At 40.0% G+C, this 144,179-nt stretch overlaps 4 protein-coding genes across 7 annotated transcripts; 3 read left to right on the forward strand and 1 right to left on the reverse strand.

Annotated features, from left to right (window-relative positions):
* Positions 1-23,799: 23,799 nt before the first annotated feature.
* On the reverse strand, positions 23,800-69,903 carry NNT (nicotinamide nucleotide transhydrogenase). 3 transcript variants are annotated; one of them, XM_065739927.1, is made up of 22 exons: positions 69,879-69,903; positions 68,957-69,151; positions 62,429-62,658; positions 60,391-60,608; positions 59,927-60,014; positions 59,130-59,218; positions 56,720-56,907; positions 51,318-51,451; positions 49,739-49,930; positions 48,847-49,000; positions 47,813-47,974; positions 46,530-46,640; positions 45,613-45,758; positions 44,651-44,846; positions 42,760-42,993; positions 41,574-41,734; positions 40,925-41,104; positions 35,709-35,868; positions 34,677-34,758; positions 27,115-27,233; positions 26,802-26,917; positions 23,800-25,969 (listed from the first exon to the last, which is right to left on the reverse strand). In XM_065739927.1, exons 2-22 carry the CDS (start codon positions 69,102-69,104, stop codon positions 25,820-25,822), a joined length of 3,258 nt encoding a protein of 1,085 aa, XP_065595999.1. In that variant the 5' UTR covers positions 69,105-69,151; positions 69,879-69,903; the 3' UTR covers positions 23,800-25,819. The 3 variants fall into 3 exon arrangements, with proteins under 3 accessions (XP_065595999.1, XP_065595998.1, XP_065596000.1); XM_065739926.1 differs by lacking the exon at positions 69,879-69,903 and having other exon boundaries at positions 68,957-69,174; XM_065739928.1 differs by lacking the exons at positions 68,957-69,151; positions 69,879-69,903 and adding an exon at positions 66,499-66,544.
* Positions 69,904-72,432: 2,529 nt separating this feature from the next.
* On the forward strand, positions 72,433-91,133 carry PAIP1 (poly(A) binding protein interacting protein 1). Of its 2 annotated transcripts, XM_065739948.1 has the most exons (11): positions 72,434-72,747; positions 73,849-74,024; positions 76,990-77,178; positions 79,248-79,360; positions 81,121-81,232; positions 82,533-82,658; positions 83,973-84,079; positions 84,940-85,057; positions 85,181-85,235; positions 85,855-85,948; positions 90,628-91,133. In XM_065739948.1, exons 1-11 carry the CDS (start codon positions 72,522-72,524, stop codon positions 90,719-90,721), a joined length of 1,410 nt encoding a protein of 469 aa, XP_065596020.1. In that variant the 5' UTR covers positions 72,434-72,521; the 3' UTR covers positions 90,722-91,133. The 2 variants fall into 2 exon arrangements, with proteins under 2 accessions (XP_065596021.1, XP_065596020.1); XM_065739949.1 differs by lacking the exon at positions 85,181-85,235 and having other exon boundaries at positions 72,433-72,747.
* A 3,678-nt stretch (positions 91,134-94,811) lies between these two features.
* Positions 94,812-107,577, forward strand: CUNH5orf34 (chromosome unknown C5orf34 homolog). Its single transcript, XM_065739961.1, has 12 exons — positions 94,812-95,006; positions 95,242-95,331; positions 98,246-98,883; positions 99,490-99,591; positions 100,779-100,902; positions 102,413-102,504; positions 102,731-102,800; positions 103,468-103,638; positions 104,675-104,763; positions 105,523-105,615; positions 106,407-106,447; positions 107,207-107,577. The coding sequence occupies exons 1-12, from the start codon at positions 94,812-94,814 to the stop codon at positions 107,389-107,391; spliced, it is 1,890 nt and encodes a 629-aa protein (XP_065596033.1). The 3' UTR covers positions 107,392-107,577.
* Positions 107,578-108,210: 633 nt separating this feature from the next.
* TMEM267 (transmembrane protein 267) lies at positions 108,211-117,075 on the forward strand. Its single transcript, XM_065739957.1, has 4 exons — positions 108,211-108,286; positions 108,910-109,041; positions 110,984-111,368; positions 116,479-117,075. The coding sequence occupies exons 3-4, from the start codon at positions 111,057-111,059 to the stop codon at positions 116,812-116,814; spliced, it is 648 nt and encodes a 215-aa protein (XP_065596029.1). The 5' UTR covers positions 108,211-108,286; positions 108,910-109,041; positions 110,984-111,056; the 3' UTR covers positions 116,815-117,075.
* Positions 117,076-144,179: the final 27,104 nt, after the last annotated feature.

Genomic DNA, 144,179 nt, shown 5'->3' on the forward strand with positions numbered 1-144,179 from the left:
CATTTAAAATTTATTACAGATCATATGACCATATTAATGTAAACAACTGGTTCCTATGTCTATATATAAATTTAAGATGATACTGTCTTTTTAGCTGTAGTTCTACTAAGAAAGATAGCAAGTTTGCACAGAAATTCTGACCCCAGTTCTTGCCTCATTTAAATAAATATGTAATTTAATTTGCTATTGAGAAGTTGTCAGTGCCAGAATACTAGGAATAATAAAAAAAGTCTGAATCTTTTCAGAATCCAGAGTTTTATTATATTTTCATGTGTTGCATATATTTACATATCTACTTTTTTTCACTTTTCCATTTACCATTCCATTTACCATTCTCTTTCTCTTCTCTGTCCCATTCCTTCTCCGTTCTTCACCACTTACATAGTAAGAGATCATGCTGACTTGGAAGAGATCACAAGGATCAAGTCCATCTCCTGGCTCCACGCAGGGCAACATAAGAGTTGAGTTGTGTATTGAAAACCACTGTTTAGATGCTACCTGAATGCTGACAGGCTTTGGACTATGTCTTAAGCTCCCTGGGGAGCTTGTTCTGGTGTTTGACCACCCTTACACTGAAGAGCTTTTTCTTAATATCCAGTCTGAACTTCTCTTAGAATCATAGAATCATATAATTGCTTAGGTTGGAAAAGACCTCCAAGATCATCAAGTCCAACCACAACCAAACCATACTACCCAAACTCTAACAACCCACCACTAAATCATGTCCCTGAGCAGCATATCAAGATGTTTTTTAAGCACATTTAGGAATGGTGACTCAACCACGTCCCTGAGGAACCTATTCCAGTGCTTAACAACCATTTATGTGAAGAAGCTCTTCCTGATATCCAAACTAAACCTCCCCTGCCACAATTTGAGGCCATTTCCCCTTGTCCTGTCACCTGGCACCAGTGAGAAGAGACCAGCCCTGCTCTCACTGCAATCACCTTTCAGGTATTGGAAGAGAGCTATAAGATCTCCCCTCAGTCTCCTCTTTCCCAGACTGAACACCCCCAGTTCCTTCACAGGGCATAATCTCCAGGCCCTTCACCAGCCTTGTTGTCCTTCTTTGGACCTGCTCTGGCACCTTTCTGTGTTAGTGACCAAAACTGAACACAGTACTCAAGGTGGGACCTCACCAGTGCTGACTACAGAGGGAGGATTACTTCCCTAGTCCTGCACACCACATCATTCCTGATACAAGCCATGATGCCATTGGCCTTCTTGGCCACCTGGGCACACTGCTGGCTTATATTCCATCAGCATAGTCCATCAGTACATCAAGATCCTTTTCTGTAAGGTACCTTTCCTTCCCAATTCTGTACGGTTGACTGGGGTTGTTGTGCCGAAAATTCAGGACTTGACTATTGAAGTTTGCCCTATTGAAACTCATACAGTTGAACTTGGCCCATTGATCCAGGCTATCCAGGTCCCTCTGTAGTGCCTTTCTATCCTCAGACAGATCAATACTCCCTTCCAGCTTGGTATCATCTGCAAAATTCCTGAGCATGTACTCTATTCTCTCAGCAAGATCATTGATAAAGATGTTAAATAGAAGCGGCCCCAATAGCGAGCCCTGGGGGACACCACTCATGACTGGCCGCCAACTGGATTTACCTCAGTTGACCACAACTCTTTGGGCCTGGCCATCCAGCCAGTGTTTCACCCAGCAGAGCATATGCCCATCCAAATCTAAGCGGCCAGCTTCTCCACAAAGAAACCTTTAAGTCATTCCCTTGCCTCTTATCACTGGTCACCAGCCTCTCCTCTCATTAGGAAGTTGGAGGCAGCAATGAGACAGTGTCAGCTTTCTCTAGGCTGAACAAACTTAGGGACATCGTCCATTCCTCCTAAGTCATGCCCTCTAGAACCCTTCATCACCCCTGTTCTTTTTGACATATTGTAATGTTTTTATATCCTCCTTGTGTTGTGAAGCCTAAAGCTGCTCACAGTAGTCAAGGTAAGGTCACATTAACCCTGAATATAGTGGGGCAGTCAATTGTTTTGGCTAGATAGCTACACAGTGGTCAATGCATTCCATTGTATGGTCAGACCTGTGGCAACCATAGGAACACTGTAGACTCATACTGAGAATTCCATCAACCAAAACCCCCAGATCTCTCTCAGTGCTTCAGACACTTGTCCCCCACCCTATACCTACATATAGTATTACACCATCCCAAGTGCAGAATATGACATTTGTTCTTGTTACACTTATGTCTGGTGAGTGCCTAGTGTTCCAATCTAACAAGTTGCCTCTGTAGGGTTTCTCTAACACCAGTGCAACTGACATCTCCTCTTATTCTGGTGTCATCCACAGACGTACTTATTTGTACTCAATGCCTGTGTGCATGTCATTGATTAAAAGAAAAACTGAAAAGAATTACCCTAAAATGGAGCCCTAGGGAACACAACTAGTGACTGCCTACCAACCTGATGTTACCACATTTAATACAGTTTGAATCCAACTCTTCAGTAAGTTGTTTAGCCTTTGCTTTATATACACATCTACCTGTATCTTGGGCATTTTGTCCAGAATGATAATAAGAGAAACTATCAAAAGTTTTGCCAAAATCCAAAAAAACTCATATCCTATCCATATATCATACACTGCCTTCCCTTCTACTAGTAGACAGGTAAGTTGTATGACAAGGTTATTTACTTAGATTACTTCATTTAATAGTAAGTTATGACTTCCTTCATGAAACCATACTGGCTTTGAGCAATGACTTTGTTGTCTTTCAAGTGTTTTTCAGTTCCTTCCAGAATAATCTCCGTAATTTTAGCATGCATCAAAGTGAGACAGACAGTCCAATAATTAATAGGGTCATCTTTCTTTTCCTTCTTGAAAATTAGGCTTAACATTTGTTAGCTTATGGTCAACTGAGATACATACATATTAAAAAATAATAAAATTACTTGTTGATAAATAAGAGATATCTTGCAATAACACTGGCCAACTCTTTCAGTTCTCTGGGATGAAATCCATCAGTTTATGCACATTCAGTAGTGTATTCCACAAACCAGTGTCAACTGCCTCTTTCAATACAAACCATTCTATAATCCTTCCACAGTACTAGCCAGCTGCAAGTACTGTGCAGTCCAGCACCTTATTCACATTCAGTGCTACCCTTTCACCTCCTCTGCCCTGTCTATCTCTCCTGAAAGTCTTTTGACTATCCATTACAACACACCAGTCACAAAGCTCTTCTCACCAACTCTCAGCTGTGTCAGCGCTGTAGCTCTGAGACTGAGTCAAAGCACCTAATTCTGCTTGTTTTCTCTTCATTCTGCATCTATTAGCATCAGCAACTGGAAGGATAGAGAATACTACCTGTGTTCCTGATTCATTTACACATCCCCCAAGGACATGAAATCTCTTCTGATCACCCTTCAACTTATCATCATTATTTCCTCACTTTTCACGTGAAAAATCAAGAGCAGATGATAGTTTGAGAGCCATCCCGAGCTAGGAATTTTCCTGGTGATATCCTTAATCCAAGTACCTGGGGATCTGTAAATTTCTCTAGAATGCAACTCTGGTTAGCAGACCAGACCTTTCTCCTCTCAGAAGGAGGTAACTTACAGCAATAACCCACAGTTTTTTCTTCACTGAGGTGGTTGTGATACTGAGGCTTCTCTGACCTTACCATGGTGACTTCTTTAGCATTTATGGATCATCATCCACCTTATTGTCTGCTAAGGCTACCTGACATTTCTGTTCCAGTGCAGGCGGAGTATAGTTCCACAGTCAATCTCCTTGATGTTTATCGACCTTTCCATTTTCCCTGTGCTCAGCCTCCAAGATCAACATTTCTTTGGCTGGCCACATGTCCTTCCTCCTGTATTTCAGTCACCACCAGTGAACTGAGTGCCTGCTTCCTCCCTTGGGAGATCTGTCAGGTCCCAGCAGGTAATAATATAGCAGGGGATGCAGAGGACACAGCCTTCTGTTGAGTGGCCACAACTGCCTGAGCTCTCTGCTGGACAGCTTATGTCCAAGACCAGAGATATGAGGGTCCAGCACCCATCAGGCACCCTCCATATCTCACATACCCCATGTTCTCCTCAGATGGCCTGAGGTGCAGTTGGTGCCAGTTTCTGTCAGATGGAACCTGCATTGGCACAACTAGTGCTGCCTGATGTCCACTCATCTCTCTCACACCACAGTGGTGTTGGTGCTCAGAATCCCCCTCAGAAGTCCCCTCAGACACCTCCCAGCACCTCACCATCCCAGAGCTGCTCTCCACACACAGAGCCCCTGCAAGGGCCAAGCTGTTTTTTTGTGCTACGTTCCTGCCAGTTAGAGCATAAACAGTCTCCTGGTTGTACTTCAACTGAACGAGGTTAACTATGCTCAAAATAGACATCCAAAACATGAATGAGCTCTCTGCCAGAGATATTCATTTAGTATCTGTGAGTTGAATATTGTAGTGCCAACCTTTTCCCATTGTACTTCATCCAATCCCCATACAGGCTTAATCTTTTGCTTTAGTTGCACGATGCCGCTTGCTAACTATTGCATTCAGTACAAAATAAATCCATTATATACTTTTGAGCTGCCCTTGAAAAGAGAAATGCCATAAGGACCTGTGATGAATCCTGGTAGAGCTTTCTCTGGAGAAATCACATCCAAACCTCCTATGTCAATACTTCAGACTTCAGCAATAGTCACCATCCATGATGATAACGGAGTATACAGGGCACCTAGAAGACTGCACAATGTTCCACAAGAAAAGAAAGAGCTCCCGGCCCCCTTATCCTAGCCAGTCTGCTTTATATCTACCTGACATCCTTTATTTGCACGCACTCTCCTTTATGTGCTGTTTAAATATACAGTGAGGTTGCCGCCTTCTCAGAAATGTAAATATACAACACGAGAGTAGATAATCTCAGCCTCAGCTCTTTACTCATCTGCACACACTGAATTATCTTAGGATTTCAGATCGGCAGCTGAGGAGGCATTTTACAAAGAACATTATGATGATTCATAAATGAAAGTAGTGACTTTCTTAGGGCTTCCTTTTAAGTGGTGCCTTGAGATTTTAACTGAATACTTATACAAATCAACACATAAATGTTACTCATGGGGTGCTTTTATTCCTAATGTTCCAGCTAAGTTTTGAGGGGTTCTTGGCTTTCTTCCACTGTCAGGAAGTGCTGTTTCCAAAATCACCATTTATTAGAGCAGTAAGTCTTTAGGAGGTACAAAGACAGGCAAAGAGGCATACACTGTACCCTTGTTAAAGGTCTTCTAAGGAGTAAGTAAGTGAAAGGTAATCCAGCCTCTGTCATTGTACCTGGATCTGCAGACCTTCCTGCAAACAGCCTTATTGATCTGCATGTCTTGACTCCCCAGAGAACTGCTGGTGTGTGGGAACCCTCCTGTTATGTAACACACTATGACACCAAAATCACAGAGGGCAGAGAATTGCTGCTGCATCATTATGCAATGTACAGTACCATCCTTGAATCAGGGCTCCCTGATGATGTTCAGTGCTTCCCAGCAGTTGGTTTTAGTGCCTGCTGTAGTATCTCTCTGCTGGTAACTAAATATTTTAGAACAGTTTATACTGACTCCAGGGACAGCTGTTGAGGAGAAAATTCCATATTTCAAGCCAAATTTGGAGTTCATGGCTTAGCTCAGGCATTGGCCAGTACCCAAGAATTTGTTAGGTTTTTTTCCCCTTGCTCTGAATTGTCCAACATCCCCCCTGCCTCCTCCTCCACACAAAAAAAAAACCCTCAACAATAAAAAAAATTAAAGCATATCCAGAGCACTTACTATATGCTGACATGTTCTTAAAGGGGCAGTGTCTGGATAACTTTTGGTGTGCATTCTGGGTTTAATAAAGCTTTTTAAACAAAACATAAAGTTAATACAAATTTTAAGATGATTTTAAACTGTCTCAGTGAAAAGAGCAGTTCATATGTTAAGAGGCCCCTAATGCTGTTGCATTTCTAAGAAATGTCTCACTCCATAAAAGCTAATGAGTGAAATCAAACAGATTTTTACTAAGTCTGACACACCGGCCTGCTCATATTGCCTAACCAGAGGAAAAATACAAGAAAAAGAAACACCAAATTATTTTCCTAATTTTCACTTTTAACACTTTACATTAATCATTCAACATACAAGTATTAGTTTTTATTACAGCACATGCAGCTCAGAAATCAATAGCTCTTTAAAGCAAAATACATGCTTTGTCCTAATACTTAAGTTACAGTTGATATCAAAAACAATAGTATATCTCCCATTTCCACTAGCCAAAGGTCAATCTGCTTTTCCTATCACCACAACAAAAGCTTCAAGAGTATTTCAGAATAGGAAACTTTAACTAAATTCTTTTCATGTAAAATAAAAAAAATTGAAATATGTTCATGAAATCATGTTCCAGGAATACGTTTTGATTTGATTTTATAAACCCCACATTATACATTTAACTTCTATCAGGTTTTAGTCTGCTTCTAAAGTATAGGACAGTGTAAAAAAAACATTACAGATTCTACATGGTGTTTAGAAAACGAGTTCATCAGGATAACAATACACCCAAATCTTCTGTGAATGACATCTCACCCATCACAAATGTCACAAAAATAATATCACCGGCCTTTTGTGAATGGTATGTCGTTCCCAATAGGAGAGGAACTCCCTTGAAGGAAAAGATTTTTTTTAATAGATTTTTAAATTAAAAGGCACAGACAAGAACAAAAATCAATCTGTACCTGGTAGCCTCCAAGGCAAGGGTGATTCAAAGCAAGTGATGCTTAATCCTAGTGATATGTGAAGTATTTTGAAGATTTGCAATTGGGAGTATCTGTGCAGTTATGAATTTCAGCTATGCTGTTGTGTTTTATTGGGAATTCTTGGTGGAGGCAATGCACCTGTGTGATGTTACTCCAACAATAACAATTTGTGACCACTTGTCAGGGTCCAGGGCACATCTTTCTGAGAGGACGGGTAACAGAGGGCCTGAGGTGCTTTTGATGGTCATCTGCTGCCATCTCAGAATCCTCCTTCAGCACCTACTGCAGCCATACAAATTGACAGGAGGGGTCTGTTCCTCCAGCAGGAAATGAATGTTGGCCCTTTAGGCAATCAGCAGTGGTAAACAAACCTCCTGCCTGGAGCTCTGCACAGCAAGGAATTAAAAGGGTTGCAGTGTTATAGGGTCCTAGTGCAAGGCACCCATGAATGTTACAGCATTTGGAAGCCCTCTCCACTGCTGCACTGCACCTGAGTTACCTTGGGCAAATGGCTAAGGTTTGGATATCCAAGGATTTTCATGTCACTAGCCTAACTCTGGATGAATTTACACTTTCAGGCACCTGTGTGGCCAGAAAATACTCAAAAGGTTGGATTCCTTCTTCCAGATTGGTATTCAGGTCACTTGAGAAGCTTCACTCTTTCTCAGAGTTAGCATTATAGATGCTTTGTTGTGTTGAAGCAGTTTGGGAAAATTCCATATGCGGTCAACAGAAACAAAAAATGCCATTACAGCATCATATTTACCAAGGAGAAAATACAATTCCTTCTCAGACTCTTCCATCCCTTTTTTATAAGTCTGTGCCAGTTAATAATTGAAGAATAGTTAAAAGCTAGACAAAAATATAAGAAGCCATAGAAGCCTCTGCTTGAGGGAGCTTGCTGAAGACAGGCTTTTGCTCTTTGAGCAGACAGACACAGGTGTTTCCTGGTTACAGCCTCTACATCAGAGACTGTGCTCTGTGCATTAGGTTGTTTTATAAAGGCTATTTACTGCACCGTTGTTCTCATTCTGTTTTAAAACAAAGTATCTATGTAACTTCATTTTTGGAATAATCTAGTGCTTCCAGTGTGAGGCATCCTGGGAGAACTCCCAGTGAACTGGCATTTCCATGAAGAAGGCATCACCCAGCCCATCTTCAAAGCCCTCAGAAGAAGATAAGTGTTGATCTCCACATTAATAAAAAGAAGGCTCCGATTTTTATATCAAAAAAGTGGTTTCTTATGAGATTAGACATTTATAGTCTTTAGGAACAGTCAAGTGAGTCTACATTAAAATGTGACTTGGACTGCTTTGGAATTTGGTTCTCTTGTTACTAGTTCTACATCTCTGAGCAAGGGACTACAGAAGACTGCAGACCAGATGTTACGAGGGACTTAGCAGTGCCTTTGACCATTACAGAAGAGGATGTTCCGTAAACTTGAACAACTTCTACCTCTACATCTTTCTGGTAACCCCCGGATATGCTGCCAAGCTAAAAGAATTACAAAAAAGGTATTATAAATCCTATTCAGGAGCTGAAGGATGTGGCATTTTTGTCTGACTGATTGATTTTTTGCTCTGTTTTGGTTTTTCCATTGCAGAGGGTTTAAAGAAGATTACATTTAATGAATCCAGTGGTGGGTAGTAAGAGAATTCTTGGCACAAGTGAGACTTGCTTTTAGTGCAGTATGCCTCTAAACACTGTTATATGGGTACCCAAAAGATGTTAAGACTGGATGCATTTCACAGACCACATGGTCCTATGTTCACATCAGGCCTGAACTTATAATTCCTTTTCTTGTCAGCCCTTCTAATACCAGTGCAGTAGAACTTTTTCTCTGACAAGACTTGTGCCGCTCCTGTTTAGCCAAGTACTTTTCATAATGTCTATGGGTTATCACCTAATAGTGCTTTGGCTTGTGTAAGCATGGGGCCATGATAAAAAGGTCACAGCTTGCACATGAGGGGAAAGAAAAACATGTAAGTGTTACTGCAGTTTTTCTAAAGTGAAGTTCTGGAAAAATTCATGTAAACTGTGCAGAGCTGTAATGTGAAAGGGGACATTTGTTTCTTCAGAAGGAATTATTATGGTGCAAGAACTGTCTTGGCAGATACACAGAACATATTTGCCCAGTGTGTAAATAACTTTTTCTTCTGTAAAACTTCAAGTGAATAAGTAACTTTTTGAAAGGCAAAAAATCCATCTTTTTACCTTCTCTACAGATATGCATACCTGGTACTTTCTCTTTTTTTCAAAAAAAAAAAAAAACAAAGAGAGAGATGGAGAAAAGGGGGTAAAAAACAGCTTTTTAATTCTACCTTTTGACCTCAGTGGTTTTGTTTGGTTTACTGATCAGCACAAGTTTCAAATGTCAAACCAAAGAGTATTGCTCATGAAAAGAAATCTGTTGGCAAAGGTGACTCCCCTATTGAGGTCACATTCTAGAGTTCGAAGTGTGGGAAAATTGATAGTTTTTCCCCATTTTCCTAAGAGATTAGTCATATAAATATTTTCTAATTGCAGAAAACACTACACATGACTTTGCCCATTGAAATGTATTCATTTGAGTGTCTATTGCGCAGTTTCTCTAGATGGAATGCCTTCCTTTCCCAAATTGCGTGCAAATGGGTCCATCCTTATTGGCTGACCTAGAGAGGAATGAAACCTTTCCAAACCATTGCAGCTGACAGAAATCCCTCTTGAGCTCAATACACAGGAGTTCTGTGCTCTTGGAGATGCTGCATGCAAATCTAGCATTACGTGCTGTTCAGCCATGAACTTTTCATCTGTATGCAGTAGCATGCTGGCCATGTTAACATTGTATGTTAATGCCAGCCTTGGAGAGCTGAGCTGGAGCTGGAGTTTGCTGAGACCAGAGTCATTGTTTTCTGCTGGAAAGGGATCTTTAAGAAAAACTGCACATAGTGTCTGTGAGACTCCTTTTTACAGTAAGTTATGGCTTTGTCACCAGCCTTAATCATTTTATGACTCAGAGAGAGGTTGCTCTGACTCCAGGTACAGATTTTTTTCCAATTTAATGGTGAGTATATCAGGACACAGAACCCAGAGCTTTGCCATAAAACATAAGTATGCCCACTGTTACACCACAAGTCAGTCTGCATTTTGCCAGAACTGAGAGAAAAAGTCACAACTTCTTGCTTATTTATTTAGACTATCTACGATATTTCACCTCAATTTTTTTCTCTCTCTTTATCTTGTGAGTTTTCAGTTGCAAAACTTCATTATTTTCTGTACAAGAAAAGAAAAAAGATTTAAATCTTAAAGTATACAGGCACACGTTTTCAAAGGAATGAACAAAACAAAACTAAATTACTTTGTTCTCATTTCTCATCAAAATTCATTTTAAATGCATTTTGACATCCAGCAGGTTGGAGCTACTTAGTGTTTTCTCATGATTCCCAAGTAGGCCCATCATATACTTTAAAAGAATTAATGAATATATAGCCCTGCAGAACTCTAATGCATAGATTGTTCATTCTGCTTCAGCTTGTTTGAAATGTTTGCTTGAAGAGGAACTCTAGTAGGTACTGTTTCATTTCATCACTTACAGTGCCTGCAACCAGACTGCAGTAAAATTTACAACACTGGGCTCTTGTATGATTAATACACTACTGCCCTAAGAATCTGCTATACGTTCAGTACCATTACACACATGGGTCTCTGTTGGATACCACTCTTCATGACTTCACATATCATGAATTTGAAGCTAGTAAATGTTTCCTTAAAGCATGTTTTTAATAGCATATATCAGACATAGGAGGCCTTCTACGAGACTGTAGAAGAGCTCCTTTAGAAGAAGCTGATAAAGTTCTAGCTAAGAAAGCAGCAAAAAATTAATCTGTTGGTGTTGACTCATCTACAAGTTAGACCTAGGTAAGCCCCCGGTGCACTTCTTTTGCCTCAGTCTGTACCAGTAAAACTGGCCTTCAGGAATCCTATGCTCTAGAGGCCAGGCTGAGAGACTGGAGCAAGGAAGATGTATCAGGTCAGGGAATACCAGAGCAAACTGAACATTCTTAAGTCCATGGGCCCTGACAGGATGCACCCATGACCACTGAGGAATCTGGCAGGCATGATTGCAAAACCACTCTCTTTGCTCAATCATGACATGAGGGAGAAGTGCTCCAAGTCTGGAGGAAAGGAAATGACACACCTATTTTCAAGAAGGAGGACCCAGGGAGCTACAGGCCAGTAAGTCTCCCATCAACAGCTAATCATGTAAACTGTCTCCAGGCGCATAAAGGGAAAATATTCATCAGGAGTCACCATCATGAGTTCACTAATATGAACTTATGCCTCATCAACGTGATAGGCTCCTATAGTGAAATAATCCACCTGGTGGATGAACAGGGAACAGCGGACATTGTCTTTCTGGACTTCAGTAAGGCACTGATACTTCTTCCCATAAGATTCTCACAGAGAAGCCACTGAAGTATGGGTTAGATGAGCAGAAAGTGAGGCAGACTGAAAACTGGATGAACATCTGGGCCCAGAGAATAGTGGTCAATAAAAGAGTCTAGTTGGAAGCCAGTGTGATGGAGTACCCCAAGTACCAAGTTAGTTCAGTGCATTTTACATCTTCATTTATGATCTGGATAATGGGGCAGAGTGGTTGACACCGAAGAGCAGGGAGCGGTTGACTCAGAAGAGGGTCATACTGCCATCCAGAGGAATGTGGATGTGAACTGCTTTAGCAAGGTGCTTGGACTGGGTGACCTTCCAACATCTATTTCAACATCACTTGTTCTGTGATTCTGTCATTTTTAAACAAATGAATGGATCAAAACAGCCAGTGAGGATTCCATCACTTTGTTATTGGATGTAGCAATGGAGAAGTGGAAATTCTGCAGTATTAACACTAACACCTTCTTTTTGTTCTCACCTTCAGAAATAGAAAATGATAGCAAAGAATTTAAATAATAATAATAATAATTACAAAAATAAATAAATAAATAAATAAACAAAAAACCCTCTGCTTGGCACTTGAAATGGCTTACTTGTGGTAAAATCTACACTGCTAAGAGTAGAGAATGTAAATGGAAAACCAGGATTTGAAACCGTTATGCATGTCTTTAACTAGCTGCAGCAGACCTCTGCCCTTCTCCTCAAATATAAAATAGCACACAAACCAAATACTAATAGAGTCATAACAGAAGGAGGTGAATAGTGAATGTGACTTCCTCCGGAAACTGGGATGGTGGAGGCCTGGCGCATGCACACTTATCTCCATGAACAGCCACAGGGAAAATAGCAGTCACCTTCCTTCTCCAAATTCCATTAGAGCATTTGAAATTTCATGTTAGGTCATTTAGATGAAGTTTTGCCAAGGGGCATAACAAGTTAATCATGAATTCTTTATTCCTTCATATTTTTCCATTCATCCTGTGTGCAATTACAAAAGCTGCATTCATATTTTTAATTAAAATATTCAGTGCCAGAAAGCAGTTACACTTCACGAGACGAAATGTTTTAGTTCTTATAACCTGTAGTACAGACCTTTAGGGCATCATTTACCAAATTTGTCCAATATGTTTAATTATTAAAACAAAATTAGCAAAGGTTTGTATTATACACTGTTTGAATTGCATGTAATTAAGACTAAACAAGTTCAGTTGTCTCCTAGGTATCTTATATTGTTTTACAGTAATTAGACTGAGGCAGCCTTTCTTGAGTGAAAATTAATGCTCCAAATAGTAATTACCAACTGGGACTGAAAACTTCATTGTAGAGTTTTAAGATACAACAGAACTGAAAGATATATATATATATATATATATATATATATAAAAGATGTGATCAAAAAGCAGACGTGAAACACTTACACTTACTGAAAGAGCCTTGGAACAAGATGAGAAGAAGTCTGCTCATTTAGTAAGTCACTGAGTGAGAGCAGCTGCCTGACACCATATCATCCAATGACTTCTACCTGACTCTGAATGGAAGATGACACCAAAATATTATGGGGAAAAAAAAAACCTAGAAGGAAAAAAGTAATTTCATTTTTAAATCTACTAATGAGATACTACTGTAAAAACGAAAAAGGTTTTCTAGAGCACTAAATTAATGTTATATATGTTAATTAACCATAAATATATGAAATACATGGACTTCTCTAAGGCTTTTAACATGACCTCCTATAATATCCTTCTCTCCAAATTGGAAAGATGTGGATTTGACTGGTGGACCATTCAGTGGATGAGGAACTTGTTGCAAGACAGTACTCAGAATGTGGTGGTCAATGGATCAATATCCAGACAGAAATCAGTGATGAGTCGTGTCCTTCAGGGGTCAGTACTGGGTCTGATCCTCTTTAATATCATCGATTACTTTGACAGAGGGGTTGAGTGCACCCTCAGCAAGTTTGTGGATGACACCAAGCTGTGGAGTGAGGTTGACACACCAGAGGGATGGGTTGCCATCCAGAGGGACCTAGACAGGCTGAGCAGTGGGCCCAGGTGAGCCTCATGAGATTCAAGGCCTTGCACCTGGGTTGTGACAACCTCTACTACCAATAGGAGCTGGGGGATGAAAGGATTGAGTGCAACCCTGATGAAAAGGACTTGGGGGTGCCACTGGATGGGAAGCTGGACATGAGCCAGCAGTGTGCCCTCTCAGCCCAGAAAGACAATGATATCCTAGACGGCATCAGAAGAAGTGTGAGCAACAGGGCGAGGGAGGTAATCCTGTCACTCTGCTCTGTGCTGATGAGGTCTCACCAGGAGTACTCCATCCACATGTGAAGTCCTCCGTACAGGAGAGACATAGACCTGTTGGAGCACATCCAGAGGTCACAAAAATGATCCAAGGGATGGAACACTTCTCCTATGAGAACAGACTGAGTAGAGCTGGGGCTGTTTAGTCTGTAGAAGAGAAGGTTGCCAGGTGATCTGAGAGTGGACTCGAAGTGTCTTAAGAGGGGCTGTAAGAAATAGGGGGACAAACACTTCAGCAGGGTTTGCTGTGGCAGGACCAGGGGAAATGGTTTCAAAATAAATTATGATAAATACCATTGCAATTCACAAACATATTAAAAATATATTAACGTACTCCGCAGACTCCATGACATAAGTCATAAATCATAAGTTTCAGGGGAATGACATACAGATGAAAAGTTGTTTTCCAAAAAATTTGCAGCTTGTTATAGTGGGCCCATACAGACTTCTACTTTTCAGGATCAAATACTGAGAATGTTGTGAGATACAGCAAGGTATCTTTTTATTCTGAACAAAAACATTTGGTTGGAAATAAATTCAGGTTTCATTTTTGTAATGGATGAATTTCCAATTTTTGCCCCACATGATCAACGGAGATAATTCTGTTTGTTTATTTTGGGTTTGTAGGGTTTTTGGGTTTTGTTTTTTGTTTTTTGTTTGTTTGTTTTGTCATTGTTGTTACTTTTTGTTGGTGCATACAGAACGGGATGGGAAAAATCTACTCCAAATGAATTAATTGAAAGAGGTACACCTCATCTTACCGAGACCAAGTTGTCAGTGTGCATCCTAAGTACCAGTAACATTTTAAAAGCAGACAATTACATCTGCACAGAGAACATTTCAGTTGAACAGAACATTCTGACACTATAGGAAGTTTGTCTTATTAATACTGGAATTATAAGTTCATAAGTTCATAAGGTTGGAAAGGACCTATAAGATCATCTAGTCCAACCATCCTCCTATCACTATCTCTACCCAACTACTAAATTAAGTCCTTTAGCACCTCATCTAAACGCTTCTTGAACAGCGCTAGGGATGGTGCCTCAACCACCTCCCTAGGCAGGCCATTCCAGTGCCTGACCACTCTTTCAGAAAAGAAATGCTTCCTGAGGTCTAATCTAAATCTTCTCTGGCGCAACTTGTGGCCATTCCCTCTCGTCCTGATAATAATAATAATATTAAGATCATTAATTAGGGGATATCTGACACACATAGATTGCTTATTATGTGTTTATATATTTCACAGAATTACAGAATTGTAGGGGCTGGAAGGGACATCCAGAGATCATTGAGTCCAACCCCCTGCCAAAGCAGCTCCCTAGCCCAGGTTGCACAGGTAGGCGTCCAGGCGGGTCTGGAACGTCTCCAGAGAAGGAGACTCCACCACCTCTCTGAGCAGCTGTGCCACTGCTCCGTCACTGCACTGGGAAGGAGTTCCCATGCACATTTGTGCAGAACTTCCTATGCATTAGTTTGTGACTGTTTCCCCTTGTCCTATCACCACACACTGCTGAGAAGAGTCCAGCCTCGTCCCTTTGCCTCCCACTCCTTAGATATTTGAAGACGTGGATCAGATCCCCTCTGAGTCTTCTTTCCTCAAGACTGAACAGATCCAGGTCTCTCAGCCTCTCCTCATTAGGGAGGTGCTTCACGCCCTTTGTCATCTTTGTAGACCCTCCACTGGACTCTTTCCAGGAGATCCCTGTCTTTTTTTTACCAAGGAGCCCAGAACTGGACACAATACTCTGGACACAATATTTCTTTTACATATTTTATTATATATTATTCATAGATTTATAAAACTAATTGTATTTTATTATTTTAAATATTTATTTGAAATATTAAAATTTAGCCAGGAACAGAAAAGAAGTGATGGGACATTTCTGTTTACTCAAACATGTGGTGCAAGTCATTGCTAACACAACAGCAAAGATCAGCACAATAGAGGCAGAACTGGGACCTCCCTGTTGACTGTCTCATGGTTGTGCATTAAGGAAAAGCCAACATCTAAACCCTGCTTTAAGCATATAGGGTAACCCAGGCAATAGGCAGCCACAAGCATTTTGCACTCCGAGATAACAAGATGCTACATCAAAAGAAAACTTCTCTTAATTCGCAGATGAAAACAAAGAAGAAAAAAGGTGTGCAGATTGTGCTCACCGAGGCAGCATTTGAACAGGCACACATTATCTTCCTTGACATTGGAATAACTGCTTCCACGTGTATATGTGGAAGAAGTGACATCTAGTGGCTGCTACAGCCAACTACTATTCAGTTCTGCAGCCTGTAAATTTTCTGCCAGGTGTTCCATCATCTCTATCTTCCTCCTTCCCTTCTTCTGCACCCAGTTTACACCAAGTGCCCATAGCAAGTCAGCCAGCTTTTCTGTCTGAAGATGATTCCTTCAGGACAAAAATCAGATGGGAGAATGATACAAGGATTAGGACTGTAGATGGAAGCCCACATCTCACTTAAACGAAAAATTTGACGTTCAGCTTTGCAGTAGCATTTGGTCACAGAGCCATTTCTGACTAATTTTATCTTAATTCTCAGGAAAAGAAAAAATTAAATCTGACTTCCCAAAGTTGTTCTGATTAATTTTTTGACCTGATTGTGATATACATTAAAACTCAAAATGCTGTACAGAGTACTCTCAAAAATCACAAATTAAAATCTGTACAGAGTATTTTTTTTTTCTGAAACATCCTATCAAGACACTGCTAGGGATGAGAAAAGGAAAATGGAAATGTTGTATATCTGGTGAAAAATCCTATAAATATTCAACACCTCAAGGTATTCCTATAAGCATAAACTACTTTCAAATTCATTTTCATTAGCTCAAAAAGCAAGTATTTCTATACTAAATGGCTCTGCGTAGATAATGTTGCATAAGGACCTAGAAAATCTCCCCCTTACTCTGTCATGGAACTTTTCTCAAAATAACATCACACGATCAGAATATATACACCAGGCAAGACTGAGCTGAATAGATCTCCAACCTGGAAACTCTGGAATAATCCCAGGAAAATGGGACCCTACACCAATCTCAGGAACAAGGCCTGGTCACAGGAACAGGGTCTTACCTTATCTTGCTGCTCTTACAGCTAATACTAGAACTCGCTGGAAAAGAACACAGCACAGAAGAGAAGTGAAAGTGCCATCAGAAGGCATCTAGTCTGTGTCACATGAAAACACAAAATAGCATTTGCTTTTAAAACATAAAAATGCTTTGCCTTTTCTACCATGAAATAATCTGTTCACAGCACAGCACAGCTTCCAATATTTCCTATATTAGACAGCACTTCCACCTAGAGAAGGTCCTTTCATTGTTACTTTTATGCATTCATTTTATATGTGCTTATATGCATTTTATTTTAAATTCTAATCTTGTCATGTTCAAGATTTTAGAATTAAAAATAAAAAAGTAATACATATTGCTGGCAGATAAAAATAAGAACATGTGAAGTCATAAATGCCAGAAAAGCATACCATGAAACTCTAATGCTACATAAATATTTAATAATTTTAGAACCTGTATCACTGCGAAATGTTAGAAGTTTTGCCTGACATAGCAAAGAAAACAAGTTTTGTAAGAAGAAATAGTGTAAGGTAAAGCTAGGGTACAAGACAGCCGGGAAAAGAGCCGGACAAGCTTTCAGGCTGAAACACCATTCAAAGCTGAGAAAAAAAAAAAGCCATTTCCAACTAGGAGAAAATGAGGTCTGAAAAATGTGTTTATTCGTTTCTCAGCTACATAAGTTGCCTAATAAAAGAAGTCAAACTCTCCCTTTCATTTTCAGCCTGTTTTGACAGAAACAAACCAGCAAACAATAGCAACAACCAACTCCCCAAGAAGGAAAGATCCTTCAAGAAGACTGTCATAGCTATTCCACTGTGCAGTCTGCGTAAGGATCATTTCTTAGTGATAATGAGAACACATGCTAAGCCAGAAAGCTAACTTTGACATCTCCAGAATAACCTTTCAAAAAAATCTTTAAGCATGCAACCAAGAGGGAGTGTACGTATACATCATAATTGTTTGAGCAAAAATGTCTTTGTAGAGATAAATATTAGCTTAAGTCTGCTTTTTAGTAACTCACATTTGTATACATGTGTACATGTTCCATCAAGAAGCACAACAAGCAAGATGAGAGAAGTGCTTCTGCCCCTCTACTTGCTCTTGTGACACCCCAACTGGAGAACTGTGTCCAGTTCTGGAGCCTCAAGCGCAAGAAGGACATGGATTTGTTGGAGCAGGTCAAGAGGAGGAACACAAAGATGATCAGAGGATTGGAGCACCTCCCCTGTGAGGACAGGCTGAGAGGGCTTGGGTGCTGTCAGTCTGGAGAAGAGTAGGCTCAGAGAAGACCTTATGGTGGGCTTTCCAGTACATGAAGGGGGCATTTATAATAGCATTTACTTCTGCAAGATTCTACTAAATGATTGCAAAACATGAGCACTGAGGATGTGCATGTTTCATGGCAATTCATATTACACATCTTCAACACGTGTAGCACTTGGGGTGACAAAGATCCTAACTCCTTTCAAAGTGGAGACATTACTTCACAGGGCACTCATAAGGCAAACTAGGACTCTCCTCAAAATATGAAAGGTTCACACTATTGTTCAAAAGGCTCGCTTCAGTTTTCCCCTATTTTGAGACAAAATGAAGCTTATCTTGACAATAAACATGATTTAGTAAGGGGATCATGGCTTATCTGTCTGTGCTTCAATTAGAAAACTTGATTTTTGTGTTTTAAAAATGTGAGCTATTTACAGAAATAATAACACGTTTACATTTCTTAAATTCCTCTATCTGGCCAACTTGTGAATACTGATACAAAACACTAATAGTTCCAATCACAAACAATTGCAAATGGTGGATACAGCATCAGATTCAGGCTGTACAAAGTATTTTGTTGCATCTTTATTTTGACGGCACAGATACAGAACATAAAATTTTCAAGAAAAAAACAAGAGGAAAAAATCTTTTAGATGCTCCACTCCTATTCTCATCTGTTCCTTTCCTATTTTCCTTGTATTCTATAGAATTACCTGTGTACAAACCACGGTAAATTTTTTAATGTTTTCATTCCTGTTAATTTTGTCCACCTCCTCCACCACAAAATACAGACAATTACAAAAATAACGGTATCACACAAGTGTAAAGGTTGGAAGGGACCTCGAGACAATCAAGACCAACCTGCTGGTAAAGCAGGTTCCCTACAGAATGTTACACAGAAAAGCATCCAAGCATGGTCTGAAGTTTTGAATGTCTCCAGAGAAGACTGCACAACCTCTCTGCGCAGCCTGTGCCAGTGCTCTGTCATCCTTAAACAATATTTTCCTCACATTCTTATGGAGCTTCCTATATTCCAGATAGTGCCCATTGTCCCTTGACCTGTGGCTGGATACCACTTAAAGGAGCCTGGTCCCATCCTCTTGACTCCCATCTCTTAGATATGTATAAGCACCCATAAGATCCTCTCTCCAAAACTGAGATATAATCAGATCCCCTCACATCTTAAGCTTTACTAAGCTGGCACTCAGTGGGTACCTCTGGGGATGTTACTCTGATGACAAACAAGGATTGCTGATGTGCCTATAAATCAGACGAAAGTCAACTTCCTGTGTTGTGCACACACACTGACAAACCCACAGCTCATTGTGCCACGGCCTGTGACAACAGTAAGCTCTGAGAATGTACAATCGGAAAACCAGAAGGTTCCTACTCTCCACATCTGTAATATTTTAATAGGGAGAATGGGCAACTGCTAGTTATTACTGCATGAGACAGCTTCAACATCTGCTTGAGCTTTTTATGTTCACTAGCTGTTATTTTCCATTCTGCCCAGGATTTTTTAAATTATGGGTTAGACTGACCATGTAATAGAATAACTTAATTTCATGCTGTGCTAAAGTTCAACCACAGTCTTCCTTCAGAAGACGATTCTTACTGAGTGTGAATCCCCTCACTCCTTCTGTCCTCCAGCTCTGCTGTTGGTTTCTTCTTTAACAGGGAAAGGTTTGGAAAATGACAGGTTTTGTCTGCAATGGACCGTAAAAGAGGGTGAAGAGACATACAGGGTCTTTTTCTAGTCTGATACCTAATTGCAAAATATCAGAATGATAGTAATTGTCATAATCAGCACATTTAACAAGTGTATCACGTATAATTTTATTTACAAGGCTGCTTTCCATATATGAAGAAAAGATATGATCTTGGCAGCACAGTTACTCCTCTGACACAAAATTTATATCTGTATAAATTTATATGTATATTTTATGGGCAGCTACAAAGAAGGTGGACTATTTATGTCATTATCATTTCTTATTTAAGATTTATTTTAACAGACTTTTTTTAAAAACCACCCCACACTAGTGATATTGTTGGAAATATACTCATTGCAAGTCCCATTAAATGAGTATGTGAATTGCACTTAGGTATGGAACAGACTTCCCAGTATTCAAATTCCATTTTGTAGAATTATCCTGCAGAATCTGGAAGTTCACGTTAAAGCATGTAAGCGTCAGTGAACCTAAACACTGCAGTATTTTGGTTTAATAAATATATTACAAATAATTAAACACTAGAATAGAAGGAAGTAAATTAGCACCATATTTACTTTATTACAGAATTGTAGAGTTTGAGATGGACTCTAAAGGTCATTGAGTCCAACCCCCCGCTAAAGTAGGTTCCCTGGAGCATATTACACACACAAAAGTGTTCAGGTAGGTTGTGATATTTCCTGAGAAGTAGACTCCACAAATTCCCTGTGAGCCTGTGCCAGTGCTCTGCATCCTTCAAGGAAAAGAAATTTTCTCTCATGTTTCAGTTTGTGCCCATTTCCTCTCGTACTGTTGCTGGACACCACTGAAAAGTGCTTTGCCCCATCCACATAACTTCTGACCCTTAGATAAGCTCTGATAAGATTCCCTCTCAACCTTCTCTTCTCCAGGCTGAAGAGTCCTAGGCCTCTCAGCCTTCCCTAATATGGGAGATGCTCCAGGTGTCTCATCATCTTTGTGGTCTTCTGCTGGACTCTTTCTAGAAGTTTCCTGTCTTTCTTGAACTGGAATTGGACATAGGATTCCAGATGTAGCCTCACCAGGGCAGAGTGCAAAGGAAGGACCACCTCCCTCAACCCATTGGCCTCACTTCTTACTGCACCCCAGGAAACCATTTGTCTTCTTGACCATAAGGACATACTGTTGGCCCATGGCTATCATGTTCACCTGGACATATAGGTTCTTATCCTCAGAGCTCCCCTCCAGCAGGTTACCCCCTAACCTGTACTGATGCATATATTATTCCTCCCCAGGTGTAGGACTATGCACTTACCCTTGTTCAACTTCATAAGGTTCCTCTCTGCTCAACTCTCCAGTCTATCCAGGTCTCACTGAAAGGTAGTACAGCCCTCCAGTTTGTCACCCACACCTCCCAGCTTTGTATCGTCGACAATATTGCTGAGGGTAGACTGTATCCTTTCATCCAGGACATTAACCAAGATAATAAACAAGATAAGATCCAGTATCAGCCACTGGGGTACAACTCTAATTACAGGCCTCCAATCAGACTCCACACTGTTGGTCACAATCCTCTGAGATCTGCCACTCAGCCAATTTTCAATCCATTTCTCTGTCCTCTCGTGTATCCTACATCTCATGAGTTTACCTATAAGAATGTTAAGGGAACCACTGCCAAACCTTGCTGAAGTCAAGGTACATGACATCCACTGCTCTCCTCCCACATCCCAAGCCAGTCACAGTATCATAGAAGGCTGCCAGGCTGATCAAGCATGATTTCCCTTTGTCGAATCCATGCTGATTACTCCTGATAACCTTATTTCTTCCTCTTGCTTGGAGATGACATCCAGAATGAGCTGCTGCATCACTTTACTGGGGACAAAGGTGAGCCTGACTGGTCTGTAGTTTCCCAGATACTCCATCTTGAAAACTGGATTGATACTGGCTCTACTCTAGTCCTCAAGCCCATTCTCCATGACCTAACTAACAAAGACAACAGAGAGCAGATTGGCAATCACTTCTGCTTGCTCCCTCAGCACTTGTAGGTGCATCCCATCTGAGCCCATGGATCTGTGTGCATCAAGATTGCCTAGATGATCTCTGACCAGATCTTAACCTTGACCAAGGGAAAGTCTTCCTTTCCCCAGACTCTCTCTCTCATCGCTAGGGCCCAGGATTCCCAAAGGGCAGTCCTAGAAGACTGAAGCAGTGAAGATGTTCAGTAGCTGTCTTCTAAGTCTCCTCCGTTACCAGGGTATCCACATGCTTCAGCAGCAAATCCAAATTTTCCCTAGTCTTCGTTTTGCTACTGACATACTTAAAGAAGCCTTTGTTGTTGTCCTTGATCTCCATTTGCCATACTTTAATGTGAGCCTTAGCCTACTGCTCTTTTAGTAAATATCAAGAGTGGCTGAAGTTGCCCATGAGAACCAGTGCCTGTGATCATGAGGCTGCTGTCAGCTGTCTGAGTCACCTCATCAACTTCTTCCTCTTGACTAGGTGGTCTTTAACCCTTAAAAACCCTTTAGCACTATCTTCAAGCTCTCCACTTGCTCATAATTCATTTCAAGACAGCTCAGTATGTTCCAGTTGTTCTTTCACCTAAAGAGCAACTCCTCACCTTGTCTTTCCTAAAAAGTAGATAGACACCCATGACAGCATTCCAGTCCCACTATGTCTCCATGATCTCAGTGAGATCACAGCCCTGTGGCTGCACACAGATCTCTAATTCTTCCTGTTTATTCCCTGTTCTGCATTCATTGGTATACAGGCACTTCAGAGAAGAAAAGGGAACAGAGAGATGCAGGAGGATCCCCCATAGCTATACACACCCACAAGGTGGTTGGCGTTCTGGCTCACATCATGGGAGGCAGATAAGAATCTCTCTCAGCACCTCTAATACTATGAAGCCTTGAAACTGCTTCTTGCAGCTCAGCCACTTGTCGTGAAAGGTCATTCACCTGTGCACATCCTGAGCAGGTACTTCCTACTAGGAGAAGGTTCAAGGCACTGAAATTGTCTGAGCAAAAGTAGGCTCAGATCCCAGTTTCCCTATTTGAACAGAGCAGAATCATATGCCTTCCACAAGGCACTGACACAGAAGGATATGTATTACTCATTAGATCATGATGTGGTTTCTAAAAATTCAGACTAAAGAAAAAAGATTGATTTTAGGAAGGTCTTTGACAAGGTTTCCCACAATACCCAGGCGCATAGGTGTCATGTTGCTTGCAGAGGTGGAACATTTATCAAGTGGTAAATTGGTTGATCCCCCAGGCTTAAATGGTTGTGATTTCAGTAGAAAGCCAAGACATTGATGAGGTAGCACTTTGTGAGGAGGTCAGTGCTGAAATTACTACTCTTCAATGTGTTTATTACAGCCTGGACAAAGGAAAGGAAAGCACGCTAATCAAGTTTGGAGATTTTAGCAAACTGCAGGCACTATGATATACCAGAAGGGACTTCAGGGGACTGAAGAAACAGGCAGATAGGCATCTCATTAAGGATAAAGTCAGAAGCAAAGTGCATTATTTAGGATGGAATCACAGAACTGTAGGAGTTGGAAGAGATCTCTGGAGATCATGCAGTCCAAGCCCCCACCAAAGCAGCTCCCTAGCCCAGGTTGCACAGGTAGGCGTCCAGGCGGGTCTGGAACATCTCCAGAGAAGGAGACTCCACCACCTCTCTGTGCAGCTGTGCCACTGCTCCGTCACTGCACTGGGAAGGAGTTCCCACACACACTTGTGCTGAACTTCCTGTGCTTCAGTTTGTGTCCATTCCCCCTTGTCCTATCACCACACACTGCTGAGAAGAGTCCAGCCTCGTCCCTTTGCCTCCCACACCTCAGATATTTATAAACCTGGATCAGGTCCCCTGTCAGTCTTCTTTTCTCAAGGCTGAACAGACCCAGTTCACTCCATCTTTCTTCATAGGGGAGATCCTCCAGGCCCTTCACCATCTTTGTGGCCCTTTGCTGGACTCTTTCCAAGAGATCCCTGTGGTTTTTTTTTTATACTGGGGAGCCCAGAACTGGACATAGTACTCCAGATGAGGCCTCACCAGGGCAGAGTAGAGGGGGAGGATCATCTTCCTTGACTCCTCATTTACTAGAAGAGGTTATAGACAATTTTCTAAGGTCAAGTGATATCTTTCATACCTCAAATAAATATTCTAAGAGTCATCCAGGTGTAAAGGGAAAGAATTGTACATACTACATTTTTGATCTTCTAACTACCACGAAGAACCCCAGGCTACCTACCTTAGGAAAAACAAGACAGAGATGAGACATTGATCAATAAAGAAAAATAACTGATCTTTTTATTAGTACAACTACCTGACTTTCCATGTTAAAGAACAGTTTTAATTGTCACACTGGTACCTCTAATCCAACTGTACATTTTTGTCATCAAATACAAAGGAAAAAAGAATTCCCTCCATCTCCCCAGGTGTTTTTTGTTGTTGTTTTTAAAGAGAAGAGCTGAGTTTAAATAGCTATAAGCAAAGACATGTTGCATACTACAGTTAGGTACCTGAAATTTAGCAAGACAAAAACTAATGCTGGTTTAGGATACTGAATCCCTTCAAATCCTTTTTTTTTTTTTGCTTAATTGTGAAAGAGAGAGGATCATTTCTTAGTATTTTCCCCTTCCCTCGTTTTGCTTTTTTATTTTTTTTTTGCATACCTCAAAGAAAAGTTGAATGTAATGGAATAAAGAGGTCACACACTACATTCAAACAAAGATGCTGCAACATTTTAAGTTATCATTTCATTACAAGTACTTCCCTGCAGTGTACAACATGTTAATGCCTACATGATAATTTTTATTTTCAAATTATACAAAAAAGATTTGTAGAAGGGTAACTTTTATATACTGTTACATTTCTTCCCGCATTACCTGTTTAAAGTCTGTGTTTTAAGTGATCTTCACATAAAAACAGAGGTAGCTACGTGGAAATACTCTATTTTATATGAGGTCTCAATACATGGCATAATACAAAGAAGTTTGTTCTGTCAGTACAGATGGACTAATTTCAAGACTTACTTGATAGTAAGTTATTATCCCCAAATAATAATGCTTTCTACAGAAGTAAACTATTTCTATTTAGCCTTTGTCACCATGGACAGTTGCTACATCATTATGAAAACATGACAAATGCATTTTATTAGGCAAATATTTGAGTTCCACTCAAGTACACTTAGCATAATAAAAATAAAACAGCAATCTATGTCATAATTTAATTCATTGCAGAATTTATTGTGGGAGTTCAAACAGTGCTCTAAATTGGATTAAGGAGAATTCAAATAATCAAAACACTGGATTTTAAGTTTGGTACATTTCTGTGCTGTCCAAACAATAGCTTATTAAAAAAAAAATCTAATAAACTCCAGCATCTTAAATATGTTCAAAAGTGCCTTTTTCAGCATCACAAGAATGTTGATTAAGAAAGCATTATTAAATTTTAAAATAGTAAATATATTTAAATATTTAAGTGAACAGCAACTGAAACACTGCAGTCCGGATTCCACAGCCTGTTTTGCCTGTGCAGAACTGGACCATGCATCTCCATAAAATTTTAAAAGGCAACAACTGGAAAAGATGGAGAAGCTAGCAGCTGCTGCAAACAGTTAAGCAGTGCAGGTGTACGCTTCCTTGTCAGCTTTGAAGATCAATTAGTAGGTCCCTGAAATCCCCAGTTTTATTCTATATAATCTAAGTAGACGCTACAAAAAAAGCTGAACTGTATTTTAAAGAAATACACAGCATCCATATGATCCACAAAGGAACAGTTCAATTCCTTATAGAGATTTAACATAATATGATTGGAATCTCAAATCACGGAAGCATTTATTTGCATCTGTTCACATCTGGTTGTGATTTTACTTTATATTCTGATGAAATAAATAGCTATCTTTGTTCACCCTGGCCGAAGGACAGCTTTAATGATAAGACAGAATACAATCTTGGCACAGTAATTTTTAGCCAATTTCCATGACAGAAGTATAGATAGAAGAAAGAAACCAATAACCACTTAAAGATAAAGAATAATTACCTCCTGCTTCCACCAACTCAACACTAACCTTAGAAAGCATGTTTTCATTCTAATGCATTGTCTCATGGGAAATTTAGTTTGATGGGCTGATGTGTCCATCCTTTCATAAAAACCTGCATCTCTCACTCAACTATATCTCCTAGGAGTCAATGCTGTCTTCTGCAAATGTCGGATGCATTGTGGCAGTAAGAGATACTTCCAAAACTTGTTTTCTGTGACAAAACTGTAGTCACTATTGTGAGTTGAATACAAATCAGTATTTAGCTTTGATATGATTCCCTGGCTTTGGCCTGCAGGGCATCACAAGTCTTCTTAGCATCTCCCAGCAACATGGCAGTATTGGGTTTGTAGAAGATTGGATTGTCCACAGCTGCATATCCGACTCCCAAAGATCTCTTCATTACAATGACCTGCATATAAGGAGTTTGTGATTGACATAGCAAAAAACAACCAGCACCCTCCCTTCAAATGCAGGAAACACAAAGCCACTTCACTTGATACAATGACCTCTGCTTCTTATCCAGAGCATTACTCTGGATTAATTCATACATAGTTTTCAAATAAATAAATAAGTAAATAAAAAGTTTTATCCATGACATGTCAAATCAGTAATTCACTGCACCTCCAGGAAAGAAAATGAAGCTGTATCAACTTAACGTATACAAGTTTATGTCTCACACTGCAACACATAGCTGTGGGTAAAACACAGACTAATGAATGCCTCTGACAATGAGTACTTGACTCTGAAGAATATGTGAGGTCAGATGACACAGCGTGAAACTGCTGAAATAACTGTCAGATAAATCTAAACAGACTAAGCTTTATAATGAACCCAGGCACTCATATTTATGTATTTGTAGCTCAATATTAAAGTTGCCTATAAAATTCCCTGCAAATTTAACAGAAATGCTTCAAGGCTGCAGATGTGAGCAGAAGTTCATTTGTCCCAATCTCATCAGTGGGCAGAAGTACACTCATCAGTCTTTCTGACTGAAGTCACAAAGAATCTCACTAAATCTACTCAATGATCACCACAGTCATGAACAACGCATTGCCACTGCAGAGTACTGACTGCTTTGTTGGACAAAACCAACAACAAAGATTGCAGAAAAAAAATTAGTATGGAAATCAGAACAGTCTCATTAGCTTCTCCTATAAACTTTTTGTTTTGTTTTGTATTTTTAAATCTATAGGTACTACTGTTATGTAGGAAGGTACTGACAAAACAAGGCTAAATCTCACCTGTTTAGACTTCCAGACCTCAAGAACTGGCATCCCAGCTATGATGGAGTTTGGATCCTCCTGCGCTGCTGAATTAACTGTATCATTTGCACCAATTACCAGAACCAAGTCAGTGTCTGCAGCCAGGAAGAAAACAAAAGTCAACAAAATTATCTGAAACGTGAATACTGAGGCAGATGTACAGCCTGAGAAATTGTATGATTTCACTGAGACTTCCTCGTTTTAAAATGCTTGTACAATGGCAAAACAAAATCAAATCAAAATTTGCAAGAACTAATGCAATCTACTAGAAACTTATAGCTTGCATACTGACCTGGGAAGTCTTCATTGATCTCATCCATTTCCAAAACAATATCATAGGGAACACCAGCTTCTGCTAGGAGGACATTCAACTGGCCAGGCATACGGCCAGCCACAGGGTGAATACCAAATCTAAAAGGAAAGTAAGCCCAGACCCATTAATAAGATTTGGCCACTCAGTTTTATACAGTGAAATTATCACTTGCGACTTCAAAGGCCAACAAGTCCTTAAAGTGTAAGCATATGTGAATCAATAGAAGGAAATGGTCGAACTTTAAAAACATTAACATCTCCCAGTGAAGCAGGGAACTGAGTGGATGGGAAAAGGAACAAAGCCAATTGATTTTACTCTTCTCCTAGACAGCAGTTGCTCCTTTTCAGGAAACTCAGAAATATGATTGACACAATAGCTAGACAAGAAAATAATCACACCGAATTTTTAATAAAACTGAAGAGACTAAGAGAACGTTTTTAACCTTTCCACCATAAGACTCTCTTACAACTCCACTGCAGCTGCAAGAACAGTGGTTTTGGAGAACATGCCACAATAACAATGGCATTCACATTTCTAGAGACAACACAGAAGGAATCAGTGGCCACAAGCATCAGGAAACATTACTGCAGGATGGAACAACAGTTTTCCGCCCAGCAGTAGCTTATAAAAATAAACTTGGTGGGTTTTCTTCAATTACTTTTAGAATAACAGGTCTACTTTACAGTTCTTTGCTGGCTACAGCCACCAGACTGAGCCACAACTTGCACAGCAAGCACTTGCATTCACCTTTCAAGTGGTAACATGTTTAAAACCTCACAACTGATATCTTTCGTTCTTTATGAACAAGCTCGTTCCGGGCAAAACCAACTCTCACATTAATGTGCTTCACAGGTCCCTTAAGTCACTGAAAAGTGAATGTACTGAAAAGTGAACAGGCCACAGTACAAACAATCTTAATGAAAAGGCCAAAAGACTGCAAAGCCTTTCTGAAATAAAAGCATTGGAAACAGTAAGCCCTTGGATTTCTGAAGAAAAATTGCTGAGCAAAAATCTAAGAGAGTCAGGAATGTAATAATGCGAACAGAACTCTTCAGAGAGAAATGAGAGACCGATAAGTGAGCTTGCCATGTCTGAGGGACTGACATTCACTTCTGTTTTCAGCTTCCCTGTGACTGAAGTGGATAACACGTGACTGAGGGTCTGCAAGTCACAGTACAAATATATCCTTAAAAGGACAACCAGTGCTCCATCAGCAACACAGCATTAACACAATGCTAAGACGAGACAACTAGAAATTCAGAAACAAAATTAAGGGCGTATGATTAATCCACATAATGCTAAATATACTGCAGTTTTCAGCAAAAAGAAGGGTAACAGCTAGCCTTATCAGGAACACTTTCTTTAAAGGAAGAGAATAGACTGTATTCAGCTGGTAAACATTTTGGATCCTGATGAAAAGGATACCTAGAATCAGAAAAAGGAGAGCAAACACACTGGATAAAACATTCACAATTAAAGTTTCACGCCAATCACTCAGTAATATAAGCCACATGTAGTACTGCAGCAAGTTGTACACTAAAACAAATTCAATCACTTTCAGTACAGCAGAACTCTTATTCTGAAGTACACTCAAAAAAAAAAAAAAAACTATCATTTCTTTGGCAGTGAAAATAGATTTTCCAACAAAATTCTCTTTTGTTTCTAATAAAATGATTTGAGCTTCTTTGTGAAGAAAACTGCTTTGGCAATACACTAAACAAAATACTCGTGAGGTTTCTATTAAGTACTATATACATATACAATCTTATTTCAGGGGCTGGAAAGCCAAAATTTGAGCTGCCAAGAGAATGAATTTCACCTTTGACTTCACCATTCCTGGCAAGAGGCAGAAAAGAAAAGGGACAAATAATCTTTGCTCAGAAAAAAATGGCATGAACGATCAGCAGTTAAAGACTTCTGACAGACTCTGCTTAAAACCACACACTGTGTATTCATAAAGTTTGAGAAAGCCACTCATACAAATGCTTTTTGGACAAATATTGAAATGACTCCCAGAAGTCTGTTCTGAAGGCCTGCTAACCAAAAATGACAGTAGTCTGCCAGTACCTCTTGAAACTGGACATGCAAATGTGTCAGAAAGATTCATTAGAAATATATCCTTTATCTTAGGATTTTATAGCTTTGTAAGGTAACATATATGCACGCAGGAATAAAACTAGCCAGGCCAATTGGAAATAGAGTTTAAGGAAGGATGGAAAGGGAGAGCTAAAACCCCTAATGTGTTGCAGAACGGCTAACAAAAGCTGCATATCTTGCTTCTGACTCACAGGAGCAGCAGTTCTTCAAAGCTACATCCTTTATGGCAGAAACATTTTGTCACATATGCTCTTTTGGATGTTGAAAATATGAACCTTCTTGTATTTAAAAATTCAAAACATGAATGACTTTATAAAAGAGATACACAGCATGGGAAAACAATGCTTTAAAGTGAAAAAACATTAAGTTTTTTCAGTATGTTTTTATTATCAGTGACGCAATAAATCTCTTAGAGATTTTTTCTTTTTCATCAAGTAGAAATCTTATATTCTTAACTTTCTGTTTACCTGATATTAAGTTTTCAGTCTAGATTTACTTTACCCAAAGATACAAAATCCTGCTGTCTGACCTTAAACGCTACGGTGGTAGATCTCTGAAGCACAGATTCACCATGAATTTTCAGTCTCAGCCCTGACTTGGGGATTTACTTACCACTCCTGCTGCTAGATACACTGAAGTTAGCACACATCTGTATGCCTCTAAATGACTTCACACCTAGCAGTATGGGTACACCAAAGGATACACAGCCTTTTTTCAGTTTCTTTCAGAGTCTTTAGCTTCATAAAAACAATACATCACATTAAATACAAAATACTTTGAACATTTTCTTATAACATTTTCTTTTACTTTAAAGATCTAGAACTTCTCAAAAGCATAGCATATCTAGAACATCCCTTCCTGGCAGATAAAGAATTTAAAATCAAAACTACTGCATTAAAATTACTGAAAAACCTCAAGATGAAAATGCTATTTTCTACAGTGAAAGTGACCAGATAATATTCTTGTAATCAATACTGCAAGGGCTAACATGTACCTAAACCAATGCAGAAGTGTTTCAAGGTCACTTTAGCTACGTGAACTCAGGATTCCTGTCATTACCATTCAGATAGTCCACAGTCTGAATCTTGACATTCGTTATCGTCTTCAGTGCAGCATGGTTTTTAAGTATCACAGTATGATTCTCTCATCACATATCATAGATGACTATGCAGATTGCTAGCATCAAAGAACACTGCTAGTTCAGGTAAGGCTTACATGCCTCAGCAACAGGATGTCCCCAAAAACAGTACTTGAGAATGGACAAAGCTCAGAGGCTCTGCTGGAGTCAGGTTTGCTGAACAGAAGTTGTATATAGCATCAGCCACTATGGTAATAAAGTTTATCACAGCAAAGACAAGATTAAAATACATGGCGTGCACCTTACTGAGTGAAACAGACCTGCTGAGATCCCAACAGTAGGAAATAACGAACCAGTCTCCAAAGAACATCACAGACTGACATTGTGAAGTGACTTCAATCTGAGTGCTTCCATTGGGAGCCAACAGCATACCTACAGTATACCTACAGAAGTATGCAGCTACCCTTGCAGAAGCAAATCATACAGCAAGGTTTGATGGTTCTCTCTAGCTACACAGATATATTGTGCTAACAGATGTACTGGACAGACTTTGTTTGTCCCCCCATCAGCAGTATTAATAATTCAGAACCTGCCTGGTTAGTATGTCTCAGAAGAGATGAGCACTGACATATAACCTACCCAGTGTCTCCATCATCAGTCTACTTCTGCTTTGAAGAAACTTGAGTCAAGACACAGTTAGTAAATTGCCATTCAGTGCAGTGGCAGCAGTTTCTATTTCATGTACACCTGAGTCATGCAGTATGTGAAGGCTGATTAAGACAGCATCTTTACTGCTCAGTCTTTACAATTCCACCTGTTTTCCTTGCATAGGAACAAAAGAATGGTAACTTGAAATTGAAATTAAATAATTTTAGTTTATCAGTTGAATGTTATAAATAGAAATGTACAAGAGGAACTCATCCACATTTTGTTACTCAGAAACATACAGCACCATTGAGGAAAAATAAAACCAAATACATCTCTCTAGAGCTCAGCCATAGAGGTAACAATAAATATTCAAAAATGCAGATTCAACACTAAATCCATCCTGACACTTTTTTAAATAAGTAAGAAACCTGTTAGTGCTTCCATGTGTTAAAAAAATAAAAATTAAGATTCTCCAGCATCACAACACAGAAACTGAAGTCCTGCAAAACATCTAACTATATAAAGTAGGTTAAAAAAAAAGAAAGAAAAAAACAGCACTTTAACAGCTAATCTGAAAGGTTAAAGAAGTCACCTGTATTCCCCCACAAAACTATTAAAGTTTAAAAAAACATCATGCCTTGATTATGAATTAGTCTTACAAAGACCACAAAAAACATAATTTTATGAATTCTTTTACCCTGAAATCAATTTTCTTTCCAGAAGTACTATATTCGGGAAATTAAAATACATTAAAATACATGTGGAAATTATAATTTATAGACTAATTTATGCAATAATGAATTATTAAAAATATTATATTTAAAAAAAACGGAATTTCACAACTAGGAAGCTATACAGATAGCATGTAGTCACAGAAATATGTTAAGATAGGAATTTTCCACAATTTACTCAGTTGCAACTTTGTAGAAACACAGACCTAGTTACAGAACAAGCATTTTCTCCCTAAGTCCAACAAATACAGCCTATGAAATGTTTTGTTGTTTTGCCCATCCATAACAAGGAAAATTATACTGAAGGCTCAGCTATACACAATTTTCAATGTGATCCTATCTATTACTGCATAAAAGATGCAATCTACTGTAAAATCATCTCAAGTAAATGATATTAGCTATGCAATGTAATGACTGCAACAATCTGAAGTTTCCAATCTCTACTGTATTGCTAAATTTAAACCCCAGTCGTAAGTTTTTGCATCGCATTATATAAAATCTGTACTCTTCATTGAGTATGTTTTAGCCATATGCAAAGTAAATGAAAACAACAGTGTGTCTGGACCAATTGTGAGCCATGGTGCAAAAAAAAAAAAAAAAAAAGACCATATGACAGATGCAGTTTTTCTTGGCACAGTATGGGCACTGCAAATTGATGACAATCGTATGTCCATGCTGGCACCTTTCCACAGCGGATATGTGAGAGTGTCACTACATCTGGATGGTGAGTGTACTAGGGTCCCGAGGCACTTCAACCCTATTGCAACCAGAGGGACAGCAGCTGCACTCAATGAACACCGTGGGAGCTCCGCAAAGTGATGAAAGGCCTAAACTACCACAAACTGTAAATACAGATTTATTTCATTAAAATACTAGGTAACCAGTGATCCCTTCCTGAAACTGACTCATTTCAAGTGTAAGCTGGATATTTCAAGAATTCATTCATGCTTCTCAAGCCAACATAAGAAGGCAAAAACTGACAATCTCCTATATTAACAAGATTCATTTAAAAAAAAAAAAGAATGAAAAAAAGCTTGCCCACACAGAAGCTTAGAAAGGAAAGCCAAAAGCACGTGACACCACCTTTTTGGCTAGCACAATGATTTTTCTAGGTTTCATTTGTGCACAGTTAACAGGTCTTTAAAAAAAATTAATGCAATTTGGACACATAGTCTTTGCTAAACCTAGAAACATAAGGAGTTAAAACAACTCTTATAAGAAACAGACATAACAGCACACACCCTCACTTTTCATCAACGCTTCTGCAAGTAAGTCTTTAAAGCCATGTTACATACCAAATTGCAACACTGGATAAACACCTACAAAGAGTTGTTGCTAAACTCTACAACAACCTTGCTCTTTTTCACCACAATACATGCTATAAAATACTGTGATAATCTATATACATCTTTTCATTGAGTCTGGAAAAACAGTGAAAGTAAAGAAAAAAAAACAAAAAACACTGATTGTTGAAGTACTGATTCCAAAGGAGTCACCAGTTAACTGAAATTCACCCATGCAATTCAGATCATGATATTTCCTAGCCAGCATGCATCCAAATATATTGTTTCAAATGAAAGCTGAGCTTTAACTAATTTAAAAATACTAAATTACTATAATTAGAAAATATTGTCTCAAACACTTAGCAAGGGAGGCATGACACTACCTTTCCGGCTTTTCAGTATCTCTAAGATGTACGAGAATTTGAAGAAGGAAAGAGCCTGGGGTCAGTACCAGCACCTAATGCTTTTTGGAGCTGCACACCAGCAGAATAAACCCATGGCAATGGTCACAGCCACTCCAAAAATCCTTCCATGCAATAATCAAAGAAAACTAATTATAGTCATGTTTCAGTATCAAAAACTTATGGGAACCCAGTAAAAGTAAGTCTGAGATGCTTATGGATTTGGGATATCTGTTATGGCAGGAAGGTTGAACAAGCTGGTACTCCTCAGCCTGGAGAAGAGAATGCTCAGGGGGGCATCACTTTAACTCAAATACAGTGACTCTGTGAAGAATCATGTTACATTAAAGTATTGATAGATGTTTACAGACCTTTCTGCCTTCTAAATAAATTAGACTGTAAAAATCTCAGAAGTATGTAAGGGAAGACACCACAGCCCTAAGGCTTGGAAAAAGTAAAGGGAAAATCAAACAGAATATCCCTCAGAAGTTTTGCTGCAAAAGCAAGATCACATGAACTGATCCTTGAGGATTGTGAAAGAATGCAAGAGGCTAGGTATCTGCTTCTAGCAGGGGGACTGTTTGCAGCACATCTTAGTCCAAACACAGGTGCAACTCTTGAGCACCTGCAAGACATTTCTCATCAGTAATCACTGAACATCATTAGCTATTCCAGAACACAGAAAACTTCCAGAAGAAGACAAGAGAACAGAGGCAAGACTGGATTTTTTTAAATTTATTTTTAACCTAAGAGGATCTACCTAAATATTTAAATCGGCATTATATTTTTTATATCCATGTTATTTACTACTTCTGCTCTGTAGTAGTAAGCACTGCTACCATTAATGCAAATAAGTTATCCTAGGAAAGAAAAAAAATCCTATGTTCTTGGTGCAAAGGCTGCTCGCTACCTCTTCCACTTTACATGAAACTGACAGAAGCAAACATTTTCTCCATGTTGCAAAAGGTCTATATTTCCTGCCAAGGATCCTTTACCATCCCCACTACAGCCCTTCAGCTATTCCCCTACAGCATAACAATCAGAGGAGGTAATTTCCTAAGGGAATTCACTCAGAGACTAGCTTAAGAATGACTGAAGAAAGTAAAAATAAACTAAATTATACACTTGCAGATTATCTTAAAGGAAGGAAAAATAAAATAAAAAAATAAAATAAAATAAAATAAAATAATAAAATAAAATAAAATAAAATAAAATAAAATAAAATAAAATAAAATAAAATAAAATAAAATAAAATAAAATAAAATAAAAATCTGTAACAGTTTTCATCAGAAAAAGTACTTACCTAACATTTTTCCCTTGTTCTCTCAACATCTTCACAAGATCAGCTATAGGGTACTGAGCTTTTGCTGCACACAAACCATAGCCTGAAAGAAATCAAAAGTTTTAAGCTTATTTGCTATTTCAGCAGAGACAGAAAATTACAGTAAGCATACTTTTTGCACAAACAGCTATCAATTAAAATTTTACATATAATGTATATGTCTGTGTGAGTATATATATCTCAAATACTTCTACATCCCCAAGGAGTTTTTCAATCTGACCAGTATAACTCACCTCTACTTTCTGGGGTACTAAATTAACAGTACAGCAGTTAGGGCAGCCAAATTCTTTACATAATTTGTTTCAGCTTCACAGAAACATGTTCCTTGCTCAAACAGAGAAGAAAGCATTTATTTCTATCATTCTTCTCATTCCAGTTCTTAAATATAATTTAACATCATAGTAGTGGCCATTCAGCTGAAGAAAGCATGTTGTGATCTGCTCCTCACCTGACATCTCTTAACAGGAAAAGTATCACTGAATCATATGATCCTATGGCCAACATAGGAGTTATGTGGAACTCAGGGATTTTTCTATTTTAATTCCAGTATTTATTGGATATTAACTTAGATTTAGATGTTTGTTTTCAGGCTTTTCAACAATTGCAATATAGAACTGAGCAAGTAAATCATAAAAAAATATTTAAGTGATAGATACGTATTTTCTTCTTGGTAGCAGTGGTACTGTGTTAGTGCTTTGGAATTCACGCCACAAACAGCTGTACACGAAAATTAACAGTAAACATCATTTATAGAAGATAGACTTTGTCCTGAACATTTCTGAGCTAAATAAATAGAACAAAATTTGAAGAGACACACACAGTAAAATAAAGTAATAAACACTTGTCTGCACAAAGGAATGATTACTAATCTGGGAATAAAATCTCCAGTCAACACTTAACATGCTGTTGGCATGTAAGACAGCAGTTTATTGTTCTGTTTTGAGGTATCTGTTTTAACAATACACCTTCTGGTATGAACCAAGAATGTCCTACCTGGAGTAATAATAATGCTATTTGCTTCTTTTATCATTTCAATTGCATTGTCCACATTAATTTCTGTGTGGGTTCCAGTGATTTCCATAGGCTTTCCACCAGCTGTCGATGTGGTGCCATAGCCCCCTAGTATCACGTTTGCAAGGGAACGATTCATAGCCTGAAAGAGAAGAGATTTTTGATCAGCTAAAGATGGAACCCAAAAACAAAGCAAAGACAATATACACGAAGGAAATGTTTGGAAATATAAAGACCACTTCCTTGACAGTGGTCCTTATGTGCTGGTTTTACCTGCTGAAAACTCAAAACTTCTCAGAATAGGCTCCTTAAAAGAAACACCCATTTCTAACATGTAATACTACACAGATAAATCACCATTTCACCAAGGCAAAAAACACAACAGCACACAAAAAAAAAAATGTGTAAGCAAATATTGGTCTCTTTCTGTTCTTATATAAAAGATATATATTTATGACAGAAATGTTACGCATATATATATATATATATATAGGTTCCTCCAAAAGAGTAATGCCTCCTGTGTATTTCCATGGAAAATACAACAGATACAAAAAGCACAATAGCACTATTTCATAGAGAAAAATCTCAGCTACAAAATACTATTTTTCAAAGTAGTCACCAGCATTAGCTACACATTTTCACCAGGGATGAATAGGAGCCTGCAGGCCATGCTCATAAAAATCTGTACCAGGGGAGGTGACCCACTGTTTCACAGCTGCATCGTTGCTAGGAAAATGTTGTCCACAGTCACTCCATCTTTCACCAACCCAAACAGATGGAAGTCAGAAGGCACCAAATCTGGACTATACAGTGCATGTAGTATGCTCTACAATCTTCAAAGCATGTTGAGCCTGGCATTATCATAATGCAAGACAAAGGCTGTCTTCTTGTCTGGCCTGACTCTAGAAGAGTAAGCCTTCAGGCAGTGGTTCATCCAAGATTCAGAAAACCCACTACTACCTCTTCCCTATCCCTAAAGACAGAACACATCACTTTATCTGATGAAGGCTGTATCTTGAACTTTTTCTTCTATGAAGAAAATACTGTTTTGATTCTGGCTTACAGCAGTAACACCACGTCATATCACCAGTAACAACAGGAGCCAGGAAACTCTCACCTTTACATATTGATTCAATAGGTCCCGCCAAACTTGCATATTTCTATCTCCGCCTGAGTGAGCATTCATGGTACACTTTATGTGATTTCCAGTATTGCCACTGTTACTTCCAGTGCATTGAAGCTGATACCCAGCACCATACACAGCTCCCTGGTCATAATCCACTGATTTATGAGGAGGAATAGATCAGGTTGTGACGGCTGTACAGAGCCACCTGGAACACGAGCTGTCTTTCACATCACTGTTGCCACCACTGAAATGCACCACCCTCTACCTCCGTGTGTTCTATCAGCATTCAGCGGGCATCAATGAATGTAAGTGGGTGCCATTTTTTCCATACAGAGGAAGATACCATTTTGTTAGACTCCCTCTGCTGCCATCTGTTGCACAGCAAAAAATGTTAATAGAACAATGGTGGGAAGGTTTAGCCATACCACCAACATCTGCCTTTCTGATGTTCAGAGCCAACATAACCAAATAGGAGGCATTACTTTCAGAGCAGCCCTCATATGCACACACACTTTTTCTTTTCTTTTCTTTTTTTTTTTTTTTTGAGATATTTTTCTAAACGCTTAAGCAATTCAAGATGTAAGCACAGAATTCCATGTAAACCACATGACTCTTACAGGCAGTACAGAAGCAAAGCTCCTACACGAACACAACAGAAAAGAACAGAACAAAGCTAAGTAGCCACACAAAACTAACCAAATGTTCATTCAAAACAAATTTTAATGAACTGAAGGGGCCCATTAACTTACTCACAGAGCACCAAGAGGGAACAAGAGATCTTAAAACTAGGAGCTTTAAGAGGAGAACACATCCTGAAAATTCATCTCTGAAGATACATAGCCAGGAAAATACAGAGGCTAAGTGCTTTCACTGGCATACCTCCTTGTGAATGCGGTCCCAAAGAAATATCTGGAAGCAGGCAAAACTTGTAATTGCAGTTAAACAATACTTTAGAGGCACGAAACAAACAGGCATAAATTGCTCCTTTAATTAAGCATGTGTGTCATACACTTGCTGTGCTAGCTCATAAACCACAGCAAAATTTAAGAACGGATCTGGAGGGACACTCATGAGCAAGAGGAAAAACCCACACAAAAGTATGCTTCCAAGTATCCATTTTCCACTGATAGATAAAATCATGGAACTGTACAGGTTTTTGCCATAGCCTGAGAAGATGTTCCATTCTTTGAAACTGAGCAAATAGGAAAAGAAAGATATTAGAACTTCTGTTTATCCTTACACATTATCATTGTTCCAGCTGCTTTAAGGACAACAGGGCCCAAACACAGTCTTTCTGAAATCAGCATTTTGTACAGTAGGCAGCAGTTCATGTCCTTTAAGAAAACAATTGCCTTTGATGTGTATCACAACGTTAAACCTCAAAACAGGAAAACAGACTAGTATATTATAGCAGTTGTAACTGGTAAGGCAGTTTAGGCAGAAGCACATATTTTTCAGATGTTGCACACTGAGCTTACAAGAACCAGAACACATTCAATTCTTATCTAAACTGAAAGGCCACAGCAAGGCCAGGCCAATGGGAAAAAAAAAAAAAAAAAGATGTTCAAATATTATTGGAAGTCTGAGAAATCACACAAAGCATGTATGAAGTCAACACACCCTTGAATGGCTCTGAACCACAGAAGGCTTCAACGTGAGCCAAGACCTCATTAAGAAACAATTAACCAAAGCAGCTAAGACCTACTCAGCATAGGGACACCGTTTTTATGTCTTCAATAGCCTTATTCATATTCTTTACCACCACAGATCACACACATACAGGAATAAAGTGCAGGCTTCAACACTGCAATTATTCACAGATAATAGAACTACCAGTGAAAAAAGCCCTACTTTTTGTGTACAACACAGGTAACACTGCTTGGAGCTTCCAGACAAAGAAAATCCCAGCCTTCAATCTCTGAGAACTGCAAGTTCTTCCACATTCAAGTGTGCCCACATAAAGAGCACAGCTACAATACATAAGGGTGCAGCATACAGTGTGTAAAATTAACAGTTCGTCCCTTGACTGTTTCTGGTTCCTCTCCTATCTGAAGCATATTCTCCAGCCATACACATACGGATTCTAATAACTACAGCTGCAAACACCAACTATTCACTGCAATAACAGGGAGAAAGAAATGTAATAAAAACAAATGCTGTGAAAAAAGGCATGTTGCATGACTGATTTAAAAAATGGTCAAAACCCACAAAGGAATGAGGAGCAAGGGTTTTGCTTTTTTTTGTTATCTGAAAGTTAAATTATTTGTCTTTAACTCATCCTAAGTACACACTCAAAGGGCAGATGGACAGAAAAAATGGTCAGTAAGATACAAAATGCAAAGATTTTTAAAGGATTATAGGAATAGATGTTGGTGAGTTTTATCAACTCATCTTAAAAGCTTTAAGAAATTATCTGGACAGGTTTGAGATTAATCAGCTACTGTTGGCTTTTTTGTTTGTTTGTTTGTTTTTGTTTTAAATTATTCATGGACAATAGAACTACCAGTGAAAAAAGCCATATTTTCTGTAGGGCGGCAATTAGAAATGTAAGAAGAAGCTTTCAGACATTAAGATGTTTCTGAAAATAGTTTCTGAAATACAGCTTGAGGAAGGCAGTATTACTGAATCCCTTGATTGTAACAATGCTTTTAAAAGTTATGACTTCCTTTAAAGGAAGCAAACAAAAGAAAAATGCTGGGAGATAAGCTAATTATTCTATTTATTGAAGTTATACAAAGTGATTTTAATTTTTACTAGCTAATCAACTTTACTTGCCTAAGCCTACATGAAGCAGCACAAGACATCTCTAATATTCTCAAAATACCAAATTTCCCAAAGGTTGAGAAATACATAGAGAAAAACCTTCCTGTCACTGAAAAAAAAAATTAAGTTTACCTAGGGAAGTATGACAGAACTCTCTGCTAGCAATAGAAGATTAAAGTAAAAGAAAAAAAAATTAAGTTATACAATGAGCATGCCTGGGGGAAAATACATATCCAGTAGATGCTGGGCTTATAAAAATCTGATATTTACTTTAAGAAACATACTTTTCACATCTTTGTTGCTCTGTAAGCAATATCTTTCTTCTGATATGGCCTAAACTGCTGACTGAATATAGGTATATAAATGTAAACCGATATTGCATGAGCCACATAATTTTATTTCCTTTTGGTAATAGATACAAAACACTTAGGAAAGAACAGGCTTCTTTAAAATTCTTATCTGGGACTGTCTGCTGAATTCCCCTATGTGAATTTGCACAAAAATATTTTTAAGCTCTTCTGAAACTATTCCTCACACCTAATAAGATAACAATATTCTTTTACTAGAAGGGACAGAGTAAAAAGATGGCCAGAGTTGACCACAGGAAAGCTTTCAGACAGCTCACCAGCAACAATTACCATACAAGAATGAAACAGAACTGAAACAAAATCACACAAAAGAGAATCAGAATGTTGGTAGCTGCTGCAGTTTTCTTGCTCTATCTCAGAAACACAAAGGAAAGAAATACAGGCCAAGAAAAACGACCTGTGTGTATACGATCCAGAAAAAAAAAAAGTATTAATAAAAATGCATCATGATTACACCAAGAACTGGAGCTCAAGTTAGCCCTGACACACATTACTATATGCATCAAATTAGTGTAAGCTTGCTGCCACCAAGTGATAATTCGAAGTAAATGTTTTCTGAAGTGCACTGTCCCACACTCCAGGAAACAAATTTTAGGTTACTCCCTAACCAAGCACTTTTTATTTATTTTTTTTTTAATGGAAGGCACTATGAAAAATACCTTCTGCTGATAAAATTAAGTCTAAATTTAACAACACTGTAAATGACACAACTAAAAAGACTGTTGATGAAAGTAATTTTAGATTCAAATCCCAGATGCCCACAGTAATCAATGGCTTTCCTTTTTAGGATTTGAATGTAGGTCTTCCTCCACACCAAAGAGGTATTACGTCTGAATACCTAGAGCACTCTTCTATTCCAATTACTTATTTTTTTGGCAAACATTATGAATGAGGTTTTTCGTTTACTTGGAAACAAAGCACTATTTCTGCTCACTTCTTACCACACACATGATGTAAGAGAGGATGGCCCCAGAGGATCCAATGAGCGCACCAACAATGGTCAGCAAGTTGTTGTTCAGCAGGAAGCCCTCAGCACACAATGCCCATCCGGAATAACTGTTCAGGACAGTAATAACTACAGGCATGTCAGCACCTCCAATAGCTGCTGTTAAAGTTACACCCTGGAAAAGGAAAGCATAAGCTAGGACTGAAGAGAACATGCAGAAAGGAGGGTCTCCCTGACGCTTTGAAAAACATAACTATGAAGTTACTTAATAATGAATTCACGTATTTTCAATATATAAGACATCAAGCTGAGGCTGGAGGATAAGAAGGAGCTTCACTGTCCTTATCTGTTTATTTACATACCTTTATTTGAAAAATGAATCCTCCAGTTTCATGGATTTTTAAAGATGAACTTTCCAACAGTATTTTAAAATATCATATAAGTCTTATGAAGTTGAAAGTCCAGTTTTACAGCTAGATTTTGGAAAGTCAGCTATTATATACTACTGAAAGTTAACATACAGGCACTATGTAAGATGATGGAGTCTCAGGATGGTAAAATACAGTCATTAAGAGGAAACTTGCAAAGTTAGAGAACAAACTGCTTGTTTTCTCCATTCTACCTTCTATAATTCCCCAACTTACCATTATGGCTGAGAGAGCTGACACAGAACCAAGACAAGTAATCCCTGTAGTGTAGCTAGGATCGAGCATGTATGGAATCATTCCACCAAAGCTGGCAGCCAATAACCCTGCATTCAATGCATGTCGACCAGGCAAGAGCAGTGGTGCAGAATTCAGGATACCTGCAATCAAATTAATGTGCAGAGGTTGACATCCATCTGTGGGCAGTCTTGTTTCTCGTACCAGAAACAAATGAATAGCTCAACAAAAGAAGAACAGGGAAGTGGAAGGTACAGAGGGACTGGAAAAATAAAGAAGTGGAAAGATAAAAGCAGAAACTCAGACCCTGTGCTGACTCAGTACTGCAACACATTCAAGTTTATTCTAGATTTCTACTCAGTAGAATACACGCTACAGACAAATCCTTTGAAAGACAGCTTCATCCATTATATGCTTCCTTCTTCACTGGCTTGTCTTAAACACTGAAGAAAGCAAACAGATGTTTCCCAAAGGAACTACTGCAAAGTCTTAGCAGTAAGAAAAGGATTATCAATAGGAAGCTCTCGGTTGGAAATTTTTACAGACAAGTATTATCTGTCTCTCAAGAGCTGTGTCTTTAGAAAAATCAAAAATAAATGTATTAACTAAACATTCACATGCACGAGAATCAGGATTTTGTGTGTTTAACTTAGAACACTAAGAGGTATGGAGTGTGGAATTGGCATGGTAGTAAATAGTGAATGAGATAAAATGAGGCAGTCTGATACTGCAAAACTATCTACCTAAATGAAGCCTGCAATGCCAGGAACAAAATTCTATAAATATTACCATTGCTTTCTAAGTCAAGCAATATAAAATTAAACTATCAATGCAGACAGTCTAGACGAAGTCATGATCATGTAACTTCAACAGAACAGAGAAACTGTTTCAGGTTCAGTTGTTTTAACACTCTAAAGCAACACATGAACCGATGAAAGTTGATAAGATTTGACTATAATAAAGGTAATATGTTCAAGCACTGTGAAGGGAAACCATTCACAATTAAAGCTGTAGACTACCAAACATAGAATTAAAAAGAAAACAGTGTGTCCAACAGAATTAGGTAAACAAAGCTTTCTTTCCAGTTAACACACCAGTCTGTTAGAGGTAAATCCGGATGGAAAGCAAAAAAATTAATGAATACTTAGCTCTGAATAGAGGGCCTCACCTTGCAGCTTTCCATAAGCAATCAGAGAGCCACTGAAAGTCACTCCTCCAATGTACGTTCCGAGGTATGCCACAATCTTGGTAAGGTTCGCAGCTGGATCCGTAGCGAAGTGAGGATACTCAATCATGTATTCTGCTACACAGGTGAGCACAGCAGCCAAACCAACCAAACTATGAAAAGCAGCTACTAGCTGAGGCAGATCTGTAATCTGGATGCGTTTAGCAATTGTCAAACCTATTGAGAGTTGAAGACATAAGGGAATTTTTAGGAACACCATTTGTGAAGCTGTGAGTCGATGCGTCACAGTTCACTATGCAACAAATACATGGCAAATACATATCTGCTCTCAAGGAAAAAAACTTTCCTACACTAGAAATAGCTGAGTATGACAACTGAAAGCTGCACAAGTTTACTTTACACAGTAAGGAAAATGTATAAATTAGAAAGATGAATAACACACATTCTGAGATGCTTCATTAAATACTGAGAAATTCAGAATTTTCTGTGAAGAAAGCACTATTTGAAAAGGGTAGTTTGGCAGCATTCAGTCAACAACTGACTGTTTATTCACTACTGCATGCTCACATTCTCTAACATAAATGATGCTCCCCTGCTTTCCACCAGTCTCCCCATTCATTATCATATCCTGATGCATTAATAAATGTCCTGGGACTTGTTATTTTGCAAGAATGTGAATGAAAAATTACATAAGCAATTCACAGATGTATAATAGTGAATTGGACTAATGTGGCACAGGTGTGGGCTCTGTGAGCAGAGCACAACAGCAGCCTCATGTCAGATCAGAGCCACAGAACCATGAGTGTTGGAACAGACCTATGGAGATCATCTAAGATTAATCCCCTGATGGAGTAGGCTTTCCCCACCACCAGGAAGAAACAAGCCAGGAGTGACACTGGGTGTGATCTCAGAGAACAGCTATAACAAAGGGAAAAGCTAGTGTGCATCAGCAGCTGAGAGAGAGGCTGAGAGAAACACTTTGCAGGCACTAAGGTCAGTGCAGAAGGAGGGTAGGAGGTGCTCTAGGCACAGAGCAGAAATTCCCTGTAGCCCAGCAGAGGACCCCAGTGGAGCAGCCTGGCATTGCCGAGCCCACAGGGATCACACAGAACAAATCTCCACCTGCAGCTACAGTGCAGCAGCAGATGCAGCATGAAGGAGACTGCAGCCCATGAAGAGCCCTCACAGGAGTAGCCCCAGGCCAGAGCTGCAGCCTGTGAGGAGCGGCTTGTAGCAGAGCAGGTGGACTGGGGGAATTGCCACACAGGGGTAGCCATGCTGGATAAGTGCCCAATGGATGGACTCCATGAAATAGTGCCATACTGGGGCTGTATTTGGAGAGCTACAGCCTGTGGGAAGCCCATGAGGTTCTGTTCAGGATGGAGAACATCCAGTGGAAGGGAGTCAGTGTGGAGCAGGGGCAGAGAGTGACAATGGGGGAGTGGCAGAGATGAAGCATTACCGACTGAGTGCAGCCCCCACTCCCTGTGTCCCTGTGCCACTCAGGAGAAGGAGGTAGGAAAGAGTGGATGGGGGTGGACGGTGTTTTTAGTTTTAGTTCTCACTGCCCTGGTCTGCTATCAATAGGCAATAAATTACATTAATCTCTCTGTGCTGCATCTGTTGTGTCTGTGGCAATAACTGTCAAGTGATGTCTCTGACCTTATCACAGCGCTCAAGCCATTTTTTCAATTTATTTTCTCCTCCTTTTGAGGAGAAGTAAGACAGCTCTGTGGTGGAGCTCAGCTGCCCTTGTAGTTGAACCACCACAGTAGCCAATTCACCTGACCTACCCAAAATACACTATATCCGGAGCTTACACAAACACAGATACTGGACATATCTTCATTAGTTTGAAGAATAATATACATACCAATGGTACCACCAAGAGCCATTGCACCAGACATCTGAGCCAACAATTCAGGTGAGGGTTTAAGACCTCCAAGAGTTGCTGCTAAACCTCCTGCAACACCAATCATTCCCAGTGCATTTCCAAGACGAGCTGTTCCTTGGGTGGACAGACCAGCCAGAGCACCAACACAGCATAAGCCTGAGCCCAGATACATCATCTTTAAAACAAGAACATTGATATGCATATATCAAGTAGAGGTACAAAGTGTATAAAATTATCAGGAACTTCCTCATTATTACACAGCACGGCAGTTTTCTACAGAATATGTTTAAGGCATCAGGTGACTTCTGCCTAACAAACTCCTGACTGTGAAAATGTGTTGAAGAGATGTGATTTTGACCAATTCAAATGTGTTACTTATTAAAGTTTTCTCTGCATCTCATAAGCTTAGTTTATGTGCCCCTCTGCTCTCCTCATGAGGAAGCTGGAGGCTACCATTAGACCTCCACTCAGTATGCACTTCTCTGGGTTGAACAAACCAAGAGACCTCAGCCCCTCCTCTTATGTAAGAGTATACATATAGTCTTATATATAGAGAGTGCCTTATAGCCCCTCCTCTGCCCTCCAGACTCCTCATCATCTTCATATCCCTCCTTTGGATGCTGTTAGATTGTATTGTACTGCTCAAAACTGCACTAAGTGCTAGAGCACGGAGGAGGTCTCTATAGTCAATTTACAATTTAAGCTGTAATTTAAGAAGGCTGGCCAGTGAATAACATGTTACTTGCGGCTTCTGAGAAAATAACAGTAAGCTTTTAAAATCACCAGAATCGGTAATTAAAAGTACATTAACTTCAGATTGGCCTTGTGAGAATATGAGACTGGTGAGAAATTCTAATAGCTAATTTCCTAACTGTGTCTCAAAAGAGTAAGAATATCACATTGGGAACAGTAAGCTAAGTGCTGCAAAGTTGTCTCCTTACCTGTTCAATACTATAGCCCCCACTGAGAGCAGCTGCATAGCCTCCTACAAATACTCCACCAGGAAGTAGGTATAAATAGTTGTACTCAGGAGGATCTGTGGGACGTTTGAACATATCCAGCATTCTCTGTGTAACTAGAAACCCACCTAGACAAAAAAGAAATCAATAACTTAAAAAAATAAAATAAAATCTGAAACTTAGTATGTGCCAAGCTACAAGAGAAATATTTGGTTAAATGGTATTACTGCACAAAGCTATTAATTAGCACCAACTAAACTTTCAGAAAGTGAGTAAACTACAAATAAAAGTGTAATCGGGGTGAGATGCTGTTGTCTTTTTTAATGTATGGAGGGAATTCATTAAAAAAGAAGTATGAAAGTTAGGATGACTTGCTCTGGCTTCATATTCTATGCTGATGATATTGTACAGCCTAGCTTGTGACCCCACCTTTCTCACTTTCTACAGGCACAAAAAAAAAAACACAGCATTTCTAAGCCACATGACATATTTTCCACATTTATATTATTAAGCTAGAACTTCTGAAGACCAAGCATTATTTTGTTTCATGCCACTGGTACACTGCTCAAGTGGAAAAAGGGATACAAGGTCAAATGCAGTACCATCTGCAGGTATAAAGGAACATACATTTCATGTAGTCAGTCATCAATCAAGTAATACTGTTAAAAAATGCACATTTAAATTCTTCCTTAAAGAAGGAGTTGCACCACATGGAGCAAGAACTAGATACATTAGCTACTGCTAAATTTGTTTTGATTTTTTTTCCTTTACTGATGGATGCTACTAGATCCTAATGCTAGAATAGTAACTTCTCAAGTTCATCCACTTAAAGGTAAAAGAAATGGAAGAATTACAGAAGTGCATTAAGTTATCCTTATGAATGATAGCCTTTTTCTTACCTGCAATATTGACTGAAGAGATAAAGGCTGAAAGAACTGCTAGACTTTGAGGAGCATTTTCAGGGAGATAGGTTCCTCCCATCAATACCAGCCCACCAACTGCTGTTAGTCCTGTTTAAAAGGGAAGAAAAAAGTCTGCACTGAAACCTCCTCATATAAATCTTCCTTTCAGTTGTCGGATACCAATGAAATGAAACTGTAACCTTTACGTATTAGCATTTAAACACAGACTGCCATGATCTTAAATTTTGTTAAGATGAACATATTTCTAAAGAAAATATCATATGAAGGCAGTTTTGAGTCAGCTTCTAAGTACTGGTTCAATAAATACACTGCTTCCAGTGGTGAAAGTAGATCAGATTTGAGGACTGTCATGAAGACACTGACCAGTTTTCTGCCTCCCATTATCTGAAATATTTATCACAGAATCACAGAACTGTAGGGGTTGGAAGTGACCTCCAGAGATCATGCAGTCCAACCCCCCACCAAAGCAGCTCCCTAGCCCAGGTTGCACAGGTAGGCGTCCAGGCGGGTCTGGAACGTCTCCAGAGAAGGAGACTCCACCACCTCTCTGTGCAGCTGTGCCACTGCTCCGTCACTGCACTGGGAAGAAGTTCCCACACACATTTGTGCAGAACTTCCTAAGCTTCAGCTTGTGGCCATTTCCCCTCGTCCTATTGCCACACACTGCAGAAAAGAGCCCAGCCTTGTCCCTTTGCCTCCTACTCCTTAAATATTTACAGTCGTGTATCAGATCCCCTCTGAGTCTTCTTTTCTCAAAGCGGAACTGACCCAGGTCTCTCAGCCTCTCCTCATAAAGGAGGGGTTCCACATCCTTTATCATCTTTGTATAACCTCACCAGTCTTACAGATCACTGTTAGAAATTTTCAGCCAGCTTGAAAGTATGTATTTTGAAAAGAGGAAACGAAGAAAAGCAGGGGACAAGAAAGACAACTTATTTTCAGAGCAATGCTATGGAGATAAAGAAGGATGGGTTGTATGGAAGGGGAAATTGCAGCCCCCTGAGTAAAACAAATTGTTTAAGAATCAGAAGTTTGTTACAACCAAAAAAGTACAAAACAATTTTTAAAGGTTTTTTTTTTTTTTTTCATAAGACAGACAAATCTGTATTCTTGGAAATAGTATATTTCAGTTGTCCTTGCAATTCATGAAAGTACGGAGTACTACAAAGACAAATCAACAGATTTCTGTATGAAGTTCACATGAAAGGAGTTGTGTCTATTTCAAATACAGAACAAGTAGCTGTATGACTCCTGCTTACCTGAGATGGCATTAGTCACTGACATGAGTGGAGAGTGAAGAGCAGGAGTTACACCCCATACTGTATGGTATCCCACTATTCCAGCTAGGCCAAATGTCGTCACCATTTGTGTGAAAGCAGTATTAGGAGAAACAATGCCGAGTCCCAACATGCTAGCCAAACCTAGAAGAAAAGCACAGTAAAACTTTTCTGTAACTTTTGAATGGTTTCCTACATTTAAACTCTGCACAACAGCAGTACAGTATTTAGTTAAAAGCAACAGAAGTTCTGTGCAGAGACTTTTTTTCAGTACAAGCTGGATTATCTTTGACAAAGCTCTTCACGTTCCTTCTGAAATGGAAAATAATCCATTAATGTAGTATGGATGTCTGTTACGAATGCAGATGAGGAGGCTAGGAAAGGTTCTACCTTAACACTTACTCTTGTCAATCTACTGCTCCACACAAAAGTAGCAGTAATCATACTGAGGTACTACTCATTAGACTCAAAACGTGAAGAATTGAGGTAAAATTTAGGAATACTCAGTTCATTAATTACCTTACATAGATGTGTTCTGTTGAACACAAAGTACTTAATGGCAGGAACAGCTAATTAGTTTGTCAAGACAGAGTGCTATACCCAATACTTCGTGGAAGACTGTAGACATTTAAAGACTTATACAACACATTACAGACTAAAGAAAATAATGATATTAAGTTTACTCTGCTGCAAAAAAGATAGATACAACCCCAAGCAAGATTCCTTCATAAATTTAACTGCTTCACTGATATTTAAAAAGAAAGCAAAGCATACATGCATGCACACAGCATGACAGTGCTGTCTGAAGTGTTAATGCTTCTGGTTAAGTTTCTAGAATTTTATTCTCCTCTTAAAAGTGATTACCACATAACTGACTTTCCACTAGAATATATCAGCCAATCAACTGCTCTTTGAGCCACTTATTAAATTGAATGAGTAAGATGATGACTCGCTTAAAAATATTAGCCAAGTGAAAAGTACTCTGCAGTAATTCTCCAACTCCAGAAATTGCCTACCTGTTGTGTATACAGATGCACTAGTCATAGTTTTTCTAAAAGGTGTAATAGTAGCTGCTTTTTCTGCTTCAAGCTCTGCTACAGTCTTCGGCTTCACGGGGGCTCCTTGGGGAATGTTGTTTGGTGGAGGTGCTGGAAAAATCACCTTGCCATCCTGATAACAGATACTTACAGTTAACTCAAATATACTAGATGCTTTATATATAGAAGAGTCTACTTAAGAGCCTTCTTAATCCTCTAACTCCATGAAGTCTTAACAACTTAGAGCCATGACACAGAAATACCTTCCATTTTGTATGTTAGAAGTCTACAAAGCTGGAAGAATAGCACACCCTGACTAAATTAACCATATTGGTTCATACATTTTTCAACATGCATTAGGAATGGCATCCACAGGTGCCAGACAGATGCACATCACAGGGCTTGAAAGCAGGAACTAAAATAAAAAGGGAAAGATCCTTAAACCTCCTTTTCTGGGGGGGGTTTCTTGCTGTGTTGTTGTTTGTTTGTTTGTTTTTAATTCTGAGGCTATATGAATAGAACGTATGGATTTACGAAAAAAAATGTTTTCTGTTCCTGTAGTAATGTTACAAAAATGTTTTAATTATGTTTTTAACTACGTGAAAACAACACACAAATTTAACAGCTTTCCTATTTTCCAACAGTAGTCTTATTAGGTATCTGTTTAAACGCGAAAAGAAGCAAAGAGGTTTCTCTTCATAAAAAAAAACAAAAACAGAGGAATATTCAAGTGAATACAAACATGATTGCCCACGCTGTCCAGCAAACCACATCTGAGGTTGGGCATTAACTCTGAATGTATTCTAAGGAGACAGCACAGAAACAAAAAAAACATATTCACAAGCTAAAACAGGAACATTTACTGTCTTACCTTCATTACTACAGTTCCTCTGATCACATGATCCAGAGTACCATAATCAAACTGATCTTTTGGATCAAAGTAGAAGTTCTCTTTGTCAGGACTAATAGCCTTTAGGAGTTTGATAATATTATTGGAATACAGAGTACTGGCCTGCGTAGCCATTCTGCTCGGTAAGTCTGTGTAGCCAATGTGTGTAACACCCTGAAAGAGATTCAAGTAAAATATGAAGGACTAGTTCAACCTGTAAAGCAGCAGTATTTCTTACAACACTGCCTTCTGGAAATATACATCCACAGTTTCATTTCTTCTGCATTATCTACAGATCTAACATAAGTAGCTTAAAAAGGGTTACTTAGTTAGACAATTCAACACAATGAAATCCAATACATTTAATGCTACTTGCAACAAGCCTTCAGCAGGAGGAGGATGTATCGGTAGAACAGTTAACCTTCTCCTACTCCTATCATTCTTTGCTTCTTAAATCAACCTGATTAACAGATTAATCCTACCCAACATTTGGAATTATCTCAATCCTTCTTGAAAGCACACACTGGAGGCAATTTTCTGTGTAACGAAGGGGCAAAAGGAGCTCTTTCATACATACCCAACTGCACAGGAAACATGCCTAGGTTTACATGTATATAAAACTGTTATACAACATATTCAAAACTTTTCAAAGAGCAAACTTGAGTATACTTGGCTGTGAGGCTCTTGAGCTTTAGTAAGATGTGGGGAATGGAAGCTGCACTACCTTCCTGATGCTCTACACACTGCTTGTAGTTCTGCACTGCTGCTCTTTTCCACAGCTCAGTGCCAATACAGTGCACTTCTGATTAATAGTGTCCCATTTGAATTCTTCATGCAAGTATATGATTATCTCTGTCCTACATACTGTAAGTTCAGTTTTTAATCAACATCATCAAAAGTCATAGAAAATCAAAAGCAAAACACAAGGTGTGATTCATGTTATACCTGTATGGGCCTGTACAGGTACAACACAACATTAACAGCACTATGCCTTTTTATTACCAAATAGCAGTTAATTCAGTCTAGGTCAAAATTGCTTAATTTAATGCTACTTCTAGTTTGGGTAACAAGTGGTTCAGACACACTAAGGGAGATACATTCACACCAGTGAGACCTCCTGAAGCTTAAATTACATTGAGCTAAGTCAGAGACTGCATTGATGTAAACACTGACATAGTCTGAATCTGTTTAGCTGTACCTGTGACATACTTTATAACCTCCAGATCCAGATGGTAATGAACAAGAGAAAGAAGCTATTGCTACTGCTGTCTCTAGATAGATCAAGATAAAGATAACAAACCACACTCAGATAAGCAGAAACGCATCACTGGTCTTGGAAGACTAACACTTCATTACTTACCAACCTAATTAATACTACAGAATGTATTTGCTTCTTTAAAAAGCTCCAAGTTATTAGGCAAATAGATGACTCACAGTCAAATGCATGCCTAAAGAAATACTTAAGTCCAAACAGCAAAAACAGCTATTCATTTTCAGTTTACCAAATAAGACAAATGTGAATTCATGCAACTGAGAATGATGTGCACATCAAAATGCTCACCTTATGAACATACAGTTCTCCAGGCTTTGTTGTCTCAATGTTTCCTCCAGCTTCTGCAGCTAAATCCACCACAACTGAACCTTCCTTCATTGACTCAATCATATCTTTCTTAAACAAGACAGGAGCTTTTTTACCTGATAAGACAAAATGGCAAGTAAATTAAGGAAATACAGCTTTCATTTGTAAAGCTCAGGAGTCAAGTTCTCCTGTGCTCTGTAAATTTGAAACGAAATTTTTAATTAGTAGCTAGGATAAAATGTCAAAGGATTCTGCTAAACATATAAAGCATATAAATAAAATGTACATGGGTAGTTATCAACAGTTTATGGGCCAGTTTGGCCTGGTTCAATGACTAATGGGGCTGGGAAACCACAGACCCACACCCCAGGAAGGGAAAAAGGGGAAAGGGCAGGGAGATGGGCCTAAAATCAAGACAGCTATACCAATCTGAGAAGGAAAACTAATTTACTAAGTAAGATATCAGAGGGCAAGATAACACAATATAATACACTATAATTGGAATCAAAGCTAATAAATCAAATAAAATGAGACAAGAGAGAGTATCCAAAAACCAAAGGCCTTACTCTGATGCTGAAGGCAAGAAAGCTAGGGAGTACATACACTGCCAAGATGAGCAGAAAGGGAAAAAGGAGGGCACCTCCTGACACGTGAACAGTTCTATCTTGCCCTCTGAATGGCAAATAGAAACACAAAGCAACACAAAGTCCTCTGGGGTACACAGTTCTTCTCTTCTAAGACAGGTATACCTGGAACTATCAATGATCCATGGAACTGAAGCATTAACTCTTTAATTCTCAGTGCACTACATAATGTTATGAAGTGGAATACCAATAATAAAAATACCATAAAAACATGACATTCCACTTCAAAACATCATGCTTTATATATACACATACAAACAATAATCAACACACATTAAACATGCACATATATACAAGGAGTTACTGACTGCACTCCCCCAACATCAAATTCCCTTATGGTACACACTGAACATCCCCATTTTTCTGCATCACTCGACAAGTGTACCCAGGTTCCTGTGCAAAAACAGTCTTGTTTAACTGTGGTGCATGTTTCACAGTCATGAATAACCTGTTCAAAGTTAAGTCCACCCCTCAGTCTGTAGCCCATTTCCATGCTGCATCTCTTCCTTGATGGCCCAAGGTCTCATGGGCCCATTGAGCTAGAAACAATTCTCTCTTGCGTTGCCAGCCCAAGTCTATTTGAGTTACCTTAGTTTTAGAGGCTCAATCTACCCGTTATTTTGTTTTTCTTCAGTAGCCCAACTCTTAGGCACATGAGCATCTACATGAGGCACCTTTACAAGCACATTCATTATTTGGGTAGCAATGTCTTTCCACAGTTCAGCAGCCCAAATAGGTTTACTCCTTTGCCAGTTGTTTTGTCCCCGCTGCTGTAACTACCCCCATAAAGCAACTGTACCACCCATGAGACAGTACAAAGCACTGACTGCCTCTCCTGTTCAGCAATATCTAAGGCCAGCTGGACAGCCTTTATCTCTACAAATTGGCTTGATTCTCCATTACCTTCAGTGGCCTCTGCAAGTCGTCATGTGGGGCTCCACACAGCAGATTTCCATCTGTGATGCTTCCCCACAGTACAATACGATCCACCAGTAGATGGGAAGTGGGGCCTCTTTAGCACACAATACCTCTTCTGCTAGTGATGTTCTAAACATTTTACCTTCAGACCAGACCATAATCACCTCTAGGATTCCTGGACAACTGAGGTTCCCCATTCAAGTTTGCTGTGTACTCAGTGCAATCCACTTACTCCAAGTGGCACCAGTAGCACAATAGGTAGAGGGAACCTTTCCCTTAAATATCCAGTTCAGCACTGGCAGATGAGGTGCCAAAAGGATGCTGCATTTCAGTACCAGTTACTTCAGAAGCAGCCTGAACCCCCTCATACATGGCTGGCATCTCCTTCTCAGTCTTAGTGAAGCACTCTTCAGACCCCCTCTACACTCGACTCCAGAATCCCAAGGGGAAGGCCTTGGATCTATCCTGAAGCTCTCTGCCACAGACTCCAAGCAGGACCTCTCTCTCCAGCAGCAGTGTAGATGTTCTTTACATCCTGCCCTGTCTGCGCTGGCCCCAGGGCCACGGCACAGGCTATCTCCTGCTTAATTTGCTCAAAAGCCTGCTGCTGCTCAAGGGCCAATGTAAAATTATACTTTTTCTGTGGCACCTGATAGAGGGGGGTTAACAATGAGGCTACAGCTTGGAATTCTCCAAAAGCCCACTACACCCAGAAAAGATTGTGTCTCTGTCTTACTAGTGGGTGGAGATGTGGCAGTGATTTTGTTGACCACAACCGTTGGGATATGATGGTGCCCATCTTGCCACTTTATTCCTAGAAACTGAATTTCCTGTGCAGGTCCTTCCACTTTGCTTCGCTTAATAGAGAAACCAGCTTGCAGAAGGGTCAGGATGATTCTCTCTCCTTTCTTGAAAACTTTCCCTGCTGCACTGCCCCACACGGTAATGTCATCAATGTACTGTACGTGCTCAGGAGCACTACCCTGTTTCAGGACAGTCTGGATCACAAATTCATAGAAACACTAGATTGGAAATGACCTACAAGATCATCTAGCCCAACCATCCTCCTATCACCATCCCTACTCACTGAGCTACTAAATCATATCCCTTAGCAGCTCATCTAAACGCTTCTTGAACAGCTCTAGGGACAGTGACTCCACCACTTCCCTAGGCAGGCCATTCCAGTGCCTGACCACTCTGGCAAATCACTGAACAATGTTTCCACCCCTGGGACAAGCAGTTTCAGGTATACTGAACATCCCTCCAGGTGAAAGCAAACTGTGGCCTACATTCTGTGGCCAAAGCAATTGAGAAAAAGGCATTAACAATGTCAATGGTGGCATACAGTTTAGATGCTTTTGACTCCAGTTCATACTGGAGTTCCAGCATGTCTGGTACAGTAGCACTCAGTGGGAATGTGACTTTATTCAGGACCCAGTAGTCTACCATCAGCTTCTACTTTCCACTGGTTTTATGCACCGGCCATGTGGGGCTGTTAAAAGGTGAGTGAGTTTTGCTGATCACTCCCTGGCTCTCTAGATGATGAATCAGCTTATGAATGGGGAGCACGGAATCCCAGTTAGTGCAGAACTGCCACCTCCACACCATTTTTGTAGCAATGAGTACCTGTTGCTCTTTCACTTGGAACAGATCCACAACAGACAGATCTTCTGATAGGCCAGGCAAAACTGACAGCTGCTTAACATCTTCTGTATCTAAAGCAGCTATTCTAAAGGCCCATCGATATCCCTTGGAATCCTTAAAATACCCCCTTCTGAGGTAATTAATACTAAGTATACACAAAGTCCCTGTGCCAGTCACAATAGGATGTTTTTGCCAGTCTTTACCAGCAAGGCTTATTTCAGCCTCCAACACTGTCAACTCTTAGGAATCTCCATTCATCTCAGACATATAAATTGATTCTGACCCTTCATGACTCAAAGGCACTAGAGTCCACTGTGTGCCAGTGTCCATCACTTCCTCTTATTTCTGTGGTTCTGATGTGCCAGGCCATCAAATCCACACCGTCCAATACACTCTATTATCCCTTTCCCCCCCACCAGTTGGGGGCAGGGAACCCCCTGTGAGACATGATCAGGATCCTTACAGCTTTTGCTAAGTCCTGCAGCAACTGAAGCAATCACCTTTTTGGAGGAGTCTTCCTTGGTTGATCTATCTTGTAATTCTTTTACCCATTCAGCTATTTTTAGAGGTCGAGTAGTAATGGTGACAATGTCCTCCTCATTTTCTTCTCTTTTAGCCCTCCTTGACATCAGCAACCATGATCTTGTTGAGGGCTCCTCCCCTGGAAATAGGAGCCACTACCCTGGATCTTCCTCCTCTATTTTCTCCTCTTCATTTATGGTATCTTTTTCCTCTTGTGTTTTAAATGAAGTGATGTTCATTTCAATTTCCATCTTCTTATAGGGGCAACTCACATCGATTCTGCTGCTTCTTGTGATTGATCAGGATGCTCAGTTTCGAGGCTCTTTCACTCCAGCTCAGTTTGGAGCTGCGTCATTCTGTTTGGAGTCTGCTTAGCTTAAGATTGGAGGGAGTCTCGTGGGTTCGGAAGGTGTCTCACTCGCTTTGAAGGGTGTCTCACCAGACTGGAGATTCTTTCTCTTAGATTGGAGACTTTCCTTCTCAGCCTGGAGATTCTGTTTCTCAGTTAGAAGATTCCCTTTCTAAACCTGAAGGTTGTCCATCTCAGCTCAGAGATACTCTCTTTTGGCTTGGAAACTGTTTCTTGAATAGGAGACTCTTTCTGGAGATTCCCGCTCTCAGTTCAGATTCTCTCTTGGGAACTCCCCTTTTTGGCTTGGAGACTCTCTCCTTCCCTGGGACAGTACTGAATAAGTCCCAGTAAACATAAGCCAGACCCAAAATAATTTGTGCCTCTTCAGATCTGCCTGAGCTGCAACAACTATCTTAAGTATCTGCTTAGGTTCTCACGATCTTGCAGGCGTTCAAGAGTGAAGTTCCACGACACCAGTGACGCTCATTTCTCTAAAGTCTCTCCCAAGTCCCTCCATACTCTCTGCCACATTTTTTGGCTTTGCGGAATGTTTCCTCAAAATATTATACAGAGATACGGATGAGGAGTACATTCATGGAGACAGACAACATGATAGTGACCATTAAAAAAACACAAAGGATTCAAGGGAGAAACTGGAAGCCTGTTTAAAAATCACAAGTTCTGTAAAATTAGCAGCTCCCTCTAGAAGCAGTTTTACAAGAGAAAGCAAAAACATTTTTTTTCCTCTTTACTGAAGCAAGCTGGCAGCACCCAAAAGGTTTACAGATATACCAGAATACTGGCAGCCCATCTGGACCTCAAGTCCTTGTTTTCAATACAGCACCTGCAGTACAGAGAAGCTTTCTAAAAAAAGCTCTGTGAGTGCAGAGAGATTCATTCTAAAAGTACATCTTTTTCTAGGCCAAGACAGCTTTTGCCTGCATTTTCCACCAAAAATGTCAGTGGTTTACAGGCTGGTTCAGTCCAGCTCTGTGACTAATGGAGTACCCACAGACCACAGACCTACACCCCAGGAAAGAGGAAAAGGTAAACAAAAGAAAACAGCAGCAACAATCTGAGAAGGAAGCCTAATTTACTAAATATGATGCTGGAATGCAAAATAACATGATATAATACAATATAACTGGAATTGAAGCTAATAAATCAAATAACATGAGAGATAGAGCGTCGAAAAATTGAAAGCCTTACTCTAATGCTGAAGGTGAGACAGCTAGGGAACACATGTGCTGCCAAGGTACATGTTCACACAGAGAATATGTAATACTTTGGTAACACTCCCATACCTGGAATAAGCGCTGTAGTGATGATAATATCTACATCTTGGCACTGTTTGGCAAAGAGTTTCATTTCTGCTTCTATAAATTCTTTGGACATTTCTTTAGCATAACCACCTTGACCCTCTCCAGATTCCTTTATGTCTACTTCCAAAGGCTCAGCACCAAGAGACTTAAACTGCTCCAGAGCTGCAGCCCTAAGAAGAAAAAATTGAGAGGGAAGAGAAAAAAAACAAACAACATATTACATAAAAAAGGGATCCATTTTTAAAGTAGCTCAATCCATCATGACTTCTCTGATCTGTTTAGTAGTAGTCTTCAGACAAGAAAGCTAAAGCTTATTCTAGGACATTTGCATCAGTAAATTTAGATCCCTAATGACAACTCTTGGACGAGGAACGAAGGCAGTCTTACAGGCAGGCTTTCTGTTCTACCAGTAGAGTTCTCCAAAAATAGAATCAGTGCTGGAAACTTAACCGTTGACTACATCTGCTCACTCATTTCTCTTGCTTCAATTATACTGGTCTATAAACCAAAGTTAAATGCATAAAATAGGTGACACACACTCCATAGCTTACGCCTCTCTATTTCATCTGTGAAGTGGGAAATACAAGTCTGTTTTTCACAGGGAGAACTGTACGTAACAGTTATCCTCTAAATCTGTAATTTATATTATATTACATGATATCAAAACAATATCTAAATTCCTGTGTGAACACAAACATTCTTTAATTCCAATCTAAAAGTATATAAAATGCTTTAAAAGAGAATTAAACAATTTTTGAAATTAAACATATTTTGATTATATTTTTAAGAAAAACTTTCCAATTTATAATATATGTAAGTGCGTGTGTGTATACATATGACATAATATACATCTATATTTGTTGGAGATTTTCCAACAAATGGTAGTGAAGGCATATTCATATTGCACATCATAAATCTGGAATATTACTTTTCTCTTTTCATGTAAGATATATCTAAGTAGCACCAGAAAACAACTTCACATAAAAACAAACACAGATAATTTTAATACAGATACAGTATTAAGCACATATAATTACAATGTAAGAAGGCCACTTGGTCATAAAGTTTAGACACATTTGCATTTCCTGTATCAGTAAGACCAAAAATGTTTGTGGCCTGCTCTAAAAACAGCCTGAGGACAAAATAGCACTTCTGAACATAAAGAAGATATCCCCTAAGAAAGCAGCAACTAAAGCAGCTTCAACTGTGGATCCCGTTCTTGCATCTTGAGTTTCAATAAAAAAAACTATTGGCACCAATAGTATGGCACCAATACTATGGCACCAATACTATGGCACCAATACTATGGCACCAATACTATGGCACCAATAAGGCCAACAGAATCCTGGGCAGTATCAAAAGTGAGGCATCCAGCAGGGAAAGAGAGGTGATTGTCCTCTTCTGCAGATGGTGAGGCATCATCTGGTGCCCAGGCCTGGGGCTCCCAGCATAAGAAAGACATGGAGCTGCTGGAGTGGGTACAGAGGAGGCCACAAAGATAACTGGAGTGCTGAAGCATCTCTCCTACATCAAGACGCTGAAGGAGATGGGCTTGTTCAGCCTGGAGAAAAGGCAGCTTCAGCTTCACTGGGGCCTTTCAGTACTCAATGGGAACTTATAAACCCAAAGGAGACTGACTTTTTATGCATTCTGATTATGACAGAAAAAGAAGGAACATTTTTAAACTAAAAGAAAGATTTAGGTTAGATATTAGAGAGCACTTTTCTTCTTTTTGTTTTTTTTTTTTTTTATTTACTTTTCCCTCCCCTTGGAGGGTGGTGAGGCATTGGAACAAGTTGCCCAGAGAAGCTGCAGATGTCCCATCCCTTGCAGTGTTCAAGGCTAGGTTAGATTTGGCCCTGGGCAGCCTCAAGTAGTGGGTGGCAGCCCTGCCCATAGCCGTGGGCAGAACTAAATTCCCTTCCAATCCAAGCAATTCTATGATTCTATAAAATAACTTCTTTCTTTCCTTCAGCAAAGCTTATCTCAGTATAAAAGTCGTCTCTGGGATGAGGAGAGTAGAAGTGAGTAACAGTACATAGCTATGAACCTGTTACCAAAGCAATCTATAAATGGCAGCATGCAAATTCTTTTTTTTTTTTTTTTTCCTTTTCCCTGTCCTCACAGGAACGAAGATGTGAAACTATGGACAAAGGCACTGCCCCCGCTGATTTTGTAAAGCAGCAACTTTTGATTCATAAGGTTCTGAATGATTTAATGAGATCTCTGAAAGCTTTGCTCTTTGGGGGAATATAAAGATTAAGAAACAATGAAGGAATATAAAATGTTAGAAAGGGAACTGTGATTCAATGCAGAACAAGTGCTTCCCCTTAATACCACTTCAATATACTTTAAATAATTTTAGATTGCTATTACTTTTTCACACACCCACCTCGTATCAAAACCACGAACCACTGCACCCATCGATTTAGCTGCTCCTGCAGAAGCCAGCCCAGCAACTCCTCCACCAATGATCAAGACCTAGATTGACAACATCATTCAGATGAAAACATAAGCTAGAAGGCTAGAAGTAGAGATGGTTAGAAAAGTAGTAACACTGTGCCACTTTCACAACAGCAGATAAACCCCATTACACAAAGTCATTGCAAGAATTTTCCTGAAGACACAGAACCCAGAACTGCTTCAAGTAAAGTTGCCCTGTAAACCTAACAGTTTAAAAGATTTAACTCCTAGCTTCATTTATCTGGAAGCTCTCCCTTATTCATTCGTGGCTAATAATTCATGTAACCAGATACATATTTACCCCTCACCCCTCCCCATCTTTCTTTTTAACCTTTTAATTTCATGTCTTTTCATCCCACAATTTACCTGCAATTCTGACAAAACTGGAATTCAAGCAAACAGCACATAACAAAAACCCAACATCTGATTTCTCCTAACTGCTTCCTTGCCTTTCCCAATCTGTTAAAAAAACCAAATCTGTGTACATCTAGTCTGAAGTTTAAAACTAAGCAAACAAATAAAATCTGAATTATTTTATCTTTTCCCCGCAAAAAAAAAAAGAAAAAAATACTACAATCAGTCAACAAAAACATATATGGAAATAGTAACACAGGTTTCTGAAGTTTCTACAGTTAGTCTGAAAGCAGGAACAAAGCCTTTCACAGTTTTCAGTAGTTAACCGTGTTAGAAACTTGCTTATTCTTCTGGTACAGCATCTGCACATACCTTAGCTGGAGGAACTTTACCAGCAGCTGTGATCTGACCCGTGAAAAACCGACCAAAGTGATTTGCTGCCAGTACAACAGCTTTGTAACTGTTGAGGAAGGAAGAACAAACTTCAGTACTTTCTCAAGCTAAGTACAATTCAATTCACAACAGCTATTAGAAGGACATACACTTGTCTACAGCATGCACAGAATGAAAAAGTTTACAACTTTGCAGAAAACTCACTTAAGCAAACAAGCACACATTCAGAAAAAAAGATAATCTAACTCTTTGGATATACATGGCTTAGGGCAACGTGCTTAACCTTGCTATTTCTTTCATCTCATCTGCTTTTATAGCCGTCCTGGAATGGGTGACTGGATACCAAGTTAACATCAGTAGAGTTACCTGAAAATACACATCGTTCTGTAATTATGTCTTTATTAACAACTATAACAACAACAATAACAAGTTAAGTTTCATACCCAGCAATGTTTGCCATGGAGCTAAGTGCATCATATCCCTGAGCAATGGTGACCCGTGGAACTTGATCCATAGCCAATACAGTAGTTTTTTTCTCTGCAAGTTTTTTCAGGAGGTCTGGATTTTGTGCTGGGTAGATAAAACTGATCAGGGTAGGTGCTGTCTTAAAAAGGTCTGCCTCATGTACACCTAAGGTTGGATTGTGCATAGGAGCCCTCACCTGAAGAAAGAAAGAAGTTTCCAAATTACCCAGTGAAAATAAATCAGTGCACAATTCACTTTCTTTCTCCTAGCCTGCAGTTTGTTCATTCCTATCCACAGTGTACACAAGAAAGGAGTATATCAAATGCTGTTTACACAACTAATCTGAATAACTGCACTTATTAGGTGCAGTATATTTAGTGAGAACATGAGAATTGAATGAAATTTAACAAAGCAATTCCAGATATGAGTCGAGACTGGGAGAACGCCTCATTGAGAAAAGTGCTGAAGAGAAGGACTGAGGGTCCTGATGGACTAAAAGCTGGACGTGAGCCAGCAATGAGCTCTTGCAGCCCAGAAGGCCAACTGTATCCAGGCCTGCATCAAGAGGGCTGGGTAGCAGGGAGAGCAAAGTGATTGTCCCTATCTGCTCTGTCCTTGTGAGGCCCCATCTGGAGTACTGCATCCAAGTCTAGGGTCTTCGGTACAGGAAAGATGCAGCACACTTGCAGGGGATCTAGAGGACGGCCAGAAAGATTATCAGAGGGTTGGAGCATCTCTCCTACAAAGAAAGGCTGACAGAGTCTAGCTTGGAGAAGCCTCAAGGGAGAGCTCACTGCAGCCTTCCAGCACTTTGGGGAGCATGAGGGGAACATGCATGAGGGGAACTTATTTTTCACACAGTCTGATAGTAATAAGACAAGGAAGTATGGCTTTAAACTAAAAGAAGGAATATTTAGGTTAGATGTTAGGAAGAAATTTTTTAGTCAGACACTGATGAGGTGATAGAATTGGTTGCCCAGAGGCATTCAAGGCCAGGTTGGCTGAGGCCCTGGGCAGATTAAGGGGGGGGGGGGGGGGGGGCAGCCCTGCCCATGGAGAGGGGGTGTGAACTAGATGACCTTTAAGGTCCACCAACACCAACCTAAGCCATTCTACGACTTATTAGAATTACCTCCAGGCAAATGGGTGACAGAGCAATAATAGTCAGCACACAATTTCAAAAAGATCTCATTGCTTCTAACCAGCAATTACACACAGCTGTTAAAAAAAACAGCCATTTTCAAACAAAATGACTAAATTTAGGCTTAAATTAAGCTCAACAGGCTGCGAATCACTCACATATTTTATACTGCATTATCACATACCGGGAATTTAAAGAATGAAATCCAGCAGATAATCACCTTGATCTATTTTTGTTTAGTTTACCACTTTTCTTTATAAACAAACCTACTTTAAAGAATTATTCACAAACTCTTAGAAACATCTTATTCGTTCCTGACAGTACAACTTCAAATGAAGCTTTAAAGGAAGCCTAAAAATGATCTGTTTTTCCCCTCAGGACTCTGCAAAACCTAACACATCTCATACAGCTTTATTTTCAACAATATTCCTTGACACTCTAGTTATAAATACTTCTAAAACACACAATTTCTGAGTGATTGTTGGATGTCTGATTAAGAAAACTTAGACACCTGCATGTCCAAAACTCTAAGCAACCCTCTTCGAAGAGTAACTTGCAGTTGTATGCTGCTAATCTCAGAGTAAAAGTATTTTGGAGCATGGATCTTGCCTGATTAGTCTTGAACTAGTAACCTTTTTCTGTAAAACATAAATGCCCCAAGCTAAAAACAAGTTTTTCAATGCTGAAGTTGGCCAGTTTAGTATTGTAACCATACAAGCGAGTTACAGAGGTCAAATAAAACTAGAACTTAGAATTAAAAAAAAAAAAAAGTATTTGAAAGAGCTTATGTACTGAGCTTTCAGAAGGCCATCAGAAAAATTTGAACGACAAGTTTCACAAAAAGAATGCAAGAAATACATAAACAAAGCACTTACTTTTACAATCACATCAGAAGCCAAGACTTCCTTGGTCCCCTGAATTTTTGCTCCAACTTCTCTGTAATGGTCATCAGAAAATTTGGAGGCTTCTCCAGCACCAGACTCCACCACAACATTGAAGCCCTGCTTAATCAAGGCTTGAACTCCAGCCGGTGATAGAGCCACTCTCTTCTCATTCTCGAATATCTCCTTGGGCACACCTACAGTCAGCTGTTTATAAGGGATTCCTTCAAGAATGGATAGGATAAGATAGTATTAGTTGCATTGAAGATGAATGAATTAATATTAATGGCACTCTTCAGTGTTGTACAGAGACATGCAGATGCACCACATTTAACTCATAGATTCATAGATACATTAGGTTGGAAAGGACCTACAACATCATCTAGTCCAACCATCCATCAGACTCCTCAGGAATGGCAAAAAATAATTATTGTTTTCTAGAAGCGCAATTTACATTTCCTCAAATTACACCAACTTTCTAGACATCCTTGTTATTTCAGGTACCAGTAAGTACAATCCACCAGTGCTAACAGTTTACTGTGGTTCAGAACCATCAGACATCGTACAATTCTACAATTACAGAACATAGGGTATCCTGATGATAACTCACCCTAACGGAGCTAAGACAAATTTAAAACCTCTGTAGTCACTTTAACTTAGCTGTGAAGAAAGAAACAAATGAGTTTCAGCAGCTGAAATGCCTTTTAATTGAACTTTTTTTAAACATATACCAAAACCAGATTTCAGTTGTGTTAGGTCATTATTAACAAATGTGACATACATAGCACAAAAGATCACTGAAAGACACAGTTATACTGATGTACAACTCCAAAAGTTGCTACAGAAGATTAAAAACGTGAATTTAGCAGTAGCTGAAGAACCACGAAATAACAGCCTACTGGTTTGCTGAATTGCAGGTCTCTTCAATGTTATCTCTTTGTTTAATGCTCTTTCAATTTTTCTAAATAAGAACAGAAAACTGCAGAAGCCTCCATTTATTGATTTTAGCTTAAGGTTTCAAATTGCAAACATCTAACTTTGCTCATGAACAATTTGTACTCTTCCTCTTGACAGTTAGACTATTCTGATCCCATCAGTGGTTTAAATACATTATAAATACAGTCTTAGGCAGGATAATCAGATATCGCATTGCCACATGCTTTTGTTACTCTAAATAGCATGCACCCAGGACCTATTAAGTAACAGCTTTCACCAACAGCTCTGCAGAATTTAAATCTATATTCTGAGATTTATACAAAAAAGGCCTACAGCCAATACATATCAATACATATCAGTTTTAGAAACCTAAGCAGGCACTCCTGTTAAAAGTCAAACAAGCATACAAGAAGACTCAAATTACAAATATGCTTTTAAATTGGCCACCAATACTCTGCACTTTGTCATATAAACAGTACCAGACTAGTAAGTAACATGTTGCACATTTTATTAAGGCCTGCTCTTTGTTTTGTTTTTTTTGTTGTTGTTGTTTGGGTTTTTTTTTGTTTGAGGTTGAAACAAGCAATACAAAAACCAAAACTACTTCATACGTTGAGAACCTTGAAGAAATTAATTAATTAGATGTTTCTGATTCTAAACCTACAAGTAGGACTGCAAGGTGCTTCAAGTTTAATCTAAGAATTTCAGTAGTTAAAAATTCTCAAGATAGCAACAATTTATAACACTGAAAATACAGGGTTATCAAAGTAAGTCTAGCAATTCTCTGTATTTCTCATCCATTAGGAAAAAAATTAACAACTGAATACAACCAACAGGACTAACCCCTGAAAGATAACCATACAACAAACTACTTTACTTCCTATTTTTATTTTTTTTACTTTACTTTTCCCTTTAAATTAAATGAATAAAATGGTAAATATTTCAATGACATGAGTTTTGATATTTATTATACTATTTATCTATAGTATGGTGAAGAAAAATTATTTAAATTACAAGGCAAACTGAACTGAAAGAATAAGCTTTAAAGGAACAAAAGTCATAGTAATTGATAACACACATTTTAAGCAAAAGACCCAAAGTGACAGCAATGCTCAGCAAAGACGCCAGCACACACATCCGAACATCATAATGCAACAAGGTGCCACCCAATCTCTGTGTCACTAGCCACCTGAAAGCTACAGTAACCAGTGCTGTCAATCCTACAAATTACTCTGGTCATTTGAAGAGAATTTTTCCCTCATCTTTTCCACAGCATTCGACAATTAAAGCCCAGCTTACGATTTTCACTAAATCGTCTCAATGAAAGCGAGTTCTCATCTTTTAAATGCAGAACTGAAACTGAAACAACTGAAATTTGTTATAACATAGGAAAATCATCATTTCAGAAAATAAATAGGACAGAGGCAAAAAGCTCTTCAAGAGAAACTAAGAAAATATAAACTGCTATCTTCCCTTTCTCCTTTCTTAAGTTTCAGTGAACAAATACATATGGAGGAAGAAATAAACCACAGCATACAGAGAGCAGAAGGACGATTGTAAATTTAAAGGCACACAGACATTTAATGAAAGCTTATACACTTCTAAAAAAATGTGTGTATGTACTTCTTAGCTAAGGCTATGGTTGAATGAAAACTAGTAATTACATCCTCTTTTTGTTCACTTGTTTTTGTGCAGAATAGCAGAGCAGAAGAGAAAAAGGCTCGGAAGGATGGGACACGCATATTATGTGCCAAATTGTTTCATCATTTCCTTCCTTCACATTAGGATGTGTTGCATCCAATAAAGACAGGTAAAGATTTTTCACAGCAAAAACTTTTGAACCCTCTACACTAAGCAGATCACAGACCATCACTGAAGGCTGTAGCTTCCTCCAATGGTTTCAGAGATAAACATTCAATAAGCTTCATTCTTCTATCTCATTTTCTTCTCTGTCTCACTACTAAAATATCTAGCAACCAGAACCCATGTGAAAAGTGAACCAAACAGATGTCAGTTCATCTTATCTAGAGAAGGAATGGGACACTTTCCAAAGAGATTCCTCTGATCTACTACATCATTGAAAACCAAAAAGGAACAGATGTCTACAACTGCAAAGCAAAGATCTGTGGTTAGAACTTCAGGTGAGGATAAGACAAATAATATATTTGAAGGAACCTAAACTAGCAATAAAGAACACAGATTTGGCTTGTTGAATTCCGTCGTTTCATTTAGTTTCAAAAGGCTGAAATCTGGAATTATAAACTTAGGACCTTGATTTGGTTTTCATCTCAAGAAAGTACATGTTACCTCTCTGTCAGGGGCTTAAAGCTGAACAAGCTAAGCTTCCAAGTTTCTAATCTTTTTAAGATAATCTTTTTAAGAACCACTTATGTTTTAGTAACTTACTGCTTTATGACTTCTGTAGCATTTTTTAAAAACTATGGAGTTACACATTCCTTGACCAATTTTTGAGTCCCATGAAAATTATGGAAGTGTTAATTGAGTAAGAGAAGCATAGTACTTTTCCTCATACAAAGAATCTATACAAAAAGGATTTTGTCAATTTCAAAGGTAGAACCATTAACTTTCACTGGCCTTAGAATCTTAGTATCCTACATATGTAATAGAATTTTAAAAAATTAACAAGAATACTAATTTTAAGTAAGTCATTTTAATTACTATGTTTTCTCACCCCCTCAATATAATCTCCATTGAGTAAAGAGGAGAGGTGCAAAGCATAGATTCAAACAGTGGGTGAATAAAATATACATGTCCAAGCTTCAGAAGGCAAACAATTAAAAAGAATTGTAAAATAATCTTCTCCACTTAGATTCCATATCCAAATTGAGTGTTCAAAGAAGATCCTAAATTAAGACTGCCAAGGAAGTTCAGAATATTTTATGAAGAAAGATAAAAAAAAAAATACATTTAATTTTTTTTTTTTTTTAATCTTCATAACCTGATTTCAGGAAGTAGCATGAGGAAAACAGGATCAACAAATACCAGTAACTGACCCAAAGGAAAGAGAAAGGAGAAATGTGATACATTTTCTGGGATAGAAAAACAGTACGTGAAACCTGCCTAATTGTTAAGTTACTCCCCCATCAGCTTTAAACAAACCATCTCACCTGTTCTGAAGATGAGGACAAATTCCGAAGAACAGCAATATGATGTAGGCAAAAAAAAAAAAAAAAAGAACGATACAGAAGATTAAACAAACACTTGAGCCCTGTTCTTACACAAGTATCCAGATTTAAAAAAAGTCAGGAGAACGTATATGGCTTATGAATAATGTGCAGCTTAGCTATAGAATTAACAATGAACTGTTGTGAGTTAAAAAGATCTATAAGATTTAGAGAAAATAGAAAATTTTAAGAACGAAACATCAAAATAAAAAGGACAATCCCAAGATAGACAGGGTGAAAATCAGAAATTTGTGGACAAACCAATCTGGAAGTATAAGAAATCTCAGAGCCAATTACTCCATAAGCACCTATTACCAGAGCTTGGAAAAGTTCTGCATCTGTTTCTGATGCATTTGATGCTGGCAACTGGTTGACATAGGCTACTGGAATACTTGCTTACTCCTGCATTAAAATTCCTATGTTTCCAAAAAAGAAAGAAAATAGTAGCAAAGTAAATAACAATAAGAAACACATCCATTCTCCAGATTTACTACTCAACTGACTCCGTACTTCTTCATCCCACAGGCAGCTGTTATTCCTGTATATAAGGACAGGACAAAATGAAAGCTTACCTGAAAGACTGGAATTAATAGCTACAGGCTCAATAAGAATTACAGTAGTACTATTCTATTACAAAAACTTATTCTACTTAATGTTACAGCAATTTTCCCCAAGCGTCAGTTTAAGCAAATGTAATTTCTAAAACTAAGAAAGAAATGTAGTTATTTTATATGCTGTTAAGTTGGTTTTAAAAGCATGTAGAAGTTTACATAGGCTACATTACTGTTGGTCATTTGTCATTCAATTACTGCTTTATCCTTGATTTGTCCTCTACTGAATGAGAAATCTCATGTTACCAAAACGAAACATAAGGAGAATTTAATTATCAACCAGAAGACTTATCAACCCTCATAATCCTTAGCTTTAAACAACTGCACTGAAATATTATAAACAGTACTTAACAGAGGCTTCTACAAGAGGTCAAAAATGACAGCACTGGGAGTTTTTGAGTTACAACATTGAGATTTTTCTATTTTATGAAATCTAGAAAGAAAATATTAGAAAGAAAATCTAGAAAGAAGAGAAAAACACACAAAAAACTGAAGAGATCTTTCAGTTTCATGACAAAACTTTGGCCAAAGCCATGACAAAACAAGAGCTCTTACCTGGGACATTTGAGAAAGAACTTTGAACCTCATTCCCTATGTCCCAGGTTAATACGCTCAACCAAGGGATGATTTACAACGTCAAGATAGACGGACATCTCTCAGATTTAAATACCGAATACAGGGGGAAAAAAAAAGTGGAGCATCACAAATTAATGGGATATAAAAACTTTGACAGACTCGATTCCTATGCTGTCAGTCAGAGGAAAAAAAATTCACCACGCAACTTTAATAAAAACCTATGTAATACTGATTATCTGGAGTTGTCAGAATAAACAAACTTCTCTCAACACACTTATTCAGAAGCCCCAAACGCCAGGCCATTGATTTAAAAGGATCCAAAACACAACACCAAATGTTATAATTATGAGTTCTCTGTTTTTTTTTCTTACAGCCTGTGTTGTCAGACTAGACATATCTCTACTTTCCTATGCCTCCAAAAGATCTGTTAATGTGGTACCTACTGTGCATTCTATGTGCAATCAGCCTAACTCTCCACCTTATCTGGCTCAGACTGAGAAGGTCCCTGGACCAGCACTGAAGCAGGGTCTCTATTTTCTTTCAGAGACACGTGTCCTATGCAGTGGTCAAAAATATAATTAAAGCAGCTTTATATAATCTCCAGTATTTTAGTTCTCAGATTACGCACAGTGTAGGATGGGGAGAGGTGGGGTGGGGAGGGAAAGATTTTCAGGCTCATATCAAAAACTAGAATCAAGGACTACATACCAACAAACCCTATCCATAAAGACACACATCAGAAATTTGTCAGAATATGTCAACATAAAGCAGCTTCCTGAAAAAAAGTCAAGATTTTTTAAAGACATTGTAACTACATCTGCATGATGTCACACTTTCAGATACTCCCCTTGAGAAGCATGTACTTCCCCCTACGTGGACACAAGGAGCTGCACCGCCAAAACCCATGGGGAACCCAGGCTTGTAACAAAGAAATACATTGTTTAAATGCTTCCCCTCAAGCACAGTAAGCACCAGTAGAAGCTGGGACTACCTACCTCTGAAGAGTATTTGGATCCACAGCATTCATAACAAAGAACAACACACTCTGTGTAAAGCCCTGTAAACTAGCATAAAACTACACAGCCAGAAACTGACAAGATTTAAGGGCGTCCTCTTAAAAATTTTTATGTGCTAACATGTCTGAAAGAAAAAAACAATCAAGCTACTTTGAATTTTAAGACAAGAAATAACTCGCAGCAGTCAAAGGGATTTACCTGGCTTCGGAGTGGGCTGAGACCTGAGTACCTGGTGGGTTCTAAACATTCGCAAACACAGCATCTTTGCGGAGTGCACCTTGGGTGGTAGCACACCAAGCACAGGCACAGAGCACCCGCTGACAGCAACGCGCAGAAGGCTCGCCATGTCGACCCGACCTCCAAGCTGAGTCCTTGCCACGTATGGAATCCCTGCTGTGCGCGTGGAAACAAAGCAACAGTTACTGATGACAGGAGACAGAAGGTATGTAAACTCAGCAGCTGAAGCTTGGTTGACTGCCACTCACCCCATAAAGCAGTCATTTTTTTCTACCTTTTCTTTCCAGTTGGAACACAAAATCCACTTTTTCTAAGTGTGGTAACACAGTAAAACAGAGGGGAGGAGGGAGCGAATACAACTACCAAATTAAACAAGGACACGACAGAGCTGACCTTGCAAGCTGACCTACATGTTGGCATGCCACGGCTCAGTACCGCATTCTCTTCAGACCATCGCTCCTAAACAAGGAGCCCCGACTGCCCCCGGAACTCAGACCAAGACTGGCCCCCGCCTGAGCCTCAGGAACCGGGGCTGGGAAGGGCACAGCCAGCGGACCCGGACAGAACCGGGAAGGGCGCTTCGCTCCCAAACCCACCGCCCGCCAGACAGCGAGGCACCATCGAGCCGTCCCGACGCCCGCATCAGAGCTCTCCCGCCGGTATTTACAGCCGGTGGCCCCCGGCTGACCTTGAGCCAGCCGCTCGCTCCCGCTGCGGTCACGGCTCCCGCGCAAGGCGCGCTCCCGAGCAGCCCCGGGCCGCCAGTCACCGCCTTCTCCCCGCTCCTGCCGCCCCCACCCCGCCCGCGCTCCTCGCGGGAACAAAGCGGAGCTCCCGCCGCGGAGCTCCCGGCCCTAGCCCCGCCACACCGCACCGCACCCACCGGCCGTGCCGCCGGCGCCGGCCCCGCCGTGGCACTGACCGACCTTGGAGTAAGGCGGCGTGGCGGGACCGGAGGAGGTGGAGCGGGGGAGGAGCGGAGCGAAGCGGGACGGGACGGGACGGGACGGGGGGACAACCCGGAAGGAGTAGGGGGAGCGCGGGAGTGGGTCACGCCACGGCCCCCGCCTCGCGCGCGGGCATGGGTGTGCGTCACGTGACCGGGCGCGGGCACACGCACACCTCCCTCTGCCCACTCCCGTCCGGCTCTGTGGGGCGCCCGTGTGCGTGCGGGAATCGGCGGCCAGGCTGGTTTGAAACACATTTCTGAGGAAAAAATGCCTTCAGAGTTCATTTTACTGTGCTGCTATGCCCTCTGCCTTGGGCTTTGCTGGGCGCTGCGGCGCGGGTATCCTGGCGATCACTGTAACGTCAGTTATTAGAGCGAGTCCTTCTTTAAACGTAAGAGCGATTGCCCCATCTCTTCCCTTATTAGAAAGAGTCCACAACTATGACCAGAGATCACACATAGACCACAGATCACCAGGACTATAAATAAATAAATAAATAAAATGAAAGCACTGGATATTTTTAATCCGGTTATTTTAGTGGCTAATTTTGGTAAGGGTTTGATAATGCTGCTCACATCTATTTTTGTTAATTGCTTGCACAAGTGAAATCTAATTCTTAGAAAACACATCAAAACTCCCAATACTTGTTCTGGTTTCAGTTGCAGCTTAGATTGATTTATTTGTCAGACTTCACTTTCATCAACAGTTGCATAAGATCAGTTTTCCCATGTACCCAATTAATTCTAAATGTGTCACCTTTATTATCTGGCCAAGTTTGTCACACCAAAAACCAATCTAGTGCATACCTCAGAGAAATAATACATCTTAACTGTGTTTTACATCCCGTAACCTACATTCAAAATAGTTAGATGTAACAATAAACTAAACAAGGACATACCTTCTAAGATTTCACAATGTCAGAAACGTCTGAGATAACTTTTAGGAGACAGGATCTGGTGAAGAAATGTTTAACTTATGATCACAATGGCAGGCATCCTGCCAACAGGAGTGCATCTATAGGAACACCATTACAGCTTTTATACTTTGTCTCCCCTGCCCTTTTTTCCCATTGGCTGGGTATTCCAGGTACACAACCTTACTAGATTTACATTTGTTAATTGCATTCTGACACCTGTTGATTCGTATTCTACCTCGTGCCAGCAAGGGTTTACATTTGTAAATTACCTTCTGATTCTTATTCTATCTTGCTGCCACCCTGTTGTTTCCAAGATGACTCAGGACTCTTCTAATCCTATTGACATGGTGATTCTCTCCAAGGCCTCTTCCCTTCTGCCCAAAAAACACTTCTTTTGCTCCTGATGCCTCTTCAGACAGGGCCAACTTGCCTTTACTTCTTTGTGCATGTCGTGTGACAAAAATACTACGTTATTGCACAATATATATATTGCATATATATTCACAGTGGCTAAACATAAATTGTTACCAGCGGTACTTGTATATTGCTAATCAGTTGGCAATCTTTGTTTCTAATTGCTGTGATGCTAGATGGTCGCAGAGACCATGGAATAAAATTCTTATCTTGCTCTTATGCAGAAACAACATTATATTCCCACAACAACAATTGTATTTTCAACACAGAACAGATTTCTTACAGGTTTTTCTACAGGCTCGCTTATTTTTCATCTTCATGAATCATCACCTGAGTCGTAACCAACATGCAGACCTTTGGATTGAGCTTTGGAAACCGCGGATGGGAAGGTCAGGGTCAGGCTGTCTAGGGAGGCAAACTGCAAACGCTGCCGGGCTGTCAGCAATGGTTCGTTCCTGAGCTCAAAACTTAAGAGAGCTCACAGAGCAAACAGGGCAGCTGAGGAAAAATAGGTGAATATCATTGCGAAGGCGCACAAGTTGAATCATTTTCAGTTAATGCATTACATAGCCTGTCTTCTACGGTGAGTTGATGCTGGCATGGAAGGCTGTAGAGCTAAACAAGTTTGTTGCCACTTCCGATGTATAAATTATACACGAAAACAAGTTACCATTCACCAATACTGCTTTATTGTCACACTGGAGGCCTAACTATGTTGGCTTAATTTGTAGTTCAGCCTGCAGCTTTTCCCCACACCCCTTTTTTGAGGAAAAACAGCCGTCTGTGCAGGCGGCAGCGTGACACTTCCAAATGAGGCGCAGCTTGTTATCACGCTGCCTCACTGTAGGAATCAGTAACAAGATTTCTGCAAACGCTGTTTGTAACTTTTCGGGGTTTTTGGACAGAGGAGCGGCTGGAAGGCCCGGTGCCGGCTGCTAGGGCGGTAAACCTGCGCCGCGCCGCGTGCCCGCTCCGCGCGTGAGCGCTGTGCCGGGCGGGGCGGCCTGCCGCCGGGCGGCGCCATTCTCGGCACGCTGCCACCTGCTGAGGGGCGGCGCCGCGCCGCGGCAGCGCCGGGATTGCTATGGCAACGTGCGGCGCGCGGCCGGCCGGCAGGGGGCGCTGCGGGCGGGGTGAAACTGAAAGTGGAGGGCTCGGGCCACGGCTAGGCGGGACCTGGCGCTGCGCCGCTCCGGCTCGTATCCCCCGCCCCGTTCGAAGCGCTCGAGGTTTTCCCGGCCCGAGTATGGCCGAGAATTTCGACCGAGCTCCCGGTGCCGGTCGAGGTCAGGGCCGCGGAGGCAGCGTTCTCGGCGGCGCGTCGGAGAGCGGCAGTGGGGCCTGCCCCGGAGGCGGCGGTTCGCACGGCTCCGACGCGGTCGAGCAGCAGCAGAACAAAATGAGTGGCCTCCTCCCCCAGCAGGAGCCCCTGCGGCCTCCGAGGACGGCGGCGCTGGGCTCTGCGAGCGCAGGTACTGGGCCGCCGCGACGGGCCCCGGCCCGGACCCTGGCGCCGCAGGTGCCGCGGAACGGCCCTCGGGGCTGTCCGTGCACATCCCTCTTCCCCGTCCCACCGAGGTTGGGCCCGGCCGGGAGGTCGGCGCGGCCTGAGGGCCTGCGTTCGCGGCCCGTGCTCCTGGCGGGTCCCCGTCGGCGCCGCACGGGGCTGGGCCGGGAAGGGGGCCGTTCCCTGCGCCTCGGCGGCTGCCGTTGTTTGTGCGTTGTGGGCCTGGAGCCGGGGAAAGGCGTAATGCTGCATCGCTGCCTTAGCGCAACTGCCCTCCTTTTGTGCGCACACATCTGTGCGTGCGTGTTATCCATCTGTTAATCCGACTGCAGATGGTCTCATCCTTCCTTGCATTGAAGAAGTCTTTAGCTCTGGCCTAAAGGTTTGACAAAACGTAAACCCGAGCCAGAGGCAGCCCAAGGCCTTGTTGAATGGTTAACTTTTAAGGTGTCGGGATCAGATGATCTTTTCAGTAAACTTAGGAGAGCTACTCAGTAATTTGTGTATTTGGAAATATACAGATTACAGTTTAAAAAATAGGATTTTTTAAAATGTGGTGTGGCTGTTTTGGGGTGGGGTTTTTTTTTTGTTGTTGCTTTTTTATTTTTGGGTGGGTTTTTTTGCAAATAATATACAAGAAGGACAATAGCTTTAAAGAGTATGTTAAAAATTAGTCATGTCTGCTATTTGTTGACCTTTGTAATCTTTCTTTTGCATTTAAAATCTATGAAAAATCCCCAGGGAAAGGAGGTGTATTAGAAGCAGATGTACTGGTTTCTTGTTTTAGCTCTCAGAAAATGTGTTTGTGTTGGAGGGGGGTTGTCCCTCTTTATTTTTCTTCTCTTTTTTAACATTTTGCAATGTGGAAAGGTATCCAGAGTTTCCAAAACTGAAAACTTTACCTGTATTTGAGAAAAGCAGTAAAAATGTCTAAATAAGATTAAGTATGCTTGAAAGTATGTACTGTAAGTAAAAATACATTTAAGGTCAAGAAAGTTCTGTATTATGTGAGAGTTCATAGCAGCCAAGCAACGTCTAAGATAAGCTGTTAACAAAACCTTTTCAGAGCTTCTGCAGCAGACAAGAATCCCGTCTGGATCACAAGTTTTGATTCCTACTTCTGGACCAGAAATGGCAAAACCTCAGGTGGCTGTGACTCCTGTGGCAATGTCAAAGTTATCAGTTAAAGCACCTGAGTTTTACCCATCAGGATACAACCCAAACTTCAATCAGAACTTGGCAGTAAGTGTTAATCTTCTTTTCTTAGCACATAGCAATTTACTTTTATGCTTTCTTGACATCATCAAAGCTACATTTGCTTAAGAAATGCCAGAAATTCAGATGATAACCTTCAGAGTCAAGGTAAAGTGATAGTGGGTGGATATTATGGCATACATGAGTTAGTGGGGGGTGTTTTTTTTTGAAGTTCACATCAGATAACCGCATTCCTTGTTGATTACACCAGACATTGACTCCAGAAACATCTGAATAAGCTATCTTTTTGGAGTCTGCCTGTGTTGCATTATGTCTACAATGCTCTTTAAGTAAAGGCTTAGCTGTGCTTTTATGCAGATTTCTCAAGATTTTGAAGCAGCATGGGAGATGAAGGTTTAACTTAAACTTTATACAAAAACAGTGAAGTGATAATAGGCAACTTTGCTGAAACTAGATTTTGATTAACTAGATGTTTGAGTAACAGATTGAAAAAAAACTTGAGTTGAATCCTAATCGTGGTATTAGTTTTTTGGGTTTTTTTTTCTTGTCAGTAAAATCCTGCTATTTGGTGTTACCTGCTTTGTCAGCTTCCTGAAAAAATGAATATACATTCAGGATAGTACAACTGTTAGCAAAAAAAAACAACATGAATATGCTTCATTTCACATTTTCTGTAAATAATAGATTTCAGTTTCAAGTCCAGAAAATACCATTTAGATTGTCATTCATCTGTATGTGTATAATTGTAAACTTCTGAGGCCAGCAGAAAGCTGTTGCTTTTCAACTATTCTGCAAAAGCATGCAAGCATGTGGGAGCTCCATATTGCTATGTTGTAGGAATATAAGTGATTCAGCTTTTAAGAAAAATAACTTCAAAATCCTAACAGAACCTAGACCATTTATTTGGGTATGTTTGACGTGTTGCAGGGATCCTAATTCATTTATGCTATGCATGGAGTAGGGATCTTTAATACTGAACTAACTGAATTAACTTCATAAATGGAGTTAATCTGCAATAAAATGTAAGTTTAGAGACCTTGTTTTTACACAGATTTTAATCATGAGCTTTAAAATCAGGATCAAGACAAAGTTTTGAGAAACTTTGGTTTCTTTGACTTAGAATTAATACTCTTCAAATTACAAATCACTTTTGTAATGTTCTCAGGAGTTTTTAAACCTGAAAACTCACATTCTTCTTATAAAGTACAGAGTACTTTTGCTATTAAGCATTTACTTTCTTAAGAATAATCTGTTGATATATTGTGATTTAGAACATTATGGTAATAGCTATGTGTGTCTATATAGAATTCAGTCATTCTGTTTGTCTCCAGTTCAGTGCTACTTCTGTGCTACTTAACCTCATTCATACAACTCAAATATGTGTCCTTGTACATGCAACATTCTTTATATAATTATTTGCTGACTTTGTTGTAAGCTTGATGAACATGTATAATGTGAAGGAGAAAAGGCTTATACTTCTGAAGAGAAATCAAACTGATGATAAACTGTTAGCATCTGAATGGAAATGTTTTGAATACTTCTTAGGTATGGGAAAAAAAGAGTTGGCACACTAGCTGAAACAGCCTGAAAGCAGGTTTTGCTCATGGTTCTTTCCTATGGGCTTTCTGATTTTTTAAGTTATGTATATCAGAGGGTTATTTACTATCTGCTTAGCCTTTTCATGGTTCATTCTTTAAGCTTATGAGCTGACTCTTAGTAGAAGAGAGGCAAAGTGCTGATTTTCAGCTTAATTGCACATCCTTTTTCATTGCTAATAACAACATAAAGAGAAGAAATTAGACTGAGAAATCATTGACATTAATGGAAAGTTTCTATTTCATTTTCATGGCTTTGAATCATGAATTTGTAACGAATGTGTAAACTTAAAGGCTTCTGTTTGCCAGCTACTATTTAAAAATAACCAAGAGGAATTTGCTTTATTTTCATTTAGTTGATGCAGTATGTGTTGCTGTATTCTCTGTTAAATCTTAAAATCTGCCAGTAAGAAATGTGACTTATGTTTAGAAGTTACTGAAGCAATTCTGTTTAGTTTTTGTGTTATTACTAGTTACATCACAAAATACCTTCTTTCCTATACAGTTCCTCTCATGTACTTGAATTGTAATCATCCAGAACAGTATTAAACTTTAAAGTGTTACAAACATTCATTTTTGAATAAACAAAATTAGCAGTCCTCTGTTTCATCACCGAGAGTATAAACATTGATTGAAGATCATTATGCTAGCTCCTCTTTTTTTTTAGGGAGCAGGTGTGTTCACTGTCTGCTTTTTAGCCTCAGTAACTGCAAATTAACACAGTAATACCACTGAACTAGTTTTGTTTCATGTCTTCTTTGATCCATTTCCAAAAAAAAATGCAGCTTCGCTGGCTTTAGAAGATCAGTTTTCCTGGCCTAAGTTTATTCATAGGAATACTATACTGTATTTATTGTATTTCTGTATTTTCTCCCTCTCTTGCTTATTTTGGAGCACAGTGGCACTCTCTGTAAGTGCAAAATATTTTGTTTCCAATTTCCAGTTAATTTTCCTTCTACAATTCATTTATCTGCAGCATAGTATGCACACACATGAAGGAAGGGTTTTGAGTCTCAGTTAGGTAGTTCTATTCTTAGAAGGTACACACTTGTTAGCTTGTTAATCTTTCATCCAGTTTAACAAACTGTGTTTGGTTGTTCTTTGTTTTGTGTTATTCTTTGTTCCTTTTTAAGTCTATTGGCATGCTTGTCTGGGAGACCCTAGTCTCTGTAAAAGCATGTTACTTAGTTCTTGAGATGATAGCACTACTGAAGCTTTCTGAAGTACTGAGGTTTATGCTCTCTCAAAGTATTTGTGGACCAAGTAGTAAGAATTGCAGTCACACATGCCGAGCATCGGGAGTTACTGATAACTAAGAGCTGTACTGTTGCTTCTGGAGCTGGCAAGTATAACAACTTTAGGTTCTTTTTAAATATCATGTTTCTTCATTGCTATAGGATTCTTCCTTTGAAGATGGATATGGTGGCTATCTGACTTTGGCGGAATATGTACAAGACTTCCTAAACCATCTCACTGAGCAACCAGGTTGTTTTGAAACTGAAATAGAACAGTTTGCTGAAACGCTAAATGGCTGGGTCATTACAGACGAAGCCTTGCAAGAGCTTGTTGAGCTCATCTATCAGCAGGTAGCCTGCGTGTTCTGTTTTATAATATAGATACAATGCCTTTTGCTATCTAGTGTCCAAAATATGCATAAAAGTATTATGTTATGTAATTGTACCTGTGTAGCATTTCGGGGGTTTTTGTTCTCTCTGTTTATCCTGGAACATGCTGAGAAAGATTTTGCTCCGTACATTTGAGGTTTACCCAAATGTAGGTTTACCCAGTTTCTCAGTTACCTTTACAGTACATCATAACTTCCAGGTTACATGCTAAATTGCAGTTGCAGCACTTAATTAAAGGAGTTGTCTTTGAGTTGCTGTATTTACATAGCAGGTATCAAAGTAATTCGTAAGCCATGTCTCAGTAACATGTTTTGATTCTTTCCTACAGAATATATTCTTCATAATGCTTAGCTACTTCTAATTCCTTGAAGTTTTAAACAACTAACTAGACACCTACAATATACCCTTCTGGAAATATACTTAAACTCACAGGCTTTGTCATTCATTGTTGGTCTAATGGTAACTAGGTCCGGTCCCATTGATGGCTGTGGAAATGAGGACAGAGACCTTAAACTGAACTCTGTACTAATTGGGGAAGCCATTGGAGAGAACAGTTGAATTCAAGCAAATGAACTGTTGTTCCTGTCATTTGGGCTTGCTACAGAGAATGTAGTCACACTTGGACTTGCTATTTATTACATTGGGTGTCTCCCACTTGCTGAGTTGATTGCTTTCAGATACTTGAAGAATGTGAGCAACTCTTATGTTCCTCATCTAAGTGCAGATACTTGCAGAGTTTTTACTGTGAAATACTCTAGACTATATAGAAGCTGCAAGACTGGTTGGTTCTCATGCAGAATTCAGAGTCTTCAGTTTCTTATTATCATACAGTTTCTTATTATACAGCTGCCAAATGAGTACTGTGTTTGGCAGTATCATTTTCTCATCCTTTATTTGCATGCATGGAGGGCAGTGAATAAACAACAAAAGGATTCAGTATAATTTTACAGGAAAAAAAAAAGAAGTGAGGATTCATCTTCATAATAAACTTTTCTTACATTAAATAAACTGAGTTACTTTTCATGCAAATCTTTAATTTTGCCACCTCATCTCCTGGCTTATAACAGGCCTGGTATTGTGGTTGGCTGTTTCTTCCTTAACTGAAAATCATTGAGTCTTAACAATCTGAAACATAAGTTTATGTGGGAAGTGAAATTAATCTCAGTATAGCAAAGAGTTTAGATTTTGTTTGGTTTTTTTTAAATGACAGGAGATGATAGCATTTGAATGTCAGTCAGCTGTGCTTTTAATATTTTTCTGTATTGAGCTTCTGTTTGTGTATGTGTGTTTTCTAGTCCTAGCTTATCACAGAACTTCATTCAAGTTGCTGAGGTGTGCTTATAAGTATCTGCTTCAGTGATTGTAATTAAATCCAGTTGAGAAGATTTGTAGATAGTAGATCTGTGCAAGAAAAAGGCTAAAATGCCAGGGAAAAAAAAAAAAATGAAAGAAATCCTGTGCAGTTCTCCCTTCTTTTGAGGGTCAGGTATCTCAGGCACTCTATAAATATCATCATCTACTTCCCTCTGTTCTTCTGAAGCCATTTACATATATACCGTACCTTGTCATGCTGTACTCTTTCCCAAGGCATACTCTACTGCCAAATGTAGATTCTGGAAAAGAGAGCTCTGAAACTGCATCAAAATTTTTTTTTTTAATTAAGTATTCCTTGATCTTTGATGAAGTGCATGTCCCTGAAGAAGTCTTATTGCCCTCTATATCTCTTTTTTTAAATTAACAGTTTCTAAGTACGTTTTAGACACTCTGTTATAGGTTATAATGGAGAAGTAGAGTTGAATACACATGGGATAAAGCCATGGAATCACAGTGTAGTGAACGTTTATGTTCTGAAATAAGTATAGCAAAGTGTCAAGTATGAAAATTAACATGACAAACAATAATAATAAATCTTCTATGTGATCTAATCAACTGATGTTAAACAGCATTTTCTAAAATGATTTTAAAGGTATATCTCATGACCTAATCATTATTTGTACAAATAATTTATTTATTCTTTTTAATTTTGAAAGGCCACAGCTGTCCCAAACTTCTCCTACATGGGAGCAAGGTTATGTAACAATTTATCTCACCGTCTAACCATTAGTCCACAAAGTGGGAACTTCAGACAGTTGTTACTTAAAAGGTAAGTGTCAGTGTGTCCTTTTATACCTGTTACTCCCTTTGGCTGGGTTGTGCGTCTTCTTCTTTTGTGTATAACTCATAAACTAACATCCAAAGAAGTGTTGTTCAGAATAGGATTTGAAATTGAGATCTATTAAAACAGAGGTCCATGTACTGGATACTGAATATATACATGCTTTATTTTTTTTAACACAAAAACAGGACTCAGTTCAGATTCTGTAGACTCTTCTGAACTCAGAACCAAAATTTACAGAGTAAATTTGAAAGCCAGTCAACTTCAAAAGTATCTTAAAATTGTGCATATGAATACTGAATAATATGTCCTTTACTGGGACTTGTTTTTTTCCTTGAATTACTTAACTGGCTGGAGTTGCTGTGTAAAGCTTTTTCATTGATCATCTAAGTTGCTTTTGCTGTGTAAAGCTTGTTCGTTGATCACTTTATGTACATTAAATAGATGCATAAAATGCAGAATGATCCTCAATTTTTAGGGGCTTACAATTTAATGATTGGACTTCATGGATTACATGATGAAACATCTTTTAAATGGATGAGTCTCCTTTTAAGTCTTAGTGCATGACATTTGAAGAATTAATACATTTTACTTCAGGAGTCTTTAAAAATAATCCTTTTCTCTTTAAGGACTTTTGACTTTCTAAGCATCAGGCTTAATTTAAAAGTTTCACTTAGTACATGGACGTTTACAGGTAAAAGCATGGTAAGCTTAAATGATCATCAGAATGAATTTCTGTAAATCAGGAGCAGTACCTTATGGAAAAGTTGAAAATAATTATTGTCCTTGTTGTAAAGGTGATGAACCTTTTCTCCTTCCTAATGACACTACAAATGATCATTTTTGTCTTGTTTTCTTAACTACATTTGTTACATGAACAATATATTGAATGAAGGAATTCCCTGCTAATAGTGATTACTGTTTTTAAAACAAACCCAATGATAACATTAGCACCCTAAAAATTCAAATGTAAGGTTGCTTATGCTTTTCCATCTACTGTGGATGAAATTGGGATGGGGTGAGAATAAAAAGCCTAACTGTATGAATACATATTCTGTTTCTGGGCCTAAATTTCTATCTAAAATGTGGTATCTCAGCTCTTTAAGTAGTTTGGTTTTCTCAAACATTTCTTAGTCCATTTCTTAATCTCAGTGCATAGGCATTGAGAATACGTTGGAAGTTGTCTTGTTTTCCTTTTACTCTGAACTGGTTTTAAACTGCTGTGTAAACTGGCATTATCCTTAACACGCTTGATGAAGACTGAAAATACTGTGTCACTGCCATATTATCTTAAATTACAAATGCTATTAAATATGTTCATTTTACACCCCCAATTACAACTAAGTTATGCACAGCTGTCACTTAAAATTGTGGCATAAAGAATTTTTCAAACAAGGGTAAAGGCATACATGGCAGTGTGAGCACTACTCTAAAATGGAAGATGTTAACACAAATACATTTAGATGCCTGTGTTAAACTTGCATCCATATTGTAACAGGTGTATTTTTACTTGTCTTCAATATCAGTGCTTGAAACCACAATCATGTCATCATATTTATTTACTGAGAACAAAAAAACCTATGCCTTTGTGAAGTCTTCTCATTTTCCTCACAAATCATGCTTCCCAAAATTCAACATGTATCAGTTTTAACACAGTTCATAAGTTCTTAGCACTGTACTAAATCAGTAGCATATTATGTTAGGATGCCTACAGAGAATAATGATATAATTTTGTTTAATGTTTTCAGGTGTCGAGCAGAGTTCGAAAACAGAGATGAAGCTGCAAAAGGAGATGAAGCTACTCGAAAACAATTTCATGCCTTTGTATTGTTCTTAGGTGAACTCTACCTTAACCTAGAGGTAGGAAGAAAGTTCTTTTTCACGTGGTTTTCCATTAATTCTTGTTGCGTTTAAGCAAACACGGAAATGAGAGGTATTATTTCAGGTATTGTATGTGTTGGGTTTTTTATGCTTTTTTTTACGTAGAAGTGAATAAGTAAAACTTCAGAAATTTAACTGTGTGTCAGAGAAACAAATAAGCAAGAACAGTCAGGATCATATTAAAAGAAAAAAAGTGTATAAATACACTTCTGTTTTTAAAAGCATGAGAATTCATTTAAAAAATCAACCATAATCTACCTTTCCTAAAACTTGTCTGGTCATACCTACTTTTTTGTTGGAAAAATTGGATTGAAGTTCTTTGATATTTTATTTTCTCTTCCAAAATTATCAGATATTAAAACTTAACAAAAGCAGATCAGGATCAATAACACATGTAGCTTAACATTTCACCTCTAGCTGGAGATAAGAAACACTTGAGGGAAGGTGTGGGAGTTTTCAAAATGAGCAATTAGAAATGAGACCTTGAATGGGATTTCTTCTTAAGGTTTGAATCCTTGGATTATACATGAAGCATGTAATTTTTTTAGGTCGCTTTTTCATGTCTGTGATGTATACATACACATTCCTTTTATACGTGACAACCTTACTGCACTCTTAACGTGTGACTTCAGTAAAGTCATCAACTGCTGTAATATGTTTGACAGTATTATTTTTTTACTGGAGTATTTCAAAGGTATGATCTAATGAGATGCTATAGAAGTGCTTTTATAACATGAGGAGTTTTCCAACTTTTCCATTTTTGAACAAAGTGGGCCTTGAAATCTCCTTTTTTGATGAATGTAAAGAGGAAGCTTTACAAGAAATATGGGGGGAGAGAGAGCTTTCCACTTTTGTGGAGTCACTTCTCTCATTTTTAAACAGTTTTCTATAATTTTAAGATACATGAAGAATGCCTTTCAGAACTAAGTTGTTACAACTGTATAGAAGTGTGATGTGGTATCAGGAAGAACTTGAGATTCCAATAGTTCGGGATGATACAGACTATTTGCCATGCATCTTGCAGCTTTTCTCATCAGTCTAGTAACAAAGAGAAAGCTAGAAGTGCACGATTATGCTTAGGTTAGATTTGTAAGAATATTATTCAGTTTGTGTTCTAAAATAGTTGTGCTAGTTGAAAAGTTCTTCCAGCTGAAGAGTTAAACTATGTTAATCACCAAGTAATTAACTATGTTAATCACGGAGCATTTAAGAGAGTAAAATATACCTAAATTAACTTCTGAAACTAAAGTCTTTTAAGAATTTTATTAATGTTTTGCAGATTAAGGGAACAAAGGGACAGGTAACACGAGCAGAAATTCTTCAAGAAGGACTTCGAGAATTACTAAATGCGCTTTTCTCTAATCCTGTGGACAGTAATTTGATATGTGCAGTGAAGCTGCTGAAGGTGAGAGTAGTTTTAAATGAAGGAAAAATAATGAAGTTTTGAAGGGTGAAACTCATCAGCACTATTTGTTTATGTAATTGTATAAAAATTGTATGGTGATTGAAATACAAATGTTAGCATACTTTGTCTTCATCTGTGGTAAGTAAAAATCGAGTACATCGGTGCATACAATAGGAAGTGAAGAGATTGAGATCCAGCCACATATGGTTCCTGCTCTTGAATCCAAGTAGGGAGGTGGAGTGGAGGGAGAAGACAGGAATAAAAAATGAGGGAAAGTGAGAGAAAAGTCAAGTGAAAACCTGCTTCGTGCCAGAAGCTAGACAGATTCCTTGGTCACAGAGTTGAGATCCAGGCTAGCAGTGGTACTGTTATCACAGTTCCTTTTACAGATCAGTAAAGTGATAAATAGAGATTTATAATTACTGGTAAGTAGAAGTTCAGAATTGGTTAGGTAAAGGAGAGAGGTTAGTTTCCTAATCCGCATGAGCATTAGTGGAGTTGAGCAGCTGTCATCTTTGGATATCTCCATTGGGATGTTATTGCATGCCCTGTGAATGCTTTATCTGCATGCCTCAGAAGAGAAATGGGCATTGCAAAAGTTAGTGGATTGTGCTTCTGTAATGCATAGAGTGAAGGTAGCATGTTTTATGGAAGCGTTGCTCATCAGAAAGATGAGCATTTTTGCTTTCTTTTTTTAAGTGCTTGAAGACTGGGAAGAGAAAATTGAGGAGTTTTGGTTAAGTGATTACTTTTAAAAGCTCTGATAGATAAGGAAACGTATCCTTAAAGCATTTAGTTTCTGAGATAATAGGTGTATCTCAGCTTTGAGAATAGTGAGGGAAATAAAACTGCAATAGAGGAAGTGTGTATGGGCTTTTATGCTTTACACTGTCAGTAACACAAAATTTACTTTTTTTTTCATTAATTCCATTATGAACTTGAGCAAATAAAAATAAACTATATGCTAGTTCAAAAGTACTAAAACACAAGGCCACATACAAAAGCAATAGAATTGAAGCAAAGTAAGCAGTCCATTTAGCTCTTCTGCTGCTTCTGTTGTGGGAGGAAACAGTGACCAACTGGAATAATTTGTAGGGTTTGGGGCATGCTTTCTGTTCTGAAAGATACTGAGAAGCTAAGATCTATCACTTTCATTTTCTTGGGATTTTTTGTTTGTTTGTTTGTTTCACCAAAATGTTCTATCTATCAAATCCTACTTCATTGTCTGAATGTTACAGAACCTATTATGTTGACAGCTTCTTAAAGTTTTCTCTGGTTTGCTTTTTGAAAAAATGTACTATCCCTTGTATTTAGTTGACAGGCTCAGTTTTAGAAGATGCTTGGAAAGAAAAAGGAAAGGATGATATGACTGAAGTGATTCAGAGAATTGAAAATGTTGTATTGGATGCAAACTGTAGCAGGTGAAAAGATAAATTTGTTACTTGTTTTGTTTGTTTTACTAAACAGAAAAGCTTAAAAATCCTTAAGAATACTGAAACATACTTTCACAACAAAACATCTGTTCATAAAAATTGAGGTCCTTTGAGGTAACTTCGTAGCTATTTTTCAAGGTTTTTTTCTGTTTGTTTTTATTCTCTGTCAATAGATGTGATTAATGATATTTATGTCTTGAAATCTCTCTTAAGTACTTTATGCTTTCAAAGCAAGTGCAATTATAGTAGTGACAATATCTCCTTTATACTTTTAAACCAGAATTTAAGCCTTAAATATGGTGTTTTTAAATCACTAGGGGCAAAACGGAGTAGAGTTGTATTGGTTTTTGGACATATGTTTTTGGCAAGGTCATACTACAGGCTGCAAAAAGTAGAGGAAGCTGATGAAGATACCTCCTCAATATTTCTTCCTCTCTCAGTAAGAAATCTGTGAAAGAAGCAACTTCTCTTATTTTAGGGAAGTAAAGAGAGGTGATATTTATTGTATTGGAGACCTTACTTTTGCCCCCTGGAGTACACAATTTCAGCTTGAAGTAGGGGGCTACATTCAGGAGCATAAACTAGATGTTTGATACCACTGACCCACCGTCCTCCCTGTTCTGCCCACTACTACCCTTTCATTAAAAAAAAAAAACGATTTGTTATTCAAGTTGTGCTGCAGATTTGTTATCTTGAGGAAAAGCTGCAGTAGTTTCTATTTTGTATGGGCTCCCTGCATCAGCTTGGGTGAGGTATCTCTCTAGTGTTTGTAGAATAACAGATGCCCGTTTCCTTGCTTAGCAAAAGAACATTCTAACTTCTGTGGTATTCCTGTTTGGTATTACCAGAGATGTGAAACATATGCTTCTGAAACTAGTAGAACTGCGATCAAGTAACTGGGGTAGAGTTCTTGGAACTTCTTCACATACAGAAGCTACTCCTGAAAATGACCCAAACTATTTTATGGTAAGAATGTACTTCAGTTCCTTAATTTAATATGAATTTGATTCATAGATATCTGTATAGCTAAAAACTTCAAACAACTGCTTCTTTGAATGCATATGATTTACTCTACAACTTTATTCTTAGAATGAGCCAACATTTTACACTGCTGATGGCATTCCTTTCACTGCAGCAGATCCAGGTACAGCCTGTTTAATGTTTATCTTCTTTAACAAGTTGTAATTAATTGTAGTCTTGCCAAAGTATATATGAAGTTCTTTGTAAAATGACTGAAATTCTTGCAGTTTAGAAGACAAAATTATGTATGAATTTCTGGCTTTGAATTGTACAAAACATTCTTTATTCAAGGATTGAAAATATAGATATTTGAAATTGAGGATATGTATTTTAGTTCAAAGTATTCCTCAATATTCGGTCTCTTTGCAAGACCAGAAAACTTTGTCTTTTTATACATTGTTACAATCAGGAAATAATTACTGGATTGGTTAAGACCACCTAGATCATCAGTTCACTAAATTATGTCCCTTAATGCCTAGCGTTTGTTTTCTATCATCTGGATACAGCATAGTATGGTGTTATTTGAGGTTATGGTATCTGTGACCATCTTCACAATTCTGTGGGATGATGGATATTCTTAGAGCTTGTTTGATGTCCTGAAAAAATTCTGTAGATTTTTCTCCTACTGTTTCATTCAGTTCATGGTTTCATTAAATAAGCTACTTTCAAATTGCATAGATAATTGTTAATTTAGAAGTCTAATCTTACTATATATTACTCCATCTGTTTTTTTACTATGCCAGATTATCAAGAAGAATATCAAGAGCTCCTTGAAAGACAGGATTGGTTCCCAGATTATGAAGAAAATGGAACAGATTTATCTGGAGCTGGAGATCTGTATGTTTACTTCTAGAATATCTTTCCTAAAGATAATTTTGTAGATACTAGTTGTTGTTACTGCAAACTTAACAATGCAATCCTGAAGAAATTAAATAATTATTACTCAACTCTACAATAGAAGCTAACTATTTGTTACAGTGTATGTTGTTTTGTAATCACACACATTCAAAACAAATATTTATCCTTCTGAATATTGCAGTGAATTTCACTTACTTCTGAACAGGTGCAAACTTTGCAGTATTTTTTCAGCATTAGTAAAAGTGAAGCACCTGAGCTTCAAGCATTGTGAGACTTGTGAGACGGTCTGAGTAGCTAGAGATGATGACAATATTCAGCCTTTCAAAGGGGAGGTTGCCAAGTGTTTCTCCTTAGCATAAACAGTATTCCCCTGTCACGTGGCTGTTAAGTATTTTTGTAAAACAAGAAAACCAACCTAGTAGCAAAGGGGTAAACAGTAGATGAGAATATAGTCTGATTTTCTGATAATGGTTTATAGGAACCTAATTGGAAAACAGTAGAAAGAATGGGGTATAAAACAAATTGCTTTGGAGCTTTGTGCTCATCTTGTTGAAAGAGACTTGAATTTAAAAAGTATTTTCAGTGTTGGCTTCGTTTGTTGAAGTTCACTCTTATTGAGTGCTGGCCTGAATCAGTATTTAAATTAGAAGACTGGGATGGCAGCTAGCTAAGGGTACTCACAGGAACTGTGGGATGGACATAAACTAGAGATGCCATCAGGAATCAACAGGTTAATACTGAAGTAAAAATACCTGAACTGATGTGCTTATAAGACCAAATTAAATGCAAGATACAGACAGATAGTACTTAAAAAAAAAGAAAGTATATCTGGAGTGGCATGTGGAAAACTGACTCAGCTTTTATGAAAATTGACTTCAGAACCATCTTTGCTGAAAGCTTAAGAAAAGCTTGTACAGATGTATAGTATTGATCTTCTGTCAGCCATGTCTTGTGGCTTTCATCCAGGAAAAGGATTCCCTGTGTATCCACACTGCCAAAAGAGAAAGAGGACTATTATTTAAAACACAGTGCTCAAGAAAAAAAATTACTTTTTTTAATATCTCCCCAACAGTTATCATGATTTTGTGCAAAACCTAACATTTCTGGCCCCAGTACTGATATGTGATTGCCTTGTTTGGAACTCATGCACAGATTACCTCAAAGAACTGCACATGTGCTGAGAGTTGTTAGCTGCAGACTTTTAAAGAATTAGATACCCACCCTATCATAAACAGAATGGCTTGGGTTGGAAAGGGCCTTAGAGATCAACTAGTTTTTCTGCCATAGGCAGGGTTGGCACCCACTACCTCAGGCTGCCCAGGGTTCAAACCAACATGGCCTTGAATGCCTCCCAGGATGGGGCATACAAAACTTCTCTTGGCAGCCTGTTACAGTGCCTCACCACCCTCCAAGTAAAGAGTTTTCTCTTACTATCCAATGTGAATCTCTATTATTCTAGTTTAAAACCATTTCCTCTTATTCTACCACTATCAAAGCAGGTAAAAAGTTGGTCTTAGACCTGTTTAAATGCTCCCTTTCATTTAAGTGGTCTTTCTGCAGCTGCCTTATACAAGCTGAACAAGTCCACCTCCCTCAACTTTTTTCAGAGTAAAGGTGTTCCCAGCCATCTGATCATCTTTGTGGCCCCTTCACTTCCTTCTTGTTCTGAGGGCTCCTTGGCCTGAAACTGCAGGTGGGGCCTCACAAGGGCAGATTAGAGGACAGTCACATTCCTCCTCTCCCTGTGACCTCTCTTTTCATAGAATCATTTACATAGAACCATTAAGGTTTGAAAAGATCACTAAGATCATGTAGTCCAATCGTCATCCTCTCACCATCATGCCCATTAAACCATGTCCCTCAGTGGCAACAACTACCCTGCTCTGGATAGCCAGCAGGTCAAGGGAGGTGGTCCTCCCCCTCTTCTCTGCCCTGGTGAGGCCTCACCTGGAGTACTGTGTCCAATTCTGGGCTCTCTGGTACAAAAAAGTCAGGGATCTCCTGGAAAGAGTCCAGGGAAACAGAGGGACACAAAGGGCCTGGAGCACCTCCTGTATGAGGAAAGACTTGAGAGCCCTGGGTCTGTTCAGCCTTGGAAAAAGAGGGCTCAGAGGGGATCTGATCCACATCTATACTTACCTAAGGAGTGGGAGGCAAAGGGACAAGGCTGGACTCTTCTCAGCACTGTGTGGCAATAGGATGAGGGGAAATGGCCACAAACTGATGCATAGGAAGTTCCACACAAATGTGCATGGGAACTTCTTCCCAGTGCAGTGACGGAGCAGTGGCACAGCTGCACAGAGAGGTGGTGGAGTCTCCTTCTCTGGAGACGTTCCAGACCCGCCTGGACGCCTGCCTGTGCAACCTGGGCTAGGGAGCTGCTTTGGCAGGGGGTTGGACTGCATGATCTCTGGAGGTCTCTTCCAACCCCTGCAGTTCTGTGACTACCTCTTTCCTGAGAAGCCTGATCCAATGCCTGACCGCTCTTTCAGAGAATAAGTTTTTCCAGATATCCAATCTGAGCTTTCCCTGGTGCGACTTAAGGCCATTACCTCATCCTGTTACTAGTTACTTGGGAGGAGAAGCTGCTGCCCTCCTCCCTCCGCCCGTTACAACCTCCTTTCCAGTGGTTGTAGAGAGCAGTAAGGTCTCCCTTGAGCTTCTTCCAGACTAAACAATCCCAGTCCCTCAGCTACTCCTCTTGTGTTCCAGTCCCTTCACAGCTTTGGTGCTTTTCTTTGGACACGTTTCCAGGCCTTACTATCTTTTTTGTGGTTAGGAGCCCAAAACTGAATGCAGTACTCCAGGTGTAGCCTCTCTGGTGCCAAGTACAGAGGAACGATCACCTCCTTATTCCTGCTGACTACACTATTTCTGATACAAGCTAGAATGCAGTCAGCCTTTTTGGCCACCTGGGCACACTGCTGGCTCATGTTCAGCTGTCTGTTGATTAATACCCCCAGGGCCTTTTCCTCTTCAGTCTTCCAGCCACCCTGCCCCGAGGCTATAGTCATGCATGAGGTTGTTGTGACCAAAGCAGAGGACCCAGCACTTTATCTTGTTGAACCTCACTCACACAGCTGGCCTCAGCCCATCAGTCCAACTATCCAGATTGCTCTGTAGGGTCTTTGTGACCGCAGCAGATCAACACTTCCCCCAAGTTTGTGTTATCTAGAAATTAATCAAGGGCTTGCTCAGGCTCCTCAGTGCAGCTCAGGGTACAGATGGCCTTCCAGCCGCAAGCACACAATGCTGGCTTGTGTCCCTCTTTCTGACCATTAGAACCCCCCAAGTCATTCTCTGCAGGGTTGCTCTCAGTTAGTTCTCCCAGGCTGAACAGGTCTGGGATTGCCATGACCTAAGTACAAACCTGAGCACTTGGCCGTGTTGAACCTCATTAGGTTTACTGGGCTCACTTCTCAAGCTTGTCAAGGTCCTTGGTAGCTACATCTCTTCCTTTTGTCATATCAGCTGTTCTGCTTAGGTGGTGTCCTCTGCAGACTTGCACAGAATCCCACTGTCAGGGTAATTAATTAATCAAGATGATGAAGAACACCAGTCCCAAGGCAGGTTCCTGAGGGACACCACTCACTACTAGCCTCCACCTGGACATAGAGCCACTGACCACAACCTTCTGTCTGTGACCATCCCACCAATTCTGTTTCCACTTAATAGCCTGCCCTTCAAATCTATATCTTTCCAATTTGAGATAAGGGTATTTTGTGGGACCATGTCAAATGCCTTGCAGAAGTCTTGGGAGGAGGTGTCTGCTGCCCTTCCTTTGTCTGCTGATGCCATCATTACATCCTAGAAGGCCACCACATTGATCAGGCATGATCTGCCCTTGGTGAAGCTGTGTTGGCTGTCTCAGATCACTTTCTCAGATGACATGTGCCTTCAGATATCTTCCAGGACACTGTGTTCTATGGTCTTCCTACTAGAGGGGAGAAAGAAAGCTGTTAAGTGATCCCCATCACTTTTCAGTGCTGTTTCAAAACTGTGGTAGTCTTCATTCTCTGCAACACTGATAATCATTAATGGAAATCCAGTCTTTCTCTGGCCTAAATATAACAGTTCTTTCCTGGAGAAAAAAAAATAAGTGGCTGGCTACAATTTAATAGGAGGTACTATAGTACACATGCAAAGGAGAGATAAATTAAGAGTGCCTTCTTATGTGTATCAACAAATCTAGTGTAAGTTGTCCATATAGTAATGTCTTCAAGCTCATGTGCAAACATGACAGTTGATGCAGTGTTTGAACTAGGATGGTGACTAACTGAAGACTATGCTAGTGATCCTTTTTGCAAAAAGATTAGCACAAATTCAGTAGGAAATTTTGGAAAGAAGTTGTTTTATATTGTATTACCACTTCGTATGTCATCCAGGATACTTCCTTAACCTAGTAGTTAACGTGAGATGACCTGAAATGGTGATACTGTAGTGATTTGTACCTGTCTGTGCTGCTTAGAGGCTTTTATTTATTCTCCATGCCATTATTTTTTTTCCTCTTCGTTCCCTTTTAGTTAATGTTACAGTTAACTACTATTTATAAAGGTCCATTTTATTTTTGCCATTTCCATGTATATTTTACCAGTATACTGTTGCTGAAAGTGTATACTTAAACTTACTTTTGGTGTTGCGTTTTCTTTTTTTTGTAGATGTTTTGATGACATTGATGATGAGATGGATCCAGAAATTGAAGAAGCATATGAAAAATTCTGTCTAGAATCAGAACATGGGAGAAAACAGTGAGATGTTACACATAAATATTATGTTTATTAAAGCAGTTTAGATATGGTTAGAGTGTAAGGGGATGCAAAAATTGAAACATTTGTACCAAAATAAGAAAGTTGAGTTTCTCCAACAACAAAAAAAAAAAAAGACACAGTTTTCCTTTTGTTAAACAGAACCTGCCAAAAATTGTAATCTTATGCCCTGTATCTTAAAATGTTGTGTATATATAATAGTTTACTTTATGTACAGGTATACAGACAATGTTTTGGCTGCAATAAAAATTCATCTTAAAAATATCATAATGGAAATTAAATTTTAACTAAAGCAGAACTCTGAAATTTCCCTTGCGGGAGAAAGGAGAACAATTTGATCTTTTAATTGCTTGCTTGTTCTAATATGCAGTAGAATTCTCCCATCCCTTTTACTATACAAAGCTGTTTTTGTTTTGTTACTTTTCTTTTTTTATTGCTAAGGAGAGTATGATCCAAATAGAGATTATCTGCTCTGTAGATCTCAATCATGGAATCATGCAAAGTAGTTTTTGAAGAGTTGATTTTGTGTTTTGTGGGTTGTCTTGTGGGGATATATATATTTTTTGTTTGTTTGTTTTTTGCTTTGTTTCTTCCCTCTTTCCTCTATCCAAGCCCTTTTCTGTGAGGTCTGGAAGTGAAATAAACATGAAATATGGGGATATTGTGCAAAACTAAGCTGTATTTTATAAGTCAGGTGCTTTCAAGATCTGTGGTTCAGATAAGTTTATTTCTAACTTTTACAAGCAAAAACTATCCTTGAAATAATTTGCTGTGTTCTTCAAGACTACATGAATATAGTTATGGTTTAACCAATGCTCCTCAAGATTATGTGCAGTGCTCGATATATTTTTGAATGTATCTAACATGTCTAACCTTCTGGCAACGCTTGTAATTTTCTCCATTCTTCTGATTATTTTATATAACTTGTCTTTATTTTGTAGTTTGAGTACATTCATGTATTTCATAAAAGTTAACATTCTGAAGCTGGTTGCTCTTTTTTGACTCAGTATAATCACATTAGTCTATAATATTCCATTGTTGCTGTTGCAAAACTCAGTTGTACTGTTCCTTGTTATCTGTTCCTGGTTAGACTAAGTAGAACCCCTTACCAAAAAAAAAAAAAAAAACAGAAAAAAAAGGAAATAATTCCCAAAAAGTAGCTAAATAGCTACTGTAAAGAACATGTTGTAAATATGCATGTAAATAATTCTGTTAATATTTCACTGTAATACGTTTGGTTAAATGACTTGTATGTCTGCTAATACAGTGAGCACTGTTTTCTGGGTGTTTATTAAACATTCATTTAGGTTGGAGTTTTGGAAAATAAAATTTAACTAGCTTTGTTTCCTTTGTTATATTTTCACTGTTCTGCCTTTTTGATTAATTTTTTTTTTATTATTCTTTTATATTTCTCCTACCTGTAACAGTCTTATTTTTTTCTTTGAAGTACACTGCTGCAGAGAGGACTGTCTTTTACAAATGAGACACGAGATTTATAGAAGGGCAGTAGTGGCCAGAAGATCTATCCTAAAATTTCAGAGTCTCTAGATGAAAACTCAAGAAGCAGAAATGTGTAAATCAAATTATTTTCAGATGAATATACTTTACATAAACATTCTCTGATACAGATTGTGCATACTTTTCTTACAAAATTTTCAATTCACATGTAGGTCTGTATTCTTACGACTTTACAAGCACGTTTCTTGTGGAAAACATATTTCTGAAAATGGAAATTCTCAGTAGTATGACCAAGGAAGGATTTGCATAATTCATTACATTAAGTTAACTGCTTCTTCAGTGGGCTCTGCCTTACAAGTTTAACTGTGCACCTCTTGTACAGCATGCTTTTATGAAAACTAGAATACATATACTGTCTGTCCAAGATGACAGGATTTGTGTCTCACATGTAAATATAATTAAGAAGTACCCTAAGTCATGTTGTACAAAAATGTGAATTAGGAATTGCATATTTTAGGCAATCCAGAACAGTGCTCAGAAAATAGACTTTTTCCTATTTTTCCAGGGCAAATAATGAGAGCTGAATATTGGGACTTTCATTCAAGGTACTAGAGAATTCTACATTTGCAAGAAGGTTTGTAAAAGCTTTAGAAAAGTACTGCAGTAAGGAAAAACTGGTTTCAATTCTCCTTTACTAAGTAAAAACTGACAATATTGTGTTTGCTTTAAAACTTACTACAGTCTTTCCTACTTATCCTAAATCTCACAGGAGGCATACAAATTACTGACAACGGAATGAGATGTAAGGGTGCAAAAGAAGGAAGCAGGTTTTGCATTGTAACAGTCACCATTTGCTGCTTACCTGCCCACATTTTAACAGCCAGCCTGCCTCTGTGTATCACAGAGGTGAGTCTCCAGGGGTGTAAAGATGGTTTCACCTATGCTTTAACATTTACAAGTTAATAGTGTATAACCCACTGTATAAGAGTGGGTTTTATCTATAAGCTTCTAAACAGCACCTTGCAGGTGAACAGATCATTACACAGATGCTTTGTGGCACGGTAATGCTAAGCCAATGAAGTTACAGTACCGTGGAAACTTCAGGGGAGAAGCAAAGCCAATTTTTTATGTATGGTTCTGACAAGAAATGTTCTTGAATTCAAAATCCTCTAGTGACCAGCCACTTAACTTCACACCACAGAAAGCAGGAACAATATTTGCCACTCTTGACAAATTTGTGATTCAACGAAAATGTTTAATACTAGATCTCACACTGCTTAAAGTCACTTAACACAGGGCTGCATGGTGTGTCGCTTTGTGTACCATATGCTGTTGAATAAGTTTCATATTCAGAAACTTTCTCACTGAGTTTCTGAATTTTGCTTTCAGGTGTAGCACTACAGAAAAAAAGTCTGGATCAAGTAGGACAGGTGTCAGTGTTTAAGCACAGTTAGGATTATTTTCAAATGACATCCATTGTGGTGCTGAGCTTCACTGACACTTGCTCTGCATTGTTAGTTATTTTTTATTTCTCTTGGGACCGTTATTTCCATATGTCATCTTCTGCCTTTCTCTCCTTCCTACACCAACTCATGTACTCAATTAGTAATAGCTCAGATTTGCAACTTAGCTTCTCTTTGGCACAATTATAGTTCAAATTATCTCAGTCATAGGTCCTGATAGAGGTACAGCAAAATGATGTACCACCCCAAAATCAAGAATGATACTGCATATTTTACTTCTGAATTGCTGATGCCACCTCTACTTCACTCTGCTTGACTTACCTCCATGGTTACCATGTTTTTGGTTGTGACCATCACATTGACGTTGCCAGCAAAAAAATTATGCTGGCATAAATTCTCCAAAAAAAATTAGGGTATGAGAGATGTACAATTATTACAGATAAAATCTGAATAAAGTCTAACCAGAACTAGAACATGCACTTCTGAACTATAACCAGTCCTATCAAGATGTACCCTTGTTTGTTTTAAGACCAACTTTGTTTTAAACCATTTCCCCTTGCCCTATTGCAACAAACCGACAGCGCGTCCCCTTCTTTCTGACAGCTGCCCTGTGGATAGCAGGAGGTCCCATCTCAGGTCCCCGTGCAGAGCAGGACAGCCCAGCTCTCAGCCTGTCCTCGCAGGAGAGGCGTTCCACCCCTGGGAGCCTCATTGCAGCCCTGGATGCGCTCCGACAGGTGCACGTCCCTCCTGTACTCCCACATCCCCTGGGTATCCATTTTTATTTCTGGATTTTAACCAGAACCCGGTGCTTTACACAGTAGTAACTTCCTTTTAAGGAGCTATCTGTTTTCTTTCATGCCGTTTCCCAACCATAGGGGAATTAGCGCTTAGTGCTTTGCTGTCCTGTCCTGTCCTGCCCAGGCTGAGTGCAGACACGAGATCGCAGCAGCAAATGGCGATGAAATACAAACAATCCAAAGTCACGAGGACCTGCTTTGCTCCGCAGACACGCCCAGGCCCAGCCGCGGTAGCAGCAGTCCGCTAGCCCCAAACTCGCGCCTGAGGGATGGAGGGACGGAGGGAGAGGTTACCCGGCGGCCCGCCCCCTTCCCACCCACCCCCCGCCCGCCTTCGCTCCCGCCCAGCCGCGCCATGGCCGCGGAGCGGTTAATGGTGCTGTACGGGGACGACTCCGTGGAGGTGCACTACGCGGGCGGGGCGCGCCTGCTGCTGTCTCCCTGCGGCTCCGAGTACATGTACGAAGAGGCTCTGCCTGCCGCTGCCCACCCTCTGCAGCCGGCGGAGAGCACCCGCCAGCGGGTCCCCTTCGTCCTCAGTGCCTACAGGGTACGTGGCGGCCGGGGGCCTCCGGCCGTCGGGGAGCAGTGGGCAGGCACATAGCGGCCCAGGGCTGCGGAGGAAGCCCTGCTCCCCGCGGTCGGTACGCTGGCGCAGGGCGGCCGCGCTGCTGCCCCAGCGAGCAGTGCTCGGAAAGGGAGCGCCTGCGCTCTGCTGATGGGCTTCGGCTGCCAAAGACAGTGGGCGACGCTACAGTTTTATTTTTGTTTCCTTATTTGATTAGGAGCAGATTCTACGAGCTCTCGATTTCCGGAATACGTTTTCATCTCGCCCGTATTTACCTTCTCGTATTATATCCCCAGAAAGAAAAAGTGTAAGTTCTATGCACAAACACCTCAAAACTGAGCTTCCCTACCTGTGCTTATCTCACTCCGTAAGTCAGAATGCATATGGGCCTTTATGGCCCTCAGAGTGCACTCTGATACTTGCATTGCTAAATTGGTTGAGATAGAGATGTTTTAAGTTACAGCTGTAAGTGTGACTTAGACCTTTGCCCTTAATCCTCTGTATTCTTTATAGCTGAACAGCATAGGTTTTGCTTGCTCTAAAATGCCAAGTATTTCACATCTGATAGAATGAACTATCTTAAATACTGTTACCTTCCTGCCATGAAAAACTGTCCAGGTAAAATCAATTGTAATGCCATTTTCTGAAGGGCTGTCAGCTACACCATCCTGTCGTAATTCCCTGTCAGTCCTTACCTCTCCTCCCAGGTGTGCTCCACACGTGCACTGATGCTCCATGGTGCGCAGCAGTGGTTGACCTCCCACCTTCCCCAGGCTCAGCTTCTCTTCGAAGATGGCTGACTTTCCACTCAGTTTCTCAGCGTTCCTTCGTTAGAATGCAGAGGAGTAGCTTTCCAGGGCCACACCTGCCTTATTTCTTGCTTTTTTTTCTTTTGCTTTAGCTGCTGCTGTTTTTCTTAAGGCAAGAGTAGTATTTCTGTAGTCCATGAGATAACGCTTACTCAGTCGCTGATTTATCATCAGTTATTGTTCTTGTGGCCTCTGTTTTCAACCAGAGCATGTCTTCAAGGCCTCTGCTATTTCCCACACTTAAACTGTATAACATAATAAGAGATAGCAGTTACCAACTGCCGCATACTTGCAGTAAGATCTCATAACAAGGGGCTCCTGGCCTAAATAGGCCAGCTGAGGCCTTGTGCAAGTTAGCATAATGTACAGTTAGCTAAAGGCCTCCGGCTGTTACTGGCAGTGGAGTACAGTTTTTACTGATCTGCTGAGTGCAAAAATGCCTCCACAGTTACATTATTTTACTTGACTAATGCTTAAATATAAAACAGTATAGCTCTCTTAGGCTGTTTTTTGTCCACAACGATCCAAATCTCTAAGGAAGCTCGACAAAGGATATGCTATGATTTGTGAGGTTTGTTTAGAGCTGCACTTAGTGATCAACATGAATGTTAACAATAACAACGCCATAGTTCCTCATGGAGGAATTTCTAACAGTAAAAATTCTACTGTCAGAGAGAATGCTTTCATGTAATTGTCAGTCATGACAGCAACATCGCATTCCTGGTGGCAGTAGTCATGTCAGAGCCCGTGGTTTTTATGTAGTTAGGATTGCTTTCTCATTTATATTGCATTACATTTAGCTTCACTGACTTTTTTTCTTCAGCCTTTTTGAGCAGTCACCTGATTTTCTGAGGGCAGATCCTTTTGCAATTCTTTACATCCAGTTTTCATTTAGTATCCAAAATACCATCAGTGTTCTTTCTCACCTTGCTAGAACACTCATGTTGCCATGTTTAATGGGCCCTGCGCTTTTGCAGTGCTGGGCTGATGTATGTTCTTGGCGTGGTGTAAGATGAGTATTGCGACTTAACCCTGCAGGTAGCTCAGCACCATGCAGTCATTTGCTGACTGCTCCCCCCCCAAGAGGATGAGGGACAGAGTGGCAGCGGGGAAAGGTAAAACTCAGGGTTTGAGATAAAGACAGCTTGAAAGGAAATAAAAGGTTGTGGGGGATTAAAATATGCACGAAGCAAGTGGTGCACAATGCAATTAATCACTGCCTGTTGACTGATGCCGCAGAGAGGACCCTGTCTCTGGTGCCTTCCCTGCTCCTTGTGCACCCCCAACCCCTCGCTGGCCGGGCAGTGTGAGAAGCTGAAACATCCTTGGCTCTGTGTAAGCAACAACATGCTGGGGTGTAATCTACTGTATGCTTATCTTAAATCCAAAACACAAGGCTGCACCAGCTGCTGAGAAAAAAGTTTGCTCTGTCTCAGCCACAACCAGGATAGTCAAATGAGTCAAAGCAAATTAAACTGAAACATAACATGCAATTAGGAGCATGGATATTCTTCCACTGAAGTATTTTTCAGAATTTGAGACTATTTCTGCTTCTTTATTAGTTTATGACCCTGCAGTTTGCCAAATTAAGGTAGACTAAATGTTTTCTGTGCAGTGATCAGTCATAAGGAGAATACAAAGGAAAGTAAGTCCTTTTAGGGGGGGACTTGCATATGACTAGAAAAGCACTCTATCTGGACAGAATTTTTTGTTTTCAGAATGTAATTACTGTCTTTTCTGAATGGTACCTAACTGTATCACAGCCTCTTTGGACAAAGCTGTAATCTGGGGACTGAGGTAGATGCAGTGTTTGTTTGGAATAATTTCTGAGACTCGTCTGCTTCGTCTTTGTAGAAAGTACAGCACAAGGACAAACACGCTGTGAAAACGTTTTGTGCTTGTTTTGGACAAAACTACTAAGTGAAGCAGCAAGCTGCACTAGAGTATCACTGGAGTAAGATAAGGCTATTCTTTTGAGGTTTCCCAAATGCTGTATTGTAGAAGTCTAAGGTATTTCTGATATTTCATGTGCTTCTTCAGAAGTATGTCCTATCTACATCTCAGCAATAGCTCTGTAAGTATTTCTGAAGAAGCAGTTTGTTATAAAAATAGCTGCTGTCAGTGGGTATTTGTACCTGGTCAGTTGGGCATGAATCTTTCTAGTTTGTACAAATGGATATTAATTTACAAGCTTATTGCTGGACAGAATCCTGTTGGAACAGAAGAAAGATGATACAAAGGATGATAGCCTGATGTCATGCATACAAGTAAATGCAGAGTAAAATTTATTGCCGTACATGAGCCTCCAGAAGGACTCAGTTATTTTTAAAAAATCATAATTGCTCCATTGTAATTTCTGGCAAGTAACATTCTTTCTCTCACAGCACTTTCCAATCCTTTATCTTGTGTTAGATTCTTTTCAGTGATATCTTAGAAGTTAGATGGCCTGACCCTGTTACTGCTGATCTGAAAAGATGCATCAAGAATGACAGTGTGAAGATCTCATCAGTAGATGGTTATGCCCACCTTTACCTGTCAGAATTGCAGCAAGAATTTACTGTGGAATTCTTATGTAAAGTCAGCCAACCATCTGCAGCATCCTCACACTTCTCTCCAAAAAATAGCAACTATAGAACTGAAGATCAGTATGGAAAATCAAGTGGAAGTTCTGTTCCAGGAATGTCATCAGAACAGATGAGAGCTGGTAATAAAAACAATGAAGATGGTCACGCTGAAGTTAAATACAGAAAAGCAAGCAAACCAAGCAACAGAGGTGGAGTTCCTTTGTTTTATACAAATTGTTCTTGTGAATACATGTGGGTTGCACAGCGTTGGTCTGTCTCCTCGTGCCCAGAAGAATGGAAATACCCTTTGTCATTGGCACTAATGTGCTACAGCTTACATATTGATAAGAACATATTGAAGACATGTGAGGAAAATAACAATGCTTCTTCAGGAGCAGATGTTTTAACAGATCCCAAAGCATACGACACAGTATCTCGTTTGCCTGCAGCTTTGCCAATCAGCTGCAGAGCACCACATTTACATAGGTAACTTATACTGTTTATCTTCATTCTTAACATATGTTTACAATTCTACAATTATGAACTTCAACTTTTAGCAAACCAACGGATTTCTAGCTGTAAGAAATAAGTAAATAAAATAAGGTACTCTGGTATATTTTTTAGGAATTTCTTAAAACATAAAACTTGTCAAACCAAGATTCTTTATATAATGACTAAAGACTAATTAGTCTGGAGGGAGAAATACATTTTCTGACCTGCTTTGTAAGAAAAAGAGTACTGAAAACGACACCATATTGTGTTTGGATTTTTTTTGCTTGTTTATTTTTTCTTCTCATTTTTGAGAAGGTAGTTCTTCTGAAGTGAGACAGTGACATATATTCTCTGTTAGCGCTGATAAAAATAATTGCAAATTTCATTGTAGACTTCAGATATTAAATTTAGTAGCTAACGTGGATAACTAAGGAAACAGAGGATATTGAAAGTGCATGGCCTATTTTCTTTTGAATAGATGTGCATATATCTGTTTTGATATAGAAATGTATTTGCATTGAGGATACAGAAATCATTACCAGCAAAATAGATAAAAATAAACTTCAATTTTACTGGAGCTTTTACTTTATTTTTTTACAGGTGGAGTTTCTGTGATTTCTTTCTACAAAAGAATCAAGATTCTGAAATGTATTCATACCCTCAGCTAATTCAAATTGTATGGTGCAAAGGTATTCTTTATAGGTATGAAGGAAATCCTTCTTCTCATTTCTATGGGAATTAAGATTTAAGATGAAATGTGTTACTGCATTCCTTTGCAACTTCTTGATAAATGGTGTGCTGTCTTTACATAACATTCTGTTTATTTCTGCTACTTGCACACTGGGCTTCAACTTTGCTTCGCGTTTTCTAGTACAGTATAGTTCCAGATCTGAAAGTAGGTGAAACAAAGAGTTTGAAATAATATTTGCAGTTTCTAAAGAAGTGATCTGATTTCTTAGAGGCTTAACTGAATAGCTGTAACTGCCCCAGACTTCACTGGAAATTGCAGTGCTTGATTTCTTTACAAATTACAGCACTCATCTCAGTGCTGAAATCTTCACATTTTATAAATGCTAGTCGTGGTGATTTATGCAACTCCCATGTTAGGAGGAGCTGAATTCTACATTTTCCTACAAATCAGTTTTTCCATATGGTTTTGATTTTGTTGTTTGTTTTTTAAATAAGAATTTTTGTTAAATAAGCCTTTCAAATCTGCTGTAGGAACTCTGAAAGCGCTACAGTTGCTATCAGAATTTAAAAGCCTTTACAGCTTTAATCTTTCTCCCCCTTGTTCTTTTTTTTCCTTTGTTGTAATTCCTAAATTTTGTTCTCATCTGAACAAACTGTTTTTCAGTACTTACAAGTCCCTGTAATACTTAGTTTTAAAGTTCCATAACTGAAATCCAGATACCTGACCACATAGTTGCAGAACTGAATCACTAAATGAGTTTTAGGCTCCGGAATGTCATGTAAGCACAAGAAAAAGACTGATGATCTTAGTTTAAATAAAAAATAGCAATGTAAATGAAAATTTCAGGTTGTTTGTAAGGCACTCAGTCGTACAGGTCTTCTTCCTGCGTGCAGTAGGTAAAGCTGATCCAGCAGACAGAACGTACTTTGTCTCTTTAGCACTGCTTTATTTTGGGCTAGTGGCCTGGACATTAAGCAACTCCTGTGGGATACATCAACCCGAAACCTCTGCTGAGTTTTTTAAGCACACTAATTTTGTCCCCACTTCCATGAAAATGGAGCCTGGTAATGCTTGGTATACCTTACTGTTTGTGAAACAATAGAAGAACTTTGAAAATGATTTTGAAGTGTACTAACATTTATTTTCTGTTGATGGAGTATAGTAAGTACTTATTAAAAAACTAGTTTTCTTTTCTTAGATTTATCCATGGCAGAAGAAACATCGCAGAAATTTATCCTGGTGATGAGTCACTTTTCAAGTCAGAAGGAGATTTTTTGGGAAACTACTTTGTACATTATGCAATCCAGAAAGGAATAAAGAAGGTAGAAATAAAGCTGTTTAAAAATATGTTCTGAATTCCTTTATTTTAGCATCTTAGCTTTAAGTGAAAACCCTGCATTGTTGTTTAGATGATTACTGCAACAAATGAATAAATGAAAGAATTAGATTATTCTTCCTGTTGCAGAATGTATTTTCAAAGGTTGCAGGCAGAATACCATTGTGATATTTATTTCACAAGCTCAAGTAAGTGTTGTAATGAGATTGTATAATACCCACTTTTCACTAATATCAACTAATTTGCTTTCTAACCTAATACTGATTAATCTTTTAAAAATATTTTAAGTGTTTTCTTTCTTGGAGTAGTGTCCTGTTTGGAGTCAGAAACTTTGTGGTTCTGTTCAGTCCTTGCCGAAGGCCAGCTGTTAAGTGCTGGAGAAATGGTTTTGCTTACTATGGCTGTCCTGATTGTACGTTGCTAAGTTTTCCAGAGTAGACACTCTGAGGTATTCAGGCAGTACTTAATGTAATTTATACCATTCGGCTGCAGAGATAAAAAGAAATGTAGTAAGCTACTGTTTTCATACTGGAGTTTCTGTGCTGGAGAAAAATGGCCAGTACTTACATCCAGTCAGCAGCTGAGATACTCTAATTAATGTCTGGACAAGTGAAGGAGTCTGTATGGTAAGGATGTATGTTTACAGTTTTATCATTCTACAACCCATTTATGTTATAATCCTGCAGAGTGAGATTTTCTTTGGAAAAATATATATATTAAGGCACTGTCCACATCGGAGCAGCATGGTAAGGAGACTTCTTGGAAAATAAGGGAGAACAGTGGCACTTTACTGAATCAGATGTCTGTAAGTCAGTCTACATCTAGTGGCATGTGGTCTTTCTTAGTAGCATCAGAAAACATTTGAAAGTCAGGAAGGAGGTGCAGCAATCCCGTAATGAATCACAACAGCTACCTGTTGTGACTCACAGCATAATATTTGGTGTCCAGTTATAGCAATGCTTACTGGTATAGCCTTAATTAGGGGAAGAGGGAAACCGAACAAAAACGAAGTCTGATTAGTGTGTTATGTATAGCCAAAAAATATAAGCAGAAATCCTTCATTGTTTTCAAGTGATAAGTTTATTTAGCATGGCTTTTATTCCACTTCTTCTTCTTAACTTTATCATTTGATTTTTTTCTTCTGTTTATTAAATATAAGTGCATGTTTAAGCATTTTTTTCTTTTGTCCTTAGGCTTGGATGTTTGTATTTTTAAAGCAACATTAAGGATTAATGTTGCATCCTTTGAAGATGGTCTCTAATTTTTAGTAAAATCTAGTTACTTAGTAATTAACTTATAGTCTGCTTCCTCTCTGATAAAAGAACTTCTTGGTCCCTTCTGAGTGCACGGAAACTGTGAGTGTATCTTTTTACAGATCTAGACTCAGAGGATACTGCTAGGTTGTGGTCTTTTCTTATCCTTTAAGCTTATAAATACTCTCTCCCTGCTACAGTGCCTCTATAAATAACTAATGTTCCTTCTGCTCTTTACTGCAGAGAGAAGAAAAGATGTATTCAGTAAATAGTCTACCTCCTGATGTACCAGGAAGTCACTACTCTATATCTTCCATTATTACTGAAGCAACCAAGTAAATTGTTTTTCTCATTTATCTTTGATACATTAATTCCTCTCATTTTGAGAGGGCAGTAAATAAAATTACTTGTAAAATGTACTTGGACATTAAATGTAGAAATTAAACAAATTCATAACAGCAAAGAAAACATCTGTAACTTCCAGAATGAAGGTCACAAATGTGAAGGACATACTACAGTAAGAACAAAATACTTAATGTTTTATGCATTTTTCTTCTTCAGAATGCTTCAGTACTGCTACAAGACTAAACTATCATTAATTCATAACTATCATCTCTGCTGCTGGAAAATGGTATGTAACTGAAGATTTATAAATCTTTCTGGGTTACCAGCTGGGGAACAGGATCCAACCTGGAGGGAATGGTGGTTGTCAGATCCTATAAAGAAAGACGAAAAGGTTTGGGAACCAGAAGCATGTAGTGTTGGTTTGTACTGGTTGAGCAGAAAGCAGGCTGAGGGAGCTGGGATTGTTTAGTCTGGAGAAGAGGAGGCTCAGAGGAGACCTTATTGCACTCTACCACTTCCTGAAGGGGGGTTGTGGTGAGGAGGGGGTGGGCCTCTTCTCCCTGATAAATAATGACAGGACGAGAGGGAATGGCCACAAGTTGCGCTGGGAAAGATTTAGATTAGACCTGAGGAAACATTTTTTCTCTGAGTGTTCAGGCACTGGAATGGCCTGCCTAGGGAGGTGGTTGAGGCACCATCCCTAGCGCTGTTCAAGAAGCGTTTAGATGAGGTGCTAAGGGATTTGATTTAGTAGTTGGGTAGAGATAGTGATAGGAGGATGGTTGGACTAGATGATCTTGTAGGTCCTTTCCAACCTTATGAATCTATGAACTGCCTTATAAAGAGAGATGCATGTTGTCAAGTAAAACATGAACATCTGGGCAAGATACAAACAGATTTAATGACGTAAGTGACCTTTCCTCATTACTGTTATTGTATTCGTTTGGCTGTAGGTACCTGAGACAGATGGACGAGAAATGTTGCCAGTTTTGCTGGATGAGAAGGTTGTTCCCGGCATAGGAAGACTTATTGTATACTCAGACCATAAAGTCCATGCTGTTTTTTGGGATGGGATCTCCTTGAATATGGTCTGGGATTTCAGCTCTTGCTATACAAAGATTAAGGTAACTCAAGGGTTAAAGAAATAACTATTCTTTGAGATCTTCATTTAAAATGGGGAAAAAAAACAAAAAGCAGAAGGATCTGATGCCAAGAGAGTCATTACTTGATGCAGTTTTCTACTATGGCTTACTCTCAAGCTGGTATAGGAGCAGTGTGGTGATGCCATCATGTATTATACTTTACCCAGAAACTGAGTGCACAGCTCATGGCTAAGAGATCACTGAAAAACTTCATCTTTTTAAGAGGTTGCTCAAAGTGGTGACTGAAGGGAGTTGGTTGTTTTGTTGGTTGTTTTTTTTTTTTTTCCATTTTTCTTGATGCTGGAGTTTCAAATTATTTATAATTGGGCAGATGGATAGCAAAAAAATTACTCAGGAGGGCAATTTTATGGATATGAGTCTACGTATTTTTTCATAAATTTTTAAATCTATTTAATATTGAAGTAAAAAGATTATGTTGACTTGTGCACTGCAGAGTAGTGAAATGCAAAGTGACACTATGGAGAAAATTATGTCACAGTAGATTTCAAAGTTGATTGCTAATTGAGTTTCAAAGTTGATTACTAATAATAAGTTGATTGATTCTGGCTTCCATGTCTTTGCTTTTACTTTGAGATGGCTAACCATGAAAAAAAATGTTAAAGTGCCTGAGGATATAAAATCTAAATAAATAGGATACTCAGCTTGCCAAAAGAGCAATAACTGTATGATGTGATCAAGCTCAAGTCTTTGCACTCTGTAGTGATGAAACTAGGAGGAACTAAAAATCCTACAGATCTGGAAACATTCCTGCTCACTTTTAGAAATAATTTACTCTTAAATAGAATGAAAAAACAGTGTTGGGTCATGGCACATTTTATTTCTGCCCTCCCCTAGGTTTGCAATAGCAGGCTTTAAGAAATTCTGTCCTTAGCAAAAAAAGCACACCTCAAATGTTTAAAGTGGAATTTTCACATATAGTTAATTATTAAAATAGCAAATGGTATTACTGTCTTTTACATTTTCTTCAGACTGCAGCATAATTATTTTCTTTTCTAAGGTAAATGAAGATGTAGGCTGGTGTAAATTAACTACTCCTGATGGGGTACAGCAGCTAATTCAAATAAGACATCCTGGAATCTATGAAAGGTATAAGTAATTTAAATAATTCAAAGTGAAATATTAAGAACTTTTCAGCAAACCCTTTTATGTAAAGTATTGGTAGTTACTGGAAATACATGGGGGAAAACATGCCCAAATACGTAATGATGAATAACATGTATCTGGCAAAGATTTGAGACCTGTGTGACTCAGGATCACTGCATCTAGTTATTCCAGTATAATTATTACAGAAGTGTAATGCCTTTTAAAAAAAATAGAACCTCAAACTAGAGCTACAGCTTGGCATGTAAATTACTGGGTAAGCAAAATTAAAACATCTTTGTGCTATATAAAGCTGGCATATAGAGCTGGAGTAGCACTTTATCCAGTTTTTGCTTTATTGCAGATACTGACCTCTGCCTACATATTGCTTTCTCTAACCTACTTGCTCTATTTACAGCCTCTGTATGGGAATCATCAGAACCTTACTGCACTGCGTTTTATCAAGCTGATATTCACACAGAGAAATAAACATTTGTACACTATTCATTACAAATCAGACGGCTTTGTTATAATTTCCTCTAACTGCATAGATTTAAATGTTAAGGATACTCTTGGAAAAAAAAGGAAATCAAAAAATGGCAAAGAATCAGAGGAAAAAAAAGATTTTCAGTCACAGCTTTTTCTTTCAAATCCAGTTTTATCACTTCATACATTTTTTGCAGTGAGGGAATGTAGCTTGAATTAGTAGAGTTTGCATTTCTTATCTGAATAACTACTTTTTTGTTAAATTTCATGTTAACATAGGTACATCAGAACAGTAATTGAATGGTGCAGAAGTTTAAATGAAAGCAAGGAGGCTGCTGAATATACTACACCCTCTGTAACTGAAGAAAATTGGTACTCATTTTTATGCTAAATAAATGACTATAAATAATGACTAAGAATAAAAGTCAGTAGGACTACATACTCTGAACTTTATAGACTACATTTCCGAAGAGCCAGAAATGAAAACTGTAAATACATTTACTTTGTGTGGTTCCATGTTTTTCTTTCAATATTTAAAGTGTACAGAAAGTTGAGTTCCAGATGGAACTAGATAGTGTTCCACGGTGTTTCTTCCTGCCTTACTTAAGAACCAGAAGAATGGTTATGCTCCCAAAGGAAGGAATCATCTTACCAAAGAAATAAGGTTGAAAATGAGATTCTAGACTGAGCAAGCCATCTTTTAACAGAGCACCAAGCTGTCCAAAGTGATGTTTCAAACTTTCATACAGCTGGATCTTTTGGTTATGTATTTGTCCCTTGTAGTGTACGCTGTTGGCCAAAGGACTGGTGGAATAATATACCACATATTCACGTATTACAAATTGTATTATTGGAACTGATTACATTTGCACTTGTGCATATTAGGGCAGATAAAGTAGCTGATAAAACAAATATATATATATCCATGTTTGTACATACATACAGGAAGGAGACTGCTTTTAGAGCTGAGTGCTGATTTTTAGGATTAATGATAATTGACGATAGGAAGAAAAAAGTAGTGTTTTTTGTGGGGTTTTTTTTCACTTGAAATTCTCTGTTTTTTTCAGTCTTTCTGAGAAACTACTAAAATCTGATGTACAAAAATATGACTGAGAAGTTTTTTAGGTAGTAGTGTGAATAATAATCTTTGTTTTCTTGGACAGGTCTGCTGATGCCGAGCTGAAAAAAATACAGAGGTTTAACTGTATCCTTTTGAAAGCTGTGAAGATTTTCATGTTCATACTTGTATGAAATTCATCTCTATATCCGGAGCTGCATTTTTCAAATATCAGAGGCTCTCTGTTCTGTTCTCACCTACTTTTATTGCTTTACTTGCTTCCTAAAGTTACTTTTCAAAGTCACATTTCTATCATGTCCAATTTTGATACAACAGCGCTGGAATCAAAAATAGTCACGCAGTACAAAACGAAAGTAAAAGTGTTAATCAAAAAGGGGGAAATCCAGTGATGGGTATTACATCCATGTGGATAAAATCTGCTAATCTGTTCTTGAAGGGGGGGGATGATGCATTTGCCCTCTTGCTGTTGTGCAGTGAGATTTCATCCTGTTCATCAGCTACCTGAGGATTGTCTAGCCAGCTCAAAACAGCACGCAATGGTTAATTTCTGAGCGCCATTGTATACTTCTCTTTATGCCAGCGATATATTTTACTACTATGAAACTTAATGCTGTGAAACTCCATTATGACAACATTTCCTCTTTAAGGTATCTATCAGGTGAACAGAGGCCTTAGTTAACAGTCTTCTCTAGGTCTGTTATTGACATTTTAGTGCACTTGTTCTTTAGTTGTATGTAACTACAGTGGTTTAGAATGTGAGCTTCTGTAATGTAGAGTGGTGGATAAAATACAGAGAATTGTTTTTTATGTTTTTTTTTTTGTTGTTGTTGGGTATTGTTTTTTTATTGGTGGAAGACTGAATTTTTCTTAACAAACGAATGCTAGTTTTACTGGACAATAGCAACGTTCTGGAAGGGACATCCACTGCGAAAAGCAATCTATCTGTTGAAAAAGAAGCGAGTGGGAGTGATCCTGAGGAAATCAGCGAAGGACGAGTTTTGGAGGCTCTGCAAAATACCTCTAGAATAATACAAGACATTGAATCTCTTCTTGCCAGTGCTGGGAAGTGAGGTCCTTCGGCGTGCGCTGTGCCAGCTGCCTGAACAGGCCTGGGTGTGTGAGGGTGAAGGCGCGGATGGGCAGAGCAGCGGGCACGGCTGGGTCACCGTGACGTGCCGGTGTGGCAGCGTGCTCTGGGTGTACTGGTGTCACTCCGTTGTGCCACAGTCATGTTACAAGTAGCTCACATGACGGGGGTGAGGTTTTAACAGTAGAAGCGTCCCTTTTTTGTACCAAGTAGTAAAGTTTCGGATAGGGTAAGAAACGGTTCCTATGTATTTTTCTCTAATAAAGTACGTATTCAAAGCGTGTTCAGCCCTTCTTCGCGCAGAGCCGAGCTGTAAAGCAGCGGCCCCTCACTGCTGTTTTTCTTTAGCATCTGTCTCCGTGCCGCTCCTTCGGCCGCGCGGGGAGCGCTAGGAGGAGGCGGGGAGCGGCCATCCCGGCGTGCTCCGCGCCCACACACGCCTGCTCGCCCCGCGTTAGTTTGCGCGGCGGAGCCGAGCAGGGGTCGGGCGGGCTGCGGGCGGTCGCCGCTCCTCAGGTGCGGGGACGGGACCGGGCTTCGGGCTTCCCGCCGCCGTGGCGCGTCGTACCCCGTGCGAGCGGGCCGCGGCGGCGGAGGGCGGGGCCGCGCGCGTCGCGCTGCGACGGGAGCCGGCCGAGGGCCGGGGATTGCTGCGGGCTGTCGCTCTGCGTGTGCGCTGTGCATGGCGGAGCCCCTCAGGTAACGGCGGGAGCTGCGCGCTGTCCTGGCTGCGCAGGCTGCCGCCCGCTTGCCCCCACGCCCCTGCCCGGTTTCGCAGACGGGATGCGCGTTAGTATGAAGTTGCGTTAGCTGCCCGCGGTGCGAGTGCTGTTGTCTCTTTGTGTATTTTTCCCCACATGCGTTTTTGCAGCGTTGGTGTGTGTATCTGCTTCTGTCGGTGATTCACCGGGGCAACGTGTGCTGCTTTCTCATTTCCTTAAACGAAGTTAAACTTATCAGTATTTCATTTTGTCTGCATAGGCAGGGATTGTGATGAATGGGAAATTAGCTTCCTCAGTGTTCTGGCACGGTGCGTTTATCTCCCACCCTTCTGTTTTAAGAAAAAACTCCACGACTATGCTTTCTGACACCTATAATACAGAACAGTCTATGGTATTTTATTACAATGTTTTATAATGTCTGAAAAACCGTTTTTTTCTTCAGACAAAAAAAAAAAAAGCTAGTTATGTATTACATATATAATTTCAGAGATTGTTTTGTTTGAACAGAATTATGGGGTTTTTTTCCTAGTCAGATCTTGCTGCTGACCTGCAGAATATTTATACTTCTCCCTTTGAACCTGAGATGTGTCTTGATTTTCCACAGAGTTGTTTCTACCCGTAAGAGTTAGCAGAGGCTGTTTAGAAAGGATGGTTTTGCTACAGATGTGCACTTGGTTATGGCTAACCTGAAAGGAAGGCTTTTTGTAATTTTGATTGTTGTTCTTTTATAGAGTTTGCAATGCTTTGTGCAGCATCAGTGACTGGTTTGTTTTACTAAGGATGAAGTGCATGGAAGAAACTGGTTTTGGGCTTCCCTGCATTGGACCGAACTGGATCCAGCAACTCAGCTCTGCTGCATAGACCACCCATAGGAAATAGCAACTGCAGAAATGTGTTCTTCTAGGCCCGGGGTGAGGGTGAGTTTGTCTCTGAATACTGACATGACCTTTATAGATGTGTTACTGTAACAGTTCTTCCCAGGCTGGTTTCTTAGAGAAATTTCACAACAGTGTTAATCCATGGTTATAATTTTTTTTTTGAGGCTATTGCTCTTTGCTTCTTAAAATGGAATTATTTAGAAATGTCCAGTATATTATAAGTCCCTCCCCCAAAAATGACTGTTCCAGTGTTTGAGGAAGTATTTTGTGTCTGTCTGTTTATTCAGAAGAGGCACAGCACAGTCATGGTTAAAGGCTCTAAACTCCACCCGCTTTTTTTCACGTTATGCAAAGTCTATGTATTATTCATATGTTCTCTACTTTTTTTTTAACCTTTTCCAGATAAATGGTTCGATGCAGTTTTTCTTTTTTTCTATAAAGATCAGTGTAAGCCATGCCTTGTGGATAATTATACAATAAACAGGCATGTAAATAAGCCTGAAGAAATGTTTTATGTTTTCTGGGGCTTATGACTAATAATGTGTTTAAAATCAACGTCGTTAGGAGTATTCATTTTTAGATTTGTTTTTAAAGGAGGACTGATACATTCAAGAAAAGCCTTTTTAGAATTAAAAATGGTGTAACCATAAGAAGATGAGGAAGACTTTATGTGTCTCACAGAAATAGCGAGTTCTTAGGATGTGTTCTTTGAAACTGCTCATCTCCAGGGCTGCCCAAAAATACAGAAGAGTAAAATAGATAGTTACAGTTGATGCTGTGCTTTAAAATGTCTTTTAAGTGCTTGTTTAGTACAACAAACCTCACCTAGTGCATCTTTTATGTGAGGAATTTTTTTTCCAAGTGCTCTTTTTTTTTAATATTCTCACAGAAATAAGTACTCTGTCTTTATAATCCATTGTACTTGTGTCTTTGTGGGGTGGGGGTCTTTTGGACCTTGGAATACCCTTGAAATTTCTTCTGAGGTGTCAAGTGGTTATTTAAGGGCAGGAATTTCTGAGAAATTGCCTCATACAATTAATAACAGAGTTTCATAAGAATTATGGAGCATAAATATTATTTAAGGACGTTTAAGTGATAATTAATACTAACAAGCAGTGCCTGTATTTTCAGATTAGAGTGGTCAACTTTTGGAAAATAACATTACTGGGATTTGTTTCTTTGAGAAAATAGCTGATTTGAAGGTAATGTAGGAAGTAGTAGGTGAGGCCTAGAAGTAACAGCTGCTGGGTCACCATGTTTGTGAAAAGCATAAGTAGTTTTGTCCTGTAAGAGGTCAGTTTGGGTTACTTCAGCTTGATTAAATGGTGCTGACCTTGTGTTTATGATAAATAGTTTTTATTAGATTTTTATAAAGTTATTTTAGCTGTTCTGGTTTTCTTAATGCCTTTTCTAATTGCCAGTCTCTGAGACAGACAAAGAGTAGCTCAGAAAAGGGTATTGTGGTGATAATGAATATATTTACAGAGTAAATGAAAATAGTGGTTTATGATTCTAGATTAGTAACTCAGTTTTAACACCTGTGGCATGGAGGGGTTTGAGGATGTCGAGCATCAGTCCTAGGAATCCTCAAAACTGAATCTGTTGCTATAGTGGAAAACATTCAGTTGGGTGAATAAATTTGGATTTAAGAGCATGAGAAATCTTGAAATATATTATTTGACGTATCATAGATGTGACTCAGATTGTTTTGTGAAACTGAAGATTTCAGGAAGTGGAGTTAGAGCTACTTCTGTTACAGAGGTGCATGTTCTGATTGGAACAGGACAATCATTTTAATTTAGAGCTGTCACATAGCTTCAGTTAACTGACATTAAAGATACATATATATATAATAAAATAAATTATATGTGAATGTTGAATTTGTTTTCTTATGCTTGTTTTATCTGTGACAACAAATGCTGTGTGCTAATGGCTTTTTTTCTCTTTCATACTATGCCCTTTCTGATATTTACAGAACTGAAGATACATAGGACAATGCACAGTGTGTACCCTGATGACATTTTGTGTGCTCTCACACAGTTTTTGCCATGGCATCTGAGACTGAAAAGGCCCATGCTCTTCTGCAGACTTTCAGCGCAGCTTCAGTTATTTCTAGTCTAGGTTTGGGAGTATTCTGCTTTGCAGCAGACAGGCTTCTGCAGTTTTCCTTCATTCAACAGAGTGACTGGCTCCGAGCCTTCTCTGATAACACAGTGCATGGCATACTAGGAATGTGGTCCTGGGCCATCGTGATTGGACTCCGGAAGAAAAGTGACTTCACTGAAGTTACACTGGCTGGCTTCCTCGCCTCTGTCATTGATGTGGACCACTTCTTACATGCTGGATCCCTGTCATTAAAGGTAAGTAAATGGATTGGTGAATGCACATTTTCTTTGTTACTTTTTACTTTATTCTGTTAGTGTATCTCTAAACATTTCTTGCACAAGCCACAGTACATGACTTGTTCATCTTCAAAATGGGAGTCTGAGTTTGGCCTTAAATGTAGCTGGTTGTAAACGAATATCAAGCAAGTGTCAAACTTGTTAATAAAAAGGAGAAAAATGAACTGACTGCTGCTCGTGACCTTCATCCATTTGTAGAACTGCCTTTTAGGACACAGTTTCTCTGTAGAGTTAGTATTACCAATTTAGCACTACCAGGTTTTCCAGTTGTTCTCCCATGTCCTGTTTTATTTCCTAATCTTATGTGTTTCAGGCATGCGTTTCCAGGTTTCCCAGAAAACATAAGTCTATTCTGTATGCTCTCTGAACGTTGGCACAGCCCAAGATATCCAGCTGTGCCTGCTCTGGCCAAACCTCTCAGCACTGCCTTCTAGATTTCCTAGCACAGGCAGACCCTGCTTGCCCACAGCATGCTCATGGTCCCCCTACCTGAAGCCATGCCACTCTGCTGTGAGTTATCAGGAATCGGCTGTGCTCAGCAGCACAGGTCCTCATGCTTGAGCTGATGTACCTAGTGTGAATATTGATACATGTTACTTTGCACAGGAGAGGAAACTCTTGTTCAGTCAGCTAGTGGGAAGCTTAATCATTTGTCTTGCTTTCTGTTTTTTATCCTCCTCTTTACTTGGAGTAGTATTAAATTATTCTTTTGGATAACAGAGGAGATAAGTCACAGCAAGTAGAGGCAGAAGAGGAGGGAAAGTGATAGGAGGAAGATTGCTATTCCTTATAGTTAGAGTTCAACAGTCCAAAATGGTTTACCTTCTTTTTTATTTCTAATATGTAGGAGACGCATGTATGCAAGAAGCATTATTGTTTATAGCTGGAACGTAAAAACTGACTTCCAGTGCTTCCTGGCGTGTTGATCGAACCTCCTGTGTCCTAGTTTGTGCCTTTTGCCTCTTGTCCTGGCACTGAGCACCACTGAAAAGTCATGGCTCCATCCTATTTGTGTCCCTCCTCCAGACGTTTGTAGAATTTGTTGGGATCTGCCTCCCATGAACCTTCTCCAGCCTGAACAGTCTCAGCTCTCTGAGCCTTTCCTCATGAGGGAGATTTTTACTGTATTATCTTAGTAGCTCTTCACTGGACTCAGTTCCCTATAGCTCCATATCTCCCTTGTGTGGGTGAGCCCAGAGCTGGACACAGTAACGCTGGAAGTGGCCTTACCAGTACTGAAAAGAGAGGAAGCATCACCTGTCTTTACCTGCTGGCAGCGCTCCTCCTAGAGCCAAAGACACCATGAGCTTTCTTTGTGGTAAGGACAAACTGCTTGCAGGTGTTCAGCCCTGGGCCCTTTTCTCCACAGCTGCAGTCCGCTTGATGGCCTGCACTTGTACTGTTGCACAGTGCTTTTCTTTTTAGGTAGTTACTTGTTCTCCCCCTTTTCTGTACTTCCAGTAAATGGAAATACTACAAAATTAAAAAAACTCAATGGAAAAAAAATGGAAAGTTCCTTTGATTAATGAGTTCTGTTACAGGACTTAAATCTAACTGTTCTCATGTATATTTCTTATTTTAAAGTCAATAAAGACAAGTAATATGTGTTTTTAGACTAGTTATTAAGAAGTATTTTTTTTAATATTTGTGCTACTTTTTCTGGTAGTTGAGATTAGCTCCAGTAATTTTTCTTAAAAGTGACCACTAGATGACACTGTCCACCAGTGCTGGTTTAGGAAGCAGGGTATTATATCACAGAACTGAGAGGTCACCTGTCTCCTTACTGCCTTCAGTGAGGTGAGTAAACATATGCTGTCACTTTCTGTGATAGAGAATATTTGTGTATCCCAAAGTAAATTACTGAAACCTCATGAGTTAATTTCTTCCTTTATTTTTTCAATTTTACATATATATATATATATATATATATATATATATATATAAACCTTTAAACTTCTTTTTTTTTACTTTTCTGCCTGACTAGCTAAACTTGATTTTTAATATGTGATTTTTCTTTCATCATCTTAATGTGATAGCACTTTCTGTTTTGTGTTGTAATTTCTGACTATTGCCTGTATAGCTCATTACTTCATGGAATGCCTTTTTACTGTTCATGTGTTAGTTCCAGTCACACTCTCCCTCTTCGTATTTCTGAGACATGATTTATGAGACAACAGTGTTTACTGCTTAAGCAACACATTACTCAGGAACTAATAAATTAAGAAATCTAGTTAAGTAACCACATCACTATTACTAATTTATAACAGTAGTGTCTTTTACATTATTATACACCATTTATTTTAAAGCTCTTGATTACCATAATTAAACCTGATGATGGGTTACCTTTTTTAAGTAATTCTTCTATGCAGCATAATGCAGTATTACCATCTGCTGTGAGCTGCTACCTTCAACCTCCTCCTCTTATTCCTGCTGACACAGCTTGTTAGGTGAACTACTTGGCTATCGTTTTACCATTATGTTTTCTGCAGTATTCAGGGTAAATAGTCACCTGTGGTATTTATATGATATATACTTGATACTCTGATAAGTACTTGTGCACCAAGTAACATTTGGTATGACCTTTTGCCCACATTGTCTTTGGCAGTAAGTATGAAGTCTGCAAAGACTTTGCTACTTAGAATTTGTACTTCAGTGTATTCCAGGCAGTTTTCACTTTGTATAATTGCACACAAAGGTACAAAAGTCTGAAAATTAACTAAACCTGCCATCGTGTTCAGCTTTGCTGATTAACTAGGGTGATACGGTGGGCTAAATGTGAGATAGGCATGACTTGCATGAGAAGTTTCCCCCAGAACTGTAGTCCAAATACTCATGTTGCAGAATAGATGTGTGGAAATTGCTAGCTTGCTAATTAAAAATTACCACCTTGTGAAAGTGTAGAAAATGCAGCTGGTGACACAGAGGCATTTGTACTGGCAAATATGCATAACAGATGTTTATTAAGCCTCTGCTGACTTAATCTGGGCTGCAATGGATAATTTCTGGAACTGGAGAATAAGGTTTGCACACACACAGTGAATTTGAGATTGAATTGACAGATGTGGACTCAATACTAACGACCTTAGACTTGTGAAGAATCACAGAATATGAGTGCTGAAGCCCGTGTTGTTACATAAATTCATTGCTTTCCTCATGTGCATTAAGGCAGAGTTTCCTTGTGTTTTTCTGCATGTGCTTTGAGTCTTCTGTCTCCACCTCAGTGTGCTTGTGCAGGGGACTGGGGGGAAAAGCTCGTTTGTGTTACGAATAGATTCCATTTGCAACTGCAGCCCTGTCTCTCTCACAGCAGACGTTTCCCTTACATCATGATGTTCTGTTTTTCCAGGGGTATTAATGTAGAAAAGGCATGTGGTAATGTTCTTTAAATATCTGGCCAACTAAAATTGATAGGAGAAAAGGTGTAATAGCTCGTATTACCAAACAGAATGACATTTCTCCTGGGCCTAGCAATTCAAGGATATTAATGTAAAATCGTAGAATTGGCTTGGGTTGGAAGGGACCTTAAACCAAGTTCCAGCCCCCTTCCATGGGCACAGCTGCCACCCACCAGCTCAGACTGCCCAGGGCCCCATCCAACCTGGATTTGAACAACTCTAGGGTTGGGGCATCCACAGCTTCTCTGAGCAGCCTGTACTTCACCTCCTGAGCAAAGTTTCCTTCTAACATCTAGCTTAAATCTCTTTTCTTTTTTCTTTAAAAATGTTTTGCCTTGTCCTATCACTATCTGTCTATATAAAAAGTCAGTCTTTCTCCCGTTTTTAAGCTCCCTTTAAGTGTTGGAGGGTTGCACCCCAGCACCTTCTCCAAGCTGAATAAGCTTTGCTCCCTAAGCCGTTCTTCACAGGTTTCATAAGAGAATAAAGAAAGAGGTAACAGACTTCGAGAAGTTCAGAAACAGCATTTTGATAGACTGATGGACTGTACTGCAATTACAAAATATAGGAGTTTTTACTCAGTAACAAAAATCTGACTCTCCTTTTAGGATAAGTGACAAACAGTTTCCCCATTACAAGATTGTTTCATTTCATTTCCCTAACAGCCTGCTTACATGAAACAAAAACAGATTTGTAGAAAATACACCCATTGTACCAACTTGAAGTCTATACCCTTATAATTAAAAGGTTGGGATGTTTTTGTTGCTGTTCTGTTTATTTGTGAACATTTTAATCTTGTCATCTTAGCAATTTTTTAGTAAAATGCTATCATTTTCCTTGTACTTACACAAGAGTCAACTTCCTTGTTTCTGAAATCCAGAACTTTTTTTGGTGTCCTGTGAGTTTCTGGAAGTGATTATAACTGTTGCTCGTAAACACAGTATTTTCTCTAGTACATTTTTAGTTTATAAAAGTGCTAAATTTAATATCTTTGGTAGCTAGATATTCGTCATGATTAAAACCCAAAATCAGGCTTTCACCTGGATTAACATTAAGCAAACTGTTAATTAAATTCAGAAATGATTCACATAGTAGGTTCTGATTGTGTCATTTCCCTGCTCATGAAGAATACTGTGTCAAGGCAAATGAAATATATGTAACTTCAGTATTTTTGATTGTACTCTATTAGATACAATCAAACTAGAACTTTACAGGTAATAAATGAAAGGTAATACAGGTTGTGTTTTGGTAAATAAATACCAGTAGATCACAGCGAATATGTATAGCTGTTTTCCTTTTTTATTATCTTACATATATTATATAATCAGTGCAGCCTACTACACAGGTTCCAATTTGCCCTGTGACTGAATGACAAGTAGCATACCTTATTCCTCTCCATTCCTCTGTTTCCATTAGTACTGCGTAGCAGGGTGTATGATTCACACAGCAGAGAAAAGCTTGTCCCAGCACCCTCAGTAATGCTCCTGGTAGCACATTGTGCAGCTCTTACCTGACCATTCGTGTTGTTGATTTTGATCAACCACAGTGGAAAGGAATTATGTGTTTTTTCTTTGCACTTCCACTTACCCAGATGGTACTACACATGTACACATAAGAGCATCCTTCCTTGTCATGATTGTAGCTGTTGCCAATTATGTTCTTCTTTTCTGCAGGCTGCTCTGAATCTTCCCCAGAGACCACTTCTTCATTGTTCTACCGTGATTCCTGTTGTGGCTCTGACATTAAAGCTTATTATGCACCTTTTCAGGCTTAAGGACTCATGGTGCTTTCTTCCTTGGATGTTGTTTATATCCTGGACTTCTCATCATGTCCGTGATGGGATTCGTCATGGGCTCTGGATCTGCCCATTTGGAAAAACTCCTCCTCTGCCATATTGGCTCTACGTGGCAATCACAGCATCTTTACCTCATCTATGCTCATTTATTATGTATTTAACAGGAACTAGAGAATTAATGTCTATAAAACATGGAATCCACATTGACGTATGAGGATGATGTATGTTAGTCTTCTTTAACACACCTGAAACAGGCTGTGCTTGTCACTAAAATGATTTCCTTATGTTCCAAGTCGGGCATTTGAAGCCTGTTAAGCTCCTACGTCAATTCCTTGTGATCACAGTAACCTATTCCATAAATGGTGTTAACATTTCATCCCTGTACATTCCCCTTGTAAATTATCTGGTCTTCCATTACTATTCATATATAGCTAACTGGTTCATGAGGTACTTAGTCTCACTGTAGTAATTACATTATATTTTGCTGGTGCCATACATCTGATCACCATACATTCTGGATTTGGAGTCTGCCTACATTTCATCCAGATAGTGTTTGTATAGCACTTTAGAAATGTGAAGTACTATATCGATGCTGAGTACTTGAATTTAGTTTGTCACACTTCTGAAAAACACCGGTTAGGCTTTTGAAGTAAGTTATTTTCCTGCTGGGCTCTTACATTCAACAGTTTTAAAAGAAATGCTGTTTGTATTTCAAAATATGAAACTGTGGGTCCACACCTCTTTGAACGCTATTATAACACAGTGTTTATACTGAGCTCCATTCTGTAGTTGCTTGATACCCAGTTTGCTGCCAGGTACTGGCTAATGATTCAAAAGGGAGAAGACAATGATTACATTATTATGTGTGTCAACTGAAGTGCTTAATTTAAAATATGTTAATTATGAATATTTAAATTGGAGGCAGGGAATTTTAGTAAATATTTAAGGCGTATGTAAAGGCGAGCTTGTTTATTACAGTAAAACATAAGCTGTAGGGAAGATTCTGGAAGTTGCAAGACAATAAAAATTGCTTCAAATTTCGATTAAAGACCTTACTACTGTACTCATAAACAGCATTTTTCCCTCAGGTGCAGCATAAATAAAATGCAAAATAAAATGCATTATTATTATGGTGAAATAGAATTTCCTCATAAATAAATTTCTTAAAGAAAAATAAGAGTATGTTGCAGATGGGTAACAGTAGCTATGATTACGTAGCAGGTTTGTAACTTGACGCTGTGAGCCACTCCAAGTAAAAGTTCTTTTTTTTAACAGAATTTATCCAAAAACGTCTCCAAGCAAAGGTTATCTGAAAGGAACTGAGACTCCTGGTGGATGAAAAGCTGGATGTGAATCAACAGTGTGTCCTTGCAGCCCAGAAGACCAACAGTACCCTGGGCTGCATCAGAAGAGGGAAGGCAGCAGGGAGAGGGAGGTGACTGCCCACTCTCTGCTCCGCCCTCGAGAGGCCTCACCTGGAGTACTTCATCTAGGTCTGGGGCCCCCAGCACATGAGAAATTTGGAGCTGTTGAAGCAGGTCCATAAGAGGGTCACAAAGATGATCAGAGGGCTGGAAAGCTTTTCCTATGAAGAAAGGCTGAGGGAGCTGCGCTTGTTTAGCCTGGAGAAGACAGGGCTCTGTGGAGACTTAGATCATACAATTATGGAATGGCTTGGGTTAAAAGGGACCTCAAAGATGATGCAGTTCCAATCCTTGCCATGGGGAGGGTTGCCACCCACCAGATCAGTCTGCCCAGCAACCCATCCACCCTGGCCTTCAGTGCCTCCAGCATCGGGGCATCTGCAGCTTCTTTGGGCAGCCTGTGCCAGTGCCTCACCACCTGCTGAGTAAATAATCTGCCCTAACATCCAATCTGAATCTACACTTTATTTTTTTCTAGTTAAAACCATTCCCTCTTGTCCTATCACTATCTGCCTGTGTTAAAAGTCTATATCTACTTCCCATTTATGAGGTCCCTTTAAGTACTGGAAGGCCAGAAGGAGGTTTGTTCTTTGGTGCCACTGGCTCTGTCTTAAGTCTATGGTTGGACCAGCTTAACAGGATTGTCTTCTAACAGTTCTGAACCAATACCTATACCCTCTCTTTACATCCCCAGAGCTTTGTTGCACAGCAGTGCCTAGGGACAAGGGGGAGACTCCTGCTGCTGCCAGCAGAGATCAGGTTCCAGTTTCCTTCATCTTGCGTTTTTTCACAGTTTGTCTCCTCCAAGTTGGAAGCTCGCTTACCTTCCTCTTGCAGGGACTTAGGGCTGTCTGTGTCACTGAACAACACTACACATCAGTCTCTGCTTCACAGGAACTGTGCAGCCTGATATGCTCACGCAGCCTGACCACGGCTCAGAAAGTTAACTGAGCTGGGCACGCTTGCAGCCACGACTCCGCCTTCTGCCCTCAGGCCCTAGAAGGCCTTCCAGATTCTGAAGCTTTGAGCAGCTCTCTCTCTTTCTGTCTGGATGCATATGTCACCCCAGACAGTTGCGGCCCTCCATCCTGTGTTTGTGCCTGAGCTCAGCCATTGCAGCTGGTGGTCACTGCATTTGTTTCAACAGAGCACAACTCCCTGCTGTGCTCTGAAGCGAGAGAGGGAGCAGGCTGCCTGCCGGCCTGCCGCCCACCCTGCATGAACTGCCACACCTATGCCCTCTGTGCCCATCCAGGTCACTGCTCTCCTCACTGAGGTCTTCCAGTACTGAAGGAATACTGAAAAGTCAGGGAGAGAATTGACAGCGAGTGTAGTGACAGAACAAGGAGTAAGGGCTTTTAACAGAAAGAAGGTAGATTTATATTAGAAACAAAGAAGAAATCCTTTGCTCCGTGGCTGTTGCAGTGCTGCCCAGAGAGCTGTGGTGCCCCATCTCTGGAGGTGCTCAAGGCCAGGTTGCATGGGCCGCCTGCGCTGCTGAGGGGCAGCTCTGCCCACAGCCGGGGTTTGGGACTGGGTGGACTTTAAGGTCCCTTCCAACCCAAACTACTCTGTCATTCAATGATTCTAGAAATTCCTATTTATAATGAGTTTGGTTTAGTTTTTGCTGAACTCCATTGCCCACTAAGGAGATGGGGCCTTAATTATCCTAGTTAGCGACTAACAGGTGATGAAAGGGAATACTTTTGTGGAAGAACACAGGTGGGCTGGCATGAGCTGACCTTATCAAAGGGTGAAATGATCAGGTGATGTGTTTATGTTTAGCATAACTTAAATTACACTGTGTTTACATTAGTAAATATATATTAGGATAAAGTACTAAAAAAAAAAACGAAAAAGAAGAAAGAACCAATGGCTAACTACCAGAGACCTTTAAGACTGCAAAGTTCTAGCGTTCTCTGAAGCAGACTCAGCTATGTTTGGAAAGTGTCACACTATTCTAAAATGTGCCTTCCTTCAAGAACAGTTGCTGCTGTGTTTGTTCTTCACACCAGAAATCTGTGCTTACATACACTTATCTGACTGTATAGTATAAGGGCCCAATTAGCCTTTATTCTATGATCAATAAACATGGTGGGGTTTTGGTTTGTTTGTTGTTTGTTTTCTTAGAACATCTTTCTTGGCGGATCTCTCTTTCCTGTAGCGTGTGAAAGTTTCCCAGTAACAGTGTCAGCAGTGTCTTGCTTGAGAGCTCTCAGAGCAGGAACTGAGCGTCTGTCTTTTATCCAAAGGTGTGGTGGTTTAGTGGAGGAGGAGTGCTGCATGTTCTTTTACTTACTGTGTTTTAAACTACAGGTTGTGAAACACCAGTAATGGCAATCTTCTCTGCCAGAAGAGATCACTTCAGTACTGTAGAACATTTTCTGTGTTGTTGATCCCTGGCATCATTTGTATCCTTTTGTGCTTTATTCATCCCTGCTAAAAAGTGAAATGTATATAGGAACAAAGTGGAGAATTACACTCTCTCACAAGGTTATACTCTTTTTGGTGATCACACGTTCTCCAGCATTCCTGAGACTGGTGCTGTATTGTGAGATGCTTGATTCTCACCCGAAATCATCTGATGACATGTACATCTGAAGTGTTTTAAAAGTGCATATTTTGCTTTTCTGTATTTCTGGCAGATTTTTTTACAATTATTTTCAGCTGCATTACAAAGCAGTTTTTCTCATCATGCTCTTACACCATTTCTACCGCAGCAATACATGAGTGCCACATAGAGAAACGAGTTCAGGACAGTAACGAGCACTTGTCACGTATGACTTGTTCTTTCCACTCTAAACAGACAAGTCAGTCTCCTGCCTTTAACTCAGGCCATGGACAGCTTCTTAAGGTGAACTGACTTGTAGTTTGTGGGCAGACAGATTAGAGCAGAAAAGAGAAGCTGAGTATTTGTTTCAGCCCATCACCTAGGGCACCTCCCTATTATGAATGGATTTCCTGCATTTTCTTACAGTATTTTGCATTTCAGCTGCACTGATTTCTCAGCTTGACACTGATACCTGCCAAGTGTAGCCAAACCATGGCAAAAAACAAACCAGCTCTAAAAATGTATCTTAATGGATTTGTGTTCGACTGCATGCATTGCAGCTGTGTACATATGAAGTACAAAAAGTATGAGAATTACACCAAAAAATCCTTAACAAACCTAAGGTCATAACATCACATGCAGTGTGCAATATACAGCACTAAATTGTTGTTCATTCATTTGTTGCACTAAACTATTTCCATGTGTTATTAAGTTGTACTTCTAATGTCGAATAAAGTGGTGGTGCTGATTTCTTTTCCTGCTCTACTAAGTATCACAAAAAGTAGGTACGAACAAATTCCAAGTTTAAAATGTTTGCATGTTTCTTCTCCCCAGTACTCCAAGAAACAGGATGTCTCTTAATTCTCTAGTGGCCTTCTCAGACAAAATAAACATGTTTCTTATCAGGCTAAGTTCTAGTTTAAAATCTAATGTATATTTACCCATAACTGCCAATACAGTTGTTCTGCAGTAAAGTGTGTTGTATTAGTGACCATGTTCCTTAAATCAGTTACTGGTTAAGTGAATTCTTCATCACAGATGCCAGGTTCCAAGGAAACTTTTGTTAAGTTTGAATTAAATCAAAATATTTTATCAGCTATCTATAATGTAAATTGGGAATGGAAAATGGAGAATGCAGATGGAAATAAGGTCCCAGAAGGAGACGTGGAGGGAAAGGGGCAAAAATTCAATCTGAAGGATTATGGTCATCTAGTCCAGCTGCAGTGAACAGGGACATCTACAGGATGCTCAGAGCCCTGTCTAGCCTGAGCTTGAACATCTGCAGGGATAGGGTGTCTGCCACCTCCCTGGGCAACCTGTTACAGAGCCTCACCACCCTTGTTGCAATAAACTTCTTCCTTATATCCAATTTAAATCTTCCCTCGTTTAGTTTGAAACCATTACCTCTTGTCCTTTGACAACAGACCCCACTGCAGAAGTCCTTTCCTTCTCATTTTCCCCTCACTAGATGCATAAAGGCTGCTCTCAGGTCTCCCTGCAACCTTCACTTCTCCATGCTGCCAACCGCAGCTCTCTCAGCCTGTCCTCATAGAAGAGGTGCTCCATCCCTTGGATCATTTTTGTGGCCCTCCTCTGGACGCACTCCAGCAGATCTATGTCTCTTCTGTACTGAAGACTCCGCATCTGGACACAGCACTCTTCTGTTAGCATGCTGTTAATTTTGAACGCATGCATGCATGTGCTACATCAGCTGCTGTCTACATTGAACTAGGTGATGAAATACATTTGAAAAGTACATTCTATCTTAACTAGTTCAACTGATCTAAATTATGTCAAATATGTAAATTTATTCCGAGCAGAAGAAATCTGGTATTGTGAGTATATGTGATGTTGTGACATAACGCAGGCTCTGATCAGCAGTAATTCAAGCCCACAGACTGAGTTTTGTTTCCTGCTACAGGCAGACCTTGTGCTGGAACAAAGGAAGCACTGTGACAGTAGAGTACCATTTGCATTTATTACAGAAAAAAAAAAAGCAGGAGTAAGATCTTCCTCAAAACACTGCATTTGTACCTTGGGCTCTTTCTTATGCTTCCTCAAATTCTATGTTATCTACAGTGAGTTGTAAATTGGAATGTTACGCTGAAGAATTGTTTTATTTTGCTTATACTTTGCAACCTTAAAGACAAATAGTGCTGGCATTTGTGTGTGGACCTACTACTCAGCAAAAAGTTTAATGCAGTTTTAAGGAAAGCTTCTGAATATTGAGAACCAATTAAAAGAAATGACGACACATTCCTTTCAACAGAAGTTTTAAATCAATTTCAGTTTGTAAAAATAGATGTGTTTAACCAAAACCTATTGGCAGAAAACATCTGTAGCAGATGATCTGTGAGCAACCTGCATCTGTAATGGTAGTTTGGAAGTTGATCTATATGCTATGCTGCTATTTGCACCACAGGCATTGTTCCTTTGCCCAAGAAATGTTGTCTTTGTTCCTGGAGCATCCCTCACGCTGCCAAGAGTTGGATATTATTTTAGTTTCAGTCATTTTTCCCTTTAGGAACTGCAGAGCATTTGGTAAAATTTCCTGAGCAGGCGCAGGGCTGTTTCCTAGATCTTCTCTCTGTCTCTTCACAAGATCTCACAGAGATCTCACAGAGAGCCCAAGAGCTTGGTGGCTCTGAGTTCTGGTACAGAGAAATAAAACCAAGACAGCAGACATAGCAGTGCCATGGAATTTACAACATCCACGATGATTGTAGCAGACTCACACTATGACTCTTCTCAGAAACTGTCAAGGAGATGAATGCAGGCTGTGCTGCTGCTGCCACTGCACACACAGTGCACAGGAGGGGTGTGCAACTCTAGCAAAGGAAAACCTCCAGAGGAGGGCTGTGGTATGTGGTGTGGAGTTCTGTGCTTCAGCACTTCCTGGGTGCTGAAATCGGCATCTGCTATACAGAAAATCCTGTACTTGGGAAAAAAAGGGGAAGATTCCCTGTGAGGCATGGTATCCCTGTGATTTCATCTCAGATAAGAAAACTGGTCCGACTGTGACTCAGTTTACAGGAAAGGGCACTCTCGAAGCCTTATTTCAAGATTAACACTGGCATGTTTATTTGGTTCCCTGTTGTCTGGGTTGTCAAAAATATTGAGCGTCTCTGTAGCCATCAAGAATGTGGGCATCCCCCCTTCTTACAAGGAAGAAATGGCTTCAAAAAAGATTGAACAATGTTTTTTGTCTTTAGGAGCTGTTTACAATCCCAGTTGTGCACAAAAAGGTATTTTGCTGAAGGTGGAAAATGCCCTGAACTCAGCACGTACCGAGCTCCCAATCTGCCCAAAGGGATTGTGCAACAGACCATAGGTGCATCTCCCATGGAAGACAGTGACATGGTAGAACAGGATGTCAAAAAGAAAACCAACAAAATATCAAGGACAGAGTTGCCTTGCTGTATTTTTCCTTCATCTGTCTATTCTACCTCCCTGGCTTGCTGAGGACTGCCTTTTAGTGTTTGCATTGCCACACTGTGTACACACAGTGCTGCCATGAAGGATGAAAGGTTTCAAGTGCACAGGTGAAGGTGAGTGCGGTGATGACAGCAGAGTGCCCTGTTAGTGACTTGCTGCTGCTGCACAATACAGTGGTGCAGGGACACATTCAGAAGGGGCAGCAGTGACTGAGGTAGGGAGTGCTGTTTCTCTGCCACTGATGGTAAAAGCACTCCAGTTCCTCTGGCAGAATTGACCTTATTGATGGAGATGAAAGCCTGAGCTTTCAGCTGATCTGGCACACTCACATAATTCCATCTGGAAAGGCAACAAATACAGATTTTCCCTGCTTAATGAGAAGAGATTCCAGTAAAATTTTCCATGTTTGTAAAGGTGCATACAGGAAAAAATGCATTACCAACCTGTCTGTTTGCAGCCTCACAGACACTTCTTCTGAGGCTGTGGGTGACAAAGGCTACGTTGTTATCTAGGGCCTCCTGCATGAGGTACTGCGTGGTCTCCAACCCCAAACAGCTGAACAGAAGTGTCCTGGGACATGCACTAAGTGCATTTTAATGCTATCAGAAGTTGCATACCTTCTTAATTTATCACAGTAAAACTGAGACTAAAAGTTTCTGCCCAGCACCTGCTCTCTTCTCTCAGTATTCCTGTTTTCATGAGTCATCTGCATTTAGCTCAGCCACCCTTATCTCCCAGTGCTTTACAAGCATTAGTAATCTCAGTAGGTCCTCAATTAAACTTTAAATAAATAAATAAATAAAAGAAAAAGAAAAATATGCATTAGAAGGTTTATTATCATCAGAAGAAAACAACAACAACAACAAGCAGAGAAACTGAGCCAGATAAGAGTGTTCAAAGATAAATTCTTCAAAGCAGAAGAAGCAGAGCTGGATGGGGAAAGCTGGGACGGAAGGCAGTTTTCCTATAATAAATGTGGTTCTAGAAAGGAACTCGTTTCAAACTCGGTGGTTCCAGGCAGGGAACTGCATGGTTAAATGGACTATCAATCACTTCCTGCTAGCTGGCCCAAAATGATGAAACAGTCTGGGGCTTAGAACTGCAACAAGAGAGCTGTTATTGCAAACAGTTTTCCAGTGCCAGGAAAAAGGTAATGCCAGGAACTACGGTAATGTGCTCACTTGCCAAAGTAAATCTCCTTCCTGTCCCACGTTAGTAAATACAAATGCAAAACAGTGTTGTCCCATCCAGGTACTGCTGGACAGGAGCCCCTGGACAATGTGAAGGGCAGGCAGTGACGGAGGCGATGGCAGTGGGAGTGAGTGATGTCCTCTGGAAAGCAGTCACCTGCACACCGGTGGGGGACAGGGCACGGTGCCCACCTCCAGCTGGCAGCTTGCAGCAGTGCGTCCCAGGGAGAACAGGATGAAGCGCAAACAAGGAATATGTGGTGGCTGCATTCCTTTTAGTGGAATTAAAAAAAAAAAAAAAGAAAAAATCAAACCAAATTCAGCAAACAGAACTCTTCCTGGTATCGGTGAATAAGAGCCGTCAAAGCAGGATTGTTATTTACAACATTCTGATTCTGGGTAGTGCAGGAAGATCACAGCCACATATGTGGGCTGTTGCATAACAATTACAAATAACACAGCCCCTTACCAAGTGGTCCCACCAACTACACAGTCTGTTCTATGTGCGGTAGGCAATACGTAACATTCATTTACAGAAATATAAATGAAAAGAGAGGGCACTATTTATTTTATTTATTCATGGTTTTGTTTAAGAAACAGGCCTACAAACTAGACTTTTTTTCTTTTCCCAAAAAAATGTTGGGAATTCCCATGCTTCTTGGGAAACTTGTGAAACTCATGGAACTCATTGAACAGGATGCCCAGGGAGATGATGGGGTCACCACCCCTGCAGGTATTCAAGGCACTGAGGGACACAGTCAGTGGGCATGGTGGTGATGGGCTGACATTGGACAAGATGATCTTGGAGGTCTTTCACAAGATTTATGATTCTATGCTTCTATCATTTTATATGATCTTTTGCCAAAAATTGCCCCCACACAATTGTTTTCTTTTCTTAAACTCCCTTTACAAAAATGTCTTACGTAGATTTCCTCAGATCGTGGAGTTACGGACGAGGATTTCAAGCTCAGCCCCTAGCTCATGCATCATTTTTATGGTCGGTCTGCCCTCCACCATGTTGATGAGCTATTTCATCTTTGTCAAAAGCTGTGTGTGGTCTCCAGAGAGACAAGCTGAGCAGTGGGCTCACGTGACCCTTGTGATGTTCAACAAATCCAAGTACAACATCTTATTCCAGGGTCATGGCAATCCCCACTATGAGCACAAGCTGGGGGATGTAAGAATCACAGAATTGCATGGGTTGGAAGGGACCTCAAGAGACTGTTGAGTCCAGAGCCTGTTCCAGTGCTCCATCACCCTTAATGTAAAGCAGTTCTTCTGCATGTCAGTACAGAACTTCCTATTTTCAAGTGTTAGGCAATTACTCCTTGTCCTATCTCTGTGCACCACCAAGAAGAGCCTGGAGTCATCCATTTGCCTGCCACCTCTCATTAGATATTTATAAACATTTATCAGATGATCCACAGAAATGATCCAAGGGATGGAACACCTCCCCTATGAGGACAGGCTGAGAGAACTGGGGCTGTTCAGCCTGGAGAAGGCTCCAGGGAGACCTGAGAGTGACCTTACAGTATCTAAAGAAGAGCTATTAGAAGAAGGGACAGACTCTGTAACAGGATGTGCTGTGACAGGACAAGGGGAAATGGTTTCAAATTAAAAGAGGGGAGATTTAGATTGGATAGAAGGAAGAAGTTTATTACAACAGGGGTGATGAGGCACTGGAACAGGCTGCCAGAGATGGTGGATGCCCCATCCCTGGAAACATTAAAGGTCAGTCTGGATGGGGCTTTGAGAACCTGATCTAGCAGTAGGTGTCCCCATTCATTGCAGTTGTACTAGATGACCGTTAAGGTTCCCTTCCAACTCAAACAGTTCTGTGATTCGGTGATGCTTTGGTTCTGAGATTCTGTTCCCAGTGTAGCAGGCAGCTGATGCCACAACACAAACCCAGCTGCAGTGCTGCCCGTGCATACCTGTGCAACACATAGTTGAGTTTCACACTGAAACTCTTGTGTGTCCTTCTAGAAATAAGGAATGGAAAGTCAGATAGGTGTAGGGAGGATATGTTTTTGGTAAGCTCAGAGCAACAGGGGCTGGCTACCATGGGCAATAACTCAGCGAAGCAGCAGGAAGGAGCTAGTGCCAGCTGTGTGCTGGAGGGGTAACACACAACATGACGGTGTACAAGAGAAAATTTAATTTCCCAGAACAAACAGTGTCTGCAAGAGATCACAGTTCAGGGTCAGCAATGACTTCAGCAGCCACACCGACAGACAGGGGGCTTGGTCAGGAAGGAGGGAGATCATGCTCCTTCCCACAGGCGGGAGCCCAGCACTGACCTGGACCTAGGATGAACATGCACCAACAAAGCAAAGTCCAGCAGAGACACCTCCAGGCACAGTGCCTAACACAGTGTCAGTGCCCCAAGTGCCAGTCCACAGCAGAGGCTGGGACACCACATCATTGCACAGATAGGAGGGCTGGGGTTGGAGCAGTGTCACCATCTTGGGGCATTCACCTGGAGACATGGCTGCTAGGTGAGGAAAGGGATTGTCCCAGTCTGCACTGCACTGGTCTGGCCTCACCTTGAGTACTGTGTGCAGGTTCAAGCAACACAGAACCAATGTTCTGAAGTTAGAAAGAAGCCCACGAGATCTGTTTTCTCTCCCGTGTTGCAGAGGGCTCTGGAGTTGGAGTTGGGCTGTATCAGTGGGGCAGAGCATGAGGTGCTGCTTCCTGCCACCATCACCGCAGGAGGCTGTGGGGGCAATGTGCTACAAGGGCACATTGCTTCAGTGACTGAAGATAGGTGTAAGACATTATGCTCCATTCACAAATAGAAGTTAGAACCTAAAAAGTGACCAAAACAAGAATTAGCTTTGTTTCTCAAGGCGGAAGAATGGCTGCCTTCTGCCTCCAGATTAGCGCTTTCAATTTGGCTTTGAACTCAGTTCAGGACAATATGTCAATATGCCCCTCCACTTTACTTAAGCCATAATTGCAGCTAATGTCACTGTCAACTATGTCACTGCAATTCTGGGAAAAGAATTTCTGGCTAACCTGGTGTTTGTGTGCTGGATGGCTGCCTGTGTAAGTGGAGTCATAGCAAAATATTGTTTTCTGGCTTTATTTTTATTTTGAACTTCCCAGTGTCATAAAAGAGAGTTGTTTCCTCAGTTTACCTTTTGCCTTGTTTCACTGGGTTTAACATTTTAAATTATTGGCACATAAAGTGGAAAGCATGTTTGCATCTCCATAATCAGTTTCTTTGCTGTACCTTCCCACTGAAGAAAGTAGATATTTACTTTATTTTGGACCTTTACTGTGGACTCTGCAGGAAGAAAAGTTGTAAAACACGAGCTAAAGTTGTGTGATGTGACTGCAGAGGTAAGCTTTATTCAGGATGCTGCATCTGGACTTGTTCATCCTGGAGAAGAAAAGGCTCTGGGGAGATCTCACTGCAGGTGACAGGACAAGGAGGAATGGCTTCAAACTAAAAGAGGGTAGATTTAGGTTAGATGTCAGGGAAATTTTTCAGTGAAAGGGTGGTGAGGCACAGGCTGCCCAGAGAAGCTGTGGATGCCCCAACCCTGGAGATTTTCAAGGCCAGGCTGGATGGGGGCCTGGGCAGCCTGAGCTGGTGGGTGGCAGCCCTGCCTGGAACAGGGACTGGAACCAGGTTATCTCTGGGGTCCTTTCCAACCCAAGCAATTACATTATTCTAAGATTCTGTGAACCTGCTCCAGGCTTTTAAAGCTGCATCTGGAAATCCCATGCAGGGCATATGTCAGAGTGAATGCGCTGGCTGTCCTCAAGGATATGTGACCCAGTTCTTCAGCACCAAGCAGCTGCCACACAGGAGCTAATTAGTACCGACTGATTATTTCTTTAATAGTTCGCCTCAGTTACATCTGTCTCATCGTGTTTCTTTTTATTTTGCTTGTTCCTCTTTGTGCTACCTTGAAGCACATTAATGGTGTTAATAGCTTCATCCTTACCTAAGCTCAGCTTATGAATGAGCCACGATCCACTTCAGCTTTTGCAGTGGCTGTTGAGTTTTTTAACAGATTTTTCACTGTAATTAATTGCTGACAGTGAGTCAGCTTGTTGATTTCAACACAAATGATTTCCTTGAAACTGTGCTCCAAATGACACATGTAATTTTCCCCTCTTAATATATCTGGCTCTTACCAGAACGCATAGTGCTCCGCAGGCGCCTTGCTCTCTTGCCCCAGTAGATAAGTGCATCAAGAAGGAACCAAGAGTGACAAAGTTAAACCATGATAACCCATCAGTTTGATTGCACCATATTAATTTATTATTAGCCATATCATAAAACTGGCATTGGGAAGTTTCAAGCACAGATTAAAGTCTCTGAGGTTGGCAGTTCCTTATACTTTGTAATCTGGGATTTTGGAAGCTATGAACCGCTGCAGTAAGCACTGCTGTGTTGAGACAGAGCAAAGGTGAGTGTGGTTGGGGGCCCAGGGCCTCATGGGCTGGTTTTGCTGTTCATCCCCAGAAGAACTGCATGGCAGCAGTGCACTGTGGCTGCAGCAGTCTCAGCATCCTGTTCAGAGGCTGCCCGTAATGTCTGTGAGCCTTGGAAGACTGCAACCTGTGAACTGAGTCAAGTGGAGCAGAAAACTTTCCCTGACTTTCCCATAGCCTGCATGATCCACAAAAAGCCTCCTTGATGCTGTCCACAGAAGCACTCTGGATAGTATCAGCTCCAAAATACCACTTTTATTTTCCCCACGGAAGATCATGTGTTTGCTCAGACTGAGGCACGGAAAATTACTGAAATGGGCCACAGAGATAAGAGTCAGGAAAGAATGAAGGAGGTACACCATGTGCACATCCCTTCTTGCTTCTTTCCCCAAACCACTGCAGAGCCCCAGTGGGTCAGAAGGGCTGGGGCATGAAAGTGCAGCCGTGGGAGTGCATGCACTGAGGGCACAGCTGTCCAACACAAACCTGGCACAATGCTTCTCCAGGTTGCACCTCTGAATCACAGAATGGCTTGTGTTAGAAGGGACCTTAAAGAGAACACCTATTTCCACCTCCCTGCTACAGGCAGGGCTGCCACCCACCAGCTCAGGCTGCCCACGGTCCCATCCAGCCTGGCCTTGAAAATCTCCAGGGTTGGGGCATCCACAGCTTCTCTGGGCAGCCTGTGCCAGGCCCTCACTGCCTGGATAAAAAATTTACCCCAGACATCCAAAGTGAATCTCCCTTCTCTTTGTTTAAAACCATTCCCCTTGTCCAATCACTATCAGGCCATGTTCAGTGTTGTCTTCCCTCACACTTATGCACTCCCTTCAAGTACTAGAAGGCCACAGTGAGGCCTCCACAGAGCCTTCTTCAAGCTAAACAAGCCCAGTTCCCTAAACTGTTCTTCACAGAAGTGCTGCAGGTCTTTAAGCACCTTTGTGCCTTCTCTGGACTTGATCTAACACCTCCATATCTTTCATGCTTGGGGGACCCCAAGCCTGTACACAGTACTGCAGGTGGGGCCTCACAAGGGCAGAGCAGACAGAACAGAGGGGGACAATCCCCTCCCTCTCCTTGCTGGCCGTCCCACTTTTGCTGCAGCCTGAGATACTGCTGGCCTTACAGCTGCAAGCACGCTGCTGGCTCATGTACAGCTTTTCATCCACCAGGTCTCCCAAGTCCTCTGCAAAGTTGCTCACAGTGGGTTCTTCTCCCAGACTGTATGCACACCTGGGATTGCCCTGCCCCAGGTGCAACACGTTGCATTTGGCCATGTTGAACCTCTTTAGATCCACAGGGGCCCACCTTTCAAGCTTGTTTGTGCTGCAGCCAGTTGTCCACAGCACTGCACACACAGCTATTACACGGAGTATCTAACAGCAAAGTTGCTTTCTTGTTTTGTGTTATTTAATTAATTGATTGATTAATTCTGCCTTAATCCTGCAAGTGTTTGTTTCTGACACACTTCCATCCTCTGCTGATCAGGAACATCTCCAGCAAGGGGAGCGTGGCGGGCCCAAGGCAGGCGTGGGGCTGCAGACAGCAGGGACACGGCTCCACGCCTCAGGTAGCAGGGGCTGTCAGCCCGCGTGCTGCACAGCAGGGCCAGCATCGAGCTGCTGCAGGGTGGGGCCCTGGCAGCCACACTCCTTGGCAGACAGGAGCCGCAGGACATTTCCTGAAACACCTGCACTTGCCCGCAGTGCTCCCATGGCCCCGGGAGGAATGGATGTGAGCTTTGTCACTGCCTTGGCTGTGCTGGCGGCTGCAGTGCGCCTGACATCCCCAAGTAAGTAATGCCACACTTAACTTCTTCTGTGATTTAATTTCCTCAAAGAGGTTGAGGGTGTTCCCAAGGACTGTCTGCCTGGACCTGTATCTGCAGAGTCTTTGCAGCTCTGTCCGGGATCTTTTAGCTTACAGGTCTGTGGCATGAGAAGTTCTAAAAGTGAAACCCAGCTGTGCCACCCTGCAGAGAGCAGCCGGCAGTAGATTCAGTGGGATCAAGGTTTCACCTCACTGTTTCCTTCACGTTTCCCTAAAGGTGTGGGAACTCTGTGATTTCATACAATAGCTTAACAAGGAAAACCCATGTGGGTAATTTGTCATGGGGAACACAATCAGGGGCGCTGCAGCTGAGAGGTGTATTACCTTGGAGCAGTGATTTTCAAGGGAACACTTTTTACTGTTTGTTTAAAGGGATCTCTCCAGCTTGGCTGGAATCTCCTCATTTCAGAATTTCTTGAGAGGGAATACGTTTCAAAAAAAACTTGAATCTCTCTGTCTGAAGTTTGATTGTCAGAGATGACAAAGATTTCAAAACCGTTTTTATGATGAACTTCATGTAACCTATCTCTTATACTCAGGAAAGGGCTCTCACAACTTTAATTTGCTTTCACTGCCCATCTCAAGGATTCGTGAGATCTCATAATGCTTGCTTCTGTCTTCTTATATTTCCATTGAAATACGTTTCAAAACAGTTATGCAGTGTTGTGCTTGAATCCCAAGTTTTTGTTTGTATTTTTCCATGGTAAAATAAGCTGTGTTGTTGGAGCAGGTAACTAACATTCTGTAGGACATCAGTCTTTGCATTGCATTTTTCTCAGTTCCCACTGGCTGCATTAGAAGTGGAAATTACTGAGTTCCCAATGCATGGACAAAATCTGCCTTAATTTTTTTATCCTTCAAAATGGCCACAGTACCTGCTGGCCTGAGCTGGAGGCATGAGTTTCTTCTACTCAATTTATGATCTGGGCACTCAGGCAGGTCTTGCACAATAGCAACAGAGTGCACATACACAGGTCAAAGGAAGGGTTTTCTTGGAGCACATTTCTTCACACTGAGCTGTCTGGCAAAGGGAAAATTCCTTTATCCTCTAGTTTCCCACATGCAAATATGCTCCACTCTTAACAGCAACATACAAACAGCGGAACCCGCAATAAAAGTAGCCAGAGCTGCCTGTGTTTGGGCCCAGGCACACCCTTCTAACATCAAGCTGGCAGATGCTGAGGCTGCTTGTTGTGCATTTACTTATTTCAGTGGCATGGTGCAGGTATGCAAACACACTTTGGGTGATACGTACAGAACTGGAACATTCATCTTTGTTCATGGCTGAGCATTGACAGCTGTTGCGCTGAGCCCAGGAAAGCCAACTGGAGGCACACCTGCCAGGCAGCGCCAAAATGAGTGGAGATCCTCATTGTTTCACTGAATTGTGGCTAGAAATTTTTATTTTATTAATGTAATTTTATTATTTTTTAAAGATTTTGCTTTCACACTCCCCTCCATCCTCCCCAGTATTCTTCTCTCAACCATTGCTGTCAGCACCAGTGCTTTACAGTGCTGACACTCACACCTTCAGTGGAGCAGCAGCACTGCATGAGGGGCTGTGCAGCAGGGTGGGCAAGAGACTTACTTCAGAGGTGGTTGGTTTGGGTCTTGGATTGAGAATACAGCTCTCTTTGGAAAACTCCTGCATATATTTCATCTTGAAGGTAGGAAGAGAGAAATTTGGTAATTCTTACGTAATAAAAGCATCTAAAACAAGTTCTAAATGCTACAGTTGGAATGGCAACAAGACTGTCCAGGTCTCCTCTAAGCTGTCAGCTGGAGCTGTCCCAGTCAAGGTGCGGCTGTGGTGCTGTCCAGATCAGAGCAAGGGTTGGTCTGCTATGGGAGGCTGGTTCTAAGGATTGCTTTATAGAGAAAAAAAAAAAAACAATTCAAAGCCAAAATAACTCTGGTGTTTGTTCATGTGGTAGCTTCTCTTTGCACTGTAATATTCAACACATTGCAAGGGTTTTTGCCGGGAGCAGTAGAAATTTTACCTTCTAGTAAGGCACTGAATGCTAGTGTTTCTTTGACCACCCCAGTTTGGGCTCAAAACCATACTGCTTAGACAGTGTTTGGCTGTGTGGGAACAGACAGCTTGCAAACTGATCATGATGTGATGGACAGACGTATTTGAAAATCATGGCCTGTGTGATATACCCACCAGTCATTATGTAGGCCTTGAAACTGCCTGTGTTAACAGCAGTCCTCAGAGCAGACCAAGAAAGAACAGGATTATTTTAGGCCACAAGACTATATATGTTATTATGATTTTTATGATCTGAATCTTTTCCTTGTCTCGTTTTCAGTTTTATGATTTATCTCTGTGCTGTCAAAATAGAAGAAGGGTGTATTAAAGCGTATTTCAGCATGTGAGTACCCTTCTCACTTCCAGCTGTTAAGCAGTCTCCACATTTTCACAGAGTTCAACTGTGCTACACTTGTTAAGGGTTCTAGCATCCTGCCTTGTTCACCTACCAGCCAGGATCAGAGCCTTCTTCATAGTGAAGGAGGCACTGATTTGCTTTGTGTTAAGTTGAAAAGACCTTCATTGAGGTCCTGAACTCTTAAAACAGCCCAAAGTTTGTTTTAGATGAGAGGAACATTTTCTGGTAGCTTCATGAGCAGACAAGCACTAGAAAGATTTGCCTTTTAATGGCTAAAGTGAAGTGTAGGTGTGATAGCACTCTTCCTTTCAAGGACAGAACCTATCTTCATAACTCAGCAGCACTTGCCAAAGACCAGGTCAAAGTCAGTGGACAAATGGAAGTTTTGTATTCCACGTCCACCTGCAAGCCCAGCTCTTTGGGGGGAGCCCTCCTCATTACAGACCGATGGACAGATGAGCCTGATGGCTTTGAAGATGGGCAGGGTATTGCCCAGACAGATCTTGAAGAAGCTGAGCTCCTTAAGTACGTTCCCTGTCATCTTGGTCTGGAGCATCTCCTCAAACTCCATCTTTATCTTACTGATCACCCAGTTCCTGATGAGAGCCATGTCCCTGAGCTCCCTGAAGAGAAAGTTCATAAGTTCATAAGTTCATAAGGTTGGAAAGGACCTATAAGATCATCTAGTCCAACCATCCTCCTATCACTATCTCTACCCAACTACTAAATTAAGTCCTTTAGCACCTCATCTAAACGCTTCTTGAACAGCGCTAGGGATGGTGCCTCAACCACCTCCCTAGGCAGGCCATTCCAGTGCCTGACCACTCTTTCAGAAAAGAAATGCTTCCTGAGGTCTAATCTAAATCTTCCCTGGCGCAACTTGTGGCCATTCCCTCTCGTCCTGTCATTACTTATCAGGGAGAAGAGGCCTACCCCCTCCTCACCACAACCCCCCTTCAGGAAGTGGTAGAGTGCAATAAGGTCTCCTCTGAGCCTCCTCTTCTCCAGACTAAAGTGGAAGATGGCTTTGAGGAAATGGCACAACTCATTGCTGGAGGTGGGATCTGGAGCAGTTGCTGTGGGTAGCATAATGTGGGGCTTCAGCCCCACCATGGGAGCTAAGGCAGCCAGCACTGATCCCAGGACTAGCTTTGGTGTCACCTAGCTGCCTGCTGGCTTGGTGCCATGGAGGTAGTCCTTCAGGCTGTGGCTGGACTTGATGTGGGTGTAAGAGAAGCTTTCATCAGCTCTGGCCACCCCGGGGGTCTTCAGCATCTTCCTGCAGAAGAACAAGAATCAGAAACTGGAGCAGGAGCATGAGGAAACTGCCAGCCAGCATAGAGACCAGGATGGAATGCATTAGCAGCATCCCTGCCCTGAGTGCACCACCCTCACTACCAGCCCTCGTGGCATAGCCTTGAGATGTGCCCCTATGTCAGGAGAGATCCTGTCATGCAGCCCAATGCCACGCAGGAGAGCTCAATGAACTCTTGTGCTGCTCAGGAGTTACGGGGTAAGATGGCTGACTTATAGTCATACTTTGTTTTTAGGCACATGCTTAGTTGTTACTCAGCTATTGAACCAGAAGTGTTACCAATACTGTTGCTTGTCTTCTTGTGCAAGACCAAGATGTGGCACTTACAGACATGGCTCATTGGGAACATTTGATGGGTTGATGGTTGGACTAGATGATCATAGAGGTCTTTTCCAACATTAATGATCCTATGAATCTATGAAGTTATCTGCAAAAATGTATTTATAGACACTACAGTATTTTCATACCTATCATGTTCTGACTATGCAAGACATTAATCCAGATAATCAGTGAGTGCGAGTTGCTTTTTTTCCTTTTCTTTTTTTCTTGTGGATATACAAAGCCTACTTTGTAACCACAAAAGAATTCTATTAGGAAACACTAATGACTGCTGCTAATAATTCCAGGAATTGTGCAATCAATGCAAAGCTACATCAGCTTACAACGAATTTGAGGCTTATTAGCAGCAGAGCTCACATTTCAGCACAGATACAGAAAGTGCCTGAGGTTTATGGAATTTACCATGCAAGACAAGTTCTGACCACATGGTATGCTGGTAGTACCTATATGATTTTTGCTGCACTCCTTTAGTCTGCACAAGTTCAAGAATTAGCTACCCTCTGTTTAGTCACACAGGACAATGTCTACGCATGGCTTCTCACACAACAGCCCATGGGTCACTGCAGCTCACAATCAAGGGCTCTGCCAGCAGCACTGATGGGCTCCTCCATGTTGCCAGCAGGATTCAGGACCAAAGGCCTGGCCGAAATACTAACTGCTGGCATGAAACCTGCAGGGAGGAGGGCTAGAGAAGGTCTAAAGTGGATAGATTAGATACAGCAGAAGAGACCAGAAATGCTTTTCTTACTTTCCCATCTACAGTCCATTATTTTCCTGTTTTACTTGATTAAAAGAAGCAAGAGTGAAACCAAGCAAATTTGTGACAAACTACAAGGGTGGGGAATGTAGTGACTCCATCACTCACTATTTCTATGTGGCTTCCTCTCTTTTTTTTTTTCTTCAGCTGATTACCCTCAGCTAAAATATGAGAGAAGGACAGGTCCTGCTGTTTTCTGCAGGACAAGACTGTTTGACACAATGACTGCTGTGTTTCTCCTTCCCAGTGTCTACACACATTGAAATAATCCTATCTGCCAGGGACCAGCAGAATAACCATTCACTGTATTCACTAAGAGGTCTCTTTATCAGGCATCTTCCATAAGTGGGAGGAAGGAAGGGAGGAAAGGAAGGAAGGAAAGGAAGGAAAGGGATGGAGAGGGGAAAGGGATGGAAAGGGGAAAGGAAGGAAACGGTAGGAAAAGAAAGGGAAAGGGAAAGGGAAAGGGAAAGGGAAAGGGAAAGGGAAAAGGGAAAAGGAAAAAGGGAAAAGGAAAAGGAGGAAGAAAAATCAGGCCAAAGCTGGAGAAAGAGTGAAATGTTCTTGTTTTCTCCATAAATTAAGCAGGAAACAATAACTGCTTTTGAAACTTTTTGCTTGAACTCTAGATGACATAACCTCCCTAAACTGTTTAGCATGTTGGCTCCCAAGTTTGAGAATGATGACCAAAAAACACAAAGAAAGACAGAAGAAGTTCCTGTAGATTGAGGTTGAAGACACAACATGGAAAAACAAACTTTCAGAGAAGAGATTTGATACTGATGAACAGGAGTGTAAAGGCAGATAAAAACGGAGGTCTTGCTCCATCAAAGCCATTCTCAGTGGTCCATTCTCTAGCACTCAGCAGCAATCACATCAGTTCAAACCCACTAAATATCAGATTTTGGTGATCTCTTCCATTTTAGGAGAAGCACTTTGCTAAAAGAGCAGGTGAAAGTGGTCATCTGTAGTTGCTAACTGCTTTTGATCTCTTCAGCCCTTTAAAGTGACTAAAGTGCTACCAAGATTTGATAGGCTTGAAAGAAAACAGAGCACTATAAGAAGCTGGAATTAAGTTCTCATGCTGCATTCCCTGAAAAGCAAGACCTTTTTCAAACTAATGCAGAATTTCATACATTTTCTCTCTTATTTTCTTAAAAAAAAAAAAGGAAAAATCAAGGTGTTTTTTTTGTTTTCCTTCATTTTTTTTATTTTCATTTTTTTTCCTATTTAAAGGTGCTAAACAACTTATTCTCACTCAAAAGGCAAAGCTTTGCTTTCTGCCCACTTCTTTTGAAATTGGAGAAGCACATTAAATAAATCTAGCATAATGAAAAGACGAGCAGTAATGCATCCCATAAGCCACAGTGGCAAAGCATGCACCCAAAAAGGACACCATACCTAGGCATCCTTGAGAGAGAAGCTGTGGTGGACGACAGTGTTTTCCAGTTACTTGTGCTTGCCTTCATCTGGGGTGCTTAACTCACCCCAGTGGACATTTCTGCATGATCAAAGTATTTAAATACCTGAAAATAGGCAACAAAGTATTTAAAAAGCAGTAGTTTTTTTCCTAGTGAGTGTTCCTAAGGAACAAACACACCTAAGCTGCTGAGTGGCAGCAGAGCAATCTCTGTATGGGCCTGTCTCAAGATTCACCGCTAATCTTGGTCCTGCCATCATCCAACAACTCAGAAAGCTCCTCTGGCTGTCTGAGTAAGAAGGCTCAATGCCAGACAGCAGGTCTAAGCAATTCTTGTAAGCATCTGTGGATTTCTGATTGTGTTGCTGAGGCAGAGGAACAAGTGAAATGGGCAGCACTGGAAAAATTTCTCAAGAGTTGGAAAGGGAAAAAAAAAAAAAAAAAAAAAAAAAGCCAGGCCAGCTTCCAGGTGGAAAACTGCCATTATTTTCTTCTAACCACTGTGAAGACCAGTAATTACCAGCTAACAAGCCTGATCTAATTGCTAAAAACCCACACATATTTCTGGTATTATGTTGGGCTGAATTCATTAGCTTTGCATATTACCTCCTCCTTCCTTCCCACTTAAGGGTTGAGAGCACAGTTGTAGTAATAATGGACCAGGCAGCAGAGCTGTAGTGCAGCCAGCACTGCAGGAGACCAGGTCCCTCCGTCTGGGGTGTAGGGGAATTCCCTGAGCCACTGCCCTGAGCGTTCTTCCTGTTCAGCAGGGGAAAAACGTACTCTTGTTCAAAATGACTCTCATTTTAAAAGTTCCTGTGTGTCTGCCAGCACATGATTGCAGATGACGCTTCCATGTTGTCTGATGGAAAAGCTCTGATAATGTGTATTTATCTGCAATTCAGAGATAGTTAGTTTCTATCTGCTAGACTGTAACTGTACTTCATGCACAAAGCAATAACAAATATAGCATTTTATTTAAAGTGACAGCTTATTTTTTAGGCAAAAAAAAAAACAAAAAAACAAGTTAGTGCTGACTGGAATTCCTCAAGGCAAACACTCATACACACACTAAGCTCATACCTCCACCAAAGTTACGGACAGGTTTTTTTCCTCTTGAGAAGTGGACAGAAGGACCCCTGTCATTCATGTTTTAGTACAGAATTTCATTCTGCTTCCTGATGATGTGTTCACCAGTTTCACATGCAGTCTGACGTGTGCTTAAACATTTAAAGGCACAGGTTTTTTTGCAAAGTTGCATTAATTAGAGCGATTTAATGCTCCAGTTTCAGATAATTGAGTTCACTCTAAAACTGCTACTCTGGTTACATAAGGGATTGTTAAAGGTGCAATTACAAGCACCTTTCTGCAGCTCCCAAGTGTCTTGCTAAAGGGTAGTGTCATGGACAGTGAGATATTCACAATCCCATCTGAAAACATCAAGAATTTTGCTTTCATTTTCCTTGTACAAGTTTATAGAAATATAAAAATAATAAAAGTAATATAAATTTAAATTAATATAAAAATAATTTCTTAACTTTCAGTTACACCATGTGCAAAGGCCAGTGTAATACAGTACAGATCTGTAGAACAAAGTGATACAAAACATGCACAATGCATGCAGGCAAGAGATCATGGCCATGCAACAGAGAAAGCAGCAGAGCATGAGGTCAGGGGATGGTTGCCTCGCCCTCAGACCCTCTGTAGTGCCCCTTTACTCTGCTAAAGGCTGTCAGTGCTGGCCTTGCCTAGGGATTCAATTTACTAGACCCCACAGAAGCAAAGGAGTAGACCTCAGAAAGTGTTCAAGATGCAATTATCCTTTCCTGAGCTTTTTTTTTTCCCACATAATCCTTCTGCAAGGACTGGCAACAATAAATATTCATACCTCAATCACCCAGAGAAGAATAAATGTAGTGGTGTTCTGTGAACTTAATTCCTCTTTGCAAACACAAATGAACCTGCTTCACAAATATTCTGCTATTAAAGTGAGAAGGGACATCAGGGAAATAATACAGGTAACATACAAAATTTAATTTATCCTTCTGCACCATATGATTATTTCTAGTCCTCCTCTCTAGGTTGCAGAGAAGGCAACTGCTAGAGCTGGTGTCTTCCACTCTCCTTTGTGACCATGACATCCCAGGGCTCTGTCGTCCACCACACTGGGTACCACAACCTCCTGCAAGCTGGGGCAGATAGCTTGGCTGGCCTTTGGTGACTTCTACACTGCTAGCTGCTCTAGCTCCGTGTTGGACCTCAGCTAGCATCTTCTGTTATTCCAGCACTCATCTGGACTTCTCGTAAGAACCAGAGCACACAGTCTTCTTGATTACAAGAAATGTTTTAAGGAAATTTTTAATTTCCTGTTTATAGGAACCATTCAAAATAGATTCTCCTACTTATTCTTTTCTTGCTCCATGACTCTTGCACTCCAAGGCTAAATGGTTACCTATGAAACAGTATGATACATTGGCCAGGAAAAAAATATTCAAAAATCCCCACTACACACACACTGATCCATTGACTGGGACAGACAAGTCCTTGTTGTGCTCACCTTGAAGCACGGGTTTGATCACAAGACTATCACAACCTAGATACATCCCACAAACCTTGAACTGATGAAGGAAATCCCTTTCAGAAGATATGTTTCTTCACTAGTGCAGAAGAAAATCAAACACCAAAATGTTATTATTTGTCAACAAAAGTCCTTCAGTTATGATCTGACTTAAAAAAAAATAATTCTTTACGTTGTGATATTTAGCAAGCAGGAAAAAATCTGCAGATCACTCCCTAGCAGAGACACATTCAGTCATGCGCCCACAAGCCCCTGGGAGGGAAAAGAAATCAATGAAAAACAGCAACGACATTAATAATTTCTAAGACAAAAGATAACAAGGATGATTCAACCTGACAAGGCAGAGCTTTTAAGTTACACTCCTGAAAACTTCTTGTGTCATTAACATCAGTAATCTCCCATTCCCAGAAGTTGGGGAAGAGAGAGATCTTCTCTCTTTCTGTGAGAGAGCAGCAGAAATGCACAGAGCTCTGTCTGAAGATGGATGATGAACAAACAGATAGCTTATGGTCAGGATTGGTGGGAGGCCAACATGGGTGACACTGCAGTGAATGCCTGTTGTAGACCTCCCAGTCAGCAAGAAATAGATGAGGCCATCTTCAAACAACTGGAAAAAAAGCCTCAGGTTCACAGGCCCTTGTCTAGATGGAGGATTTTAACCATCCCTGATACCTGCTGGAAAGTCAAGACAGCAGTGCTTAAGCAATCTATGAGACATCAATGTAATCTGAGTGCACTGGTGACAACTTCAAAGGAACAAGCAAGGAAATGAACTGAGCTGTACCAGATATTTAAAAAGAAGGAAGGACTAATCCAAGACAGAAAAACTGGAAGCAAACTGCACTGACCATGAGATAGATGGTAGGGTTCAGAATCCTAGAAGGAGAGGGGGAGACAAGAAGCAGGACCATAACCCTAGATTTCAGGAGAGAAGACATCATGACTTCTATAGAGAGCTGGCTGATAGCAGTGCAAGGCCACTGTCTTTGACCAGTCATGGTGACTAGGAGAACTTCTTGAACACTGAGAGGAAATATTTTTCCTATCTTCAGGAAAATCAAGAATAATGATCCAAGGAATTACAGGCTGGTCAACCTCACCTCAGTCCCTGGGAAGGTGATGGAAAAAATCCTCCAGGAAAGCATTTCTGAAAGGGGGATCTCATCAGTGTACACAAATGCCTGACGAGAGGGAAGGAAGGCCAAGGAGCCAGGCTTTTCCCACTAGTGGCTACTAACAAAACAGGAGGCAACGGTTACAAATTAAAACATATGAAATTCAATCTGAACAAAAGAAAACATTTTTTTACTGTGAGGGTAGTCAAAAGACTGGAACAGGTTTCCAGAGAAGCTGTGGAGTCTCCACATGGATAGATACTCAAAACCCAACTGGGTACAGTCCTGGGCAATCTGTTCTACTTGTTGCTGTTTGAGTAGGGAAGTTGGGCTAGATGACCTCCCTTCCAACTTCAACTATTCTGTCATTCTGTAAAGTCAAGCTATGAGTTGTCCCTTCATATCTATGTCATTTCTAACTTCGTTATTACTTTCTAGCTTTATTTCCTGAGGCCTTTAACTGTTGCACGAAAACTGCAGAAGAAATCCCTAAAGGAATTCTCCGAAGAGTGGAGCGATTTGAAATCCAGAAAGATGATGGCCTGTGTCATCTACATGCTGTTATGTAAGAGCTGCTTTGTGTGCTTCACTATGAAAGGGGTACTGTGAAATTAAAACCTACTAGGCAGCATTAAAACCAGTAGAATCTTAGATGGATGGCAAAAATTTAATGAAAAATCAGACTGAGTAGGATGTAAGATTTGTTCTTCCTTGTGCCATTTGAACTTGAGACTGGTAAAATTCAATTTCCATTTCAAAAATAATGTTACTGTTCAGCCTACAGTAACACTGATACTTAATTAATTTTTAGAGCTGAAAAAGAACGTATGCACTTTCACTGTCCATTTTATTTTTCCAATTCTTGACTAAATTCATTACACCAGGTTTACACATAAGCTATTTATAGTTAATACATACTTTTTATTTCTTTTGCTACTACAATATCACAGAGTTTGTGTAAAATTGAACATTTGAAATAAATCCTGGACATTTTTATTTCTAGACTTTTGCTGGAGAATCGTCACAAATGTTATATTAAAGTGTTCTACTTATTTTTTCAGAATGGAAATGTACTGGTTTGCACTGTGGGAACATTGTTTTTCAGATTTTACTGTAATCATGGAAACCTTATATTTACCATATGTGACACCAGACAAAACCAAATTGACGTAATACATGATTAAGCACTTTCATGATGCTTTCGTATTTGAATGATAAGTATGATTGGTTTTTGTTATTGTTGTTCTGCTTTGTTTACATTTTCTTTCTGACAATTGATTTTTGCTCCGTCAGTCTCCACATAGAAGGCAGAAAGTTCTGTGTAAGCCCACGGATTAAAAGAGTTAAAAAATGGATGAAGAAGAATAAACACAAGATCCCCAGAAAAAAACATCATGGAAGAAAACAGAGAAGAACCAAAATATTGAAAAAGAGAATAAACAGTAACATGAAGCAAACCCCATGATGAAGGTACCTGTGGCATGCAGAACTGTGAATAAAGGCACCAGACTGCATCAGTGATGCATTATTATGCCATTAAAATGACCTTTTGAATATCTATGTGCTAGAGACACCATCACCTGTACATAAAAATAATGCTGGGCCAATCGCAAACAAAATGGTGTGGTGTTCCTGAAAATGTCCTGTTGCAAGTGCTCTGCTGTACCTCCTAGATCTATGGATATGCTTAAATCCTCCCCTCTCCAACTCTGTTTTCATTGCTAACTCCCTGTGGTTTTTACTTAACATGCCAATATTCCTTCTCAGTACTCTGATTATCTAAGTTCATTTTTGTCCCTGCTGGCATCTTTTTTTTTTTCCTTTATTTGAGCAGTACCTCTGTGGTGTTGCCTCTTTTGTTTCTATCCTTTCAGTCATTAATTATGATTTTTTCTCCTTATACAGTTTTACAGATACATTTCCAAATACTACTTCACGTAGGCCAAAATCATATATCCTTTGCCTATTCCCAACACTCTGCTCTCAGCCATTATTATCACTGGAAACACCATCCAAAGCATGCAGTAAAGACAATCTCTATTACTTTTGTTCATTTCATTCCTTCTCCTTCACTGCATTTGATAAACAAGTTCCTCAGAGTTATCTCTAGTATTTGTTTTTTCATTTTATATCTGACTTTATACTGCAAACATGGGAGAATGCTTGGCAGATGACAGTAGATAGAAGAAGCTGTTAATAAATCCTCTAAATAAAAGAAAGATGAACATCTGTAGCAAGGTCACTAGAGAATGGGTAGCATACTCCCACTGAGACACAACTGATGAAAGGAACTCCTTCCAAAACAGATAAGAGAAAACAAGAAGCATAATTATCATCTCTGATGAGCCAACCGTGTCCTAACAGAGATGAGGCAACTCTACTTCCAGTTCCTAGGGAATGCTGTGTACCGGCACAGCTCCACCCTGCTGCCAGGAGCAGGAGCTGCCGCGAGCGTTCTGAACACACACGGGAGCTCATTCTCCCCACTGCCTGTGCTGCACGGTGACGCAAACTGAAGTGGCACACGATTCAGCCATTTCATTCATAGGTACATGCCGTTTGTGCACAGCGAATGTGTATGAGAACTCAAACCCAATGGGCCCAGGTCAGCAGGGCCCCATGAATATGAAATTGTGAGAAATGTATTACACGCTTTTGTCTATTTCTTTTCTTCCTCGTGCTCTAATGATTTCAAATTTTGCCTTCATTCTCTGTTGAGTAACAGATTCCAGGAGGTTTGATGAATGATGTCTTAGCTCCTTGCATACGTCCCATCAACACAA

The sequence above is a fragment of the Cyrtonyx montezumae genome, unplaced genomic scaffold (assembly GCF_038088225.1).
Source record: "Cyrtonyx montezumae isolate F1298 unplaced genomic scaffold, pur_monq_1.0 scaffold_25, whole genome shotgun sequence".
Classification (NCBI taxonomy): Eukaryota; Metazoa; Chordata; class Aves; order Galliformes; family Odontophoridae; genus Cyrtonyx; species Cyrtonyx montezumae.

Bases quoted from the DNA above. Each gene is read 5' to 3' on its own strand.
- NNT (XM_065739927.1), bottom strand. From the start codon at position 69,104: ATGGCGAGCCTTCTGCGCGTTGCTGTCAGCGGGTGCTCTGTGCCTGTG. The intron at 44,847-45,612 runs GTAAGGAGACAA...CTTGTTTTAAAG, and splicing joins GGGGCTATAGTATTGAACAG to ATGATGTATCTGGGCTCAGG. The intron at 26,918-27,114 runs GTCAGTATGCAA...TCCTGGCTGCAG, and splicing joins GATCAATGAAGACTTCCCAG to ACACTGACTTGGTTCTGGTA.
- PAIP1 (XM_065739948.1), top strand. From the start codon at position 72,522: ATGGCCGAGAATTTCGACCGAGCTCCCGGTGCCGGTCGAGGTCAGGGC. The intron at 82,659-83,972 runs GTGAGAGTAGTT...CCTTGTATTTAG, and splicing joins GTGCAGTGAAGCTGCTGAAG to TTGACAGGCTCAGTTTTAGA. The intron at 85,058-85,180 runs GTAAGAATGTAC...CTTTATTCTTAG, and splicing joins ATGACCCAAACTATTTTATG to AATGAGCCAACATTTTACAC.
- CUNH5orf34 (XM_065739961.1), top strand. From the start codon at position 94,812: ATGGCCGCGGAGCGGTTAATGGTGCTGTACGGGGACGACTCCGTGGAG. The intron at 102,801-103,467 runs GTATGTAACTGA...GTTTGGCTGTAG, and splicing joins ATCTCTGCTGCTGGAAAATG to GTACCTGAGACAGATGGACG. The intron at 103,639-104,674 runs GTAACTCAAGGG...TTCTTTTCTAAG, and splicing joins CTTGCTATACAAAGATTAAG to GTAAATGAAGATGTAGGCTG.
- TMEM267 (XM_065739957.1), top strand. From the start codon at position 111,057: ATGGCATCTGAGACTGAAAAGGCCCATGCTCTTCTGCAGACTTTCAGC. The intron at 111,369-116,478 runs GTAAGTAAATGG...TCTTTTCTGCAG, and splicing joins CTGGATCCCTGTCATTAAAG to GCTGCTCTGAATCTTCCCCA.